The sequence below is a fragment of the Tachypleus tridentatus genome, chromosome 13 (genome assembly GCF_004210375.1).
Source record: "Tachypleus tridentatus isolate NWPU-2018 chromosome 13, ASM421037v1, whole genome shotgun sequence".
Classification (NCBI taxonomy): domain Eukaryota; kingdom Metazoa; phylum Arthropoda; class Merostomata; order Xiphosura; family Limulidae; genus Tachypleus; species Tachypleus tridentatus.
In genome coordinates this window covers 60,918,809-61,062,987 of record NC_134837.1, presented here as the reverse complement: position 1 = coordinate 61,062,987, position 144,179 = coordinate 60,918,809, and the positions used below count along the sequence as shown (strand labels likewise).

The 144,179-nt window shown below is 33.1% G+C and overlaps 2 protein-coding genes across 7 annotated transcripts; both read left to right on the top strand.

Moving 5' to 3' along the window:
• Positions 1 to 34,025: 34,025 nt before the first annotated feature.
• On the top strand, positions 34,026 to 89,332 carry LOC143236970 (GRAM domain-containing protein 4-like). Of its 6 annotated transcripts, none has more exons than XM_076475717.1 (19): positions 34,032 to 35,051; positions 35,747 to 35,974; positions 37,232 to 37,349; positions 39,617 to 39,770; positions 41,634 to 41,764; positions 42,193 to 42,373; positions 43,976 to 44,001; positions 44,655 to 44,746; positions 53,443 to 53,534; positions 53,890 to 53,935; positions 55,068 to 55,136; positions 57,672 to 57,715; positions 59,370 to 59,479; positions 61,552 to 61,706; positions 63,112 to 63,214; positions 65,663 to 65,753; positions 70,271 to 70,352; positions 74,402 to 74,470; positions 82,956 to 89,332. In XM_076475717.1, exons 2-19 carry the CDS (start codon positions 35,798 to 35,800, stop codon positions 83,127 to 83,129), a joined length of 1,914 nt encoding a protein of 637 aa, XP_076331832.1. In that variant the 5' UTR covers positions 34,032 to 35,051; positions 35,747 to 35,797; the 3' UTR covers positions 83,130 to 89,332. The 6 variants fall into 6 exon arrangements, 5 of the variants coding, with proteins under 5 accessions (XP_076331829.1, XP_076331834.1, XP_076331832.1 ...); XM_076475718.1 differs by having other exon boundaries at positions 34,043 to 34,576; XM_076475715.1 differs by having other exon boundaries at positions 34,046 to 34,123.
• Positions 89,333 to 93,686: 4,354 nt separating this feature from the next.
• LOC143240724 (dnaJ homolog subfamily C member 2) lies at positions 93,687 to 141,480 on the top strand. The gene is made up of 18 exons (XM_076483654.1): positions 93,687 to 93,758; positions 95,799 to 95,871; positions 104,183 to 104,370; positions 105,084 to 105,159; positions 106,415 to 106,513; positions 107,675 to 107,819; positions 112,120 to 112,200; positions 117,405 to 117,470; positions 118,852 to 118,943; positions 123,172 to 123,293; positions 125,806 to 125,874; positions 127,754 to 127,923; positions 132,588 to 132,657; positions 132,862 to 133,031; positions 134,259 to 134,359; positions 134,916 to 135,023; positions 136,401 to 136,561; positions 141,285 to 141,480. Exons 2-18 carry the CDS (start codon positions 95,811 to 95,813, stop codon positions 141,345 to 141,347), a joined length of 1,842 nt encoding a protein of 613 aa, XP_076339769.1. The 5' UTR covers positions 93,687 to 93,758; positions 95,799 to 95,810; the 3' UTR covers positions 141,348 to 141,480.
• The last annotated feature ends 2,699 nt before the right edge of the window (positions 141,481 to 144,179 follow it).

Below are 144,179 nucleotides of genomic sequence, written 5' to 3'. Positions count from 1 at the left end.
TTGAAGTCTCTTATGAATAAATCAGTGTAAATGTGTGTTATTTTCAAATTTAAACCGATTTATTTCAAGGAGTATTTTATGGGTTAACTTTATAACCGGAGGATCGGCAGGATTGATTACGAAGTAATTCTTAATTAAATTAAACTGACTGAATTCAAGTCAGAAACTTTAGATGTAAGCATTATGAAACATTCTAATTTCCGACCTTAAGTGGGTTAATTAAAGAGAAGTCATCTTGAGGGAAGCCAATCAGTCGATAAATTCCCCCAATCCAGTGAAAGACGATTGTACAGCGACCAGGAAGTACGTTCACACTGTGTTTTTGATTTTGACTTATTAAAGACTGTTTTAATTTTATACTAAACATATTATGTCCAGTCTGCTTACTTCTTAACTGAAAACGACAGATCACCAATAACAAATAGTGTTGCCAATGTCATGGTAATTTTCATTTGACATAGGAAACCCTTTAACCTCGAGATATCTGATTTACAGTTGGAAGACACACAGATCTACATCATTGCAAGACGTGCAGGATTATAGCCAAATCCTCCTCTCGTACCCATAGGCAGAACATGTGTTATTTCCAGGGGATGACAAAGGAACAGAGGCAGTTAGGACCAAGTCAACGTAACGACTTTCTTAACCACGTGTTGAATGAAAACTGCTCGAATATAAAATAAATAGAAATTTTCGAAAACTTTACATTGAAATACGAAGATATAAGTGTCAAACCCAAAAGCCGACTTCTCCCTATCAATACTGCATCCAAATCTTCAGTCTTCGTAGAGCACTAAATACCCCATCAGCTGTAGTAACGCTTACTAGCTCTCTGGCCAAAACACAAAGTATCGTGTTAACATCAGGGTAGGATGTGGGATTACACGTACTCAACATTAAAATAATGTTATTCGTTTGTTTCTTTACTTCCGGAACAACCATACGTTTTACTTTCCGTCTCTGCAGTTGTCCTTTATAGCTTTCTAAGTTGGAATCGTTGGAGAGGTCATTCCTGTTTACATCAGACACAATCATCCTCATGTCCTCAGTGTTAATACCAAGTAATCTAATTGAAATTAAGAACTGAGCAAGAAAGTGTGGGTGGCATTCATTCAGTTACTCTGTCAGTTCTCAATTTGCATGTTTGCAGAAAGGAAAGAATATGTACTCTTTGACCTAATCTTGTGGATGTGAGAGACCAACATTAGGATTGCTTCAACGAGTTGACTTCCAGAAATCCATGGCACAACGTCTTCAACGAATACAAAACTTGTTAGATATTTCGTTCCGTAAACTACAGACAAAACTGCTGTTTACATTCTATCTCATGTTTTGCAGATTGTCAACTACAATATTTACCTCTTTACGTGTTTAAATCAAGATGTAAAGACGTTTGATCCTGCACGTACTAGACTTTTCCACTTAGAAGTAAAAAAACAGAAATCTTTTGGAAGTCATCAACGAACTTAAAAACCTTTCCCACAGTTCTTATTATCACAATCTACTTTACTTTAACATATCAAATTTCTACATTCAAAGTGTTCTATTGAATAACTATTAAATCATACATAAACACAGTACTGTCAGTGCTTCAGTCGAATATACACATCAAATCACACCCAAACACAGTAAAGTTATTGTGTTTCGGTAAAAAGAATACAACAGTCACACCCAAACATGATAAACTCGGTGTGTTTTGGTGAAAATGTTTACAGCAGTCACAGCTAAGCATAATAAACTCAATGTGTTTCGGTGAAAATGATACAACAGTCACTCCCAAGTATAATAAACTCAATGTGTTTCGGTGAAAATGATACAACAGTCACTCCCAAGCATAATAAACTCAATGTGTTTCGGTGAAAATGATACAACAGTCACTCCCAAGTATAATAAACTCAATGTGTTTCAATGAAAAGAGTACAACATTCACACTCAAACATAGTTAAATCTGTGTGTTTAGGTTGAACGGATAAAACAGTCACACATAAACACAGTAGGGCCAGTGTATTTAAATGAAAAGGGGTGTTATGTAGTGTGTTTTATGTGGTTGTTCTAATGAAAAGGTTACAACAGTGCCACACAATCATAACACTATGAGGGTGTTTTTAATAACACTTTGCATTTCCCACAAAGTATCAAGCATTTCTGTTGGATATGAAATAGTGAAGTGACTGTATTACGTCACAAAATATAGTCAAACCAACATATTTATAATGAAACTATAAGTGATTGGTTCATGAATATCTTAAAATAAACAAAGAGCACACACACATTTTATTTTGTTTCACTAATTTCTAAGACAATCATGATAACTAATTCTACCCCCCAGTTTATAAAGTACATTGACCAATATAACCTTGAATTTTGAGTTCACTTACTGAATTTGATCTGTAATGTAATAAAAAAGTATATTCTGTTAATTAACTAGCCTGAAAACGATATTTGAGATGCCGTGAAAACTGTATTCGTTTTTAGAGTTACGTCTGGAATAGCTACAAGGCCTTTTCTTACTTCTCAGGCTACATACCTGTACTGAAATTAATTATATCTAACATAAATCATGACTATTTTCAGTTGAAGTTTTGTTGTTGTTTTTTTACACAGCTACTTAGATACTGATTCGTCTGTATTAAATATCTATTTTAAAAGCAGAAAAATCAGAACTGAAAACTTCCCAAACTGTAATAATCCTATTAAAAACTAGATATTAACTATGAAACTAAGTTCCTAACAAGGTGCAATAGAAACATAAGTACAAAACTCAAGAACTAATCTCATTATACAAAGAGAATTGTAAAAACTCACATACACGTAAAACCATACACACAAACATAATGATTAATAACACTACCTAGTTCAAAACCTGAAATACGGGTGAATGACGGAGTATACGCATTAATGAACATTTTTGCCTTCAAATTCGTATCGTATTCACACAATTATTATCTCTGACAAACCTATAAGAATAAACGTTAATGACTTCATTACTTTTTAGTGCAGACAACGTAAAGTGAGAGGAAAGCTGCAATCTTTACGGTTGGTTGCTTTGGAATTTATATTACACTAACAGAAGCAAATTACTTAGTCAGACATTGTTAACTAACCTTAGCGAGATTCATTAAGATCAGCTAGAATATTCTTTGTACGAAATGGTTCAATAGAGAATGAACAGGGTCACAGTACCCATTTATACGATTATAAAGAAAGAGTAGTTAAGCATATTATATTTTATCATTTGTATTTTAAAATCCATAAAAAGAACTAATAATTATTCGCAAAAGCTCAAAGGAAAATTTGGAAATCAAATACTACGAAAGTATAAACAGCAAAAGATTTTATTACAAACATCTAACACACGACAAAATTTTTAAAGGGATGCTTTTACGTCTGTAATTTTTATATCTGTTTTGTTGAATGTATTTTGAACTTTTCCTTTCTTCGACGTGATTAAAGGCTACTATTTTATTTTGAAGAGCTAGGAGAAACTTCATCATTTCAAAATTTTTGTTGTTTTATTGAATTTCGCACAAATCTAATTTACAAGTATAAAACCAGAGAGAAGGTTGTTAATCAATACCACACATTCTTGGGCTCTTTTTTACTAAAGAAAAGTGTGAGTGACCGTCACATTATACGTCTCCACGACCGAAAAGGCGAGCCAGCTTGATAAGAGGGCTGGAACCAGCACTCCACAGCTTATCAGTCGAGCGTCCTAACCACCAGGCCATACTTAGCCTTCAACTTTTTTTTCAGAACAGGAAAGTATAGATAGTGGTTGTGTTTTCCCTGACATATTCTATTATGCTTTTTTGCCTTGAAATAAATAAACTGACTTACAGGCTTACGATTCTGTGAACATTTCATGATCCATAATTTCTTTAACCATTTAAATTCTTGAATAACAGTATGTAACACAAATTTTGTTCCTGGATAGTATATGTTATTTCTTTATTGCTTATGTTGTAAAAGTACAGAAAATGGCCATTATTCCCTTCAAACTTTGCTTTTGTGACCTGAATAATGAAATTTAGAAATTAACCTATTTTCTGTAAAAAAAACGTTCAAATTTGTACATTTTCATTTACATAACGACTGAATAAAACGACATATGAATCAAGATTTACATTTATTTATATTAAAATTATTAAAAAATAAACAAAAATGTTTAGAAGTGAGTAGTTTTTCAAGACTTGTGACTGTAATATATATCACTTTCACGTATCAGCCCACAAGTATAGTCTTCTATCATGTTTTCGTTATGCTCCTCTGAGTATGCTCCCATGTTCTCCTTGAATTTATCAAGATGAGTGTCAAGGATATGGACTTTCAGGGACATCCTGCAGCCCATTTTGCCAGAGCCTCAACCAGTTCCACATGATTTTCGGCCTTGTGATTGCCCAAGAAGCTCCAAACCACTGCGGCAAAGCTGCTTCAAGCTTTTTTCTCTTCCTACTAAGCTTCTTGGGGAATTCTGTGCACTTCAGGATCTTTATTTGTGGTGCAATGAAGACACCACCTTTGGCCTTTGTCTCAGACAGCTTAGTTAAGAAGTCTCGAAGGTACTTGAAGGCTACAGATTCCTTATCAAATTCTAAAAATTTCTTGAAAATTCTTGTAAGTTCTACAACATTCCAGAAAGTTCTTGAAAATTCTTGTATGTTCGAGAAAATTCTCTATCAGCTACTCAGCACTGAACCTACCTGGAATGTTCTGGAAAATGGGTAAATTTGAAAATTTCATTACCCAGGTCACAAAAGCAAAGTTTGAATAGAAAAATAGGTCTTTTTCATTTACTTTGGGTATAAGAAATTGAGAAATAACATTTTCTACCCACGAACAAGAAAAAGTAACAATTTTGTTACATAGTGTAATTAATTCTGTAGTCAAATTTGTAAATACAAATGCTCGTCGTGTTAGATCTAGAGTAGGGTGTAAGTTGACGTTTTCTATGCTCTTGAGGCCTGGCATGGATTGATGGTTCGGACGCTTGACTGCAATTTAAGGATCGCAGGTTCGAATATCTTTCATTGAACATGCTTGCCTTTTCTGCCATGAGGACGTTATAACATGATACTCAGTCTCAATAACCGTTGGTAAAAGAGTATTCCAAGAATTGGCGGGTGGGTGGTATTGAGTGTCTCCTTTTCCTCTTATCTATTACTGCTAAATTGGAGACGGTTAGCGCAGACAGCCCTTGTTTAGTTTGTTTTAAATTTCCAACAAAGCATCATGATCTAAAGTTTATACTTTTTCTTTTGAAAATATTAGTTTTTTGTCTCATCAAATGTGAGACAATTACTGATGCTAAAATAGGTGTTTTGATACCCGTGATAGGCAAAGCACAGATAGCTCATTTTGTAAGTTTGCGTTCGCAATAAACCAAACCAACAATTGTAAAAATAATATATTTAGAGCTTTTGTTCTGAGGCACCCCCTGGTAGAAACTTTGAAACTTCTTAAGGTATTTTTGTACGATTTCTGTAGTTAGTATGAAAAAAGGCTAGCAAATTTTATGTTTCTTGTAGAAACCAATTACAGATTTCTTATTATTAATGCAGTTTTATGTAACATTATAGATTTTTTACTTATTACTGCAGATACACGATTCTATATGTAATATAAAGGTTTTTGACCTATGTTGTAAGGATGTTCATAACTCGCATGTCACGTATCGTGCGTATTTGTGAAGTGAAGTTTCATAGCCAATTATTGAGCTTAACAGTATATTAAATAGGTTGGTACTAAACTTGCTTGAAACTAGAACAATCGGTCCCTCCAGAGTCATAAATACAAAATAAACCTTTGCTCCTTTACTAATCTTACCAAATAAGTATATGTGAGTTTTTATGATTCTGTTCAAAAGGTTTAAGTTTAATTGGACTGAGTGTTTTTGTTGTTGTTGTTTTGTGTTTTCAGTTTCTGTGTATTTTGATAGGTGCTAGAAATATGTTTTATTTACTAAGCACAAAGCTACACAGTGGCTTATCCATGCTTTGCTTATCGAGGGTATCGAAAGCCAGATTTCAGCGTTGTAAACTGTGAGACTTATCAGCGTCCTTCTGCACAATAACACGAATTAGATGTAGATAATTTTCAGAAGTCCAATTTTATATTTAGAGAAGAATGTCTTACCACTTTATTTACGTGTTACATACAAGTAGATGTTACTTAGGAGTGTCACGTCATTGTTACTCTTTGTGGTAAGCCAATAAAATTGATTCAAAGGTGACGCATTTTAGATACGAAAAAAACAATGTCAGTTAGTGGGGAAGAAATTTGCATTATGAATCTTCTCTTAATCTGGAAATTTATAGTGTGACATTCTACTTATGTCTTCAAAAAGTGGGGTATGGTCTAGTGTTCAGTTCAGCTTGAACGAAGTGGGAATCTGGAAATTCATGATTCGCAACCCACTGCTGTCGAAACTCGCTTTGTACTTCGGAGCTATATATTTTCTCCCATAACACTATTAAGGTTTTTTTCCCATCAAAATTCTATTCATAATTCAAATTTTGTTATTGTATACGTGGCATCAGTGCATTAGACCCGCTGTGACGTATTTATGACGTCATATCTTTACCCTGAGAATGGAGAAAAATAAATTTCTACGTGACGGGAAACAGAGGCGAAACGGGAAAATCGTGACCCCTATTGCAAATCTACATGCAGACAGGATAAACACTTGGCGAAGTTAGGGGTTGCGTATTGCGTGATAAAAAAGTTTTTCCGGTTATCATATAAGCAAGAGTTCCATTACAGTATGATGTATAACCTTGCATCTATTATAATTAAAAGCCATTTGCCATTTATTCGTCCATTTCACCTTATATGGTAACTCATCTTAAATAAATCGGGGCTAATACTGTTGTGCAGTATGCAGACTATTGGTGCGAATAGGAACCAACCTTACTATTGATATCCTGAAAATAAAGATACCATTGTTCTAAATAATTTGTATTTTGAATGTCTGTTTTACCTGAACGCTACGCTAAAAAGAGGTATACAGGAATATTTACTGTAATTCATTTTTGAGCTTATATACCTATATTGTAAAATGTGCTTTCCTTTAATTTTTCTGTTAAAAGTTAGAGGCGAAATTCGAATTATCTCAACTTTTGTTACAAAGTACGTTACTGCCGTTGCAGGTCGCGTTGCATGCAAATATGGCGCTATGTATGTAACTTCTGTAGCTGATGCCAATCTACACTATATTTTTTCCCCGCTTTTCAATCTGGAAGACAAAGATAAATTAATTTATAGAAAAACCAGTGTGTGGGTATGTGTGTCACGTCACTGTTGATTTTTCTGAATAGGAAGAGATATAAAAACCAAAATGCATTTATCTAGATAGAATAGTGTTGTTTGAAGTTAAACACAATGAACTATCAATGCTCTGGCCACCACAGGTATCTAAGCCAGGTTTACAGTATTATAAGTTATATGTCCACAGACGTACCGTTGTGGCACTGAGAGTTAGGTAGAACAAATCGATTACTGTCTAATAATTACGATTTTACTGATGGGGATGCACGGAAACCATGAGAGAAATGCCATGAAACCTTATAAATGTACTGAGTGTTGGTATAACAAGCCTAAAATAAAGGTGTAGTGTGAGATTATCTAGTATAGAGCCAAGTGCATAAACTTTACCATGAAAATAAAATAATCGAGTAAATTCTGAACTTAAATCGTTTCTGTATTAAGGTATTTTTTGTTATATCATCAAAGTTTTAAATAAAAAAATCTTTTATGAACGGAGACTCTAAATCAAGAATTCAACAAATATTTTTACAGTTTTGTTGTCTATACATTTCATTTTATGCTTTCAGTTCATAGACTGACAACAGCATTAGGTTTATTAAGTATACTTTTGTTATTAAGCCATTAGCTTTACTGTGTATTAGATTTTATTAATCTAACTGACTTTTACCAATAATTATTCAATGAATACGTCACGAATTCATTTCATGAATGATCTTAATTTTGATTGGTTCACAAAAGAATTTACTGACGTTTAACTGCTTCGAATGAACGTTTCTACCTCTTTGTTGGTGTAGCTTGATTTTACAAAAAAGGTTAGGGTATACTATGGAGTGGAGGTGGCACAACTATTTTGAACCAAGATTTCCGTAAACATATATAATAAGCTTTGTTTAATTGTTTATGTCATTCAATTTGTTTTTGTTGTTTTTTTACATTATTTGGTTACAACACAAGCCTTAGGATAAAACTTTGCCCGAAATGTTGTTAGGTCATAAAATTGACTTGCGATGAAAAGGAAGAAATTGATTATACCAATACTGCGTCAAAATTTCTGGTGGCATTAGGAAAACATCAAACTGTATATTTGTTTTTTTTTGTTTGTTTTTTGAATTTCGCACAAAGCTACTCGAGGGCTATCTGTGCTAGCCGTCCCTAATTTAGCAGTGTAAGACTAGAGGGAAGGCAGCCAGTCATCACCACCCACCGCCAACTCTTGGGCTACTCTTTTACCAACGAATAGTGGAATTGACCGTAACATTATAACGCCCTCACGGCTGAAAGGGCGAGCATGTTTGGCGCGATGAGGATGCGAGCCCGCGACCCTCAGATTACGAGTCGCACGCCTTAACACGCTTGGCCATGCCAGGCCCATCAAACTGTATTCTACTACTTTTGTATAATATAATTTGTAAAGCTTATATATATAATCTTCGATAATGTGCATAACTAATTTAGTTTCATAATTCAGACTAATCACGACGTGATTTCTGTGAGTAGATGTTGTATCTCATATCATAGGCTATATCTTTCAAAATAATATTCCTTTCAGTTTCTCAGCGGTAAGTCTACAGACTTATAGCGATAAAAACTAGTTTTTGATACCCATGGTATCAGCACAGATATGTCTTTATGTAACTTTAACAATAAACAAACAAATATTTTTCTTTTTTCAATTTGTCAAAGGTATATATTTCTCTGGTTTTGGTTTATTCAGGAAATTCGCTATTGCAAACCTGTAAACGCAACCCTAGGTGTGTCTCCTCTCTCGTTGCTGCCAGTCTAGATAATTTCTGTATTTTATGTTGTGTTTAAATGATCATCAAATTGACCTTATGAGGTTTCTAAGCTGACGGCCCGCCCATGTAAGATGATAAGGTTGTCGTTAAACAGGTTCGCCTAGTTGTGTTTTTTGGTTATTTGTTTTTAAACACAAAGTTACACAATGGGTTATCTCTGCCGTGCCCACCACGAGTATCAAAACCTGGTTTTAAACGGTGTGAACCATCCGACTTACCGAATATCTAATTGTGAATGTTTCAATGAGCAGAGGTTATGTCACGTTTTCAATCAAACATTCAGGATAGTGTACGTGGTGTGTGTGTATATATATACAGGCATGGCATTGTCATGTGGTTAAGGCGTTTGACTCATAATCCGAGGATCGCGGGTTCGAATCCCCATCACACCAAGCATGCTCACCGTTTCATCCGTGGGGGCATTATAATGTGACGGTCAATCCCATTATTCGTTGGTAAAAGAGTAACCTAAGAGTTGGCGGTGGTTGGTGATGACTAACTGCCTTCCCTCTAGTCTTACACTGCTAAATTAGGGACGGCTAGCGCAGATAGCCCACGTATAGTTTAGGAGAATCAAAAACAAACAAACAAAATTATATATATACATATATTTTGTAATGTTGGCATTGTTAGTCAGTATAATCTTGTGTATATTCAAGTTTTTTTCTTATAATTATATTTTAGTGTATTGTTTGTTCTTTCTTTGCTTTTATCTTATATTGTATGAGTAAACTCCGAGTTATCATCTTCTGAAATGTGCTGTCAGTTGTTTAGGCTTTCGTTTACTTACAACAACTTTCAGTTGCACAGCTTACTTCCAGAAGTCCGTGTCATTATGTAAATTACCTTACTTGTATTGATTTACTGCAAGTGTCTACAGCTTTTTGCGGCATTATTCTATTGGCTGTTTCAGTTTTCACTTCGTCATCGAAAAATTTGTTTGTTTGTTTGTTTGTTTTGAATTTCGCTCAAAGCTACACGCGGGTATCTGCACTAGTCGCCCCCTAATTTAACAGTGTAAGGCTAGAAGAAAGACAACTAATCTTCACCACCCACCGCCAACCCTTGGACTACTCTTTTACCAATGAAAAGTGGGATTGACCGTGACATTATAACGTCTCCACGGCAAAAAGGGCGTGCATTTTTGGTGTGACGGAGATTCGAACCCTCGACCCTCTGATTACGAGTCGAGTGTCATCGAAAAATATAATGGCTTTATTTTATTGTACGTTTTTACATTCAATGCTAGGTCACTTTAATCAGTTATTTCAATATGCATTCAAAGAAAAATAACTTTAACAGAATCGATTTTATTATCGCATCTGGTTTGATTAGTGTTTGAATAATTACATAAAACTAGTGAGGAAGATGATCAACTCCATAGGGTTCACAGTGAGTTAGGTGTTCTTGTAACAAACCACAAGGGATCATTAAAGTCTCTGCAAGTATCAAAAGTTGACCCTTTTCTATATTACAACCACATATGTCACCTTCGTGTTTTCTGTTACGAATAAAAATTAACTTTCGATATATATATATATATCAAATATTATTTTAACGGATGCCTCCTAGTGTCTCAGCAGCAAGTCTGCAAGGCTTACGACGCTAAAAACTGGTTTTCGATACTGATGGTTGGCAGAGCATGAACCATTGTATAGGTTTGTCCTGAACAAAAATCAAACTTTAATGAAAATCATTGCTTTTCTCCCCAACAAATAAATGTTTGATTTTTTAATACTTTGATTCTTGCTAAAGGTTTCACTTGCAAAATAAATTATAGAACGTCAGAAGGAAAAAAAATCGAATAAAAAATAAGAAACCTTAATTTATTTTCATCTTAATATCTCTAACTATTAATTAGAAAAATTTACAGTATAAATATAGTTTCTTATGGAATACGATACTTAGATTTTATTCATCAGACAGCGATCATCACAACAATTTAAAAAGGAAAAGAAAGCTCTGTTGTGTAGATGAAGGAAAAATAAATCCGAATTTCCGTTTTTATTAACAGGTAAATATCTTGAAATCTGGATAATAATCTCAATCAAACTAGAAAATTAAAATTTTCCTCACCCAAGTGTATGCATTTACATAAGCTGACGATACCTATATTTTCAATGTGTACGATATTTTATAAAACACAATAGATAATATTAACTCCTAACAAAGCAAGCTACCTAAATAGATCAGATCTAATATATATATATACACCTAGTAATAAGCAAAACTAATTAAATATAGTGTTCAAGCGATATTACTTTTAATTATTGAAAATGTATTGTTTCATCACTTGAGTACTTTATCTGTTAACAATATTTTTGACCGTAAACCCAACAATATCTCAAGAGATTCGGCCAACCCAGGATGCTTAGATTATACTTAAACCAAAGCATGTGGTTAACAAGGCAGAATAGTTATTGTGGTTAAAAAAAACAACAACAACATAAGCGTAAATTATAAAAACTGAACAGTAAAATTAACTATATTTCGAATATTCCAAACAACATTGTCAGATCAGGAACTCCTAAGTTCAAGTGCAGTAGTCCCTAATCTTCTAGTTCTAAGGAAAGCAGCCAATTAAAAACACCCATTTCCTACAAGGGCTTTGATCAGTTGATCAGTTTTTTGAATCAAATAACGGGATTGACTCTCACGACTATAACGCTTCTACAGTTGAAAGTGTGGAGCATTTTCATCATCATCATCATCTTGAACCTTGCCATTCACAGCCCGGCAGGTAATCACTACATAAATTAATCTGATCCCGCATGCTGTGAAATAATCCGCCATTTACGTGGTTAAAGCACTTCAAAATACTGTTGGCAGTAAGAGTAATGAAATCGTAAATATTACGAATCGTTTTATACCTTCATCAGGTTTAAACTCCTCTTTCCTTGTCCCGGTTTGACAGCAAGAATCAATAATATTTTAATAGAATTTGTTAACAATGTATGTATATAACAAAATGGAAATAAACACAGATATAAAGGATCAGATATCTGATGAAAGGACTTCGCTAAGCAGATCCCTTGCTTCTGGTAACATTATATTGATATACAGCGTGATGCTTAATGGCTACTTTGCATGAATATTGGTTCCATACACTTTGAGAAGAGTGCTGCTTTTTATCTCAGCTTATTTAATTAGTCATGGAGTCAACAATCTACTTGATTAACAAATAACGTCAACCTTACAAAACACAGCTAACACTGAAGAGTTCCTACTGCTAGGAATATTCTCAGTTTGGTATAAAGAGGCTTTATTTTTATTCTTCAATCTATTAGAGTACGTTAATTTGCATGGAAGGCTTTCTTTATAAATGGTTTGTAACTTGTGTGATTATATTTTCATTGCATCTATTTTACAATTTTAAAATTATTTCGCGAATCTACTTTAATTTTTTTCCTTAAATTCTAAACATAATTTACATTTAACCTTAAATTTGTTTGGAATATCAAGATGAAAGTTTTATCTAAAGCTAGTGGTGAAAGTTTGCTTCTCTTTTATAATTTTAAAGCATCAGTACTTCATGACATCGCGTTATTTTTTCTTTTGTTTAAGATACTAGATAGTTCCCAATTTCATAATTTGTACAGGAGTGAAATCTTTACATAGTTAAAATTGGACGTGGCATGCTATGCCTGTAAAATTTGATTATATAACCCATAAAATCCGTGAAGCTCTACGGATTTATCCAACGCACTTTCCTAGAAGCTGATTTAATTGCTTCATTGCTATGCAGTAGTTTGTAACAGAGAACACAAATGCTATTAACAATTTCAAGTCTGACCAAAACGACGTTCTTTAAGTAAATTTGTCGATTTTTACAGCTGATGTGAGAAACAATAAACTGTTTCTTTCCAGCCACACTTGACTTTCTTTCAAAGATATTCCAACGATAGCCAAGCAGAGCTATTCTGTTCACGTGGTATAACAGGATATCACAGTAACTGTCACTGCCTTGAGAGTAAATTGCTAACCCTATTGGGTAGAAACATTGCTATAGAGAGAACTTTTAAAAGATTTTTAAAATAATTATAAACATAAAGAATATCATGAGTTTTTTACATTTTTCTATATTTCTAAACTGACAAACATGCATAAAACAGTTCGTGAAAGATGTTGTTAGTGAACGTATATAATTGTATTAAGGCCTAACACGGTCTAGTGGTAAGGACACTCGACTTATAATCTGTGGATCACGGGTTTGAGTCTTGCCACCGAACATGCTCATCCTTTTAGCTGTGGTGATGTTATAGCATGACGGTCAATCCTACATTTCGTTGATATAACAGTAGCCCAAGATTTGGGGGTAGGTAGTGCTGACTAACTACCTTCCTTCTACTCTATCACTTCTAAACTAGAAACGGGTAACGCAGATGACCCTCGAGTAGCTTTGCGTGAATTTCAACATACAAATATAACAAAGGATTATATACGTGTTGAAATTAAGTAAGAAGAAACATTGAAAAAAGTTAATAAAATGTAACAGAAATACCAATGTCAGAAAGTTGTTTTCCCATTGTTTATTTCAAACTGTACCGGTTAGTCCTTACCAATAAACTTAATCCTTATTAATGAGTCTCAACGTAGCCAGTAATAGTCTTCGTTGGAAAATACTAACCAAGACTACCGCCAAGAAAAATTTGCTGACTCCTGACCCTTTCATTTGCTTCTGTTAATTTAAGCGTGAAACGTGAACAGACGCTATAGAATTAATTAGTTTAATTTACTGACTATAATATAATCCTTTACTGAAACCCATGGTAGAAAGGCAGCACAGTACTGATGGAAAAACTCGGTTCTGTTAATTTAGGGGCATAACACTGTTGATGATATAGGAGCCAAATAGTACTGAAGATATAAGGGCAGAATAATGCTGATGATGCGAAGGCAGCACACTGCTGATAGAACAGAGCAGCTTGATGCTGATGATAAAAGGGCAGAACTGTGTCAATTCTCCATGGCACCACACTGTTGATGATACAGAAGTATCACATATTTAAAGATACAAATGCAGAACACTGCTTAAAATAGAAAGGCAACATGCATCTGTTAATATAGGAGTAACCTACTGATGACGAGAGGTACAATATTACTTTATTTCAACTTAACCTGTTTTTGAAATTGAATAATGGATTCATGGGAAACCACAAGTTGAGCCATCCACAAACTAAAAAATATTGGACAGTTGCATGATATGAAGTTATAACGCAAAAAGAAAAGGTACGTAGTTAATATTTTATCAGAATTCCATGACGAAAAAAGCGTATAAAAACCTAGGAGTTGTTTTCTGACAAAGAGTAACCTCAACACTAGAGTCAAATGTACCTATAACAGGTCCCAAAACTGAGCTAAAAAGTTATATTTGTCTTTATAACGCTCTAGAAACTCTGTACTTTTACTATTATCTGGTCAGCCACAGAATGTATGTTGCATTCGATATAAATATTCTACTGTCGAGGTTGTTGTTTTTAAACGGTTGAACCCCAGGACGAGGAAAAAACGTCCGTTCCACAACTATCAAGAAGCGTGAGGACAGCATGGACTACTTTCTGGTGTTTATTTTGCTTTCCATGGACTACTTTCTGGTGTTTATTTTGCTTTCCAAACTTCTGTCCTTCTCTGAAGGGAGAAAGGCCAGCTTCAACTCTGAGAAAAATAGAAACATTTTGCAGCAAAATCTATCCTATCGGAATCTTCGCTAGAAATTGAATGTTGTCACAAGTATATTTGAAAGATTCTTCTAACTGGTATATTTGTGAATGAAATGTAACAAAAGATCAACACCTTTTTCTCTACTATGGGGTGAAATGATGTAGATAGATACAAATTTGTTTTTTCGTGACAAAATTATCCCGGGAAGAGTGACATTCCAAGAATAAGCCTTTGGCTCATCTAAAGTCTGTTTCTAGATAGACGTGTATCCTTCTCCTTTCGTGTCTTGTTCCCAATTAGAAATAATTGAGACTATCTTCCAATCAGTGCAAACTTCGTACTTAGAGCAAAACGAAAAAAAAAATCGGCTTCACAATTAGAGTTGCTAATTAAATACAATTTTCTAACTTATAAAGATTAGAATTATTTGTGTGTGTGTTTTTTTTTTCAGTTGGGTACCCTCGTTGTTAACGATTTTTTCGGCTGTAATCCCAGTAATATCTCACAAGGTTCGAAGAGTTGAGCAGATTGAAATAACATCTATTCTTTTCTTCTTCTTTACTTTGCCAGTTACAGTAATCATATTTTCGTCTTAATGGTTTTCTGAACAATTCGCAACAACTGTCATTAATAACAATAATACCCTATAAGATACTTTTTATCGGTCTAATTTAAGAAATTAACTTCTAAAAACATGTAGATATGACCCTCGTCGTGTCACGTCTTTAACTGTTATCAATCTAAGATGTCTCTTTAATCTTATTAATCAGCTGTCCTGAATGACCAACAATAGGAGTTTGTTTGTTTTGATTTTCGCGCAAAGATACACGAGGGCTATCTGCATTAGCTGTTCCTAGTTTAACAGTAAAAGGCTAAAGAAAAGGCAGCTAGTCGTCATCATCCAACTCTTAAGACTACACTTTTACCAACGAATACTGGGATTGAGTGTTATATTATAACGCCCCACGGCTGAGAGGGAGAGCACGTTCGGTGGGACATGGATCAGAACCCGCGACCCTTAGATTCCGAGTCAAACCTAACCACCTGACCCTCTCTTGTTGAGATCCTCCTTCCAAATTTCAGTCAAGTTTTTAATCAGACCCTCATTCACTTCCCCAGTTATCCATAGTATATATATTTGTAATACCCTTGCGTAGCTTTTGTTTTGTTTTCCTGTAAAAACAAGGAGTTAAAAATTCATCTATTATAGAGAGGAATCAAGCAGTCCATATTTTCGTGTGCTCAGCAGATAGCCCGATGTAGCTTTGCTATAAGAAAACACATACAAACACACATTATTCTATATATAAATGCATACTACCAATACTGCTTACGCTGTAGTATCATAGTAAAGGAAAAGGTTGAGTACCTTCACTACCTTGGATATAATTGTCCATAATACTCATACAGAGTAATTTGTACTAGAACATATCATACAGACGTATCCAGTTGTGTACAACAAATCTGCTAAACTGACTAGATGAACGGTTCTATTAAAAGCTGCTTAGTTCATCATTTGAATGTTACTTAAACTTCATTTGTGCTGTCCTATATATGAAGTATTATCTAATTCAATTTTGATTCCAAAATGAAACAAAAACAACGAGCTTTCCTTAGGGGTACCTAAGCCCCCACAAGTGTCATGAAGGTTTATACTTAGTCTCCTCCACCTCCCCCTTTTTTGTTGCAGGCTGTAGAATGGATCAATAAAATACCAATTACTTGTCACAAATCAGAACTCGGATGTGTACTCAAGAAGATGTGCCATTTGATGACCAGATGGGTCACATGTCATGGTGAACTTTTATGTTTTATACACATAAACATGTGATACATTTATATAAGTCAAGTAGCCCAAATTGTCTCACCCCCTAGTGTCATATGTTGGAGAAGGAGATGTTGGAAAAAAAAAAACCTTCCCTAAACTAGTGATCCAATTTTCTTGTAAAAGTCACTCACCCAAGTTGGTTTATGCCTACATGTGAAGATCCAGGAAGTCTTGTTGATATTTTGATCCAATTTTTTTGTAATACTAAGTTTTTCTTCACCTTTATACATTGCATCTTTTTGTCCTTGGTAGTTGTTATACAATCTGTTTTTCTTTTCTTTTGTGTGAGTGAAGAAGACAAAATTGCTTTTCGATGGAACTGTGTTTGCTGAACATGTAGAAACTAAAACTCTTCAAATCCTATAACTCTCAGCCGCCATTTAACTATTCAGTAAGATTAGAATTTAGAAATATTTTTCAAGTGGGTAAAAGAGCTTACAATATCTGTAAATCGCTTTGTTTCCAAGATTCAAATTAATTTCGAATAAGTCTGGAAGACACTGTGCCATTCCTAACAGGATTTTGTTCAAACCAGATTATTTTATCACCATTTACTAATGCATACATATATTATAACAATGATTGCTTTCAACGTTTCATTCTTCACCGAATTTTAAAAACATAATAGTTTAATCCTATGGCATTTAGAAACAAGTGTAACACTTAGATAAATATGATTTATTTCAAGTATTATGAAAAATATCTTCTAATTTCCCATAATCCCATATAGCTTCATATATCCTTTCGAAATTATTGTCGACAAGATAATGATGATGAGAGCATAAATATGAAAAACATTATTAGGTTGTTTGATATCTTCATTAACTTGCAACCATGGTTTAAAAGTCAGTCCCAGAAACTAGCCACCTAAGGATGTTTGTTTGTTTTGAATTTCGCGCAAAGTTACTCTAGGGCTATCTGCGCTAGCCGTCCCTAATTTAGCAGTGTAAGACTAGAGGGAAGGCAGCTAGTCATCACCATCCACCGCCAACTCTTGGGCTACTGTTTTACCAACGAATATTGGGATTGACCATACCATTATAACGCCCCCACGGCTAAAAGGGCGAACATGTTTGGCGCGACGGGGATGGGAACCCGCGACCCTCAGATTACGAGTCGCACGCCTTAACCCACCTGGCTATGCCGGGCCATGCCACCTAAGGAAAGAAGCAAATTATGCTTAACATATGTAGTGAAAATCAGGTATGACTATAACTCTACTTGGTATAACAAAGCGAAGATTACGTCTCCTATGTACAAGTGGGGTTAATTTGACCGCAGAGGAATGTGACAAAATGAAACAAAGAAAAACATTAACTGACAAATGTGTTTTTGGTAACATTAGTTACGTACAATAAACTATCCTTATTAATATTATTACCGGAATGTACCAAACAAAGTTATTTCACTGGACAGTTTGATCACAAACAAAATGGTCGAGAATGTCAGATAAACATAAAGCAGCAGTTACTAATTGAAAAGATTTTCAGCTCATAACCAATCTCTAAGATTTAAGCATATCGGAAATAAAATTATGGTAGAGACTGCAGTGAATATTCAAAAACAACAACAACAACATGGATATAACATTAACCAAAGGCGCCTCCTTCTCCAATGTGAAAATACTTTGAAGAAATGGGCTAAACCCAAACAGTGGAATGTATCGCTCGTCACGTTCCAACCGTCTTTTCAGTGAAGCAAGCACAGCAGTTCTTTGAAGCTCTCTTAGACGAGCAAAATAGAGCCGTGGTGTCAGAATGAAAGATAGAACAAGAAACGAAGGTCGTTTATTTTCCTTTTAAGAAAAAAATCGCCTGGTTCTTAAAGATTTCTCTTTTCCCTGTCTCGGCTTGAAAGTTTCTTTTCACCATCACTCGTGTGAATACAAATAAATAAATCTCTCTGTAAAACTTTCCAGTTGCCCTCCTTAAAATATGAATATCCTTAACGCGTAAACAACAAATATGCCACATGTGTTTCATTTGTCTAGACGATACCCTGAGAAAGGTTCGGTTCCTCTTCAAAAACTGTTCACTACTTCTGGAGCATGAAAAATTCAGATTAAACGAATTAACTTGGCTTGTTTTGAATTCTTCGCACAGCTATACGAGGGCTATCTGAGCTAGCCGCCCCTAATTTACCACTGTGATACTAGAGGGAAGGTAGCTAGTCATCACCACTCACCGCCAACTCTTAGGCTACTCTTTCATCAACGAATAGTGGGATTGACTGTCACAATATAACGTCCTCATGGTTGAAAGGGCAAGCATGTTTGGTGTGACGGGGATTCGAACCCGTGACTCTCTTCCCTCTAGTCTTACACTGCTAAATTAGGGATGGCCAGTGCAGATAGCCTTCGTACAGCTAGGCGCGAAATTCAAAACAAACTTACAGTTTCTGATTACTTAATAACTTCACACTAGGATTTTTCTTTGGGGACCACAACAATAAAAAAGAAAAGAAAAAATATTATTTGAATACACATCAGAACGTGATATGTTTAATTAATAATCTTACCTTATCAGAACGTGATATGTTTAATTAATAATCTTATCTTATCAGAACGTGATATGTTTATTTAATTTTACGACTACACATTTGTGTTACGTTAGGTTGCCCTCATTTTAATTTTTTTCCAATGGCCAGTTGGATTAATATATAAAAAGTTGGTAGGCAACTCTTTACGCTGATTTTGCCCAGAAAAAAAATAATTTCGAACTTCATAATTATTACGTTAACGTAATAATGTGTAAGGACAATAAAATATAGAATAAAATAAAATTGTCTCAGAAGAGACTCGTTTGGTTTTAGTTTGTTTCAGATGTTCAATAACCGTCACTAATTTTGAACTGATACACATAAAAGAAGGCAAGTCAAGAGGCCTAACGCTACTCGAGTTAAAAAAATGTAACTGAATTTTTGCTGTTATAATGTATTTATGGCCACACGATGAGGACTACGGTAATTTTTTTTTTTAATTTTGGCATCGAGACACGAACCATGGACGTTCGGATCCACAGTTAAGCACACTAACTACTAATCCGCGATGGGACTCAGAGAGAAATATTTTAAGGGACATGATTTATACAACTCGATACTGAGTACATACATATGTTAAAATTTCTGTAAACGTGAAGAAATTTTAAAACTGGTTGGAAGGCCCGACTTGGCCAGTTGGGTTAAGGCGTTTGACTCGTAATCTGAGGGGAGGGTCGCGGATTCTAATCCCCGTCACACCAAACATACACACCTCGGATTCGTAATCCGAGGATCCCGTCGCACCCAACATGCTTGTCCTTTCAGTAGTGAGGGCGTTATAATGTTACGGTCAATCCCACTTTTGTTGGTAAAAGAGTAGCCTAAGAGTTGTCGGTGGGTGGTGATGACTAGCTGCTCTTGTCTCTAGTCTTACACTGCTAAATTAGGGACGGCTAGCGCAGATAGCCCTCGTATTTCTTTGCGCGAAATTTAAAACAAACCAAATGTAGTCCATTATTGACTTACTATGCCATTAGTTCATATTCCTTTTAGAAATGAATTATGTTTGCCGAATGAAATTTTAGAATTAATAATTGATTGTTATTGGACGATTAAAAACATTCAGGTGAAATGTTTATTTCAGGTAACTATATCACGGTGCGGATTAACTCAAGCTTTAAGTGTATTAGGTGCGTCTTAACCTTTGTTTTCTGGACTACATAGTGAATTTTGATATTCTACACCTGTCTTCACACCCGTTACAGCAGGTGAAGTAAACGTTGAAGGTTAAAGGCAATTTTATATGCTAAAATATCAAAGTAATCTGAAACCCAAGATCCTTTCCAATATGGCAGACACGTGCAATCGCCTTAGCATTCCACAACTAGCAACTAGCTCTTTCACGCATTCAAATTGTAGGCTTTTGTAAGGTTTAAGCGAGGGATGTTGTTACGCTATAATAGAGATTTATCACGGTTCGTTTGACCTGTATCGTGGCGGTCTCTTTCGGTCGAACCATTAACCGACCCCGGATGGGCGGGGAGACTTTGACTTATCAGTACTGCGTCCTGCCTAACCACTGTCGGAACAGGATCATTATCACACGTGTGACCACGTTCACCTGAGGTTGAGAGGTGGCTTTCAAGCTGATCCAAAAGTCGCTTTGCTAGTGTTCCACAGAATGTAAATTTGTCAAGTGAATATCAAACAGGTCAGCGTCACTTTAGATACACTGTCGTACGATGTGAATTTTTCAGTGCAAAGCCTATCGGGAGTGGCTAAGTCACGTATACTATACACAGACTATTTTTCTTTAATACCCTGGAAACTAAAACGGCTTTTCTGGATAAATATCCAATGTAGCAGTTATAATGCTACAGTAAAAGGCTAAGCCGATGACTTGAGCTAAGTATTATTCGCCTCGAACAACAGAGGAGGTCTGAACAGTGTACTCAACAGCCTGGTGTCAATCTGAGACAGTCTGATGACAATTGCTTTTCACATATGTAATTTGTCTTTATGCAGGGAGGTGGGAGCACCCCATTACAAAAGTAAAGCTATAATTCCAGCTCCCACCTTACAGTTTCGATAGGTTCATAATTTCCAGGCTTGGGGTACTTTTTAGTCTTAGGTTGTTTGTTTGTATTTTGTCATGCATAAAGCTACACAGGGGGCTATCTGTGCTCTGCCTACCACGGGTATCGAAACCCGGTTTTTAGTTGTATAAGTCCGCAGACATACCACTGTGCCAATGGGGAGCTTTTTAGCCCAAACTAATAACTCACTAAAAATAAAGATTTTAAAATCAATTTCGTCGTTAGGGATAAGGTTGAGAAGATTGACAGAGATTGAAACATTTCCGACATCACGTCTCACCACGTCTCAAGCTTCCCTAGTTTCAATCCACCTCAAGCAAGTACAGTTTGACAATTCTTTCCCCCCACACAAACTTAAACGTTCTGCTTTCGACGCGTGTGTGGTTTCTGATAGTGATAACTTAGACACAATTAAAATGTTTGAGTGACAGGAAAGTACAATCTTATTTGAACTAATAGTCAACATTTCTGTTTCAACACGTTATTGTAACCACAGTTTGTACCCTGCGGTATTTCAACAAGTTACTCTGACGACAGTTTGTACCCTATAGTGTTTCAACACGTTACTGTAATCACTCTTGGCACCCTGCTGGTGTTATTGTGTATATCCTTAATTGTAGTAGAGATAAAACTGTTTTTGTCACAAAGATATAACTGTAAATATCCTACTTTATTATTGGTTTACTGACATAAAATCGAACTTCAATCATTTTACAATTGCATTGTTGCAATATACATCTTCGAAATATATTGGTATTTCAAAAGAATAATTTTAAACCGAGAGTAAAATATTTATTGTTTTAGCTTGTGCCCTAATCAAAGCTTAAAAATGGTAATACTTCTGACACTTCGTTTTGAATTTCGCGCAGAGCTACAAGAGGATTCTCTGCGCTAGCATCTCTAATTTAACAATAAAAACTGGAGGGAAGACAGCTAGTCATCACTACCCACCACCAACTCTTGGGCTACTCTTTTACCAATGAATAGTGTAGTGCGAAAAATCGTCACTTTATTATAACACCCCAACGGCTGAAAGGGCGAACATCTTTGGTGTGAACATCTGTGGGCGAAAACACCTTGTTAATGAGAGAGGTCAGAGGAGAATGGCTAGACTCGTTTAAGCTGACAGGAATGACATAAATATTCAAATAACTACTTTTTCCAACAGTGGTGTGAAGAAGAGCATCTCTGAACGAGCAACGTGTCAAATCTTGAAGTGGATGGGCTACAGCAGCAGAAGACCCAGTTCTACTTCTGTCATCTGAAAACAAGATAAGGCTACAGTGTGCATGGGGTCACCAAAAGTGGACAAATGAAGATTGAAAAGGAAAGACGTCGCGCGGTCTGACGAATCTCGATTTCTGCTGCGACATGCAGATATTAGGGTCAGAATTTGGCGTAAACAGCATAAATTCATGGATCCATCCTGCCTTGTGTCAACGGTACAGACTGGTGATGTAGTGGTTTGGGGATTTTTTATTGACACACATTAGGTCCTTTAATACCAATTGAGCATCATTTGAATGCCACAGCGTACCAAGGCATTGTTGTTTACCATATGCATCATTTTATGGCCACTGTCTATCCGTTTTCCAGTGGCTACTTCCAGCAGAATAATGCGTCATGTCAAAAAGCATGCATTATCTCAAACTGTTTCCACAAACATGACAGTGACTTCAATGTACTATAATGGCCTTCACAGTCTCCAGATCTCAATCCAATAGAGCACCTTTGAAATGAGGTGGAATGGGAGGTTAGCAGTATGAATGTGTGGCTGACGAATCTGTAGGAACTGCGTGATACTGATGAGTCAGCATGGACCAAAATCCTTAAGGAATATTTCAAGTACATTTTGTCTCGAAGGTTTCTAATGTCCGTATCCTTTGTGGCTAGACTCATTTTTTGCTTTAGGAACAGTTTCACCGTGGCTGTTACTAAGTATAATTGAACCTGAGAATTCTCATCATGGAAACCTTCAACAAACTTTCTCAAGAAGGTCATCAGCATTTTATATTATAATACCAAATTCACTGATAATTTATATATTTGATACAATAGTTTCTGGCTCATCCAGAGCACCCAAGTTTTCACATAAAACAGAAGAAACACCTTTGAGTTCGCCTGGATGTTTCCTGAAAACATCTTTGATTACAATAATGGCCTCTTGTAAATCAGGGTAGTCTTGGGTCTGGATCAAGTTAAGAAGAGTGCTGACTCATGTTTCAGTAACCTGTATTACTTCAATGACATATCTACCAATGGTCCTCACCAAGTCAACATGACCTTCTGTTATATATTCTCGTAATCCATTCAAAACTTTGAGCAATAGATGTCTGGGAGGCCAAACCTATTATATTATTCAGCTTCCCTACTTTTAAAGTAAATTAGATCATTGTACCTAACAAAAACATTTTTATCTCTTGTCTTAAAGCGTAATGTTTTTCTGGTATATAATAGTCTTTGTAATAGACAACACAATATTAACTTTTTTATTAATACTGGTTTTAATTCTATATGAACTACTAAACATAAAATTGCTCTGTCATTTACATATGGTTTGACACCAGAAGAGGTCTTAAGAGAACGCCAAAACATTAGGTAAAATGTTTTGTTTTGAAAATTTTACTTGTTGCAGAATATTAACTCTATTTATCACGTCCGTTGTGAGAAAGTATCGTCTTAAAAACATGGTAATGTAACAAAAAATAATTAGAACAACAGGGTTCTTCACAGCAGCTCATACTTTACATTTGACATGCCTCCAGTGGTTCAGCGGTATGTCTGCGGACCTCCAACGCTAAAATCCAGGTTTTGATATCTGAGGTGGTCAGAGCACAGATAGACCATTGTGTAGCTTTGTGCTGAATTAAAAACAAGAACAGCATTTGACATTTTAACTTCTGTAACAGTTATAATTAAAGTAATCCATTATGGGTTAGTTTATATTGAATTTCGTGCAAGGTTATAAGAGAATTATCTGCCTAACTATCCATAATTTAACAATGATAAACAATAGGGAAAGCAGCTGGCCAAATCACCCACCGCCAACTACTCTTTTATCAATGAACACTGGGATTGACAGTTACATTATAACCCCCGCAAGGCTGAAAGGGCGAGCATATTTGGTGGAGTAAGAATTCAAACTCGAATAGTAGACTTTGGAATCTCGAAATTTTCACCTTTTTAACAGACTACAAAAATATGAGCAGTTACGAGCTAACTAAGTAAAAGACTTCCAAATAAGAGTAACATTGTTTGTTTGTTTTAAGTTTCGCGCAAAGCTACACTAAGGCTATCTGCGCTAGCCATCCCTACTTTAGCAGTGTAAGACTAGAGGGAAGGCAGCTAGTCATCACCATCCACTGCTAACTCTTAGGCTACTCTTTTACCAATAACTAGTGGGATTGCCCGTCACAATATAACGCTACGATAGCTGAAAGGGCAAGTATGTTTGGTGTGACGGGGATTCGAACACGCGACCATCGGATTACGAGTCAAGCGCCATAGCCACGTGGCCATATCGGGCCTAAGAGTAACATTTACATGACGAAATGTATATGGATATTAACGTCAGTAGCAAAATCATGCAAACTGCAAATTCGGTTAAAATGCAGTTCATGAAAATTCAGTTTTGATTTTTCCTCAGCCCACCCTCTCCAATTGCAGAGACCATTGAAACTTAATGGATCCGTAGGTACAAGTCTTCCCATTAACTCTAAGGGACGTATTCCGAATGTAGACTCTTAAAAAAATCTTCAGCTAGAAACAAAGAATAATTTTAATGTGTTTTAGCTGTTTTGTGTCTTTACACATGTGTATGGAATTTGAAGACACAAAGTATTCTTGGATACGAAAACAGACATTCCTACCCAAAATGAATTACAGTTCACATTATAAAATGTCACTCACCTTATGATTAATTCTCTAGCAAACTGCATAATAGCAACATATTTACCACAACAAAGAGGAAGACATCATCCACCAGTCCTTCAAGTTAACCAGTGACACCTGGACTCTTGAACAGCTATAGATCCAACTTAGAAATGCAAATATTATACTGTACCTTAAACCTAGAGCAATGATACTTTGTAACTTGAAAGCTCCACATCGTTCCAGTGTATGTATTATCGTTGTACATTCCTAAGCGTGTGTATATTATTATTGTACAATTCTAAGTGTATATATTATTGTTGTAAATTTCTAAATGTGTGCAACATTTTTATACACCTCTAAGTACGTGTGATATTGTTGTCAGATGTTTAATTACAATAATAGGGTATCTTAAGTACTTATCCAAAGCTTCATACCTTAGCACATATTTAAAAATTGTAATTAATGTCAATAGTTTTAAGATTACCAAATAACAAGTGACATACACGTATCAATAACTGCTGCAGTATTCGTAAATATATTGACAATTGTTACCATGCTGTTAAATCCGATGTTCTGTTAAGGGTGATACAGCTTTGTATTTTTGTAACGAATAATTATTTTATCACACGGTTGATATGTATTAATATGGTTAAAACCGCTAACAAAAATAATGATAAAACTGATTTTTTTTAATGCTTCAAAATATACCTTACATTGGATCACAAATTTATCACCTCCAAAACATTAGCAAATGTTCTGAATGTTATCAAAGATACTAGGTTAAACAAACTTGGTAGGCTATCGATAACATATCTGCCAATTTACATAGCTAATCATTTGAGATTAAAAATATTTACATGTTAGGTTATACAAGTAAATCCAAGTTGTGTCTTACTCAATAGGCCCTGTATGGCCAGATGGTTAGGGCGCTTGACTCGTAATCTGAGGGTCGCGTGTTCAAATCCCCGTCGCATCAAACATGCTCGCCCTTTCAGCCGCGGGGGCATTATAATGTGACGGATAATCCCACTATTCGTTGGTAAAAAAGTAGCGCAAGAGTTGGCGATGGCTGTTGATGACAAGCTGCCGTCCTTCTAGTTTTATCCTGCTAAATTAGGAACGGCTAACGCAGATAGCCCTCGTGTAGCTTTGCGCGAAATTCAAAAACAAACTCACTCAATAGAATTTCAGTAAACCTGACTTTTCCTTACATTAAAATTAATGTGGTGTTAACAAACCCTTTTATTTTACTATAACTTTAGTTTAAGAGAACCAGTGATACAGTTTCTAAAACAAATCAGTATCGCTTTTGGTATAAGTGATTTTATTATTGATAAACTTGCAAAACAGTTGGATTCTATTTTTTACTTTCTTAGCGTAAGAGGGGGCTGCCTAGCAACATTCATTTTATCCGTGTAATATTTCATAGTGTTCAACCAGCATCAAGTCAACTTACAGTATACAGTGCAATGATTATGCGAGACTAAGTTCCCGTATTGCTATCGTACAATCAAATTGAGCAGTTACACACGCGTTCCCTGAAATCTATCATGAACATCAAATCGCAAAATAAAGTCACAAAGAAGTCCTTGAAATAACCAGGACAACCAACATAGAGGTTATACTACTCAAATTACAGTTGAAGTGGATTGGACACGTAATAAGAATGAATGACCATTTCCTCCCCATGAAGATTATGTGCAGGGAACTGAAAGAAGGGAGATGAAAACAGAGACGTCCATACAAAAACTGTAAGGACTCCGTAAAAAAGCCATCTTCAGTTTTGCAGTTTAAAATCAAAAGATCTTTTACAGTCAGATTTGAACAAATCTTAATCTCTCTTAAGAAAGCTTCAAGACAGCTACATGAAATAACTCTCCCTGTTTCAATGGACTTACCGTGGCCCGATTGTACATAAAGATTCAGTCTCTGAAACTTCATGCAATTCCACAGATGAGATCAGACGAGAAATACATGTATTCACCATCAAACACATAAGATCAGGGTTGACCAACTTATTTTTCATAGTGGCCACAACTGTGGCTAATGAAAACAACATTGGTCACATTATTAAAAAAAAAAGAAAATTGTTAATTTAATAAAAATAATTGCATTTTAACTTACCTTCAATGTGAAAATTGATGGGGATTCGTGAAATTTGGCTTAATGTCTGTGCTCAATGAGCATCTTAGCTCTGCCTTTAAATTTATGTCAGTAAGCCGAAATCTGTATCTAGACTTAAGAAAATCTAGTGCAGAAGATGTTGACTTACACATCCATGTGGATCCAAACATAGAAAATAAATTTGAAATTGCTATTTTTAAACTTGGAAAACTCTCACTTATCAGAATAGTGAACCACATCTCTCTGATAGAGCATTCTTGTTTACCTCTTATGTGTTCTACACTTTGCAGGATAAGCATCTCATCTTCAAATTCACACTTATCAAAAGACAAAAAAGATATAATTTTCTTACTGAAATTTCCTAAGTCAAACTGAAATGAATCATGCAAAAATTCAAATATCAGTTTCAAATTTTTAAATTCTGTGAAACGTGATTCAAATTTTTGAGATAGATTTTTGATCCAGTTTACGAAGAGATCATCTTTAGCATCAGAGAAATCATACTCCTTATTATTTTTTAGAAAACTATTCAACTTTGCAAAATGTGTCAAATCATTTTTTGTAATTGTTCTGCAAGGAGGTTTAGCTTTCATTGAAATTCATGAATAAACTGTGATTGCCCGCTTATTATTTTACCTCTTCCCTGAAGCTTCGTATTCAAATTATTCAAGTGAGCCATCATGTCGCACAGAAAGTGCAAATCACAATGCCATGACAAAATTTCAATTTCAGGGAAATTTTCAATTTTACCTTTTTCAACGAGATACTCTTTTATTCGAGGAAATAAGGAAGTAAATCGTTTCAAGAATTTTCCTCTACTTAACCATCTTATATTTGCAAAATCAATATTTCTTTTACAAGGTCAGCATCAGAGAATGATATCCTTTTTTGAGCTAGAATCCAAGCTACTTTATAGCTAGCTAACGTAATTAGTTCTATCGATGATAAAAATCGTTTTGGCCCTCTTTTGTTCATGAAGTTGTGCTTTCAGACGGCTAATTTCATTTATACGATTTTTGCTGTCAACTGGAAATTCTACATCAAATTCGTATGTATGTATAAGGATGTATAATTTATTATTTCTAAAAACGTTGTCACACAAAAGACGCACTGGCTTATTATTTGCTTCAATCACTGTAAATTTCAACTCCCAACTTTCATTAAATTCTCGTTTCACGTTTTTACAGTCATGTGCCATTCTCTTTTCGGCAGTAATGCCAAAATCAGTTAAATTGTCTTTATTTTCTGAGTGTTCACCATCATCTGAATTCTTTTGTTTTCGAATTATCTACTTATAGGATTAAAAATAAAATATATTTAAACACTTGAAAGTTGTACAATAAAAATATGTTTGCAAGCGCATGCAAAACAACGCACACTCGATAACAAACATCTAAACCAGAACGACGTTACAAAATGGGCGGAGTCTGTGGCAATGATGAAAAGCGCGATATTAGCAATGACGTGAGACAATGCAGTTACTGATTACCAAACTTGCGTTAAAAAAATATAAATAATGGAAAAGTTGATTCCTAAACTTGAGTTGGCCGACATTGTGCTATCTACTGGCCACATGTGGCTAGCAGCCATTGAGTTGGCCACAATTGTGCTACCAACTAGCCACATGTGGCTAGTAGCCATGGAGTTGCCCACCCCTACCTCAGATATCCTATTAATTCATGATGGCCTTTGGCGCATCACAATTCTTGTGGTACGTCATATACTGAAAATAATGTGTAAACATGACTCTTAAAATAACCTGATAATATCGATACGGGAAATTTATTAAAAAAGAGGATTTCATCTTTAAAAAATCACGATATTAAATTATTCACAATTATTTTATAAGTAACCAATGGTTTAGCAATGATTTTATTAACCATGGTCAATAATTACGAACTACTTTTTTATGTACTGTTTATTTATTTAGAATTAAACACAAAGCTAAACAATGGACTATCTGTTCTCTTCCCGCCACGGGCATCGAAACCCAATTTATAGCTCTGTATTTATTGGATGCAAAAAAAACAACAAAAATTGCACATGTAAACATTTGAAAAGTATTACTAGAACACAAAACACATCAATCAAAGTTATTTAATTATTGTAGTTTGTTTTATTATCATGAAAAGAAAATCAGAATGCGAAGTAAACATACAACCAGTTTAGGATAAAGCACATGCAAGAAATGGAGTTTTTACGAAAACATTCGGCGTATAGTGTAAAGCTGTATACAATCAGCGCCAGCCTTTTTAATTTTTTTATCTTAAGATGTTTGGTATTGATTTCCTTACTTTAAAATGTACATTTAAAAAATCATTTTATCCAAGGAGTTTATAACAGGAATAGTTTCTTGGCTTCTTTGTTGGGTTTTTTCAGCCTAAGGCTACCCTACGAGCTAACTATCTGTGCTGTGAGTCGTTAGACTTACTGCTGAGCCACTAGGGGAAGTTTGAACAAAACAGGATTATAAAGTGTGTTCCATGTCACTTTATTAGTTTTAAAACAGCTATGTTATTTTGTATAATATTATTAATATCAAAATGTTACATAGTTCGATTAAATAATTTGGCTTTAAGGAAGGAGAAACGTTGGATGTAAGAAACACCCAGACTAAAATATTAAACGGAGTGACTATTACCTCATTATTAATAGAAACAGCATTCTGTTAAAACTCAGCCATTAATGAAAGAAATAGGGGTCGCGGGCTCGAAACCGGTAGCAAAACATTTTTGCCCTTTCAGCTTTGGGGATGTTATAAAGCAACAGTCAATATTACTTTTCGTTGGTAAAGGAGTAGGCCAAGAGTTGGAGGGTGGGTGCTCTTCACTAGCTGCCTTCCCTTCAAATTAGGGACAGGAAGTTCTCGAGTAGTTTTGCAAGAAACTTCAACAAACAAGCACTTCACTGTCAAACACTTTTAATTTGATTATTGTCGTTGGAACATAAGAACTTCAGGTCTAATGATTACTGTTGTATAAACAGCATCTTCTAGTGTTGCTTTATCATCGGAAATAAAAGAACAATCAACTTGAAGTTAGGAGCTAATCAGATAAACAATTTTCCAGCTTACAACACACATGGTTTCGTTAAGAATTAAGTTGAGCTCTTAATAGAAATATAAAGACTTCAGTGATGTAAAATGCTGTTCTATAATTTTATGACAAGTATTTTGTTTGTTTAGAATTAAGCACAAAGCTACACAATGGGCTATCTGTGATCTGCCCACCAAGGGTATCAAAATCCGGTTTTTAGTATGTAAGTCCTCAAACATACGACTGTGCTACTTGGAGGCTTTTGAGAAGTAAATTAAAGATGCTGATAGAAATATTTGTATACTTTTCAATCATATTGATCCAATATGATAATCGGTCAAGAAATAACTAAATGTCTGCCTTTGTTTTAAGTGAAAAGTCACACAATTGGTTACATGTTATGTATCTTTCGAGGGTCTCGAACACCGAATTTTAGCGTTATAAGCCCGGAAGCTTACCGCGGAACAGTTAATTGTAACCAAGACAGAATTAAGTGTTAGTATTAAACATACTATCATGTGATTTTCAAACACGTAAATAAAATAAAATCTACAGGTCCAGTTTTGTACATTGATAGGTTACGTGACCTTTTATTTATTTTGAATTTCACACAACGTACACCAGGGTCATTTGCCATAGCCGTCCCTAAATTAACAGTGAAAGACAAGAGGGAAGGCAACTAGTCAACACCACCCACCATCAACTGTTGGATTACTTTTATACCAATGAATAATGAGATTGAAAGTTACTTTATAACGCCCCCACTGCTGAAAGAACGGGGATTCGAACCCCGATTGTCAGATTACGAGTCAAGTGTTTTAACTACCAACCCATTAGGAATAAAAAAAAACATACCCTGTGTTAATTTACTAAATCATTAAATTATATAAAAAGTTTACACTACAACATGAAACTCATAAGCGGGAAACAAAGCTCATACGACGCTCTGCTGAGGATTATGTTTTATAGTCTACGTTCATCAATAACGTAACGCATTTCATTGTAATGTTTTAACATATTTCCTTCACTTGGCTGGCTTGTTTTGATTTTTTTTTGTTTTTTGAATTTCGCGCAAAGTTACTCGAGGGTTATCTGCGCTAGCCGTCCCTAATTTAGCAATGTAAGACTAGAGGGAAGGCAGCTAGTCATCACCACCCACCGCCAACTCTTGGGCTACTCTTTTACCAACGATTAGTGGGATTGACCGTCACATTATAACGCCCTCACGGTTGAAAGGGCGAGCATGTTTGGTGCGACCGGAATTCGAACCCGCGATCCTCGGATTACGAGTCAAACGCCTTAACACGCTTGGCCATGCCGGGCCGTCTTGGCTGGCTAAATAACCTCGAAAGTCGTATAGTGAGAATATTAAACAAAGTACAAAGAAAAAAAAACAGCATTTTGGAAAAGGGATTCTTCAGTGTTGTCTGAGGAAACAGAAAAAACTTGCATAGCAGGAAGTTTAGAGCAGCCATGTGTTTCAGAAGTACATCCAGTCTCCAAGGCAGTCTGGTGCAATGTCCACGCCATAAAAGGTAATGCCACAATTACAAAAACAAAATCTCTGACCAAAAAGGCCATTATGATGAAGCTGAACATGTCTCTAGGTATTGTAAACAGGATGAAAACAAAGAAAAACATCTAAAGTTTATGCTATCATAAGCTGAAAGCTCAGAGGCTTTCGGTCATATTTTGAAATCAATGACTGTTTTCATGAGAGAACTGGTCGAAGAAACTAAAATCGCAACATTTCCATCCAGCCACATACATATTAAGTTCTCTGACGTTGATTCAATGAACTTTTATGCTTTTATCTTCTTAAACAAAATCTTATAAGCCGACTTCAACGTAAGATGAAAGGTTTGTAAACAGTTTCCTTTCAAAGTGATTGCACAGTTCTTTGCACAATTTGTCACAAGAGGCGTTGTATGATTAGCATAGTAGGTAATTATGATCATTGATGGTAAAAAAGCAGTTTTAAGGACGGCAGTGGATCTGGATTACTTTTTTAAAGTAATATCTGGAATATTACTTTTTCAAAGTTTAATGACTTTTCAGTTGTTCATGTTTCAAAAAATTACCATTTATCTTTGCTAGTTTATAAAGTAAAGGCAAACGTGGTAATGCTACACTTACAACTTTCTCATGAATGTTCAAATGTTTAGGCTTTGGATAGTTTTATGTTGACTTAGTGCGTTTTTGTATTACTTTAAAAATATAGTTAAAATAACCAAATGTTATGTTTAGAAACAGACAACTAACAAGATTTAGTTATGAAATTAAGTACCAGTATCTTAAATTCAGATTTGGGTATATTTAAAAAATAAAACAAAATTTCCAAAACTTATGATTTAACCACTATACTTCCTACAGCTGCTATAAAATTTTGTAGCTGTTGTACATGGGTCAGACATGGATTACAAGTTAGTGCGCTAAGCTGTGGCTCGTGATGTCCAAAGTTTAAGATGTACTGTGTTGAAGTGTTTTAACTGTAACTGTCAGTTCGAATATTTTGTTACGAATAGCCGTTTTGGAAACGGGTGCTATTGACTAGTTGTTCTCCCTCTGCTCAGTAAGTTTAAATTAGTTTTAGGCCATACCTAATCCTTCTGAGTTCCTGATCTGGTCATATAACACATGTATTGCATTAGATGTCATTCAGATTGAAAATACCAAACGTCTAAGCGTTGTACAGGAGCGAAACAATTATTTAATTTTCACAAATGGGCGTCCGCAAGATGGGACAAGGAAAACATTTGTCCACCCTGGCATTTCAGAAGAAAATTTATGTAAATAATTTTGATAAACGCATCACAGAATAACACCATTTAATACACAAATGACGCAATTAGGTATACATAAATAAAAAACATTATCAACCAGAGCGCCCTCCAGTGGCACAACTATATGTTTGTGGACTTACAACGCTAAAAAACGAATTTCGATACCCGTGGTGGGCAGAGCAGATAGCTCATTGTGTAACTTGGTGCTTAATTTAAAACAATAACAACCTCAAACAAAGCATCGCATTAAAACATTAAAACAATGGCTGCTCATACCTCGAATAAATTTTGCGGACGCTCATGATTTTAATAATACGATTTCCATTTTCAATTACATATGTAATAGGTTTATACGAAAACAACGACCATATGCATTATCTCAGCAGACAGCCCGATGTGTCTTTGCTATAAGGAAAACACAAATACATATGAATTATCATTATTATTTAGTTTTCGAGTTATTTCACCAGAGGCTGAAAGAGAGTAATCCTGTATCTGAAAAGCAACAAAAGACATCTCAAACATTGTTGTTTTTTAATTCTGTGGTTGTATTTTATAAAAATAACGAATACTCTCAAGGTGCTTCTTTTGACGAGATATACGTGAATCTTAGTGAATGTTGAAATATTTGATTATAAATTACTTATTAAATCAGTTTCAAGTTATTGCTTTGTAAACTGCATGAAAAACGTTTATTAAAACAGTGGTGCAAACACATTTATAATGCCAGATTTCGTTGTCACATTTGGAATCACACTGACAAAAGTGGCCTGGCATGGCCAAGCGCGTAAGGCGTGCGACTCGTAATCCGAGGGTCGCGGGTTCGCGCCCGCGTCGCGCTAAACATGATCGCCCTCCCAGCCGTGGGGGGTGTATAATGTGACGGTCAATCCCACTATTCGTTGGTAAAAGAGTAGCCCAAGAGTTGGCGGTGGGTGGTGATGACTAGCTCCCTTCCCTCTAGTCTTACACTGCTAAATTAGGGACGGCTAGCACAAATAGCCCTCGAGTAGCTTTGTGCGAAATTCCAAAAATACAAAAACAAAACAAAACTGACAAAAGTTTACTTTTCTAGCACTAGGTGGCACTATATTTGTGTTGTTGAATACAATTTGTCAATGAGGTTTTTTGTTAGGCTAAGTCAAAGGAACATTTTAGATATGTGATCGTAAATGTTCATCGTCGTGTATGTTTTCTAGTGGTATATGATATCAAAATCAATTAGAATTGTATAATATCAGGCTTATTATTTTCTATATATAAAATTTTATAAATTATATGTTTATGTTAATGAGGTTGATAAAATAAGCTTGATATTTTCACATTTAATTCATACACAAATATATGTATATACGTTGTCACTTCAATCAGTGTTACTATTAATACTATTAGTCTAAATTGTATTGATTATTACTTATATAAAAATATGTTAATCGTTTTATGTTAAGATTTAGGATGTGATAGCAGCCGAAAATTTAACCTCTGGATCTGCCCGTACCTTGTATTTTATAACTGAAAGTAACAATAGAATGTAAAAAGTAACGTAGATTCAGGAATTCAACTTTAATTTGACTCATCTGTTATTAATGTATCTATAAAGCTCGTGCACGCTGGGTGATAATAATAGCTTCCAAGTACAGTAAGTTATGCAACAAAATAGCATAAGTTAAAAAGTTTCAGGTTATGTGTTATAATGTTAAGCTGAAGAAAATAAATCGTTCATTATGTTTTACATACAATACAATTGCTGCTTTAAGTAGTGCTTATGCTTGTCGTATATTACAACTTGTTTTTCTCAGAGAAAAGACAAGGTTATGACTAACAGTAGTAATATACTGAATATGTTGTGTTCTAATGACATTTGTTTAACTTTTTAAGAGCTTTTATTATTAATGTGGATGAAAGAAATCATACAGATATTGCCTGTAAGAATACATTGAATACCCAAAGCAATCAAACAAATTAACTATAATCCTTATCATATTATTAATATTATTTCCCAGTAGGATAATTGGCCATTGGAATAATTTGCCTTCGGGTGTAGTAGAAGCTGCAATATAATGCCAGTGGTTGTTCCTTTACTAAAAGCAAATATTTTACAAAGTTGATATCCAGTGAGTTTTGCTTTCCAAGACTAAAATGTTTCCATATTTTAAATCTAATCCTTAAGTTATTCCAAGTTCTTTTGAATTAAATAAGTATTCTCTACAGTATTGGATTTTTTTCCAACATTTTAGTATCCTAAATAAATGTGAATATGTTATAACCTAGGAAGGGGTTCAAATAATTAACAAATGTAACTTAATCAAAAATTTCCAAAAATATATGTGTAAGAGAATACAGTTGCTTGCATTCTTTCTACTACATGATGACTGTTTACTATGACCTTTTAGTCAATTTAGTATGTGTTTTATAATTTTTCAATATATTTAGTATATATCCTCACTTTCCTGTATGTTAAATAATAATTTATTAACTAATCATTGGCATACATATCTATCATAGACTCTCAGAAAGCCAATAATGTGTTTGAATCCACTTTTGATTTAATTTCAGATCCTCTACAACTCAAAATATAAATTGTCAAGCCTTTTTAAAATATTTAAAAGCATTATTTTTGAGAATAAATTATTGTTCTTCAATAAATGTAACATTTTTATAGGATATATTATATTGAATATGTAACCCGTAATTTGAGAAAGAGCAGAGAATTTAGTTAGTATAAACTTTCCATTTTTGAGTGGTAGTTGACCCATTTTTTAAAATCTGTAATTGACAACTAGGTATTTGCTGATAATTTAAATTTCAGGTGAACTTGAGAAGCAGGCAGATGTGCCAGTTTAGCTCTAGGTAGAAAAGGATGTCTCTCAGACAAGCCATAAGGTCCAAGTTTCGTTCAGAAAAACCTGACGCTGAGAAAGAACCTGACACTCCTCCAAGTGCTTCAACAAGTCTACCATTTCGAAATTTTCAGGAGGACGAGATGTGTTTGTTACATGAAGATGTCCTCGGTCAAGAAGAGGAAAGTCTGTTGCAAGTATGTTCAGGAAGATTTGTGAGTTTGTTTGACTGAACTATGACTTCTTTCCATTACACCTAACTGACTTAATCTAGCTTGTACTCGATGTACTTGCATCCATTACTATTATACGTTTTCATTGGTTAACCATAGAGTACTCTCTTTCCACTTTCTGTAGAATTCAGTATTTTAAACATAGATTTTTTTTTCTTCAATGAGCAGATTTGTGCTTCTTCACAGCTATCAATCTTTAACATGGCTACTCAACAGGCTTACCATTAATGAATTAAATGTGTTTTCTGAAAAGAAATTCTGATATTCTAGTAAATTATAGTTATATATGTACAACAAGACAAACTGTTTCTGTGAAATTTTCAAAATGAATTTTATATTTAGTCTTGATCAAATAAGGATAATATAAGAACAAACAAGATGGCAGAAAGGTGTTTAGTCTGTCAAGGTCACTAACCTTCAGTTTTTAAGTCATCATAAGATCACCGTCTCAGGTTACATTGTACCTTTGATACCTGTTTATCTATCTAATAAGTATCCAAATATACTTAAACTAACAGTGTATATTATATCAGCAGGCTAAGCATTAATCGTCATTTGTGGCTTGGGCAACTGATATGTTCTAATAAATAAAAAGAAAGACCCAAACAAACTATCAAGTATAAAGTGGAAAATAAAATCCAAACAAATATTAAAATTATCCATAGATTTTCTGCTTACACAAAAATGCAAGATGACAAATTAATTAAAAAAAAAACTAAGCCTAAATGCTTATGATCTATCAAGCACTAAGCCTTAATATGACTTTTTTTCAAAGACCAATAATTAGTGTGCTGAAAATTCAATAAAGTTGCAATCTCTTTGTTGTGAAATATATAAACTCTCAATTTAGCAAAATATGTAAACAGTAAATCACCACTTAACCTTTGATATTTTTAAGAATCTTGGGAAACTTTAAACAAATAGTTTATTAATCTGTTGTTGATATTGTTCTGACCCAATAAAAAATGATAAATTTATTTGGATAGTTAGTGTTATGTAAAAGGCAGTAAACTTAAAGTTTCTTTAAGCAAATTGATTATGGTGTGATCACATGGACAGTAAAGCTATATTAAGCTAATTATTCCTGATGTACTTAAAAGTTTTCATTTCTGTTAGTGTTTTGTAAGTTGATGCTGTTGTTCAGATTATGAATTATTGTTTTTGTATTAAAAGTTGGAGTAGCTGTTTGGTATCATTTTCTGTTGCTTTATATTTCCTAAGGCAGAAGTTACCCAGGATTCCAGGTTTCTCACAGACCACCTTCGATCAGCTTATGAGACTCAACTCAACCAGTTGCATGAACAACTTTTAGCTGCCATCTTGGAAAATCAGCAGCTGTGTATGTTGGTTTTAGTTTATAAATTATAATTTGTAAATGAAAGTTGGTAGAGAATATTTGGAAAGAGCATTTATTAAAATAACAAATTAAAACTAACTTTAACATTTACGAGATTTAGTGCTATAAAGACGAGCCACTGCAGTAGGAATAAGCTTCTGGATTAGTAACCTTGCCCAAATGATAAACATAAAAAAACCAGACACCAGAAATTAAGCCCATACAATATGTAGTTCTATAATGGTCATGTCAAATGGAATTATATTTTTACATAACAGGTTTGAAATAAAACAATATTATAACAATAAGGGGCTGTTTAGTTTATGATATTTATCATTTTGTAAAGTTTGAATACATAGGAGCCACCCCACTCTACCTTTTTCCTTCTGTAGGCTCATCAATAAGCATGAGGACATATAATGCTAAAAACCAGGTTTCTATACTCATAGTGGTTATTAGCAAAGTACTCTATTATGTAGTTTTGTGTGTAACAACAAAAAAGTAAAGCATACAACTGTACAAAGAAAAAACATGCAAAAAAAAAAGCAGAAATGTTGTGGTATGAATTATGTTCTGTGAAGATTTTTTATTAAGAGGTCTGACAGTTCAAAATGATGCTTTCTTGTCATTTATAGTGACAATGTTAACTTATACTCAGTGTACAGTTCCTTATTTTAAACAGTTTAATCAGTATATAAAGATATTTGTAGTATTTATTTGTCTGAATTTTTAGTGTCTTTGCTAGATGTCATTTAATTTTAAAAACCCATGGTAGCGCGAGAGTAGCTTGCCACAATTACATCCAGTTATATTTGAACTGGATGCAAAGAAGACAAATGTATATTCACCGAGATATTCTGATTTCTATTAGAATATAATTTTGTATGGAATAGTTATATGGTAAAATATATTTAAGGATTTGTGTTTTCTAATATAAATTTTATGTTTAGTGTTGTATCATTTTAAATACCATACACAGTTGATATTATATGCAAAATAAGAATGGAGTATTATACTGATATTTTCCAGTCTTTAAATACAGTACCAGTGTTTGTGGTGCATGTGCCTTTATTGTCGGCATATTGGGTTGGCAGAAAAATTCCATGTATGTAATATTTTGATACCTTCTATTGTCGTCATTAATACTGTCATATTTACATAACTATACAGCTCTGCATCCCAGATGTTTCTTATTTTTAAGACGAATCATGTAGCGTTAAGTCTCTAGGACATCAAGTTTCTTAACCTTCAGCTGTATAAAGATACTAAATTAGTACGAGACTTATAGTATGAAAAAATGATTCATATATGCAAAAAGTTATTCTTTATTGCCATTTATTTCACTTGAATATTTTGATAAATATAAATTTAATGTATGAAACTTTAAATTTTTCTCTCATTTCCTTGTTTCCATATTCATGACAACCTGTCAAGCATCATGAAGTCCAATTTGTGATTATACTGGACTAAAAGTAGTCACAAAAGATTGCTTGTTCATTTAGGTGTAGGTAGTTTTTTGACATAGGTTTACTCTTTAACCCTAGAATGCTAGTGTGGGATCATTATAATCCTATACTACTTTGTGTTAATGGTTGAAAATTTAATATCTGCATATTAGGGTTCAAAAAGAAACATTAAGGTGTGTCATATGTAGTGGTATCATTATCATTCTTTACCAGTATGTATCATGTCAAAATGGATAACTAATAAATAGCCTTAATGCTTAGTTATTTAACATTTTATACCTGGAACATATGAGAATTATAGGGGCACTCAGAGTATATACCTCTGCCACACAGCACTTATCATATATGGCTCTCAAAAAATATGAAAATATGTCTATTATCAACTGACATGGACTAATTTTGGCAGGAAAATGAGGAATAATATTTTTCACATATCCAAGTTTTTGTGAATTTTAAGAATTCTTTATTGAATTATTGAGCAAAATTAGTGTAAAAGATTGGTCCCGATGTTAACACATAGAGATTTGTTCTGATGCTGACCCTCCCCCAAACTAATCATTTTGAAGTTGGATTGTAGTCTAAATGTCTACTAACTTTTCCTTCAAATCCATTCGGTCATTTTCCAGAAATCTTGCTGGAACACACATACACAGGGGTGGAAACGTTGTTTGATACATAGATCAGGGATTCATGTTTACATCCGTGTTGTAGCAGTGCATCCTGTTGGGATAGTTTGATCATTATTTTCCAATTAAACTTTTTGCTGTTTTCTCACATGCATCTTTTGCTTTGTATCTTTCACAGCAAATGAACTGAAACAACTTCGGGAACAAAAACCTGTAGATTTTGTAAAGGAGTTGGAAAAAGAAAAAGAAAAGAATAGATTTTTAACAGAAAAATTACATGAAAAGGACAAGGATATGAAAGATAAGGAAACTGCTGGAAGCAAATCTCCAAGGTTTGGAGAATGGTTTTCTTTGTAAACATAAAGTAATGAATTTTCTTTCAGGGTTTTTGTTGTTGTTGTTTTTACTCCAACACAATATTGTTTTTACTGTTCAGAATTATTAATTTTCTGAAAATAGAATTTGTTATTGATGTGTGATTTACCTTAATTTTTGTTATAAGATTTTGGTTTGATTGTGTCATATTCTATTTGCACAGACTACAAAGAAATGGATTGATTAATGGAGTTGCACTATATACTTGGTTATCCATTGAAATGATCTGGCTTTACTTACTGGTATACCAGCAAACTTTACAGATGTTTTCTACATCTTTATTGTGCTGATGAAGTTCTGCACCTACTTTTAGCACTTTACCAATTGGATCAAACTTTAAGCTTAGAAGTATCAAAATTTGATATTTATATAAATATACATTTCAAGTTGAGCTCATTGTGGCTTCTTTTAAACTTTATAATTTTGTTTATGGTTTAAAGTCAACTGAACAGTGTTAACTCTCTGTGGCTTGTTTTTACTATTAAATCTGCCAATGTGGTTGGTCCTTTTAATTTTCATAATAATCTTTGTTTTAAGAAATTGGTGAAGTCAAAGGGTAAAAACTTCCTGTAATCTATTTTCGTATTAAATATGACATTATAGTAATACATTTCATCTGTATATAGTAATTCTAATTGGTTGTATTGTTATTCTTCCAGGATTGGCACTGGTACATAACTAATTTGTTATTTTCTTCTTCTTTTAGTGATTTAATAGAGATTGAACCAAGCTTATAAGTTGTATTTTTTTTACAAATATTTGGCTCAAATGTTGTTTTGATTTGTTAAAATTGGTGATGATTACCCTAGATATTCTACTTTTTTGCTAATGTTTATGAGGAAAGCTTGAAATCACCAGTCATCTGTTATTGGGTAATATTATTTGAGATCTTTGTTTTTATTCTGTGAAATGAAAGTTAATGATTTCCAACTTATGATCCCATCTTGGGGTTAAATTTCTTTCATTGGTTTCTGTGTTGTTGCATGAAATCAGAGTAGATTTGTGCAAGTAAATTTTGTATTATATTGGTAACAACCTGCTCATCTGCTTTAAACTGCAGTTTATGTGTCACAGTAAACCTTGTCATCAGCTAACTTTTTCAGTACAGGTTTTTCTGTGATTTATTTCTACTTTCTTTCGAAAGGATGATATGGTGTTCTTTAATGTGGAAGTTATATTAAATTTAAAATAACACATTAGAATTGTTTCATCATAACACAAGTGAACTGCAAAGATATGTGGTTAATAAGATATATGTCCAAATACATTGTAAAAACATCTTTAAAAATATAGCCAATGTTCTGTTTCTTTTCTTTTTTTTAAGTCACCTATAAGATGAGGCTTCTGAGTTAGTTTGCATGTCAGTAAATTTGAATTTATAAAATGAATTTAGGTATAGTTTTAGGGAATTAATAAGTGGAACACCAAAATAAACAGAAATAAACTCACATTTTAGCTAATTAGATTTATAGGATTTTATTATAAAGACTTTTGAATACAAACTTTCTAAAAAAGAAATCTAATTTCTCTCTTGTTTAACACAGTTAATTAATTAACTTTGTTAATTTTTACCTTTGCCAAAATGAATCTGAGGTCATTTCTTGAATAATGGGCAGTGTGAATGTGTTTGTACGTTAAGTGCTTTACTAATAACTCAATTGAATCATTTTTTATAACTGCTATAAGTTAAAGTTATGTTAGACAAACTACAGTTCCACTGTTGTATGATTCATATACAAATATGTTAAGTTTAGGATTTGCAAATTGGTGTTTTGTTTTAAGAAATAACAAATAACTTTTGAAGTTGTTTTTCATGTTAGATTAAGACGGTTAGTTAGGAGAGAGAAGCATGATCGAAACAGGACTGTAGAAGTTGGTGAATTTCAGTCATCATCAGTTATAGAAAAGGATGAGTGGGTAGACATTGCGAAAGAAGTTACTGAAAAAGACTGCAAGTATTTTGGATGTCTTGTGCTAAACCTTTTTTAGTGTTTCATTTTTACTTAGTTTTGATTTACTTTATCCTTTTTCTAGTCTAGAGTAATTAGTAGCAGATTGAAAAGCTGTTTCATTGAAGAAATTGAGTTTGCATGTGTAGTAGTACTTATAACCTGGTCACTTTTAAAATACTTCAGTATTAAAACATTCTTACTCAGTTATATACTCTGAAAACATTTGTTGTGTGAGATGCTGGGTTTTGCTAGTTTGGCTGTTATATATATATAAATAAATAAATTATTTGACAAGTTTTTGTTTTCAGAAAAAAAATTAAATGTGTTAAGAATTTCTTAGTTTTTATTCATGGGTTTGTAATCCTTCAAGTTTTTTTATTTGTATAGAGCCATTTCACTCATTTCTATGTACCATTTATGATTATAGATCAGGAAGAATCTCCAACTGAGCCTAACCCTCCTGCAACAGTTTCAGGATGGAGACACTCCTTCAGAATGTGGCTTCATGACTGGTTCTCTGACTTTCTAGAGGACTTCTCTGAGACTACGGTGGAGGAAGAAGATATAAAAGAGACAGAGAAAGAAGGAGATCCATTAACAGTGAAAAAGTAAGTTGTTCAAACTTCAAGATAACCAACATATTTGACATAGTTTCAGATGTCACTCTAAGATACTGTCAACTGCACTGAGAATAATGCAAGGCATTTTAGAATAAAATTAATTTTGTTATGGACATATCCACAAAACACAAGAAATACCAACCTTGTTCTCCATCAATACAAAGTGCTAGTTTTTCCATTGAATGTTAAATGGCTATTGCCTTCTATGCTTTCAATAAAAAAAACCTCAGAGATACTCTTGCACTTCTCTAATCAGGCAATTCATCATTTAGTAATAAATGTTTAAGTCTAATGTACAATATTCAAATTTGTCAAAACCAGTAGTTCCCCTAGAGAAGAATTATTATGTTATTCTATTTCACCCATCAGTATGTAATGCAAACAACCACACTGTAAACTGCCACCACTAGGGAACAAAAACTTTACAGTTTAATTATATGGATATTCAGACATATGTTTTCTAACAGACAGGTTGCTGACCCCTGTTGAAACTGTAATATTTGACCAATCATGTTTAGGAAATATGTCTTAAGAACTGTTGCCTATTTCAGCAGAGCTTCAAGTTACAGTTTTTAGTACTGGATATTTTATTGTTACAATACTACATTCATTTGATATTCTATGTGCATACTGAGGAACATGTGTAATAAGATAAGAAGGTAACAGTTGCATTAAAAAAATTCCCATCTTGTTTTGAATAACCACTGAAATGTTCTTGTCAGATTTCAAGTACACCTTTGAAACCATTCCCGAGGGCCCTCAAAACTGACCCTCATACAATATTAGTGGGCCCCTATATTAAAGTATCAATATTGTAAATGTATACACCTGTTGTGAATTATTTCTTACATGTCCATGTAATTTTCATGTAAATCCAAGTTTCAAAAACTCCTTTCCACTTATAAGGGGAATCAAATTTGAAAATATAATGAACTGAGGTTTTGGTTTTTGCTAATACAATGTTCAATTAATGCACTTCATTCAAACTTGACAAAACTAAAACTTCTTATCCTCCTATTTTTGGTAATGCAACACATTTGTTTCAGAGATTGTTTTTTGTTTATATTCTGTGAGGCTAAGCCCTTACAAACAAAATTTAAAGTAGTTTTGTCAAAACATTGTGGAAATTGAGTGAATGTAAATACAAATTACTGTATAGATGCTCAAGTGTATTTATTTCTGTTTGTAAAGAGTCGTGATATGTTTTATTGTGAATTTATAGTAGGTTTTGTATTAATATTTTGAGAAAAACACTTCATACAAGTAACTTAGTTATTAAACTTGATCATGTGATCTTTATGTCTGTCTGTATCTAACTAAAGTTAAGACTATCATTATTTAAAACAAGTCACAAGCATGATTATAGAAGTTAATATGTTGTAATTATCATTGTATACTTAGTAGAAAAGTATATTTATAACTGTTGTTACAGAAGATAAAATGTGAAGTTTTTTGTACTTGAGATGAACAACTGTAAGTTTACATTGGAGAACAATGCTCAGAATCAGAATTTATTTTTAGGTTTGATAGTTAGGAGAATGTGACTTTTATATCAACCAGTACTAACAGAGGTATGATTTGTGATTTTAGGTTGAAAGAGAACATTCTACGATTTGGTAAGTATGTCAGCTTTATGGCTTATGTAAGCCTGAGGGTTAGAATTTTTCTGAGAAAAAAAAATTGAAGTGAATAAAACTAAGACAATTGTGTGTTTCCCAATCAAGGTCTTACCAATATTTTGTTAGGTATAGCTTTACATTTGCTTTTAGTAATTATGGAATTTCAGCTAGTACTAATTGTTTCAAGTATTGATTATATGAAAATAAAAAGTAAAATACTTACCTTGTGGGCCAGAATTTCACTATTATAACTTTGATAGTGAAAAGATCTAATTTCTCATGGGTTGGTAAGGTGTGTAAAGGCTGATGTGTCATCATTTGTTGTTGTTACGTTAAAATAAAAGGTGTGTGTATCTGTTCAGAAATTCATATGATAATTAAGATGTGTTCAAACAGTTGACAAAACAAAGAAAATGCTGTCAAAGTTAATGCCAAACAAATCATGCACCAGAACAGTCTAGAATCAGGATGATGTGAAAAAACACATCAAGTTATCAGTGCTAATAATAACAGTACATAAACTTAGACATCAGTAATGTGCAATAATCTGTACTTCTTACACTATATATTTCAAACTATTAGTGTGAATAGAATAGTCTCAGCACTTTAGTTAAAATATATCTGCCCCCTCTTTTTTATTTCTTTCATAGGATATGCTACAAAACCAATAGTAAATGCCATGGAAAGTTTAACAGGACTACTACATTGGAATACACTTGGTACAACCTTGTTAGCATTTGGGGTGAGTAGAAAGTAGAAATTATTTTTATTAGGATTCATGAAGTATTTGTGGGTAGAAGTTAACTCTTTAAGGCAGTAGTTAGAATTTTCTACTGGACTATAAAAGTGGTATTGTAATGGTTTTATTCACCAGCTGTTTACATGTGTAAAAATTATGTATATAGAAAAAAACCATCTTGTGCTTAACTATTTGTGAATCTGATACAATAGTTTTTACATATGCCACAGATGTTGATTAACATATTGTAATATTTACATTTTTCATTACAAATATAGGAAAATAACAAAATTTATGTGTGTTTATGTGGGGGTTAAAGTGTGCATGCCCTGACCTATCACAGAATGCCATTCAATATGACATTGTGAATTTGATATCAGAGTAACCATTTGGTACTGTTCTTTCATTGATGATTTTACAATAGTTCATAGCAAAGAGGAAAGAAAATATCAGACAAGGTAAATGGTAATACTGAATATAATTTTAGATGTGCATTTAGGAAGTTGTAGAGGTTATGGAAATACAAGTTTCAAACTTTATGATAAACAAAGGTATTTTTATGCTTTACATGAGTATCACATTGCTCTCCAGCTTTTCTGAGTAAGACTGGTATCAGCATTTTTCAGATATATCTTTAGTGTTATTAATACATCTAAATTTTGCATTCAGCAGGTTTTTCACTGTGAACTAAAAACTTGCCAGTTTTGTGGATTTGGAATTATAATCACCATTACTTGTACAGAATAGGGTTGTTTCAGAAAACCAATCCTATGCACACTCAGATATTGCAGATGAGTGTGTGTGTGTGTGTTTTCTTATAGCAAAGCCACATGGGGATATCTGCTGAGTCCACTGAGGGGAATTGAACCCCTGATTTGAGTGTTGTTAATCCGTAGACTTACCACTGTTCCAGCAGGGACTATTGGAGATGAAAACCAGTATTCTGTCAACCTTGATCTGATTCTGTTCTTCAAATTTAGAATAATTCAAATGCAGCTTATGGCTCCATTTATCTTGAACCTCAATTACCTTACTATTACAACTAAGCAATACAAAACATAAAAAAACAGCAAAGTCTAAAGTGATACCACTACAGTTAACAAAGTGTATACAACTTTGTTATACTAAACCACACATATTCGTAAAAATTTGCAAATTAATCAATAGATACAATGCTTGAAATTTGTAAAATTAATCTAAAAATGCTGTAACATCAATGAAATAACCCCCTACTCTACCTTTTCATTCCTATCTTCTAATCATTTTTCAAACTTTTCATCAGACATTTTAATTTGGCACAATTTTAAAGAAATATACTGATGAAATTTTTTGCAGTGGCTAGCAAGAAATATCAGTCAGGAAACTGACAAGGTTAAATAGCTGGCTCCATTTTATAAAATATTCTGTGGTTATATTATGCATGTGTTTGAAAATGCATAACCCTCATTAAGAAAGCAGTACAGTTATAGTAGTAAGATGTATAAAAAAATAAATAAGGAAAACCAAAATGAAAGCGTTTTTCAAGATTTCATTTATTTCTTCTTATGTTTAATACATACCTTCCTTTACTTTAATCATGAATCAGTTAGCTATAGTACAAATCTATATGTGTTTTCTCTTTAATAAGAATTATGATAACATAATAATTAACCATATAATTAATGTATTTGCATTTTTATGTGGCTGAGGTGGGTGACCAGGATATATTACAAAATTGTACCTTTAATAACATAACATAGGTTCTGGGACAACATGGGACCTATTGATCCATCTCACCTGTTCCACCATCCTCTTAACTAAACTAAAACTATTAATAATTAACAAAAAAGAAATTCTTAAAACCAACCCTTATTATTCACATACTTAACAAGCCTTCTTTTAAATTCACTTAAATTTACTGCCTCTTCAGCATCTGAAAGGAACCCATTTCAAACGTCAACCACCCTACTAAAAAAAAAAAACTGTCTTAGCTTAAGATGACTCCTATCCTGTCATTATGTATATATGTGTACCCTAGTTCTACTGTTGTCACTGTTAAGTATCAAAAAAGATGATGAACCAACACTACCAAATTCCCTTTACAATCTTAAACACCTCAGTCAGATTCCTCCCAACTCTTTTTTCAAGAGGAAATGCTTTGAGAGGTTTTAACCTCTTTTTATATGACCAACCCCCTCAGTTCCAGGAACCATTCTGGTAACCCTCCTCTGAATCTTTTCTAACAGATCAATGTTCTTCTTAAGGTAAGGAGCCCAAGACTAAACACAATACTCCAAATGTGGGCTAACCAGCAATTTTGAAGATGAAATTTTAACCTCTAGATTTGTAATCAGTATTTCTGTAAATGCACTTTAAACTCGTATATGCCCTACCACTAGCAACAGCACATCACTTGGATGGCTGTAGAGATTGATCAGCTGTTGCACTAAGATCCTTTTCTTTCATGTCATTCCAAATTATATTTATAATTCAAACTGTGATAACCCACATGCAATATCTTCCATTTATTATAATTAAAACCTATTTGCCCAACTCATTTAATGATTAGAAACCTTTTGTAAATAAACAGCATTCTCTTCACAGCTAGTAACTTCAAGACTTTAATATCATCTGTATATTTAAATAATTTATTAACTACTCCTTCATCTATGTCATTAATGTAATTTAAAAGAGAAAAAGTCCTAAGACTGACCCTTGCAGTACCCCATTTGTGACATTAAACCCGTGTGACTGAACTCAATTTGGAACAACCCTCTTTTTTTTTTTTCCTTCCAGCCACTCTTCTATCCTGTGTGCTAACTTATTCCCTTACAACTTTTGTTTTCCATAGTGAAACCATGTTGACTATCAAATAAAATTCTAAGTTTTATTAGATGACTTTGCAAAGCATCTTTTATCAGGATTTCTTAATCTTCTCCCACAACTGATATAATAACTGGTACAATCTTTATCATCTCCCTTGAAAAAAAGTAGTTACATTAGCTAACTTCCAATTTTCTGGCATCTGCCCACTATCAAGGACTGACAAAATATTGTAGCAAGTGGTTTATATATACAATCTTTAACCTCCTACAAAATCTTTGAGGAAATATTATTTGGCCCAGAAGCCTTATAATTCTTTAAATTTTCCAGTTTGTTCTTAACCAGCTCAGAATTAATGCAGTTATTGTGTTCAGTCTTGTTTTCATCTGTCATCTGCTCAAAATGTGGAATACTGGTTAAATCTTCATTACTAAAATCAAAGTAAAAAAGCAAAATTTAATAATCCAGCCTTCTGATAATCATCAGACATGAGCCTTCATTTATCATCTCTTGTAACATATTTAAAGAAATCCTTATTGTTAATTTTTACATTTTCAACCAGTCTTTTTTATGCATTCTTTTTGATGTCCTAATTTCCTGTTTTACCTATTAAATAATCTTTAATCCTATATTTCAAAGAAACTTCTGTCATGAAAATAATCTGTTTAACCATGCTTCAGTTATTCCAGTTATATCACATTTCTCCATTTTTGTTAATGCTCTAAAGTCATTTATTTTTTCTCATACTTTTAGTATTACAAGAGCAATATTTAAGTCTACTTTTCTAACTACTTTTTTACTATTTCCTGTGCTAAACTTTTTTCTGCTTCTCGTTCTTTTTGCATTTAGTTTATCCTTTTTTTACTACTGTCGAGTTTTAATTTAAAACTTCCCTTACAACTTAGAGTTAATAGTCATAACGAATAAGCCAGCCTCCTATCTTATTTAAATGTAAACCACCCATTTGAAAAAGCTCCTTTCTTCCACTGAACTGTTCCCACAAGTCCAACCAGTCTGTGTACTTATCCTGACATACCAACCTAATCCTAGCATTTAGCCCCAGTGACCTAGTTATAGCTTCACCCCCACAGTTAATTTAATTGTCTTTTTTTCTTTAAATGCCTTTATCAAACCAGTGTATGTATTACTTAGTTCCTCTGACTTACCTTTCTCAACATTATTATCTTCTACATGCACCAAAAAAACTGCTTCTCTACTAGCCCCCTTTACTATATCTCCTGCTTTTTCAGTTATATCTTCCATCTATGCCTCTGGGTAACATAATCTAATTCTTTTCTACCTATTTACCACACTGACTATTGTATCCACATACCTTGTCATGAATCACCTATAACTATAACCTTTTTATCATTCACATCCTTTTCTGACCCACTCATTTTCCTTCCCTCCAATAGTTCTTCATCTGTATGAGCCAATGGCTAAAATTTGTTTCTCAATAGGAGAGACTCGTTATTGTTAAATCCACTACTTTTAGCCTCAACACTACTTATAACTTCCCAAATGTCATTGTTAGCAGATGCATCTCTTGCATGTAAAAGATTAAGTTTCTCTTGAAAACTTGCTGCCATTTTCCAGTCTACACTTCTCTTTATCTATTGCCTCAACTTTAATTATAATAGCCACCAATGTTTCCTTTAGCCTACAAACTCTATATAGAAATTGCACATCTTCACTGTTAGCTTCCTAAAGAGTACACATCAGTCCCGAGTTCCCAAAAAACTCATTAATCTACCAAACTATGACTGCTTAATTCCTACACTAGTCTTAACCACTCTATTTGTAGCCTGAAAATAAATACTCAGTACCCAGTACCAGTAGCCCACTGTCAACACTGTTGCTGTTAAGCCTAACATTTAAGAACCAATTACATTAGTTTTTTTTATCACTAGTTTGTCTTCACACTGAAGTAACAAAGTTCAGCAATAATTATATGGAACTTTATTAGAAGTGACAACAACTTTGATGTATACCTAATTTTAATAATACAATCTGTTTAGTATGATTTACATTATAATCTACTTATAACTATAGGTTGAATTTACACTAATGGATCTAAGTTGAAGTTGATTTATTAAATAAATTCATACCTTGAAATTTTTTCCACATTAACAATGCAACATAAATGTGAGTCTCCAAGATGTCTTCATGGGCATATACTAAATTACAAATTGTTTAATAATAACAAAACTCTATTACTAACAACTTTGTTATTTGAGAATTGCTTTAATGTTTGCTTTTAAAAATAGAAGAAAAAATTCATTCAAACATGCTGCAATTAAAATTTGAATAAAATGCTACTATATCAAGTAACTAGTAGCAAGATGCTACCAGATATACGTTAACTTTGAATCCTGGGTTAACTTTTACCTATAGTGCTTCAGTTTTACACTGTTGTATGATGTAGTTTATTTCATTGCAAAAATCACAAACTACTTGAACAAATATTTTGCAACTTATTGGAATATATTTTTTAAGAAACAATTAAAAATACTTACCTTTATTGTAGATTTCAGTTACTGGTTTATTTTCCTCCATGATTGGAAAATTTTCCAAGAAATATGTTATTCTATAAAGTTGTAAGTTTTATTTATATTTAAATTTGAATAACACTATACAGTTTCATTGTATTTATGATCACTGGTGTAAAAAAACTTTTTTTAAACTATACCTTATTTATAAGCAATCCAATTTTTTAATTGTTAATCCAAAAATTTCATTTAGTATATCTTAAGTTTTAAACCAATTTATATTAATTTATAAATAGATAAGTTTAAATTTCATTTTGGTGATTTTCTTTGCCTGTTCAAACAGTTTAGTCTTATAAGATCTAGTGTAAACACAGTCTTGCAAACATCAGCCTTGTCAGTTAAATGAAATTATTCATTAAAATAAGTTTTAAATGACACATCAGGCAAAAGTGAGTATCTTTCTCAAACAGACTGTTTTAAAATATTTGCCAGGTTTTTCTTCTAAGAATTTTGTTTTAATGAAATTGTTTCAACCTTTCGTTTTTTAAATTTAATTTTATCTAGCATATTACTAAGATGGTTTTTAATATTATTTATGTAGTCCTTTTAACTGTCCTTTATATTGGAACTTCATATGGTTGAGTAAAAGATGAATTAACTAAGACGACTACTTTTTATTTTACAAAAAATATTTTTAACATATTTCAACATCGTATATCAGATGAAGTATAATATGTCAGTGCAAGCTTTAAAAAAAAGAAATTAGAAACGTAATTATAGCACAAGCCTATTTTCTTCTAGCAACTTATCAGTTAAGCTTCTTCAGATTTCTGGCAGAGTGTCCAACAAATTGGAAACCTGATTATTATACAGAGTTGAAAAGAATGAAAGAAAACCTTTCTTTATATATTCATTTCATGAACTTATAATATCTGAAAGCCAATAAGTAGGCACTTCAAACTGTGACAACTGAGGTTCAGCCTAATGGTTAGGGTGCTCAAATTGGGAATTGAAGGTTGTAACATTTTCACTCTTTCAGCTACATGAGAGTTGTAACTCTGAAATACAGAAAATGCTAGTGTGACCCCTCGTAAAAAAGAAAAAAAGTATAAAATTATGATCCTAATTATGCAAACATTATCTTTTGACTTAGTTGATAAGACTAGATTTATACACTTCATGGCCAAAAGTATGTGGACACTCCTTCCAATTAGTGAATTTAACTATTTCAACCATACCCATAACTAACAGGTGCATAAAATCAAGCATACAACCATGAAATCTCCATAGACAAACATTGGCAGTACAATGGGTCATAATGAAGAACTTAGTGACTTTCAATGTGGCACTGTCATAGGATACCACCTTTCCAACAAGTCAGTTTGTCAAATTTCTGCCCTGCTACAGCTGCTCTGGTTAACTGTAAGTGCTGTTATTACAAATTGGAAACATCTAGGAACAACAACAGCTCAGCCACAAAGTGGTAGGCCATAGTGCATAAAAATCGTTCGTTCATAGTTGCAACACTTACTACCAAATTCCAGACTGCCTCTGGAAGCAATGTCAGCACAAGAACTGTTCTTTGGGAACTTCATGAAGTGGGTTTCCATGGCTGAGCAGCAGCACACAAGCCAAAGATTACTATGCACAATGCCAAGTGTTGGCTAGAGTGGTGTAAAGCACATTGTCATTGGACTCTGGAGTGATGAATCATGCTTCACTATCTGGTAGTCTGACAGACAAATTTGGGTTTGGCAGATGCCAGGAGAATTCCACTTGCCTGAATGCATAGTGCCAACTGTAAAGTTTTGTGGAGGAGGAATAATGGGCTGGGGCTGTTTTTTCATGGTTTGGGCTAAGCTCTTTAGTTTCAATGAAGAGAAATCTTAATGCTGCAGCATACAATGACATTCTACAGAATTTTGTGCTTCCAACTGTGTGGCAACAGTTTGGGGAAGGCCCTTTTTTGTTTCAGCATGACAATGCTCCTGTGACCGAAAGTGAGGTCTATAAAGACATGGTTTACCAAGGTTGGTGTGGAAAAACCTGACTGGCCTACACAGAGCCCTGACCTCAACACCTTTGAAAACCTTTGGAATAAATTGGAATGTCAACTGTGAGCCAGGCCATATCACCTGCCATTAGTTTCTGACCTCACTAATGCTCTTGTAGCTGAATAGGAGTGAATTCCTGCCAGCCATGTTCCAAAATCTAGTGGAAAGCTTTCCCAGAAGAGTGGAGGCTGTTATAGCAGTAAAAAAGGGGACCAACTCCATACTAATGCTCATGGTTTTGGAATGAGATGTTCATTAAGCACATATGGTGTGGTAGTTGGTTGTCCACATACTTTTAGCCATATAGTGTATATGAAGACAGTTGGTCAAAATTTAGTATCAAGAAGACAACTAGTTGTTTAGGTTTAGGTGTCAAGTAGATAGCCAGCTGGTCAGATATAGGTATCAAGAATATAATTAGTTCTTCAGGTGTAGGTGTCAAGAATTTAGCTAGTTGATCAGATTTAGGTATCAAAAAGATAACTGATCAGATATAGGTCTCAAGAAGATATTTAGTTGATCAGACTTAGGTCACAAGAAGATATTTAGTTGATCAGACTTAGGTCACAAGAAGATAACTAGTTGATCAGATTTAGGTATTAAGATAGCTGATCAGCTTTATGTATAATGAAGAGCTTATTTTGTGTTTCTGAAATCAATAAATATATTTTATACTTAAGAGATTCAGGCCATATTTGGTTGGTATTTCTAAATTTTCAGCAAAACAAGAAAAAAAATTTCAGTGGTATGAAAATCAATTCTATACTTTTTCTGCAGAGAGTTGAAGTTTCAAGTTATTCAGAACATTGAGTTTCATAAAAAACAAAGGGTAATGTGCATAGCAAGTGAAATACATGCTTATTTTAATACACTGTGTGAATTAGTAAGTTATTTAGTGATAATTACATTTTTCCAGTAGTGGTAAAATATTACTATAAATTAACAATCAGTTTGTGAGTAACAAACTTAATTATTTGTTATAAAGCAACATTAGAAAGCTTAGAAAAAGAAAAAAAAAACTTTTCTCTGTTGTTGTTTTTTTTTTTGGGGGGGGGATTCACTGAAATCTGGTGGCTAGTGATTTGTGGTGTAAAGAAACTGAAAAAAGAAAAGTTTTTTCTTTAAACTTGTGGCTATGTCTGTGGATGTGTTTGGCACTGTATTTTGTTGTTGTTGTTGTTTGCAAGAAGTTAAGTCATTTTTGTTGTTGAAAAACATGACTTTTTAACTTTGCCAAAGAGAATGTTTACAGAATTTTACTTGTTGAAAATATTTGTTATAAATTAATGAAAAAATTATTTCAACAGTGTATCAAGTGTTCTCCACTGAAATGTTACCATACTTACCCTTACAGGTGTATATGTACACTGTATGTCATGGTTGGTTTTTGCCATTACTTCTTTTCTTGGCTAACTGTCAGCTGCTACTTAACTACTTCCGGTACAGGTATGTACTTGATTTCAAGATACGCTGGCTTTTTTGTATTTTTAATGTAACTGAATTCAATTCCATTTAAACTTCTATTAGTTTTGACAAAGACTGAGTACTGTTTTCCAGAAATATTTCAGTGTTGATAGCAAAAATTCGTAGATTATGTGTAATCATAAAATGGTGAGGAAATATGTTGTCTATTGTATTTGTAATTCTTTTACATTTTCTTATTTTGGGTTAAGTTTTAAAATTATGTTTTATTAAATTGAAGTAAACAAACCTAGAGTATTTCCTAGAATTTGTTAAATGCTATTTTTGTTTTGGATTTTGAATATACTGTTTGATTATATATTTGTTTTCAATGTTTTAGAGGCTGGTTTTCATCATGTTGTGTCACAAGAAAAAACGAGCAAGAGGTAAGAGTGAATCTTGTTTCATTGTTTTTATAGGTTGTTCAGGTGTAGCCTAGTGGTTAGCATGCCAAACTGTGAATGTGGTGGTCTTCTTTGCCGTATATTGTGGTTTGCACTTTAAGGCTGTGAGTGCATTGTAAAAAAAATGAAATATAAAATCCTACTATTTGATAGTAATCCAAGAGTTGATAGTGGATGCTGTTGACTCACTGCCTTCCCTCTGGTCTGTCAATTCAAAGCTAAGGATGGTTAGATAACTCTTTTTCTTTTCTTTTTTAACTTTGCACATTCTCACCAACTGAAAGATATTATTTAGTATGTGTGATGAGAAAAGAGAGCCAACGAAAATGTATACAATTAAAGAAACAACTGATTAGGGTAACCATATTTTTTTAAAACAAATGACACTGAGATAGCTCTAAAACAGTTTAAATATGCAGAATATTCTGATATTTATTGTATTTTAAAACTGTAGTCAAATTTATTAAAAGATAATCTAGTTAAAGAATAATAGGTTATATAAAAAATACTTCTATGTTTCCTTAAACATACTTAAAGGAAAAATATTGCTTCTTAGTTTTCTTTGTCACAGCTAAAAAAGTTCTTCAAATCTCAATTCCTTCATTTGTTCAATGATAGGTTAAGTTAGAAAAATATAGCTGAGTGGGAGGGAACACTGTATCATGTGATCAATCTGTCAAGTGATTTTTCAAGTAAGATTTAAGGGAGTCATTTATAATGACAAACTGTAAATATCAAACTCACATTGAGGTATAGAGAAACTAAAACATTTCTAGTTGTTCACACTTTCTGATTGATACAGGAACAAATAGGCTAGGAACTGGGACGTATGGTAATTCTAGAACTGTTCCTCCTGAACTGCAACCCTCCCATGTATGTATGTAAAAAACTTGTTAAATTTAGAGGTAAATATCTGTAATGAACTTGTACCTTTTGTTACATAGTAATTATAACTTTGTTTGGAGTGATGTGTGTGTTTATCAGTTCAGTGGTGATTATTTATGTGTGGTTTTATCTTTTGACAGAATGTATGCTGAGTTCTGTGTTTCTTGTGTTAGCTGTTTTTATGTTAGAATTTACCTAGATTTTAAGTGACTTCTTTCCACCTATTTAGGAAGCAGATAGGGATTTAGGTGTTTCTGACAAATTCCAGTTAGTTCTGCAGGTTGCTCGCAAAGTGCAGGTAAATTTTGGTTTTTAAATCTTCCACTAGTTAGATCTTAAAATATTAATGAAACAAGTTTAATTGTTTAATCCCAGAGTATTATAATAAACCAATGATTAGTGGTAAATATTTGTTAAAAAATATATTTGTAATGTGATATACTTGGTTTATTTGTATGTTGGAAATATTCCATTTCGTTAGTTTTAAAAGTTGGAACAAGCTTGTAAGAAAACCTGAAACTAGAGGTTTACAAAATCATGTATTAACAAATTTTGTTACTGTGATTGAGCTATTCATTAGCAACTCCTAGATATATTTACTTGTACAAATAGTGTATACTATTTTTGATTTTTTGTTATTACATATAAGTAATATTTTTCATATCTAATGTGGACATGTCATGTTTTGAATAAGGAGTTTACCACTACTATGTTAGGTATTTTAAAAAACAAAATAATAATAAATGTCTTTATTCCAGATGTTCTGGTTAACAATACAGGTAACAGATTTTATATGAAGGAGTGAAACGTCATCGACTGTACAAGTTGGCAAAATGCAACTAATTAAAAAATCAACTTGTCAACATTTGTGTCATGGGATGGATTTCTTATTAGATTTCCATTTACTTCGGGGAATGCATGCATGTTTACGTGTACGTGTATCAAGTTTACAATGCACGCAAGTAATTTGTTGCATTTTGAATAGATAAGTACAAAATACAGTTATTTCATAAAAATGAAACACTACTATGCCAACAGATCAGAATTATATCCCACGCTCCTGAAATAGAGTATAATCTGAACATTACCCTAGAGCTTTTGATAGCATGTAACCACATTCCGTATTCATTCATTTTTTGTAACAGCCTCTTTGCATAGTTTTGCTGGATGTTTCCACTGGCCAGTATTTATCTGGAGTATAGCAGCTTCAGTGTTGTGCTGTTCCTTTTGTATTTTGTTCAACAGTGAAAACATCGACACTCTTCTCATGTTCCAGCAGAAAGCCTGATGTGGCTTTGGTATAAGGAAACACACTTCTCTTGTTCACCATATTGTTAAATTTGTTATGTTATCCCTCCACAACATTATTAGCCCTAATAATGATTTATACAGTGAAAAAACTACATTCTTGTGAAAGTAAGCTAATTGTTTTATTTCATTAGCCATAAGCATTCTTGTAGCCTGCTATTGACAGTACTACCCAGTACATTTGAATTATTGGTATGTCAACAAGCCTGTTGGCAAGTGGCAACATTTTTGACAGTTGGTTTATTGCTGAGTTATCTGTTGGCTAGTAATATTGTTGGCAAATTGAATGTTACTGTGTTGGCTATCATCCAGTTGATCCTGAACCTACATGTCATGTAAGTGTATATAAGGAACCATTTCCAAAAATTGAAAGAGATGAATGGGGTCAGTGTGTTTCATTTAGTACATAAACCATATCTCAGCAAAATAAATAGATATGAGGTTCGTATTTTATATTTCAGCTTGTTGGTGTTGGTAATTTGAGTTCCTAACTCGTATGAGACTATAGACTCAGTATTTTGACATGACAGAGATCAAATTTGAACTAGTGCTGCATTGAACATACCACATGACACACAAAAAGGACACTGAACTGTGTTTTGTAATATTTTATTTTAAATTATATAATTGAATAATGTATAACACTAAAATTTGAATTATATAGTTTGATACCAAACGTATTGAAATAAATGCATAAAATAGTAGTTCAATAAATTTTTGAATGCGAGTCAACAAATGTGATGATGTGGCCATTTTATCCATTATCTGTCTGGAAAGGGTTAATCATCAGAAATTAAAGTATACAAGGAAGACTTAGGGATTTTACTGTTTATATTTTTTATGTAAGGTTCAAGTTATATCAGTCACTATTTTTATATAATGAAACTTGTCTGTTACCCTCCTTAGTTGACCCAAAATAATCTACCCCCCTGGTACATAAGCCTATTACCTTCCATTTAATTTTTTACCTTAGAAACATATTAATATTTTTACTTTTATATTTTGAATTTAAAATGTTGGTTGACAGTGAATATGTATTATTTATTTTGGTTTGATATATTGCTTGAAACATTAGGAAAAGCACTAGATGCCTAGTACTAGTTGTTTTTGTTAAATATAAATTTTTTCAATATATTTTGATTGGCTAAACCAATTTTATGAATTTGTTATGTGAAGTAAGTTATATTCTTTCATAGTTTTTTTATTGTGCATATTAAATATATTCACAATGGTAATTAGACATGAAAGGATCTGGAGAGAAAAAAGGTGTTTGTATGGTAATGATGTAAGTATCCTCATATTGTAGTTTGCTAAACATAACCATTACGTTTACACAAATTTAACTTTGCTTACTTACAGGCTGTTTTTTTTCCTTAGTTTTTGTATTTTGATTTGTTTGTTGGTAAGAGTATTTTTAAAAACTGAATTTGGAAATTACACTTGTCTTTTAACTCTAGAATGAAATGATTTACAATTGACCAAGATGTATATTAGTTGTAAGATTGGAATATATTTCTCTTTATAGAATCAATCAGGCCGTGTAGCAGACTGCTGTGAAAAGATCAAAAAGTAAGTGAATACATTTTATTTCAACTGAATTATTTGTCTAGATATGGGCTGATGATTAGCATGTTCACATTGTAAATACAGAGGTTCACAACTTGCATCACATTGCCAAAACACATTCTCTCCACATTTAGGGGCTGTGGATACATTACAAATAGATATAATACCAAACTGTTGTCAAGGATGAAAAGAACATAATGAGAAACTTAAAAGAGAATCTTAAGCTTCTAATTAATTTTAAAGTTTTTTCTTGAGGTTATTTCATTATCCTTGGCCACACCTATATTTAGAAGTCTAGTAATTCTTACAAAGCACTAATCCCCATCACACCAAACATGCTCACCCTTTCAGCTGTAGGGGCATTATAATGTGACAGTCAGTCCCACTATTCGTTGGTAAAAGAGTAGCCCATGAGTTGGCAGTGGGTGGTGATGACTAGCTGCCTTCCCTCTAGTCTTACACTGCTAAATTAGGGATGGCTAGCACAGATAGCCCCGAGTAGCTTTGTGCAAAATTAAAAAAAACAACATACAAAACAAACAAAGCAATATTAAGTATTCAGCTTATGTAATGTTGAAATTTAGTATCTTTTCTATATTGATGATTATTGGCCTAAGGCTTCATCTCTCTACGAAAATGAAAACAGGTGCAGTGTTCTCAAGACTCATCTGGGCAGTGTAATAAATGTAGATTAAACCAATTAATTCACATTTAAGCAAACAAATATTTAAAATCATAAGATGTGAAGCTAACTGGTAATGCTTAAATCTTTTTGGATGAAATAGATAAAAGCAAAGTTGATAGGAAAAACTTAAAGAAAACCAAAAATATTAAATTTATGGTTGATACTAAGAGAGAGAGTGAGATGCATGATAGAAATAAAATATAAAAAAAGTTATATTTCTAAAATAAACAAGATAAGAATTAGATGATGCTGAGGTATGAATTCTGCAGTGTTTGAGAAAAAGATTTTAGATATGGTTGTGTTTTTGAATTATATTTTGAAAAGAAACTTACTTTTGTGAGTACACTCAGGGTATACAGCCAGGAAAGAGTTAAGGAGAAAATAAAGAACTTAGTGGTTGTTGTTTCTCTATTTCATCAGGTTTTGATCAAGATTATTTTTTTTTACCCAAACATTCAGCACTTAATTTTTTTCCCTCACAATGAATGTAACTATATTGTTGTATTTTCAAATAAAAAGAATGAATATTTCAAGTTTATTAGACCTTATTAGAAATTTTTTTAGTATAAAATGCTTTATGTTTATGGTTCTTGATCTAGAAATGTCTTTCCAAACTTCCAGTACTGTTTGAATAAAATTTTGTTTATTGAAGCAAATAGTGAAGCTTAATTAGTAGAAGTCTAAAAAAATAGTAGTTGACATGTTTGGACAGTTCTTGTTAGGACTTGCTGGATAATAATATATATACTGAAGTCCAGCATATAAAACTATAAAAAATTATTTTGTGAAAAATGCACTGTTTTAATTTGTATAATTTTATCTGAAGATCATTATAACTGGTCATGTACAAAAATACAATGTATTTTCAGTATTTTTTGCATTACAATATTTTATTAATTTAGATTATTCACATAAGAGTAGAATTAACTTAGTTTATTTTACTGCTACATGTGTATATAATTATATTTTTAGCCTTCTTCTTTGGGAAGAACCTGATGTCATGGCTCAGCTTTATTTTTTCCTCCTGGCTGCTTTTGTAGCTTCTTGTGTCTTCCCTGCTAGTCAACTCTTCACTGCTGCTGGTAAGTGAATGAGTTGGTTCATCTGTTACTTTTATTTCAACAAGTAGCTCTTCTCATAAGGTACTGACAGACAGTTCTAGGACAGTTTGTTACTGAACATTTCATTCCCCGACATTTCTCAACAAGTCAGCTCTCTACTGATTTTTTCATTACTGGAATATTTTGCTACCTAGTAGTGAAATGCCCTAGTAACAAAATGACTTACAGTGTAAGTAGGTTGGGGTAAGCTAGTTAATAATTTTTTTTTAAATCATAAGAAAGCATATTATCATCATGTGGAGAAAAGAGTAATATCTAAGTAACAAAGATGAATTATTGATTTATCATTATCATATTCATGAAATTCACATTATCTTAATATATAGTTCAGCACAACAGTTACGCATTACATTAATCTTGGCTGGACTGGTAAGCACCATTTGTTGAATCTGCACAATAGTTAAATATGGATGTTGAAAAAGATGGAACTTCTTTATAGTAGTAGGTAGCATGGTTCAATTTAGTTAAATCAACTCCAATTAAATCAACCTATTAATATAAATTTATTCAAATTTAATGTTTGTTTCTCAAACTGTGTCTGTATTTGGAAGTGAACACTCTTGCTGTAGCCTTGGTCCCTTCGTCATTGTTCTTGTTCTCATTTTCAGTCAAGCAGAATCGTTTACCAAACATTCCTGGAACCTCCCCTAAACTTCAATAAATTTACTGTTTCTGGTTTTTCACCTCAGCTCTTCTCAGCACTTTTCTCACTAAAGTATATCTCTAACTAACCACTTCTAAATAAATGTTGACCATTGGCTTCCATTCTCCATCCTCTTAATGTTATTTAAAATTTTTGTTTTTCAGGATCCTTTGAGACTTGAGAGATTTAAAACCAAAATACCTGTCAAGTATTTGTAATCCTGTTAAAAGACCAGGAGCTCTAATGTCATTAATCTTCTAAAGGTTGAACACTGTCTTAGATCATTCCACTACCACCTGCATATCATATTTTAAAATTTAGGTAAACATATTAATTCTGACACCATTTCAAGACATTTTAACTCAAAAATATTTTGCAAATGATATTTTGTCATTTTGTCAAAAACAAGTGTAAAAAAATCCAAACTTTTTTTCTACATACTTTCAAGGAATGTAAATGATGAATTTATTGATTGTTTTTTAGAATTTTTCTGTGTGTATTCCAAATAATAGGCTTGTATTTGCCAAGAAACTATAATTTCTTGAGGATATAATTATGTGTGTTGTTTCTTGGCTGATTTTTCTTCTTTTTCTCTGGTTTTATTAATACCACCTTTGTTTTCCTTCTTTTATGATCTTATAAAATGTGACCTGAGTAACTACTAATCTCAGCTTTGAAAATAGTTATTAGCAAATTCTAAATACATTTGATGCAGCAGGATATAAATTACTTACTTCAGGTGTGGAAGGAGAAGTTTAAGGTTTCATGAGAAAGTATAAGAAGGAATTATTTCAAGGAATCACTGATACCACTCTGGAAAAGGTTAACTTAACCCTCTTGCATGTCACCACTTTCTTTTGACAGTTGAATTTAAAATGCAATTTACCTACTTTATTATCGTTGTATATGAATAAACTTGACACACAAATATAGTTAATAAATCAAATATCAAAATTATATATGTTTTACACTGTCAATTTTTTTAAATAAATATTTTAAAAAATCCTCATTCTCATCCTAGTAAAAAAAATTAATTGAAACATTTGCTCTCTAGGCATACTCTGTTCTCCACTATATTTACCACCACACTGAGAAGTATGTAATTTACTGTAAATTACTCATTATAATATTGCTGTTATTCAGACATAGCATAATTTTTGTAGCCTTCAGTCTTACTTGGTTACAGAGCCATAAATAGAAAGTCAGACCCTTTCTAAGATTTAAGTTGAATTGACTGATCTCCATTACTGAGGGATTAATAGAAACATAAATGATAATTTGAAAATATATCTTAATCATGCTACTAGAGAAAGACAATTACATTTAGCATTATAAATACCATCACATGACTTGAATGTAATTCAATGTAAAACTGTATCTTCTTTCCTAGGTCTCTATCTTGGTGTCAAATTGTTTCTAGTTGATTATGTTTTTTACCGATTCCCTCGTGTCCAGCAAAAATATGATACTGCTTGGAAGATGTGGAAATCATTACCAACTGATGCTGAACTAGAAAAAAAGCACAGTAGAGCAGAGATTGATAGGGTGAGTTATGCAGTAAATATAATTTTATGACAATATTAGAATCATACAGATTGAGCATTGAATAATGGAGATTAAATTCTGCTTTTGTCATATAATGTTTATTTAAAATGCAATGCTGAAAAAATAATTTCACACAATACAAAAAATAAACCTATTTAAATGAAATATTTTGATATATTTATATAATAATCTTCCAGCAACAGAAATATCTCTGGAATTGATCATTACAAGAAATAAACAATATCCAGTGTAATTGTGTTCTGTTACCCACAAACATGCTAAACATTTTAGGAATTCACTACTCATGTAATTCTGTGGAGTTCTATGTCAGTGAGGGATTTCCAGGTGTTGTGGCTCATGTTTGTGTTAAGCTGTCAACAAATTAATATTAATCCTCAGAATACTACAATATTAATTTTCTGAGGAGTCTTGCATGTAAACAAGATAGTTTATTTTATAGAATTTTCCTGCCTATTCCAAAGTATAGATTTATACTTGTTAATCTATTATTTCTGGAGAATATAATTATTCATGTCATGTTTTTCATGTGACATTCCTTCTCTTTCACTGTTTTATTACCATAGCTAATGTGCACTTTGAACTCAGCCTTGTTTTTATTATTGCTGTAGTAATATGGCATACATTAAATTATCAACACGTATTAACAGTAGTTAATGCCCTGTTTGAAAGTCATAATATCATAGCATAATATCACTTCAAAGAATTGGAGATAGGGGTTCCAGAAGTGTTGAGCTATAAACAAATAGTACTTTAAATGCTCTTGCTATGAAAATAAGTTATTGATTTCTTCAGTCTAGGGGAGGTAAATATTAAAAAGAAAGGAAATATAAGATATAAATACTTTAAAATATCAAAAACTATTATCATTTTTTTCCTTTTGTTTTCCTGTTTTTTTTCAGTGTTTGTTTGTTTTATCATGAATTCCAAGTCTTGCTATTTTTAATTATATATTTATAAAAGTTTCATTGAATGTTTTTGTAATGTTTGAAAACTAACATACTAAAGGTTCATTATTTGTTAATTTGTTTTTCAAAATGTAAAATGTTTTGTCTAAGAAAGTTAGTTTTAAATTGAAATTGTCACAAGTACTGAAATACACATTTTATACATGCTTTTTTTATTTGTATTGAGGTCACATTTTTAAGATTCATTGTTAATTTTTATGATAAGATACAGAAATATAAGATGGATGTGCCCAAGGAAAGATTTTGAGGCATGCTTTTATATCCACTTAAATCACACAAAGTTTATTTTTGCAGCAAAAACGTTTTTATATAATAACCTTTTGTGTAGAATCAAAACTGTCATAGTCTTATGTGTAGTATCAAAAAGTTCTTGCTTCTTGGCCTTGCGGTAATGTATGACTTTGTGTGTTTACCAATAGAACGTGATTAATCAAGCTGCTTGTCATCTGTCCTTGGCCAAAACAGAGAATCAGTCATTTCGTGAATTATTTAACCTACCAGTATCAGAATCCCCACTACCAGGTAAGAGTACGTGATGGTACCTATTTTACTGTGTAAGGATAGATCAAGCTACTGTTTGGACTGTTTAACTTACCAGTATCAGAATCCCCATTATCAGGTGAAGGGAACATTTGCTATCTGTTTTACTACTTAAGGGTGCATCATGCTGCTTGTTTTGATAATGATTTAATTTATTCTGTAAGGTTTAGATTAGACCTGGTTTGTAATTATGAGTAAATTTTTAAGGCTTTTCAAACATATCAAGTATTTATTCACATTCAGGCAAAACAATGTGTTTTTATTTAAAGTGTTTCAGTTGTAATCTTAGAGATAAGTTTTATGTAAGAAAAGGAAAAACAAGTACAAGATAATGTTTTTGAAGTATTTCTGCAAGTAATTTAGAAGTGTTTATCATCACAACATATTCTGTGTTTTTTATATTTTTATATTTTCTAAGAGTTGGACTTAAAATTTGTTTCATTTACTATTTAATGTGCAAGTTTTTGCAATATTTAAACAGTATAACTGGATTTTATCATTTGTGCAATTCATGTTTGTTTTAGCTCTTTTTGAGTAATAATTTCATTGTATAAAATGTTTTATGTACAGAAAGGACAGTCACTGATAAGTATTTGTAAAACTGAGAATGCTTATAGATTATTCTCACCTTAGACTTTAAGAGAATGTTGTTTAAAATCTAAGTTTAGTAATTACAAAAGCAATAATCTTCATGTTAAAAGTGCATTTAGATATTGAATAGGATGTCTTAATACTTGAGAAATGAGGACACTCATCTTGCTTCTCAACTTACAACCAAACAGATCTAGATAAAATAAGGTTTCTTTTTCTAGTTACTCAAAGAAATGTATGTCAACAACCTTTTTCCTGTACTACCATAGGCCTATTTTAGTAAAGAATTATACTTTGTATTTATTTTTTTCAATTAGAAAGAAGAAAATCAATCTTTGCTACAATAAAATATCAAATAAACAGTGTATCTTGATATAAATTTAAGTTACCTTCCAGGAAGAAAGCTCCAGTTTATAAACAAGATCTGAGTTAAATTACCATTATGTTTATTTTACAGGTTAAACACAACAGGTTACTTTAATATAACAGACCAGTAGTTTATCAACTAATCAAAGGTTTTATCCATCTTTTACAAGGAAACCCAGATGGAGGAAACAAAATATTTATAGTAATGGTCTTATTAAGTAAACAGACATCAGCCTGAAAGAGTGTAGTTTCAAGCAACTCTAAATACAGATATGAATAACTAGTTTTAACACCAATTATTGTAGATGGAGTGCTTCCATTCATGAATAAACAAGTCATTCATTACAAATTAAAAAGTTTGAAAACAAAAGATTAAAATGTCTTTATTGTTAATAATGTTTAATAAAAACAAATTTATAGGAAAGTACTGTAAATTTAAATAGCATTTGTGTATTAAGCTGAAGACTTGTGTTTCATTTTGTGATTGTATTAGATTTTGTTTTGTTTTTTTTTGGAACTTGTGAAGTTGTGAGAAGAATAATCTTGTTTTTAATAGTTTGTTTTAACTTATGACACTGTATAGCTTGATTCTTTATATACTTACACTGTAGTTGTGCAAGATTATATACTAGTAGCTTCTGTTTGTTGTAAACATGTGGGGACAATGTGCTACCCCCTCCCCACACACACATGCAAATTCATAATACTCTTAAAAAGGCATTCTTATCTTTGCTTTAACTTAACCAAATATACAACTTTATAATCAGCTGTTTCTTAATTGCTGTCCACTTTTCAATATTTTTGCAGTTGGGTTGTAATAAGTATCTTAATTTGGTGTATTTTTGGTTTTATTTTATTGTTTGTGATAATGTCATATCTTTTAATATCATTAAGCAATTTGTGATGGTATAATCTTCAGCAATCAGATGAGTATCAAATGATAAAAACGTATCTCTGAAGGCATGGCCAAGTAGTTAGAGTGCTTGACTCACAATCTGAGGGTTATGGGTTTGATTCCCCATCCTGCCAAACATGCTTGCCATTTCAGCCATAGGGATTATTATTTTGTGATGGTCAATTTCACTAGTCATTGGTAAAAGAGCAGCCAAAGAGTTGGCAGTGGGTAGTGATGACTAGTTGGCTTCCCTCTAGTCTTTCAGTGCTAAATTAGGGATGGCTAGTGCAGATAGCCCTTCTGCAGTTTTGCTTTAAATTTAAAACAAAACAAACTGCCCAGTTGAATGACGTGCATCATCAAGTTTTGAATTAGGAAAGTGTGTTAAAGCAAAGCTACTTTTTTATTCATACTTTACTAAAGGGTTATCAGACAGATAACTAATTATTTTTATGCAGTTGAGTATTTAAAGAAGCATTGGGTTCTAAACATAAATACAATGGCTACATTGTGTAGTATAAAATAACTATTTGATACTGATGATCTAAGTATTAAAGTGTTTGTTTGTACTTTGCTAGCTTGGCATGCAGGACGAAGATGTACGCTGATAAACCGAGACAAGTCTTTAACATCAGCATTTAAAAATGGTCGTCTTTACCTGACAAACAGGTACAGTTTAATTTTTAGGCTTTTAAGTTACAAGGTAAATTTAAATTTTACAAATAATAGCTTGTTTTGAACTTATGGTTTAACAAAAAACAATTGAATAATTGATAAACTTTGTCTCATTTATGAAATTGGTGTTTTCAACTACTCAACTAATCAGGTCCTTTTCATTGGTAATGTGATGAAATAAAATATTTTATAACAGTAATTTTAAACTAATAATAATCCATAGGCCAAGTGTGGTCCAGTGGACTTGAATTTTCATGGTTTGTCCCACTCAACCTGAAAATCAATAAAAGTTGTACTTCACACCTTGGGTTTGTTGGTGACTAACAATCAGATCCCATTATTTGATTAAAGTAGTTCAAGAGTTTGCAGTAGGTGATGTCTTTTTCTGGTCTATTATTTCAAATTTAGGGATGGCTATCAGAGATAGAGCTCATGCAGTTTCATGGAATATTCAACTAATAAACAATGAGAATTCACACAGTTAAAGGTAAAAGTGGAAATTCATGAGAAATTATGTAAATTACCAGGAAAAGGAGCAAACTGTATGAATGTGTAAACAAGTTACAAAGAAGTTGGTCCAAAAACTAAAATGAACACATTCAGTGCCACTTCAGTCATAAGTTTTTTTTTGTTATGATTAGGAGCATTTTAATGATGCAAAATGTCATATAGAACATTTATGGACATATATTCATATTTGACTATAATCTGTACCATGATGCAGATGTATGTTATTTATTTTTTTATATACAGTTATGACAGAAAGTGTTTGTACCCCTGTGTCGTTAGAAGTTTTTCCTCATAACTTAAAAAGTATCATGATTAGGATAATGAAAGTATGGTATATTATAAATATTATACTAACACACATCTACATAAATTTTTATGTAAATTGAGCAACAAATAAACTGTTTATAAACAAAAAACCAAACTTAAGAGGGGCAGAAAGTGTTTGTGCATCTACTTTAATGGTCAGTTGTGTAGCCTTTCAGGTGAATTACTTGGTGCAATCTCTCCTCATAGCCCTCCATGATTGTTTGACAGTACTTGACTGGTATTTTCTTCCATTCTTCTTTACAGAGGGCCTCCAACTTTTGCATGTTTTTCAGATGACGCTGATGAACCCTGGTCTTCAACTCATGCCAAACGTTTTCAATTGGGTTGAGATTGGGTGACTGTGATGGCCACTCCAGAACGCTTATATGGTTTCTCTGCAACCAGGATTCCACATATTTTGATGTGTGCTTAGGGTCATTGTCATGCTGGAAGATCCAACATGCCCAAGCTGCTAGTTCTGAGCATCATTCTTGATATAAGTGCCTAATATATCAATGTGCTCTTCTTTTTTCATGATTCTGTTGATGCAGTCAAAGCTGCCTACACCAGAAGAGCTGAAGGAACCCCATAGCATGATTGAGCCATCTCCGTGTTTAACTGTAGGGACTGTGTTCTTTGGAAGATTTTGTTCCCCCTTCTTACAGAAAATAGAGTGAACATCATTGTGGCCGAAAAGCTTGATTTTAGTCTTGTCTGACCAAAGAATACTCTTTCAATAGGTAAAGGGTTTATCTACATGCTTTCTTATATACCTCAATTGTGCTTCTAAATGAACAGGCTTTAAATATGGAGTTCTACGAGGATGGCATGCTTTGAACCCAGAAGAGCATAACATGTTCGTAATTGTAGAGGTGCTTACTTCAACCCCAGTTTCCCTTACCAGTTTTTATATGACATTATGTGTTAAACGAGGGTTCCTACTAACTTCTCTTAGAACCTTCCTGTTGGTTCTCTTGATCCTGTAAGATTAAACTTGGTAGTTATGCTTTGAACAGTAGATTTCAGCACATTACATTATGTAGCAATATGGGAAATAGACACATGAGACTTGTATTTTACAGTAATTCATTTTTTTAAATCACTGGACAGTTGTTTCCTGTTCGCCATGATGATCAAGCAGGTAATGATGGAGTCGGCACTAAATTGCCGAAAGTATATTTATTGCTGGCTAAATTCCAATAATTATGAACCCAGTGTCTAGTTCTGGAATGGTATAATGTAGTTTATTTGCCAAACTAAACAAAATTTGTATGGGAATATCAGTTTTTTCACACATTCTGAACTGTATGAACACTTTCTGCTCCTCCTATTTTTGGTTATTTGTTCATAAACAGTTTTTTGTCGTTTAATTTACACAAAAATTTATGTAGATGCGTGTTAGTATAATATTTATAATACACTATACTTCTATTAGCCTACTCGTGATACCTTTTAAGTTATGAGTGAAAAACCACTCAGGACACGGGTACGAACACTTTCTGTTGTAACTGTAGTTATGGTTTTGGTGTATGTTTTGAATGTAGAAAAAGGGTAAATTATAATTATAGGAATATCACATCAAAGTTTCAGTAGAACTTTGGAAAATGTAAACACTATGAAATTAGCCTAAATACTAGTTGATCAAAAGTTTAAGACCATATCTAAAAAAAAGTCCTAAACAGGGTACGAAATGCCCAACAAGAGGTCTCAGTAGTGAGTTGCTCGGCCATCATTGTGAATAACTGCAAACATTCACTTTGGCATAGTCGACATAAGCGTTTGCGGAAGGCTGGCTGGAATGTTATTCCAAGTGATGAAGATGGCTTCGCGAAGATCATACACTGTTTTGAATTGATGTCCATTTCTATAGATGTCCCTTACCATCCACCCTCAAACATTTTCAATGGGGTTCAATTTGGGCGAACACGCTGGAAGGTTCAAAAGAATCACTTTATTCGCCAGGAAAAAGTTCTTTGTTTTGCGGGCATTGTGAATTGCAGCATTGTCCTGCTGAAAGATTAAGTCATTTCCACACAATCGAGGGCCTTCAGTCAATAAGGATGTTCTCTCCAATATGCCAATGTAACCAGCCGCTGTTTGACGCCCCTGTATAACCTGAAGCTCCATTGTTCCATGGAAGGAGAAAGCACCCTAGATCATGATGGAACCTCCTCCACTGTGTCATGTAGAAAATGTCTCCTGTAGGATATCCTTATCATGCCAATAACGTTGGGAGCCATCTGGACCATCCAGGTTACATTTTTTCTCATCAGAGAACAAAACCTTTATCCACTCTTCTATGTCCCATGTTTGATGCTTCTCAGCAAAGTTTAACTGAGCTGTTTCGTGGTGTGGAAGGATGCGTGGTCTTTGAAGACGTTTACAGTTTTTAAAGCCTTTCTCTTGTAGATGCCGTCTTATTGTTCTTGAGCTGCATTCTGCATCCATAAGGGCCTTAATCTGGTTCGACAATCGGCTAGTGTCTTGCTGGACAACCCATCAAATCTTCCTGCTCAACGCCGGTGAAATTTTTTTGGGCCGACCACTTGAAATTCTCGTTCTGTATCCATCAGGGTCTTTTAAGAAATTTGCAACAGCAGTTTTCCTATGCCCAATCTCACCAGCGACGGCACGTTGAGAGAGACCTTGCTTTTGCAGCTCGACAATTTTGCTACGTTCAAACTCTGTTAACGTTTTAGCCTTTGCCATGTTTTTACCCAATGTAACACAGGAGATGTCAGTGGGAGATGTTGACAGTGCTAATGCTTGAACACAAATGACTAAATTTTGTTACATGTTTACCGATTAACTCTTGATTTCAGTATGGTCTTAAACTTTTGACCAGCTAGTATTTAGGCTAATATCATACTGTTGACATTTTCCCTATTAAATGCTAAAAAGTTTTTTATTTTTATTTTCCCTTTTTTTATTTACATCTTTCAAAGCTCTACTCAAATAAGTGGTTGAGTCTTACAACACAAAATGCATATTTTTTCTTTATGTTCATTGGCCTTAAGATTTTGGCCAGCAGTGTATATGGTCATTTTCCAGTTTTATCCTTGCAAATAATGTCTACTATTGGGAACATGCTCAGAATCTGTTTATATAATGTTTCTTAGTAGAATGTAAGCAAATTATAAAATGTGTTATTCTAAAACAAATAGGGTTAGTATAGATTACTGTAGTTACTTAAGTTATTGATAATTTAAAATTGAGCTGACCGATCTCTAAGTTGACAATTTAGAATGTTTGAATGTATAATTTTAATATTTTTGTTAATTTTTTCAAGCTTTCCATACTTATTGTCAATTATTAATTTATAAATAACATAAGAAGTGAGTTGAACTTTAGTAAATGTGAAAACACACCTTGTGTTTTTTCGAAGAAGGTCGAAACGTTGTTCGCTCTTCTATCTAAAATATTTTCTCAACCCAAACGAGCCGTTTTTGCATATAAATTTCTCAACAAGTGGGTTTCTCGACATCACTGACACCTTGTGTTTACAACAAAGAAATATCTGTTTCTACTTTTTTGTTTAGAATATTTTTTCAGCTTATGTTTTATTTAGATAGTTGATTATGTTCCTCAGTCTTGAGTTAAAGCAAGGAATATACTGACTTATGTAGTATTATATTTCCTTCCTATTACCATTCTTATTTTCTGGTAGTTCTCATTACAATCTGTTGTGCTTACAGTTTCTTATGCTTTGAAAGATCCAGAACACCAAATGTGAAGAACTTAGTTTTGCCACTAAAAAATATTGTGAGATTTGAAAAGGTAAGTGTGATTTTGATAAAGTAACTTGTTTTTACATTTCTTGAACTAAATTAGCTGTTTATAGTTGTTTTCAAGCTAATTAACCCTTGACATTTTGGCCTGGAACTTTTGTGCACACCACAGCCTTTTATGATGTTAGTTGCAAAATGTGCTTAATATTTATTATTAATGTATGTCAGTCAATGTGGTATGAAAATGTAGTTTCTAATTCAATTTTATATATTATCAAAGTTTTAACTTTTTTGACTGAAAAAAAAATTTAAAATTTCTTGGTCTAAACATTATTGTGTCATGTGGCACAGCTGAGCTCCAGTTTTTCCCTTTCAGAACCTTTTAACATTAAAAATAGGTTGCTGCAGTTTCCATCCAGTAAGGTAAACAAACTACACATAATTACAAGCAACAGTCTGGAACACAAAACCGTTGTGGATTTGCTGAAACATTGATATTTTTTGTTGAATGCATTAGAGGAATCCTTCTTTCTCTTTGATCTCTGAAATTATTTGTTAATTAACTTTGCATGACTATTGGACATATTTTTAGCCAATAGAAAAAGTCAACCCATTTTTACATGAATTCATTTCTTGCTTTTTTTTTTATTTTCCACTTAAATCAGTCACTTTTTAGATGTTTTGTGGTGCTACTTCAAATGCCTCAGAGAATGTTTTTAGTCTATTTAGAGCTTATTTGGAAAGCTAGATATGTTATGGTACTTGTGGAACATTTTATTTTAATGACTGGTATATTTTTTGTGTTATAAAATACATATTTGAAAATAACTAATTACTTTTGGGACACTCCAAACTTGCAAGTATAAACGAGACTTACAAAATAACAAATAAAATTTTGACTTTGGGTACAAATAACCTTGAGTATGCATTAAGTACTACAAGTCCTTGTTTTATATATATATTATTCATTATTACATATTTTAACAAAAATTAGAAACTGCGTGTGAAACTTTCCACTCAGCAATTCTACTGTTTAGTAGAAAAGTAGGTAATTCAGAATTATAGTGAGCATTATTATCTGTAGTTTCACAGGTTGATTGAGTTTATGAACAGTGTGTTAAATCTTAACAGAATATATCTGAAATAAGAGAAGTATGTATTGGTACATAATTTAAAAGTTTAGATGGATAAATCTGTTTTTGAAATGAAGCGTGAGTGGATCAAGAATAGCTATAAGAAAAAAGGCTTAACATTCTGAACAGTTAACTGTAGTTGTTTTATGGTTGATAAAAATTCACCTTGTTTTTTCAGAATATGTAACTAGGCTTTTGTTTTTATCGTAATAATTTCTAATGTAATAAGAGTAAACATTTTTTGACAGCCACACAACAGTGTTACTGTGTATAATGAATGTTTTTTGTACGAAGATAAAATAAAATTATAAATGTTGTTTTCTGATAGGTCAGTAAAATGTATGTTTGATAAAATTATAGTCATTTAATGTGGCTCACCATGTGGCACTTATCAGAACCTTATATCACAATACATCCTAATGAGCTAACCCATAAACCCTAGAAATCTAGTTAGGTTATAAAGCAACAGTCCCCGAACTCCATCACACTTCCCAAAGAACTAACAAATGATCAAGCCATATAGCTTGGGCCCATTTTTAGTATATAAAAAAATACTCACCTTACTTCATCACACTTTTCATTGAGCTAACGAGAAAGGCATACAGCCTTGACCCTTTGTTGAGATATATAGATCATCTGTAAAAAATTGGAATGTGACTTTTGTTAGTTGAAAAGAGTTAAGTTTCCCAAAATTAGATCTAAGCTTGAAAGTACAACTTCCAAAATTTTCCCAAAAAATTGCTGAAACACTTAATATGCAAATTAATCAAACCTACATATTTCCACTGAACTTTTAAATGTGTGTTTAGTTACTTAAAGCTCAACTGGATAACAGAAAATAAACTTGTTTTTAAATTGACTTTTTAAGTTTCTAAACAAAATGCTGATATCTGATTAAAGCAAGCTACCTATATAGCTTAAAACTGTCCTGTTTGTGAATTGTTCTTCTGTCATCCCAATAATTTCTCATAAGGTTTGGTCACTGTAGGAGATTTAGATTAATGTCAGGTCTGTATACTAAGCTAATAAAGTAGTCCTTGCAATAAAAAGAGATGTACAGACAATGTTCTAACCAGTACTGTTAACAGAGATGCCAATCATTTCTCATGTGATGGAACCATCCATGCCTTTTAAGCTTTGATACACCATTATGATCATACTCTTTAAAACATGTTTTTTTTTTAATTTAAATTTTATGTTTATTATGAGGGTGGAATAAAATGATGACATCACTGAAGTCGCATCTATTTGTGTTTGCACTTCTACAGTTGTACTCAAACCAGGCTCAAAACCTTTCATAACACTGAATGAAATATTCACTGATGAGAAGTCATTTTAATAGTTAGTCCATTCAGAAGTTGAGACAGATCTATAAGTTTCATCAGAAAAACATTGGAACAAAAGACATTGTCTAGGATGTACACCCAAAAACATACTGGGAAGGGAGGCAAGATGTTAATTTCATGATACAATCTTCATAAGAATAAGAGAAAAAGGGTGAAAAGAAATAGACAAAATAAAAAAGCACTCATAAATATACTATTTAAGTGATATATGTAGAGGTGCAAATATGAGAACACAGTTATTACAATATGAGAAGAAAGTATATCCTTGTACAAAATCTAAACATATTAGGACACAATCCTAGTGCCAGAATATACAAAAATCAGGAACACACAAAAATTACATTGCAACAAAAAGCATCAGTTGCAACAATTGCGAATGGCACCTCAAACATGGGTATTGTATTGCAGAAGTTTGAATATGGATATACTGGCCATGTATTTACACTTTACTTTTTGAATTTCAACATCACTCATAAGAAGGAGACTGCAGAAATTAAACCATTCCATTTTTTTATACATGCATTCTTATTATACATCAATTAGGGTTAACACCTCTGTGTTAATGAACATGACATAAAGAAAGAACAACATATTATTTGTAGTGTGTGGATTTTTGTTTACTTTATATTTAATTCCTGTCTAAAAGCTGCTCCATTCATAACAAACTTAGCTCAAAGTTATAAGTAGTTCCAATTCTTGAAAGAAACAGCTACCAAATTATTTCTGTCTTCTTCCTTATGGTTGGCATGAAACATATAATTATATTAAATGTAAAAGGAGAAATTGTGCTTGAGAGTTTGAGCTCATTCTACAAAGTTGAATGTCATTGTTATGAGAAACTCGGTCCAACACTTAATTTATTATTTAATCTTAGGCTGACAATCATTTTGATTTCACTACTGGTCCAAACTCATGGAGAGCTAACACACCATTAATTATTACCAATCATTTTGCTGTAAAATATTTTTATAGCACAAGTTAGAACTTGAACTTTTTAATCTTGTTTGGCAGTAACTGCATACAAATCTACACATAAGAGCTGAATACATTGTTTATTGACAGTTTGACAAGACTATAGTTTTATTAGAACTTTTAGGAGCTAGGAATATGTTTTATACAAATCATAAACAGGGTCAACTTTAAATTCTTTTTCTTTCAAGAAAAAGAAGAGACAATGAAAATGTAGAGAGGAAGTGGTGAACAAAGCTTGTAATCCTTTATTATTATATTTGAACTACATATAAAGGAAGATGTTAATGGTCAACTACTTGTAGTTAATTCATTTTTATCACCATGAAACTTCTATCTCACCATTTATTTAGACTCAATGTTCGATATTTTTAATACAGTTGACGTATGAGCTGTAAATATTGCTTTTGGACTGTAGAAATACATTTATTGTATGCACATTCACAGGTTTCTTACATATGGAACACAGTTCACAAATAGAGTTCATAATGCAGCAAGTGGATTTTGTAAAATTCAACGTTTCATATTTTGAGTAATAAAATCTGAGAGAATTTATTTTCATTGTTAAATTAAATGTTTCAGTTGCAAACCATGTATTTTTAAACAGTTTTCTCTAATATCCTGAAGTTTAATATTGCAAGTCTGTGTAGGCTAAACCTTACCCTTGGATACCAGGAGGTGGAATGGCTTTAGAAGTAACAATGGAGAAACCTGAGAAAGTAAGTTTTGTTTTCCTCTTACTTTTTATATAATAAACAGAAATGTAAAAAAATAAAAATCAACTACAGTTCTCAATTATATGAAAAAAACTTATAATAATATGAAAAGAAGTAGAGAGAGAATAAAGCTGAAGCTGGAAACGTGTTAAAACACAAGTTAAAATTATTGCAACAGTTTGAGAAAATGTTCTTTGTGATAAATATCCTTTTCTCACTTTATTTTGTTTGACTAAATATGCAAATGAGTTGTTCTATTTTTCATGGTCAGGTTATGTTTAAAAGCTTCCATTTATCATTAGGTAGTAAACATATTTTAGTCATATTGTAACTTTTAAATCCAATACTCACCATTCTAGGTTTCTTTAGTAAAATATATCTGCCAGAATTGTCACTAATATAGTTAACATAATTTGTGTTAATAAGTACAAGTTTCAGTATTGTTTCTTGATTTAAAAAAAAATGTTGACTTTCCTGCAATGATAGCTTTATTAACATAATGTTATATATCAAAAGATGCTTTGATACAGTTAGCAGGACTTAAATCACTATGTAGAAAAGTTTATTCTAGTCTAGTATCTTACCTCTTCTCACATAAACAGCTATTCTATAGTTCAGTGCTGTTCTATATATGCAAAACGTTTTTACATGCCGTAAGCCTTGAGCTCCCATAGTTTCTACTTTCAACATGGTTCAACTGTGTCTTGCATGTGACAACTCTCCAATAATAGGAATATGATTCCTTTTATTTGATTTTACCAGACAATCATTTCTTGTTTGGAAAATTTTTATTGTGCTCTTCAATTGTTTTTTCTTTTTTTTGTCATTAATTCTGAAATGGAATTGTTCTTTTCAATGTTTAAAAAGTGTGCAAATTTAAAAATAACATTTTCTCCCAGTTTCATTTCGTCATTCAAACATTGTTACCACTTCAGCGGTAATGTAATTTACCAGCACACTTACACAAGCAGTAAGTGGGAGGAATTCGGCTGTAAATTATTGGTTCTCATTTGCCATGAGATTGATCATTATAGTAGTCAATCTGCTTCACCTGATATTGCTCATATTCCTCCTGAACATGCCACTTTTTTTCCTCTATTTCATTGTCTCCTGTACCCACATCCTTTCTGTGGCCTCAGATCCTAACATCAGTCAAGATCTGTCTTGTCTCTCAGAAAAACCATTGAACCTGTAACACATCCTTCTCCAGGATTCTATTCTAGGTCTTTTTTGGTTCACAAGAGAACTGTAGATTAGTGGCCTGTGATTGATTTATCCTGCCTCAATTACTTTTTAGTTTCACAAAGATTTACAATGGAGTCTTCTCACCCTCAGATGACTTTTTCTCCAGGCTTATGGATAATCAAGGTAGATGTTGTGAATGCTTATCTGTATATTCAATATTTTGTACATCAAGGTGCTATCTTCAGTTTGATAATGTGGAATCTTGTATGGGATTCAGTAGTGGTTGGACAAGGCTTTCTCTCTTATGTTTAAATTTGCATATCTTCACCGATGTTCCCCTTCACGAATAAGAAACATGGAGGAATCAGCAGGAAACTTCATGTCTGCAGTCTCCAGTCAAGCAATCTTACTGTATCAACATCCTGGAATTTCTGCCTGTGCATTTTGCTTTGGATCATCTTCATCATCTTGCCAGGAATAATCTGATTATGAGTCATTCTGACAATTTTGTTGTAGTGATTTATATCACTTGTTACTTGTCTCCCTGCATACCATGTTTTGGGTGCATTCAGTCTTGGTGCGAATCATCAACAAAGTTTATCTGACAGAATGAGTTTTACCAGTAGCTGTGCCTTTAATGGAGTACTCCTCACCTGGACATTATGTGCCACACCCCTTAGTACCAAATTACCTCTGTTTTGGTTTCCAGTTTCTCATCCACTTGCACTGGCTGTTGATGTGTTCAGTCATTACTGAAACAACAAATATCTTTATGTATATCTTTCTATCTATCTATCTTCTTCCCAGAATGATTTTGATCATCTTTGCTACTTTGGATCAAGTCTTTCTGATTGCTCATTACTGAATGATACAACTATGGTTTCTGTAGCTGCTCCAGTCTACCTTGGCATTACCTCTTCCTCTTATTCCATCCTTTCTGTGTCAGCCTTGGTCACTGGAATTTCTTCCAGCCTTTTGTATCTTTCATTTTTATACCTAATGTTTATCTGGTGCTTGGCCAGAAGATTCAGGCTCTCCTGATGAGTTGCTTTATTCATAGCTCATTCCATTTTCCCTTCTTCTATGGGTGTTTTTCAGTGTAAATGAAACATGTCCCACTATTAATTTCTGGATTCAGGGTTTTCTCCTGCTCAACCTACTGTTCATTTTCTCAAGGATATCCTCACTTGATGGTTTGATTTGAGATCATTGGTCTCCTTGATCACAGGTTGTCATTTTTTTGTTTTTCCAGGTACCGTAAATTTTTTTCTTTGTCTGTCCTTTCCTTGTTGTTGTATTCCTTCTGGATTCATTATCCTTTTTGGCATGCAGTCCTTTCGGATTGGGGATGTGAATATGGTTCTTCACTGCATTACTTTACCTCTGTTTGCTTTGAGGATATCATACGTCAGATGTATTTGCCATTGATGTTTCATGTACCATTTATTATTCCACATAGGTTCTCCTCTATCCATATCCCTCTTACCTTTCAGCGCTCAAAACATCAATCAGGATAGAGTATTCTGTCCCACATGTGCTCCTCATTGTTATATTGCCTACATGACTTCTCATGAGGGTAACTCCTCCCTCACTACCTGAATTGGATTGCTGTTTTTTTCATTGTTGGGTTAGTATCTTTCATCTGTGGCTATTATTCATACTTTGGTAAGATTTTGGCTGAGGAAATTATCTTTTGTATACATACCTCTTATTTTTCAGGACATTTACCTTTCTTTGTTTTTCTTTTTACCCTTCAGTTTCTCAATGGCATATCTGCAGATTTATTTGCTGAAAACCAGGTTTTGACATCCTTGGTAGACAGTGCATATGTAACTCATTGTATAGCTTTGTGCTTAATTTTAAACAGTTAATCAACTTCCCCCTTTTTTAACTCTACACATCTCAATCTGTGGTGAATGATTTCTGACCAGGTGTACTTCGACTAATCAATCAGCACTGTAAGGCGAGGATGATTTAATATATATAATTTTCATAGCCATAAGATTAAGATGAGGTGTTCCATAAGTTTGCTTGTAGGGTTTTCTTCACTCTATCAGTTTGCCTAATTTATATGCTTATTTCAGACTGTACTCACTCATGGATGTCATGGATGAAGAAGGGGATCAACTGCCCATCCCTGCCATTCCCTAGATTGAATACATTTGCTTTTCATAATAGGAATTTTGTGGTCATCCTTTGTACTGCCTTTTGCATTGATGTTCTTTTAGACTCTCCACCAAATTTTCTCTACTTTTTACTTCCAGTGAAGTATGGAAGCCCCTACCATGTTCTAAGCTGCTGGGGTGGTTGACCATGGAGGCATCCATGTGATAGTTATATATGTTACAAACAATGATGAAGGCATTCAGTTGGAAGTAGGGTGGTAATGTTCTGGTGCAGATGACAAGATGCTCTCCAATCTGATGCTCCATTTCTGTGTGGGTTTATTCAAGGTGATGCTATAACTTTGAAGTGGACCATCAAAACTGCAGTTCAGCCTTTGATTAGGATCTCTTATCCTAGCTCCACTTGGATGTTGGCTTCCAGTAGCTAATTTTTGGATTAAAAGTTGATCTGTTTGACATAATTCCTTACATGTGTATTACAGATGTCTCTGCTCCCTCATTCAACTGTACTCTTGTTCACTCCACCTGTGTCATGGGTTGCAGTGATGGAACTTGTAGGTTAATATTGTCCTTCCCATGATAATTTTCATATACCAATGATATAATTGCACTGGAGGTGATTTCCATCAGATTGGTTTTGAGTGTAATTGTTTACTTTACAGGAACATCTTTCTTATGTCTATCATCTGGATGTTGGGTTCTTGGATTAGTCAAACAATTCATCATATTGTTGTTTTTCCTGTTCACAGGTTGGATGGTACAAGATTTACCTTGAACTTGAAGTGAAGACGGTATAATCCTCTTTCCAACCTCCACATCAATGGTAGTTCCCAGTGGCTTGGTTTTGGATTGTAATTGACTTACCAACAGTATAATACTCATCCTACCCCCATATGAATGTTGGTACCTAGAGCTGGGTTTGGGATGCAGTTGACTTGTCATATGAGCTGTTGTGCCCTAGTCACTGTATGCTTAGCAATGCATCATATCTGCTCTTACCCACATTCATGTAATTTGTGATGTTGAGGTTCAGATATTGTGTGGTTTGGATCCATATCCAACCATTGTTCTCTCCCTTATGGATGTATTCTTCCCATTTTCTGCTTATGTCTGTATCGCATCTTTTCGAAGTTAAGTTTTTCAGTACATAAATAGTGCAGTCACCCACATATGATCATCTGATGCGAGGATCTCCTCCTTTACAGTGTACTTCAAACACTTTCCAGGAATGCTTCTTTCCTTTGCATCTGTCTCTTCACCAATTCAGTGTGGGATTCTAGCTATTTATGTTACATATCAGAAGTTGCAATTTTCTTGTACTTAAGCTGTCCTCACACTTCCCACCTATATCAATGTTTTCATTTTCTGACAAAACTCAAACTGCTAGTTTGGTAGAAATGAATAGAGGGAGTCATGCATCATGAGGGTGTGTTGCACTCCTTTTGGTGAAGGGTTATCACATGATGATTTACATGCACAACACAGTTGAACCATGTTGAAAGTAGGGTATGTAAGCATATAAAAGAAAATAACATATAGAGAGCAGCACTGAATGAAAATAACTATTTATGTGAGAGGATGAATAGGTGTTTATGTGGAGGAAGGTAAGTACCTATTGGAACTACTGTCCAATTGCTTTGATGAGCTGTCTCTGTAAGACCTTGGAGAGGATGGTTAATGCTCATCTTGTTTGGTTCCTTGAATCAACGACCTCCTCTCGCCACCCAGTGTGGGTTCCGACAACAGCACTCCACCACGGACTTGAAACATCAATCAGAGAAGCCTTTCTCAAACGCCAACATCTTGTATCAATATTCTTTGACATTGAGAAGGTTTATGACACAACATGGAGGTATGGCATTTTGCGAGACCTCCATTTATATCGGTTACATGGCTATTTATCCATGTTTATTAAAAAATTTTTAATGCACAGGAGATTCCAAGTTCATGTGGGTTCGACACTTTCCCGTTCTTTTGTACAGGAACTTGGGGTCCCTCTGGGCTGTGTTTTGAGTGTCACACTTTTCAATATAAAGATAAATGCCATCACTGAACAACTCCCTCTCACTGTTGCGAATGGGCTCTATGTTGACGACATTCACATCTCATGTCAGTCGTCGAACATGAGATATATTGAGCGGCAACTACAAACTGTCCTCAATCATGTGCTGAAGTGGACTACAGCAAACGGCTTTAATTTTTCTTTCTCTAAAACTGTTTGCATGCACTTTTGCCACCAATGGGGTATTCACCCTGATCCTGAACTCCTTATTGGTGAAGTTTCACTGCCAGTGGTCCCCGAGACCAAGTTCTTGGGGCTTATCTTTGACTGTAAGCTGACCTTTATACCACACTTAAAGCAGCTACGGGTCAAATGCACAAGAGCACTGAACATCCTCCGTGTCCTCTCTACCTTCAGTTGGGGAGCGGATCGATGTTCTATGTTAAAGATATATTGTGCTCTTATTTGATCAAAACTCGACTATGGACCAATGGTCTATGGCTCTGCCAGACCCTCGGCCTTAAAGATGCTGGACCCCATTCATCATCAAGGACTTCGACTCTGCACTGGGGCTTTCTGCACCTCCCCAGTTCAAAGCTTATATGTGGAATCTCATGAAACTTCTCTGCACCTTCATCGTTTGCAACTGTCTTTACTATATTCTTCGAAACTTCATTCCTTACCAAAGCATCCCACCTGGGGATGTGTTTTCCTTCCTCAGTGGGCCATGCTTTTTCAAAACAGACGATCTGCCATTGCTCCTTTTGGCCTTCGCATCAGGCGCAATTGGATGAATTGAGTCTGTCTTTGGATAACATTGCAGAATCCACTGGTCAGCCCATCCCACCATGGCTTATTACAGCCCCCAAATGTGACCTTTCTTTCAGTCATCTGAAAAAGGCAGATACTCCCCGATTGGAAGTACTATCTTTTATTTACTGAACATCTTTTGAACAATCATTTCGTTCCAATTTATACGATTGGCTCCAAATCAGATAATTCTGTGGGCTCTGCCATGGTTTGTTGCAGTTCAGTAGTTGTGTGCATATTCCCCTCTAACGCTTCTGTGTTCACTGCTGAACTGTACGCCATATCTCTTGCCCTGGATCATATTGAAGCTGAGCAGTACTCCAATTGCACTATCTGTACTGACTCGCTGAGTTCTCTACTGGCCCTGAAATCGCTTCACGTTGGCTCACACCCTGTTCTCGCTGATATTCAAAACCAACTGGCCCATTTCTCATTAACATCTACTTCTGTCCAGTTTTTCTGGATACCAGGCCATGTTGGTATTCGCAGGAACGAGCTTGCAGAAATGGCAGCTAAATCTGTCTGCTCCAGCACCATCACCCTGTGCCTATTCTGTACATGGACTATGGTCTTGTCTTCAAGGCTCGGCTCCGTGCCAGCTGGCAGTCCACTTGGAGTGAGCAACGCGACAACAAGCTTTTTCAAATAAAACCCTATATTGGGCTTTGGCCGTCTAGCTTTTATAAGGTTCAAAAGGAGGAAGTTGTTCTAACTATACTACGCATTGGTCACAGTTTTTTAACTCATTGTTTTCTTTCATCTGGAACAGTTGCACCAGTGTGTAGTTTGTGTAACACTCAAATCACTGTAAGCAACATTTTACTTTCTTGCCATCATTAAGACTCTCAACGACGGCACCATTTTAAACATGTTTTGTTCCAGGGTTTGTCTGTAACATTGGACAGTGTTATTGGTGATGGTGACACTGTCTACCTTGATAAAGTTTTTAGTTTTTTAATGGCCATTAATCTTTTTAATCTCATTTAAATGTATAATATTTATTCATTACACCTTTTTAATTGTGGTTCCCTTTTCAGAGTCTCAATCTCTCTAGTTCAATTTGAAATTGGTAAATGGCCAGAACATTAAATAACTTGACACCAGGATTGGAAAGGCCAACTTCAGGTGACTAACACTGCTGTTTGAACTACCGGTTGAACTAGTCGTCCTGGCGAGTTGTTATTATAATTTTGCTGTATGTCTTTTAAAACTTTTATTATTTCACCTTTTGATAATGGCTGTTATGACACATAACCCAGAACCAGGACTGGAAAAGCCAACTTCAGGTGACTGACAGTGGTTCTTATACTTACCTGTTAGTCTTCCTGGCAGGTTATAATCATTACCATTTTGCTAGAGAAAGTCCTTTACAACTACTTTTACTCTGCTTTCTCTCTTAACATTGTAGACTATGTGTCAACATTGGTTTTATGCCTTTTCTTTTTTTCAATGATGTTTTGTTTTACCATTATTTCTTTTTCTGTATTTTACTACATTTAGTTTATTTCTACCTTTTTACCAGACATTTGGCACAGATAGCCCAACTACTTTGTGCCATAAGACACGAAATCAATCAATCAATCAACCTATTGGAACTTACATTTTCAGTGTAGGAAAATTATAAGCTCCATGATTATTTGTAATAATTTTTCTTTTCTTATTGTATTTATTATAAAGCTCTCTCCTTCTGCAAAAATCTGACTGCATTATAAAGATTCAATTTTTGTATCTTTTTTTCTAGTGTTTTGTTTAACATCATAGAAAGTTTACAAACATTTGTAAGCATTCCATGTATACAATGTTGCATGTATTTTTGAGCTTAAAATTCATTCAGATACATTCAGACTGCTGTACAAGTTTCAAAAAGTGTAGCAATGTGAGGTTTCTATAATTTAAAGATCACAGTTTTACTCTTGTACTGTAATAATAACACAAGTTAAATAGTGACTTCTGATTTTTACTGAAGGCTTGCATATTTTCTAAAATTCTGAAAGTTGTTTCTTTTGTTCTATAAATTCAGAACCATCCCTATTCATGACGAGAGCTTTAGTAACCAAATGAAATGTTATGTTAAAAGGAGCAGGTATTTGTAGGCCAATAGTTAGAAATTACTACTGCTCTATATCAATAAGTAATTTGTTTTAACCATCTTATTTTTCATAGTTTAGTACTCCAATACATGAACTATCATCTTATTAACTTAAACAGTTTTTAGGCATCAATCTGTGGAAGTTGTAGAAATTGTTCAAAAAAAAGTTTTGGAATGTTACCAGATTTCATAATGAAGATTCTTGTGTAGTATTATAGTTACAGCTGTAATATTTTATAATTTTCATTGGTTATCAATTGGCATCTCCTCATATAGCAAACATACATCTTTGGCGCTATTTTGAATCGAGATGAAACGTATGACAGCGTTTTGGAAGCAGGTCGTCGAGCCAGCCTACCTTGGGCTCTCCATCCAACAGAAAGTCATAATGATGAAGGGAATTCAAAGAAACAAGCTGGAGTGATTCAGCAGAAACCTGTACAGCTTTAACAGTTAAAACATGTAAAATTATTTCAAGCATCCTTTATAATTTTAAAGCCTTGGACCAAAGATGTGGAGACAAATTGAGATTGTATTGTAATGTCTCATTCTTATAGTCCCAACCAGCAGTTGCTGTTTTCATAATCATTTTTGGTTATATAACAAAAGTAAACAAAGAAAGCCATGCTTACTTTTTTTTTCTGCAGTTAAATGGCTTTTAAGTTACTGAGATGAAAATTATTAAAATATAGCATTTTATCCCATCAGTGCCTGTGCTAATGCTAATTTGTACACATGTTAAAGATAGGAAACACCATTAATATCAAAACTCTTTCACCATGTCATGATTTATTGCAAAAACAAAGTGATTGTACTACTTTGAAATGGTTTATGCATTCAAAATAGTTGTCTTCTGATACATTCCATGATTTAAACTTTTCAGTTAGGAAAGCAGTCTGGTCTAAATGTGGCATCATAGAGTTTAAAGAAACATATTTAATAGGTAAACAGTTCCAGTATTGCTGCAGTGACTTCTCAAAACTATTCATTATCAGTTGGTTTAGAATGTTCTCACACTGGCAGAACTACATTAGAAACATAGTTTGAATATAAATATATGTATATATATATATATATATATGTATGTATGTGTGTGCGTATGCATATGTACAAAGATGCTAAAAACAATACGAGAAAAATAATCCACTAAGTGCATAGTTTTCCCATAAGTATTTGTGTATTTAGCAAAACAAAAAATATTATTGTGGTAAATGTTTTTTGGAACCTTTTGTTGGTGTAAATGAAGAGATTAAGCAGTTTAAGAAAAATCAGTAAGAAAATCTAATTATTATTCTGGTTCAGTTTTGTGATGGAGGAATGTTTAACAGTAAAAATAGACACACATTTGGAGACCTGAAACCTTGAAATAAGATGTTCAGGTTTTTAAGAATTAGAAAAACAATTGTATTAAATTCCAACCAAAAGAGGTAATCGTTACACAGTAGTTTGTTACATAGATTGGTTAGTTGTGGAGAAGAATATTTATATTGTTTAAGGGAGTATTTCTTGTGCTTTATTTTTAATACCAAGCATTTTAATGTATAATGTACACATTAAATATGAAACAGGAAGAAAAGTTTAAACTAACATATAGGGCAGAACTATGTGTTAACTTTTTAAGGCATAAGAAATTGTATGCTAATGAGACTTGACAGCTACAAGTATTTATATATATACATATATATAAAACTATTAAAATGTATAAACAATATTTAATAAATAATTGAATAGGTTTAACATTGTAAGTATAGTGTACACATATCCAAAGATGCTTTACATTGGTATGATAACCATGATTTTAGATTTTGAAATTGAACAGAAGATTGACATTGATAGGTTGAGAAAGAAAATCATTTTTTGATTGGCTGTTAAGTTACTTGTTTTAGTGCTTTTAAAAATAAATGGTTTGATTATGCTGAATTTTGAGAAATTAATATCTTTCTTTCACCATAAGTTCAGAACTAGTCCAAATACATTTCCTACATGTCCCAGGTTAAGTTCAATGTCAAGCTCAGTAAGGAATTACTGTTGGCTTCAGTTGTTATGGTTTGTGGTAGATGCATCATTAAAGATCTGTGTCTGAGGCAAATTCTACAGTGCTCTAAACAGTGAGCCTTTAAATGACTATACTAAATAGTAAGCAGTTCTCTAAGCATTAGGGATTAAAGTAATTGTCAATGACATAAGAGAAAGAAATTGCTTGAGAACAAAACACATTTATTTTATAGTTTTAAAACATTAGAAAATAAACTTCTGTATTCTGCTTTAATACTTTAAACTGGGAAAGTACTTTCAGAAATAAAACATCTTGGGCCATGATTTGAGACAAAATGGGTAAATGTTCATTAACTATTTATTGGAAAGGTGGGTTACATTATAAGAAGCTTAGTACTTGTTAAAAATTAATAATCCAAACAAGAAGAAAATATTTTGTTAATTGACATCAAGGGTTTTGTAAGCAGTATTTCATCATCCATATTATTGTGCATTCACATACAATCTTAAAAATGAAAGGTGACAAGTAAGAAACAAAGAACAACAATTAATGAAAGGTTATCTAGAAACTTGTTTACATGGTTAAATAAAAGTTAAAAAGTAGGCTTATGTGAATTGTAGGTATATTAGAACATTAATGTTGCAGAATTGGATGTTATGTTACATATAAAATATAAATTAAAGATCATATTTTGTTCTCTAGATTGGTGCTTTTTAACATTTTAAATTATATAATTTCTGTAATAAACATATATTAAAAATTTTCCTTTTCCTTTTTAAAGCTCATTCAAATACTTTCCAACTGTTATATAAGTTTCAAAAAGAGTAGTGGTGTTAGGTTTGCATGATTTAAAGATCACAGTGTAACTATTCTTAAGATGCAGGTTGGCTCTGTGTTTAGAGCTCTAGATTTTGGAGCTAGCAAGCTGGTTTTGAATTGTTGTAAAACCACATACTCCCCTCACTTTAATCTGTGTTCGCATTATAAAATTGGTAAATCTCCAAGTGTGGATGGTAAGTGGTAGGTTGCTACTGATAAGCTGCTTTCCTTCTGGTCAGTAGTTCGAAACTAGGCAGCTTTGCTGTAAATACCAATACAAATTCAGCTCTGTATTGTTAAATAGAGGCTTTTAATTTTGTCTAATTGTATGAAACACTGTTCAGCACTAGTTTGTTTGACAGAATGATGTTATTGTTCAACTGTACAAAATGGTGTTTCATGTGACCTATAGCATAATTTTTAATTGCAATGCTGAGCTGTTGTGCTAAAGTTAAATTATAATAAAAAAAATTTATCTCAATCAGATTTGAACTATATATCTTATAAGAAATGTACAAACTTTTTTAAATTTATAGGTTGCATTTTTATGCAAACCCTTTAAATATTTTAAAATTAAATTTTTAAATTTCAAAACCTTTCTTGTAGATATAAATTAATATAATTTGTTCATGGATCTCAATTTTATGTTTATTTTTGTTATTTCACAAGCTATTTAAATAATTTACTTGTTTATTTATTGTTATGTTATGGTTCATCTTGCTGGCTCTGGATGAGACAAAATTTGGTGATTACTAAAGATCAGTAATAATTTTGTTGATTGTGAGCTGTACAGATATTGCTTTAGCTTTGCACTGGGTTCACTGGGTTTTTAGTCTTATTAACTTGTTAAATGGTTTTGCTTGCCTTATCATGAAAAGCATTAAACTGTTTTTGTTTTAAGTTTTGGCTAATTCTACAGTTTTCACATGTTTTTTGGGAAAGGATTGTAATTGTCTAAGTGGGAAACTGACAAGAAAAAGATTAAAATTATTGTTATTCATACTTTTAATTAAAATTAATTTGTTCTTTAAAGTGTAATATAACAGAAAATGATAGTATTTGTATTCATTTGGGTTATGTTAGACAGAAAACAAAAGTACAAAATAAATTGTACTTTGCCAAGAAATGCATATAAGTGTTAAGTTCCTTATCTAGTGTTCATGTAGAAGTTCAAACTTATGAAAAATTAAAGACATAACTTGGAAATTTGTATGTAATTAAAAGTTAGTGATTTTTATAGTAATATGAAAAGGATAGAATCAAACTAATGTAATCAGTAGGTAAACATTTTGACAATTATATATTTAGGTTTGTTCTAAAGATCCCAAGCTTATACTGTATACTTTTAGGACCATTTTATAAATGAAATGGCAAATCAAGTGAAATACAATTATTGTGTCAAATAAGGGTATTGCATATTGTTGAAGATACTTGAGAGTTAAGGTGAACTTGTACAAACATAATATTTTTAAACATATTTTATGTTGTTAATAAATATGATAGAAGAGTGCTATTCATTTTTTTTTTTTAAAGTCAGCTTTTTGACTTATAGAACAACATAAAAATGTTAATCTATTTCTTGAATTGTGATCTAATTTGATCAAACAGATTTAGGAAAATGTCAAGGTCAAAAATCAAGTGATTGATCTTTTTTTTTTCAGTCTTGAAAGTAGTTGTTATATTTCAAAAGTTTGTGCCAAACAGAATATGCCATGTTCAATTCTTAAGTGGCTACACATATGTTTTGAGAGCTTCATATGATTTAATTTTTCTTTATTAAATTAGCAGCTGTGGGACCCTTTAATGTGGAGTTTATATAAACAAAAGATATGAAATAAAAAAGGTAAAATTACAATCACATTTTTAATGAAAGGAGCATGTTTGTTTCCACTATGGTTCAGCTTCACTTTAATAAAATATGCTTCATATTGATGGTAAAATTTAAATATTTTCCCATGTAATGCTATAAACTGATGGGCTTCACCTGTAAATAACAATTTGTCATGCTTGTTGTCTAGTGTTACCAGATATTGCATTCCTTGTTAATTGTTGGTCTTCTCAATTTTATATAAACAACTTTGTCATTTTGTAATAAGATAAAATGTAAAATAAGTATTTCAGAGTGTAAATTTGTAAGTGTCCAATGACAAATCTCACAATTTTAGTGCAAGTTTACAGGTTAAGTAAACGATTTTGCTAAGAAAGAGATTCTTTGTTTTTACATGATAGAGTGAGAGTTGCAAAGGTGATTTATGTTGCTGTTTTTATTGTGATTTTTTTCATTGTAATTCTATTCGTGTTTTTTATGTTTCACAATAGTTTTATTTTACTGGGTTTTAAATTAATCAAAAATGTCTAGATTGCTGAATATTGTTATTTTACAAACATGGTGCAGTAAAGCAAAAAATAACTAGAAGAACACATACAAATAAATTAAGTTAGGTTAAATGTCCTTATTTTTTATTAATTATGGCAAACAAGCTTGTTTAAAAGTAAAACTAATAGGTAGATAGTATTTTTGTTTTACATGAGGTGGGATGAAAGCTCAATATGGAGAAAATTCTAAATGTGTTCATTTAACACACTTTTGATTAGGGGAATCCTCTGTTCTTTACATAAAAGTAAACTATTGATGTAAGAAATTTTCATAAAAGTGACAAATATTTAAGACCAGTTTGGTAAATAAATCTCTAATGTACTTGAAATTTAACTGTACTGTGTTTGTTAATTGGACTGTTATAAATATAGTATTTACACTTTTTTTTAATATAATGTCTTAGGAAATAATTATACTCGACAAATATTTCTTCCACAAATGTATAGACTACCCAGGAAATAAATTAATGTAGAAATAACAGATACTGATCTGTGTTCCATTCTATATTGTAAAAAAACATTGCATCTACAAAAGATTAGCTTTAAGCTTGACAAAGCAATCCTTAAAAAAACAATTCCAAATTTATTTACTTTTAAAAAGTACATTGATAATATTCTGGTAGCTTAACAATAAATTTTTTCACATATTAATTGGTTTTAAGTGTATTGGGTTGTACACTTACTCGTATTTTGTAATATGGGGTGAATTTTGTTTTATGATGATTCACTTGGAGTTGTGCATAATGTTAATAAAACAAGTTTTCATGGATAATGTAAAGTATTTATTGAAAATTCATTTGTATTTGCAACATATTAGGAAATTAATAATTTGCATATAATCTCAATCAATAGGCTTTTGGTCTAGATGTTTCAAGGTGATGAGTTTGATAAGCTCTATAGTTTTGAATAACCTGAAATAATAAATTAAAAAACTTTTTTTTAATGTTGCATAAACTACATTATTTGTTGTAAGGACCATGTTTATTAGTACACCTCTCTATTAAAAGCATCTTTTTTTTGAAGAAAAAGTTTAAATCTTAAAATGCAGTTCAGTGTCACAGAAGTCGCATTTCACGAGGTCAGATTCCTTTTGAGCACACTATTCTTAATTTGCCAAGTGCTGTTCTTGTCACATGAATGAAACTTAACCTGGTGTTTATATAAAAGGTTACAACATGGTTTATTGTTGAAATTAATCAAACATTACTCTTCCTCACAATTTTAATTTTCTGTGATACTGAACATGTTTCTTTAAATGCCCAGTGGTTAATGTTGGATTTTGTAACTGTTCCAGAGTTTACTGAGACATTTGTTCAGATATCATTGCCTAGAAGAGATAATTTTTGTTTCTTTAAACTGCATTTTGTTTATTCAGTTATCAGTGTTTGTATTCATGCATCCTTTAAGTCACTGTTGTAAATTTCATTGTGAAAGATGTTCTATTTTAATAAATTTTTTCTCGGAGTATGTTTTCAAGTGTACTTTTATTTCAGTAGGCATAGAAATGTGATTTACCAAATTATCTTAAAATGATGTCTCATACAGATATAGAGCTAAGCTGAATTATACAAGTCCTTTTCATAGGATGATTTTATACACACTGTTTAAAACAAATGTATGTATGCTTAAATGTACATTTGAATATATGAACCAAGCATGACCAACTGGTTTGTGTGTTCAGTTGTTAATTGAAGGGTTCAAAACTTGAAACATGATGATGCTGGTAATTTGTGGTTGAACTTATTTCTCTTATTGCAACAGAACAGGTCCATAGATAACAGGAGATTCAAACTAGATTTTTATTGTGTGATAATTCTTATTTCTGTGAGTAACTGAGTTTGTGAAAAAGAATTATAGGAGACTGGACATAATTGTAAAAAAATATAGTAAACAATCTGATGTTTCAGAGATTCTACTCACCTCTTGACCACAAAATCTGTTACCTTTTATGCACTGCTTTGTCATTTTTTAAAGATGTTATAAGCTTTAAACAAATGTCCAACCCCTACACATATCGATGTCTATTGTTACTGTAAACTCCACTGATAGGAGGGCAACAAATACTCCAAATGCAGTAATCCTCAAGAATACTAGTCCATTAACACAGGCTCATTCTTTCATTGGTGCTATTTAGGCATGTTTTTCATAAGATTTACCAGAATTCTTATGCTTATTGGTTTTAGTATTTTGTTATTATTTGATATGTAGTTGTTCACTCTGCAATTTTCTTTTTTCTACTAAATTTTGAAGTTATCAGTTAGATCTTTCATTCAAATGACTGTCAGTTTTAATTTTACTATAAGTTGTGTTTTTCAGACACCCTGCACTGTCTTTTTCTGTTTTGTCCAGCAATTTTCAAGATTGTTAGTAGACCATTGCAACATCACCATACCATTTTTATTCTAACAAAACAAACAAAAAATCTATTTTTATATCTTAAACAAACCACCACAACATCAGTTTTGTGAATTAACTGAATTAAGCATTTACATTGTTTCCATGTTTCTGATATTTTTCAATGTTGTTGTCACTCCTTCACAGGAGTCATCCAACACAATGGTGGTAATATCACTGATTAAGTATCTCCCATTTCCATTATGTTCTCAGATCCATGTTTTCTGACCTATTTACATTACTTCAGCTAAGCCTACTCCAAAATTGTTTTACAACTGTTGTTTGTATGCCCTATATAGCTTCTCCTTTCATCTTCAGGTGGTACCAATCTGCTTTATCAGAGGAGGTGATGGAGTCCAGTGGCTGTGGCTGATCATGATCGACAGTTTCTTTGAGAACTTGGATTCCATAGGTGAACCTACAACTAACTGCACTGCTCCTCTTTGAAAGCTTTAAAGCTAGCCTCAAAACTGACTCAGCTAGATATTTTACATCAGATTCATTAATCAGCAATCCATCCTCATGCATTGCTATACCAGGTTGAAAGCCAAGTCTGTCTTCTGGATTCTTCCAATCAGTTATATAGTCCAACTCCTTGCTAAACAGGAAATATATTGACAGTTGTCAAAACTGTTTCCTTCCATGGCAACTCAGTTAAGTCTTTAGCACAATAGGATGATCATAAATTCTGTTCTCCTGAATCATGATAATCATAAAGTATTGTGTAATACATTTTACATTACAGTGCCAAGAGTAGTAATACCTGTGCAGTTCATTACATTTTCAATCACATAACTATCTCGACTGCTCATAATAATGGTTAATCCCACCCATATTGTTTGGGAGTTACCTTTTGTCTCTAGATTCAGAACTCACTTGCATGACTCATTATGAGTGGCCACTTAAATACTCTCGTCTGGTAAATCAGGTGCTCCAAGACAGCACTCTTGTCTTCCTCTGAATTATCAGTTTCCTCTTCAGAATACTGGTCAAATCAGTTCAAAAGAGGTTCACAGGTAATGTACAGATAAGGCTCACTACTCAATTTTTCACACTCCTGTTGCTGTAATGTAATTTTTACAATAATATAACAATTCTTTATAGCACAAAGTAAGGTCCCACCTAGACCAAGCTTCTTTCATTCAGCTGGCGCTTGTTCCAAAGCCACCCCAAGTCTTCATGTTGATATATACGATCATTTACTGTATTATCAAAGTAAATCTTCTGTGATATGTTGCCTTAAAGTATTGAGGGCTTTAGCTGTAACACAGACCGACAGCCACAACTTGGTGGCTTATGACAATAATAAAACATACTTTCTTACACATGTAACTACTTATATAAATGCCGTAGGTTATGTGTGACCATGCTACGTTCTCCAATCTGTAATGGTCAAGCATTTACCTTGCTGCAAATTTTTTTCACAGAATAACATTACACATATTATTAAACAACTTTATTTTCAAAGAGTGTCAGTAAACGTAACATTGTTTGTTTGTTTTGGAATTTCGCACAAAGCTACTCGAGGGCCATCTGTGCTAGCCGTCCCTAATTTAGCAGTGTAAGACTAGAGGGAAGGCAGCTAGTCATCACCACCCACCGCCAACTCTTGGGCTACTCTTTTACCAACGAATAGTGGGATTGACCATAACATTATAACGCCCCCACGGCTGGGAGGGCGAGCATGTTTGGCGCGAACCCGCGACCCTCAGATTACGAAGCACACGCCTTAACGCGCTAGGCCATGTCAGGTTCTAAACGTAACATGAAAACATAGTTTGTAATTCAGTTTTATATCACATAAGTTTACTTTTTTTAAATTTGAAAAATAAATATTTAAATACGGAATCCTTGTTTTATATAAATGTTTATAGCCAGAAGAAATATAATTTTGTCCCCTATAAGAATCTTCTGATGATTATTTCTTTTTTGGGCATGCAATTACAGACAGAATACCTCAGTTCGTAATTGTTTAGCTCTGAGCAGCAAATTATTTATTAACCTATCTGAAACATATTTAGAAAATCAGTTAAGGTATAGTAGTTTTGGGACATTTTATATTTTATGAGTGACAATATTTTGAGCTCAAAATTATATATTTATAATATTTGGGTCACCAACATCGGCATAAAAAGTAGGCCTACAGTACTTCATTTGATGAAAACAAAAAGCTCGGGTACAAACATTTCAGTGCTAAACTTCTTTCTGGTGTATCTTTTATATCAGGGGCATAGCCAGGTGGGGTGGGTGTTAATCCAAATTTTTTAAACAAGTTTAATTGCCACCTGTGAAGTTTCATAAAGATCCGTGATTGCATGGCAGATAATTTCACACACAACAAATGGTCAAATGCAAATTTCTGATTGAACACTCTTTTAATACAGCAAGTTTTGTCAAAACTAAAGAAATATAATCGAATATCTATGAAAGGCTCAAACATCTGTTCGTTCTTACCAGGACATCTACAACACAGTTTGGTTAACTTTAATATCACGGTGAATGTATAATGAGGCTTACTTTGCTTGGCCTGGTAACTTTTAAGTTGTATATTATATATATAGGCCTATATATTCATTTATGATTAAAAAAATAAGACAAACACCTTAGTGTGACATTCTGAAATTTGTCAAAAAGGTGGTCTCAGAATGCATAATTCAGGCTTTTCTTTTACGTTTTTATAAAAAAATTACCTGGGAGGACATTCCCCTGGATCCCCCTAGCATGGCTTTGCACCTGCGACGCCGCTTGCATCAAGCACTTAAACTCCCCCCCCCCAATCCCCAATGACCATTTCTGGCTACGCTCCTGTTTTAAATTTATTGCCTTCCAAACATGTGGTCAGCTTCCAGTCAGTTACCACTATCTTTGTGAACCTGACGATGACCGAAAAAGATCGAAACGTTGTTCGATCTTCTATGTAAAATATTTTCTCAACCCAAACGAGCCGTTTTTGCACATATATTAACAGTAAAGATTTTGCTAATGCGGGTTACTTATTGGAATACGCGCTATATACCTACGATGAGAAGAGCACAGATAGTCTTTTATGTAGCTTTGTGGGTAAAAAAAAATAAATTTATATGCAAAAACGGCTCGTTTGGGTTGAGAAAATATTTTACATAGAAGACGATGACCGAAGAAGGTCGAAACGTTGTTTGCTCTTCTATGTAAAATATTTTCTCAACCCAAACGAGCCGTTTTTGCATATACATTTCTCAACAAGTGGGTTTCTCGACATCACTGAAAAAAAAATAAAGTTTTTAATATGTCTTATACCATGTTCATTTTAGAAGTTTTTTCTGTGGGACTGTGATAAGTGCACGGACTTACAACACCAAAATCCTTGGTTCGATTCCCTGTGATTGAAAATGTAGCTTTACTTTAAAACAAATATTTTTGAAATAAATGAATAATACATCATTACTGGCACTAGAGGGCTGAAAAGTAGAAGGAAGGAATGTGGAGAAGACGAGAGCAAATGTATTAAATTTTAGGTAAAATATAAGTTAATATAATTTCTACATTTGTCGAAAATTTTCATATTGTTGTTCGTTTTATTAGTACATATGGTATTCTGTTTTGTCGTAACAGTTATTACAATGGTAGCAAGGAGATTTAAACTCGTGTAAAATACACAAAACACTGTAATAAAGCCTTTACTTTTTCTTGTTCCTGGGCAGAAAGTGTTATTTTCCAATTGCTCATGCCTAAAGCAAATGGAAAAGACATATTTTCTCTTGAAACTTTTCTGGGAGCGTATAACGAAAACATGATGGGAGACTGTATTTTGGGAATGATATGTGAAAGTGATTTACATTACTATTCACTTCTAGACATTTTTGTTTAACTTTAGAATAAATACATGTAAATCTTGATTCATATGTTCTTTTATTCAGAAATTATATAAATGAAAATGTGCAAATTTGCTCATTTTTACATAGAAAATAGGTTAATTTCTAAATTTCATTATTCGGGTCACAAAAGCAAAGTTTGAAGGGAATAATGGCCATTTTTTGTACTTTTACAACATAAGCAATTAAGAAATAACACATAGTATCCAGGAACAAAATTTGTGTTACATAGTGTAATCTTTTCATCTAAATGTTAAGAGTAATGTAAATTTAATCTTGGACCATAACAGAATTCTCTGATAAATTCTCAAACCAAATTTTAACATAAACATGTGATGTATATTCAAGATATTATAACATTGCAGTTTGGACATTGTGCAAAATTAAACTTGTCAGTGGTTTATATTTTGCTTTTGTAAGATTTCTATAAAGTATAACTTGTTAGGTCTGCAAAGTATAATTTGCATATTTCTAATACAGATTATTAAAAATATATTTTTACAGTTTTTTGGTTAATTGTAGGCCCAATTTTAACCAAAGTCTTAATTAAATTATTTAATTATCATAATTCTTATATGATACTATTAGTGGATAGTTTCTTTTTTTTTTAATAATTATTTAGTTCAAGTTAGTATTTGTAAGTGAGGTACTTTTTATGATTTAAAGAAATATGACAGTACAAGAGTATTAAGTTTAATTTTAACATTGGAATGGGGGTAGTTAAATAAACTAATATATAAAAGCTGTTTTAGAGCATGAATTTTGAGCAACAATATAAGTCAGATGTTAAAATGTATAGATCAGGTTTTTCTGAATACAGCTACCAATTGTGTAAAAATATGCTGTTGGTATGTCATTCACCTTTTATACTGATGTTATTATTACCAGGCCCCATTACCATTCAGTATGTTATTTTGACAGATTAACAAAGCCACTGATATATTGTACCAAGTTTTTTATTTTTGAATATACCTGCAGATTGTCAACAAAATTAAATTTACCAATTCTGTTTAAGCACTCCAGCATAAGAGTTGAAATATCTAATTGAAGATAACATATCCTAGACTTGCCATTACTGCATGAAGACCTGATTTAATTGGAGCAGTTTGTGACTTGTTTTTTTATTAATGATGTTAATTAAACCTGAAAAATTTTTGTAGTAATTGTAATGATGTTTCAGCTTAATCCCAGCTTCTAAGAATTTAAAAATCCCAAATTGCTGTCACTGGATTGGAAAATTTAAAAGGTTTTGAAAGTTAAAATCTTGTTAGTTAACAAAGTTTTTTTGATGTTTTTGTTATTATTTTACATTTATTAAAGTAAAAACATTTATTTTGACTTTTAAAACAAGATGATTATAGGCTATTAAATAATATTAACTGTGTTTAGCATTCGTTTACCAAGAATAGTTTACTAATTGTCTAATACTATAATTTTCAAGGTTGTAAGTTTACAGTATTGACAGAATGTATGTTGATCCTTCAAGAATTCACCAAAAGATTGGTATGTTAGTGTTCAGTAACAATGGAAATACAAATACTAAATCTAATGTTGTTTTTATTTCTTTGCATCAACTGCATTACTCATTTAAACAACAAGAGTTCTGTTTTATCTCTCTGTAGTTTTAGTTTTTAATTGAAAACCATGATTTATTAAATACTTTTTATAAATTTTATCCAATAGAAAAGCTAGAAGATGTTGATTTTTCCATCAGCAAAAGATGATGATCAGACGTGTGCAGTCAGTCATATTTCAGGTAATTAAAAAGTGTGTGTGAATGTTAAGTAAAACCTTTGTTCTTATAAATAAATTAAAAATAAATAAATATGTTTAAAACATTGAATTTTAATTTATATCTTAAACCTTATTACAGATAAACTTGAGTTCTAAATTATTTAAATATCCACTTTTAAAACTTGTTCACACCACTTGTGTTTTTAATTTGTGTGAATTATAGTTATAACTGAATTTTGAAAATTTTTGATAAATAATTGTTTGAGAAGTTAGGTTGACAGATAAGGAACTTGTCTGTTCATATCAAACAAAACAAATACTTGATCTGAGAACTGCTGCAGTATGCCCTCTATAATAAATCTGTTTAATTTGTTAATTTAGCTTCCAGTTTGTAAAATTTGGTTTTCTTTTATTAGTCAACGGTTGTATTTGCTTTATCATTTTTATTGTCAGAAAAATAAAAAAAAGGCTCATATACAATAAGAAATAACTTTTTTATGTTTAAGTTTCTTGGGAACATCTCAAGTTTTTCTTTGAGTTATACAGTATTTGTAACTTTGAACATAGTGTGGCCATTACGATTGTCAAACATTTTGTAACATAGCTTTGTTAAGAATAAAAACTCTTTCTTTGTGTGGTTATGATGCTTTTGTTGGAGAGCTATCTAACAGCTTTGAGATTTGAGGATATCCTGCATGTGCTAAAGAAGATAGGAAGTGCTAAGTTGTTTAACTTAGTACAGTGGAGTGCCATTAAGCCGCGGACCAGTAAACTGCGAAATCGCTTAAGCCGCTGTAGCAAGTCTTGTGAGTGAGGATTATCGCAGCTCACCGCTAATTTAAGAACGTGTAAAAATGCAGCTTACGAATTTAATCCTGGCTTTATAACTTCAAGGGGATATTTGAAAAGGATTTGCTTTAATTTGGGAAATAAATAAAATATATTACAATATAAATTGATCGTTAATCTACCTTATCCGCTCTCTATGTCAGCTTTATGGAGGCTGCCATTGTTACCAAATCACACCTCTCCATACATTAAAGTTAATCTGCGGTAAATCCGTGAAAAAAGTGATCAATAATTAAAGTATTATTTTTAATTCGATAATCCCATATAATGATCACGCAATGGCCCGGATGAGGCTCCTCGGCGGAGCTGTTGGCGACTTCGGCTTTTCAGTCAGAAAGGTTTAAGTCACGGACCACTTAAGCCGTGGTTAAGCAGGTTGACTCCCCAAATACTGCAGCTTAATGGTGCTCCACTGTAGTAGGTAGTTAATGTGCTTGCTTAAAAGTACTTTTGGAAAAAAATAGATAAATATTTAAAAGTTTGGATACAAAGGTTCTCAGGAATAGAGGTAGTTGGAATAATTTAATTTTGTACTTTTGGATGAAGTGCATACATCTTTAAAAGTTTGGATACAAAGGTTCTCAGGAATAGAGGTAGTTGGAATAATTTAATTTTGTACTTTTGGATGAAGTGCATACATCTTTAAAAGTTTGATGGTTCTCAGGAATAGAGGTAGTTGGAATAATTTAATTTTGTACTTTTGGATGAAGTGCATACATCTTTAAAAGTTTGGATGCAAAGATTCTCAGGAATAGAGGTAGTTGGAATAATTGAATTCTGAGAAAGACATTCATAAATTTATTACTTTAGCTAGTACAATTTTTTGACTCACTTAAAAGTGAAACATCTATAATTTGAGGAATCTAAGTAATTGAAATACTATTTCTGATTGTGTTTACAAAAAGAAAAAAGATTTGATGAAACTTTTAGTAATTTATACATGAACCTGTGTAGAGTGATAGAAAATTTAAGAAAAAGATTTAGTCACTTGGTTGAAAAACTTTTGTATGAGGAAAGTTTAGCTAAAGCTAATTTGAGAAGTGAAGTCTAAGAAGTGGAGATTTTTTTTAAACTGATGATATTGGTGTGTTCACAGGTGAAGTGAAAATGTTTTATAATCAACTTTGTTTATTTTGTTTTACACCCCCTTGGTGTGGATTCCTGTACGTGGTGAGGGGACCTCCCAGGAAAGGTTCTGTTCTATCTGGTTACCTTCTCTGGGATCTAAACATCCACCCACGTGCGCGGCATGGCGACCCATGAAGGGGAGGAGAGGATCCTGGTGGTTGAGGGTCCAACCCTAACACACCACTTTGGCCTCAATTCCTGTAGACGGCAGCCTTTGGGTGGCCCCCTTGGGTCAATCGGCTGGTCCACTTGGGCTAGAGTCAACCATGTACCAGTGTTGGAAGTTCTCAACTGGTGTTGTGGACATTGTGCCTGATGCTGGTGTTTGGGTATAGTGCTCACGAAACCCTGGCGTTGCTGCATTGTCCTTGCGTGACTTTGTAGTGCGTCCCCTTGTAGAGCTCCATGGTGGTGGGGTCAGTGGGTACCGAAATTTTTTTTTTTCCTATGGATCCTCTAAAAATTTAAATAAAATTGTAAAAAACAGTCAATGGGTAGCGACCACATCTTGAATACTCATAACAGCAATCTTCAACATCAGTAACACACGCACCTCATTTTCTTATATTACATTCTCTTTCGGAAAAACCTTTAGGGCAAATGTCCCCTTTTTTATTCAGAAGGGACTAGAGGGACTTGCTGGCTCTCCAAAATCAGTAAAGAAACTTTGATCTGGTGACATATTGGTTGAAACATCCACATCCCAACACAGTGAACTCCTCTTGAATTCAAAGGCAATTAGGGATATACCTATTGAGGTTACACCCCATGCTACCTTGAATTCTTCACGAGGAGTTATTGTTGAAAGGGATTTGAAGAACGCTCCCAGTCAGAGATTCTGCTGGTCTCTCCACTCAAGGAGTTTCTGCAGTGAGGTGCATCTCCACTCGCAAAGATGGAGTTACACTGCCAACAAATACCCTCGTTTTAACATTTACTTCACCACGTGCACCTGCCACCATCAAGGCAGGTTATCTCATTTGCAGGGTTCAGCCATACATACCAAACCCTTTTCGATGTTTCCAATGTTAGAGATTCGGCCACTCCAAGACATCTTGTCGTGGTTCCCTGACATGTGCTCGTTGTGGAGGCAAGGACCACGATGCCTATGACTGTGACATGAACCCACATTGCATAAACTGCAATGGTTCTCATCCCTTTTACTTTCATTCTTGCCCAAAATGGTTGGAGGAAAAAGAGGTGCAGCGTTTGAAAATGACACATAACATTAGTTATCCTGTGGCTCGGAAATTGCTGTCCACAACTCCATCTCGGACATATGCTGCTGCACTTCATTTCACAACTACAGTGGGAGTGCAGACAGATCTCTCTGTGCCTCCAAGAGAATCGTTTTCAAAAGAAATGAAAGCCTTTTGACCTTCGTGGTTAAAAAGGTTGATGAATTGACTTCCACACCCATCTCTGTTCCTCCCATACCTTCCAACAAACCTCAAGATCCATGTCCTTCAGTTTCAAATACAGGCATTTCTTCTGGTACATCTTTTTCTCCTACCACAAGAGACAAAATAATTATTCGTTCTCGTCCTCAGTCCCTGGATTCCCCTTCCAATAACAAAAACCTGCCCACCCGACCCAGAGCAGGATCCATGGAGGTTGATAGACCTCCTCCGACTAAAGACAGTAAAGAAAAAAGACGTGGTCGTAAACCGAAGGGTTCTCCAGCCACTTCACCTACCCATCTTAAAAATGGCCACCTTGATACAATGGAACTGTCCAGGTTTACGTTCTAATCTGGATGATATCAAAACGCTGATTGCTTCCTACCATCCTGTTTGTCTTTCTTTACAAGAAACATTTCTTAAAACTGCTGATACTGTCTCCAATCTGCAGTTTTCTCTGTACAGAAATGACAGGTTGTGTGATGGTGGAGTATATGGAGGGGTGGCACTGTTGGTTGATCAACACATGCCCACCCTGTCTTTGTCACTCAAAACACCCTTGGAGGCTGTAGCCATCTGTGTTTCCTTGGGTCATACCATCACTGTTTGTTCTCTGTACCTGTCCCCTGGAGAGACATATGATCAATCAGATCTTGATGCTCTCGTTGAACAATTGCCATCTCCATTTCTAATCCTAGGGGATTTTAATGGACATCATCCCCTCTGGGGAAGTGCTATTATTGATGGGAGGGGCCGATCTGTATAGCGGATGCTCTCTGATCACAATCTTTCTCTTTTCAATACTGGTTCTTCCACTCACTTTCATGCACCTAGTTAGTCCTTTACCGCTATTGATCTCTCAGTTTGCTCCCCTTCATTATTCTCCCATTTTTCATGGAGGGTTGACAGTAATCCACTAGGCAGTGATCATTTTTTGATCCTTTTGAGAGAGACTGGCCGTGGTCGATGCCACCCTACCCGCATGCCCCGGTGGAAGCTGGATCAGGCAGACTGGTCCACTTTCACTGCTCTTGCAGAACTTGATCCTGCCATCGTAAATCAGCCATCAATAGACGACTGTATAGCAGTCATAACTGACTGTATTACTGCTCAGTGTATTCCTAAAACCTCGACACGTTTTCCACGATATCCTCGGCTGTGGTGGAATCCTGCTTGCCACTTAGCAAGGAAGGCTCAAAAGCGGGCCTGGGATACTTTTTGTAGATATCCCACACTTTCAAACCGGGTTGCTTTCCAACGGGCCCGTGCACATGCTAGGTGGGTAAGACGTCAAAGCCAGAAGGAATCTTGGATTAAGTTCACAACCAGCATATCTTCTACCACCAGTTCCAAGATAATATAGGATTCGAAAGGTTAATGGACACTACAATTCTGTCTCCCTCTCGATCTTACTCTCTGATGGTCAGGAGGTGACTGATGTGCGGAACATCGCTAACACTCTACGTGAAAGCTTTTGCCGGGTATCTAGCACTTCTGCTTGTTCCTCCACCTTCCTGGCCATCAAGACTCGGGCAGAGCGATCACCTCTTTCCTTTCGAACTGACTGTTTCTTTGATTATAATTGTCCCTTTACCCTGGTGGAACTAAAAATGGCTCTTCATCGGTCTGCCAGTACATCTGTTGGACCTGATGATATTCATTATGACATGCTGCACCATCTATCTCCTGCTTCTCTTGGTGTCCTTCTGATTGTCTTCAACCGGATCTGGCAGGAGAATGTTTTTCCTGATGCCTGGTGCCAGGCTATTATTTTACCTTTCTCTAAGCCAGGGAAAGATCCCAAGATTCCTTCAAACTACCATTCGATTGCTTTGACGAGCTGTCTCTGTAAGACATTAGAAAGGATGGTTAATGCTCATCTTGTTTGGTTCCTTGAATCAAACAACCTCCTCTCACCCACCCAGTGTGGGTTCCGTCGACAGCACTCCACCACAGACCACCTAATTCGTCTTGAAACATCTATCAGAAAAGCCTTTCTCAACCGCCAACATCTTGTATCAATATTCTTTGACATAGAGAAGGCTTACGACACAACATGGAGGTATGGCGTTTTGCGAGACCTCCATACATATGGGTTACGTGGCCATCTACCCTTGTTTATTAAAAAATTTTTAATGGACAGGAGATTCCAAGTTCGTGTGGGTTCGACACTTTCCCGTTCTTTTGTACAGGAACTTGGAGTCCCTCAAGGCTGTGTATTGAGTGTTACACTCTTCAGTATAAAGATAAATGCCATCACTGAACAACTCCCTCTCACTGTTGCGAATGGGCTGTATGTCGACAACTTTCACATCTCATGTCAGTCGTCAAACATGAGATATATTGAGCGGCAACTACAAACCGCCCTTAATTGTGTACGGAAGTGGACTCTGGTGAACAGCTTTAATTTCTCTCTCTCTAAAACTGTATGCATACACTTTTGCCGTCGACGGGGTATTCACCCTGATCCTGAACTTCATATCAGTGAAGTGTTGCTGCCAGTGGTCCGGAGACTAAGTTCTTGGGGCTTATCTTTGATCGTAAACATTTGATCGTAAAACTGACCTTTATACCACACTTAAAGCAGCTTCGGGTCAAATGCACAAGAGCACTGAACATCCTCCGTGTTCTCTCTTCTACCAGTTGGGGGGCAGATCGCTGTTCAATGTTAAAGGTATATCGTGCTCTTATTAGATCAAAACTCGATTATGGATCAGTGGTCTATGGCTCTGCCAGACCCTTGGCCTTAAAGATGCTGGACCCCATTCATCACCAAGGACTTCGACTCTGCACTGGGGCTTTCCGTACCTCTCCAGTTCAAAGCATATACATTGAATCTCATGAACCTTCTCTACATCTTCGCCGTTTGCAACTATTTTTACAATATACTTCGAAACTTCGTTCCTTACTAAAGCATCCCACCTGGAAATGTGTTTTCCTTCCTCGATGGGCAGTACTTTTTCAGAACAGACGATCTGTCATTGCTCCGTTTGGCCTTTGCATCCGGGCGCAATTGGATGAATTGGGTCTGTCCTTGGATAACATTGCAGATTCCACAGGTTGGCCCATCCCACCATGGCTTATTACAGCCCCCAAATGTGACCTTTCTTTCAGTCACCTAAAAGGCAGATACTCCAGATTGGAAGTACCGCTTTTATTCAATGAATATCTTTCAAACAATCATTCAGTTCCCATTTATACAGATGGTTCCAAATCAGGTAATTCAGTGGGCTCTGCTATGGTTTGCTATGAGTCAGTAGTTGCACGCAGAATCCCTTCTACAGCTTCTGTGTTCACTGCTGAACTGTATGCCATATCTCTTGCCCTGGATCATATTGCAGCTGAGCAGTACTCCAACTGCACTATTTATACTGATTCGCTTAGTTCTATACTTGCCTTGGAATCACTACACGTTAGCTCACATCCTATTCTCACTGATATTCGAAACCAACTGGCCCATTTCTCATTAGCAGCTACTTCTGTCCAGTTTTTTTGGATTCCAGGCCATGTTGGTATTCGCGGGAACGAGCTTGCAGACATGGCAGCTAAATATGTCTGCTTCAGCACCATCACTTCTATGCCTATTCCGTACATGGACTATGGTGTTGTTTTCAAGGCTTGGCTCCGTGTCAGCTGGCAGTCCACTTGGAGTGAGCAACGTGACAACAAACTTTTTCAAATCAAACCCAAAATTGGACTTTGGCCATCTAGCTTCTGTAAAGTTCGGAAGGAGGAAGTTGTTCTCATTAGGCTACGCATTGGTCACAGTTTTTTAATTCATCATATTCTTTTATTTGGAACTGATGCACCAATGTGTAGTTTGTGTAACAGTCAAATCACTATTAGCCGCGTTTTACTTTTTTGCCATCGTTACAATTCTCAACGACGGCAATATTTTAAACATATTTTTTCCCAGGGTCAGTCTGTAACATTGGACAGAGTTATTGGTGATGGTGACTCTGTCCACCTTGATAATGTTTTTAATTTTTTAATGGCCATTAATGTTTTTAATCTCATTTAAGTGTTGCATATTTATTCATTACACCTTTTTAATTGTGGTTTCTTTTTTACAGTTTTAATCTCTCTCCTTCAATTTGACATTGGACAATGGCCAGAACATTAAATAACTTGACACCAGGACTGGAAAGGCCAACTTCTGGTGACTAGCGCTACTGTTTGAACTATCTGTTTGAACTACTCGTTAGTCGCCCTGGCGAAGTTGTTATTATACTTTGCTGAATATCATTTCACACTTTTACTACTTAACTTTTTAGTACTGGCCATATTGACTCATAACCCGGAACCAGGACTGGAAAGACCAACTTCAGGTGACTGATGATGGTTTTTATACTTACCTGTTAGTCTTCCTGGCGGGTTATGATCATTACCATTTTGCTAGAGTAAATATTTTACAACTTTGAAGACTGGATGTCACCATTGGTTTTTACACCATTTTCTGTTTTAATTGCTGTTTTGTTTTTACCTTCATTTACTTTTACAAATTTTACTCCATTTACTTGACTTTATCTTTTTACTGGACATTTGGCTACTCATTGTTACAATTTTGCTATGTATCTTTTAAAACTTCTATTCTTTTACATTTTGATACTGGTTGCTATGACACATAACCCAGAACCAGGACTGGAAAGACCAACTTCAGGTGACTGACAGTGGTTCTTGAACTTATCTGTTAGTCTTCCTGGCAGGTTATGATCATTACCTTTTTGCTAGAGTAAATACCTTACAACTTCTTATACTCTACCTTCTATCTTAACATTGTAGACTAGGTGTCAACATTGGTTTTATACTTTTTTGTTTTACCTTCATTTCCATTTATGTCTATTACTATATTTATTTATTTTTTTTATTACATTTTTACCGAATGTCTGGTGCAGATAGCCTCCTGCTTTTTGCCATTAAACACTAAATCAATCAGTCAATCAACTTGTTTTACAGAATTCATCAAAATTAAAGTAGAGCCTGTTGGACGATGGTACGAAGCACTTTGTGCACGAAGGAGAAATCGCTATAGTACTTCAGGACATTCAGTTGAGAGTAGTAGTTCCGAAGATGAAGTGTCTGAAGAAGAGGAGGCAGAAGAAGATGAAGCCTATTTGCGTAGCCTTGATCCTAAAGACTGGAAAGTAAGAAAAGTGATCATGTTTTATGTGTTTGTATTCATTCAATCTAAAGGCAAGTTCTTTTAGCTGTACTGACCAGAAGGCATGCCATTTGCTTTTATACTAGATTTAAAGATGAGTCATTAGAATGAAAAGGTTTTAATAAGTAACAGATTTCAGCCTTTAATTTGTGCAGGTGATCAACTTCCAGAAGGAAGAATAATGTAAGGAACAGATAGGATATTTCTGTAGGAGGTTCTTTGTATGGTTCATGGATAGGATAGTCTGTGGACAGAACAAGGAGAAAAAAGAATTAGGTTATGCTAAAGTAGGTTGGAGCAATATATTGTTAAGTACAAATCATGAATAAAGACATTCAAAGAAAAAGACTGTAAACATGTATTTCTGTTGGATAATACCAAGACTTAACACAAGCTTTTTAATTGTTATTTGTTATATTGTAGGTGTTTGCTGTTTTCATTAAACACTTTTGTGGGTAATTAGTTGAAAGCTTTCCCCTTATTTTCAGACTTTGGTAACAATTTTTTTTTACATTAAGTTTTGTTTATGTAGTTTACATGTGTTAGCAACTAAGGATTTAATGGATTTAGAAGGTCAAGCAAGTTTTAATTTTTTAGATTACCTGAAGTTTAAAGGTTTAAAAAGAATCACACAATTTTTAAAATAGTTATCCAAAAATTGTTATTTACTGATACTCATTAGAATTATTTTAACAGAATCAAGACCACTATGCTGTCTTGGGACTGAAGAACAAAAGGTTTACATCTACAGAGGAGGAAATAAAAAGAGCTTGTAAGTGTTTTATTTTAACTGAAGAAAAGCAGATGTTATGAGTGTATCTCTCTTGTTATATATACATACAAACATATTACTCTGTCACACAACACTCGCATCTGTTCCAGTTATTGTTCAACATTACTCTGTCACACAACACTCACAGCTTGTTCCAATTATTGTTCAACATTACACTGTTACATAACACTCACAGCTTGTTCCAGTTATTGTTCAACATTACTCTGTACTCTGTCACATAACACTAACAGCTTGTTCCAGTTATTGTTCAACATTACTCTGTCACATAACACTCACAGCTTATTCCAGTTATTGTTCAACATTACTCTGTCACATAACACTCACAGCTTATTCCAATTATTGTTCAACATTACTCTGTACTCTGTCACATAACACTAACAGCTTTTTCCAGTTATTATTCAACATTATTCTGTCACATAACAGCCATAGCTTCAACATGAATATAGCAGCAAATTATACATTCAATGAAAAAAAAAAATTAATATTCATATTTTTCAAGCATTTGTTTTATTGTGCATTGATGACATGTTCATGTTAGGTTAAATAAAACTGTAAATAAAGTTGTGTCATATATATACTGCGAAACTGTTGGATGAATAAAGTTTTTTTATTCTCAGCATTAAAATCACCATGCATTCAAGTTGACTCCATAAGCACTTCATAAATTCACAGACCAATGTTTTGTAAAAATTTTTGTGTATTTGAAATGGACTTGTAATATGTTTTTTAAAAACTTACAAAATTTTGTAAGGATACATTATGGCTTCTGTATTTACAAAAAATCTTAGTTGGAGGTACATCAATCATAAACATTAATTTAAAGATTCAGCTTTGTTGGCTCTATTTCAGGGCAACTCAAGGAAGGTTTGCAAGACACTGGTTACATTCTTTTTTCCTAAAATGTAGTGATATTCCAAAAGTTTTGAATAAAGTGATGTGACTTGTAAAACAAGTGTGTGATTTTTTTCAAATTGATTTTATTTCTTCAAAGTTCAGGCACATGTCTATTTACCTTGGCATTTTAGAGAGCTGAAGTATGTGTAACAATGTGCAATATATGCAATTGTATATGAATGATGTTCATGTATTTCAATGCTGTTTTTTTTGTTTTCCTAATGATTTTATCTTTGGGTATTTTTTGAATAAGGATTGTAGTGTTACAGTTTACTTATAGCTTCAGTGATAACTTAATGATGTAGAAATAGATATTACTCACTGTTATTCTCTTTGACAGACAGGCGTAAAGTTTTGCGCCATCATCCTGACAAACGCAAAAATGCTGGGGAAGCAGTGCAAGACCTGGATCATGATTATTTTTCTTGTATAACACGAGGTTTGTGCACTAAATTTATTTGTATAGTATATCTACAATCAGCAAAATAATATTTTAACAACATAATAAAACAATAACCTTTTCATTATATGAGTTCAAAAGCCTGGTTGATGAGCTTGAAATCTCTCTCTCTCTCTTCACATATGTGTGTGTGTGTATATGTATATATATATTAGTGAAGTTAAATAAATAAACAAACTCATTAGGAAGGACTATGTTAAAAACAGCAAATCCCAACCTCTGATTAGTTATATTATAATCATAAAGATTGATAGATGGTATATCCCCGTAATAACATTCAATCAAGTTTATGTGGATTTTCTAATCAGTAGTAAAAAAAACAACTTTAATTACAAGAAGGAAATTTTTTTTTTCAAAATAGTGTCCCACAACCAAATTTTGGAAGTTTCATGAAATAAAAAATGTTAAAAGAATTGAATAAAATTGTATGATTTTTAAACCAAAATTAGAAGCTATTTATTAAGTGAGTTCTAAATTTCATGCAGTTTGGTTAAGTATTTCAGCTGTGAGAAGAAAAGATAATTGAAGTTATATAAATGACACCCATCAGATCTGGATAGCATTAAACAATAACTAGTACCAAATGTCTTTATCTAACTTATATATTGGGTTGAGGAATAATTCGTGAGCGTTTTTTCAAGTTAAAAAAAATATATTCATAAATGAAACGCTTTCGCAAAATATTTCATGTCATTTGGTAGATAAATTTTTGCTCTAATAGATGGTGTGTTTGATTTTCATATGTCTTTAATTTGTGCTTTCATTTTCAGCTCATTAAATGGAATGTCAAGTGGACAAAATCGAGCATTTTCGACACCATCTGCTTTTCGCATTTAATTTCTTGCAATTTCGTTTAAAACAATGCATACCATATACCTAGGTATTACATGAAATAAAGTATCATAATAAATGTTTTGGGTGTAATGTGTTCATGCATTGAAGTATTGTATAGTCTTGCATGTAATGCTTGAATGAAATTATTTAAAAATGCTCACGAATTATTCCTCAACCTAATATATCACACACAAGCTTTCATTAACATACACATTGTTTGCCACATAATTCTTTGTACTTAAATTCATCCAGTGTTTGATATTAATTTCTTGTCACTTCTAACTTTGAGGAATTCCTCCATTTCAGCTTATGAGATATTAGGTCATCCAGCTAAGAGACGATCTTATGACAGTGTTGATCCTGAGTTTGATGAAGAGATACCACCAATTAATAGCCATAGTAAAGATAACTTCTTTGAAGTTTTTGAACCAGTTTTCCAAAGAAATGAAAGGTTAGAGTCAAATAGAATGTTATTGAGGTAGTTGTGCTAATAGAGTGAGATAAATTTAAGTATTTAACATTTTAATTACTAATGTAAAATGTCTGATGCCTCTTGAAAAATAATGAAAGTTATCTATCAAATGATCCAAAGTTCTATCATTATTTTTAAACACATACAGATGCGTAATTATCATATAAGTGTTTTTTTAATCAGCTGTGAAGAAAACATCCTACTTAATCTGTCTACAAATGTTAGGGGAATATCTATATACTTTTTTACTTAATTATACTTTAATGAGAAATGATGAAGAGGCATTTCCAGAGTTAAATTGTTGTGGTGTGAAGTAAAGGTGTTTTTCTTTCATTACTTAACATTGATGTCATCACGATGTATCAGTGTAGCATAATCTGTATTATAAAGTGGTTATTGTTTGGGTATCTGGCTGTATGCAACAAAAATGTTTAACTTATTCCATAACATCTGATCACTGTGAAACTTTCAGGGGTTGTTGGGCCTGGCATGGCCAGGTGGTTAAGGCACTTGTAATCTGAAGGTAGCAAGTGCAAATCCCCACCACACCAAACATTCTCGCTCTTCCAGTCATAGGGGCATTATAATGTGACAGTTAGTGCCACTATTTGTTGATAAAAAAGGAGCCCAAGTGTTGTCAGGGGTGGTGATGACTAGCTGCCTTCCCTCTAGTCTTACACTGTTAAATTAGGGATAGCTAGCAAAGATGGCTCTCATGTAGCTTTGCGTGAAATTCAAACAAACAGGGGTTATTGAGTCTGGCCCAGAGGGATTGTAGAACATCATAGCTTATTAATTTTGTTGTTTTTACAAGTTTGAAATTTGGTAAAGATTGAACTAATTCGATAGGAAACACATAGAGGTCTATAAGCAGTGGAAGATCAAACCAAATGCCAACCTTCCTATGAACTCTTTGTTAAAGCTGGGCAATCAGTCAGTATGATTCACTACTTATGAGTATTGGTTGCTATCACATGAAATAATCAATTAATCAAAATTAGTAGCTCATTTTATTAGTTTTCAGTTTTTTCAACTATTCAAATAATTGAAATATTGTTATTATGATTTCTTATTATTATTTTCTATTAATTCATATGAGTGGGCATTGGATCAAACTGAGCATGTCATGACTATTTTATAGGTTTACATTCAAGATTTAAATAAACAACTTCATTTTTGATTGAGTAATCCTTGCATCAAGACATAGATCATAATTGATATGAGCAACTTTATTATCAATTTATGTCAGTAAACTTGACATCAAAATATAGTTCATAATTCATGTTCTTATATTAGTTAAGTTATATTTTTTATTTGAAAAGGAAATAATTAAAATCCCAGTTTTCATTCTGTTGTGTCACATGATTCACTGATAATTCTCTAAATATATTTTCTTTCCTATAATGAATGTCAGAATGTACAACCAATCAGAAATGAAAACATTTTAACTTCTTATTTTAATATGCTGTGACATCAACCAATTTGCCAAACTAGTCTGAGAGGCTTTTCCTACTCTAACATAGGTTTCAAGGAACTTACCTGAACTACATGCACTTAGTTGAGGGACAAATTTTAAACAACAGAAAGAACCTATTTTCCTGTACAAATAAGTTATTATGGTATTTACTTTGTGGCAGTATTACTTAGATAATTGCCTTAAGATTTCTTTCTGTCACTGTAGTTGCTCAACTCTGAGGATCTAACAAAATTTTTTAAACCTCTTTATATTTTAGTAAGAAAACCCTTAAATTTTGGTAGTTTGTAACATTGTATTATGGGTGCCTAAATATATTATTTTGTGCTCTAAGATGTGTATTTGAAAGCTATGTGAACTATTTTTTACACAACCAGTATATTGGGAAAACAGATTCGAGTTTTCAAAGTTATGATGTGTGCTCTTGCAGTGATATGTTGTTTTTCATGGAATAACAAACAGCTTCCCTAGAACATTCTGACAATAAAATTAAAATAAAAGAGATGTGAAAATGTTAACAACTGAGATTGTGAAGGTAATTAAAGATCTTGGTGACAAGTAATGCATTCAAAGAAGAAAGGTTTTTATTCATTTTATATATGTTGATGAATTTCATACAGTTGATTTTATGAAGTAAAATATAAAAGTATACTTTTTACATACATTTAGGAAGTTCTAGGTGTTATGCAAATGGCATATAAAGAGTTTGAGATGATAAGGAGTGTTTTTTATATTGAAATGAAAATCACTATGAACTCAGATTGATGGAGTACAAGGTTTCATAAATTTACAGATGAATCTTTAGTAAAAATACTTCATTAAGAAATTGATTTTTTTTTATATAACAGACTTGTAATGTTTACTAAAGCATTTAAAATTTTGTGAAGATGCTCTTAGTACATTCAAAGTTAAGTATAGTTTAATGGTTAGAAGATTGGTCAGGCCCTATATGATCAAGTGATTATATCACAGTTTGTGAAATAATCAATTAATCTAACTTATTGTTTTAAATCATTGCAACTTTCCAAGTTTCTTGAAAATAAACAGTTATTTGAATTATTAATTACAACAACCATTACTTGATTAGCAAATTCCACTAATTTTCTTTTAGGTGCATGCCAAGTCTTGTTGAGATTGATCAAAATGTGTAGGCATGGACAAACACTAGTAATACTTCTGCTTTGTTCATGTGTATACATTCAGAAGCATGTGTGTGTGTATGAGTTTAATTGAATATGTATTTGAACAGTATTAGTGTAGTGTTGGCTAAATGTGATAGATTCTCATTATTATTAAACAGAAGTTAAAATGACTAGATTTACTCTTTCTTCTCAAACTTATTTAAGAGAAATGTTTTTCTTTTATGTAAAAACCTAAGCTGATTCCTAAGATAATGTTTTTTTTCACAGAAAGTGAGCCATTTTATTAGTTAAATTCAATCAAATTTGGTCAGGTAATAATCACAGATTTAGGCATTTGTATCTTTTGTAAAAGAAAACTTAATTTTTATATTGTGATACCAAGACTTTACTTGCTTTATTAGATATACATGTTAAATGCTTACAGAGCAGTTTTCCATTTCAGTTCTATTGTGGTAATTAAAACAACCAACTTATGTGCAATAATGTGTCAACCAAAATGTATATGCTATATCCAGTGTCCTTTTGTACAATAATAGGATTCATTAGTATGGCTGGGATACAACAGGCTTAGTGGTGGTTTAAAACACTATTGTTATTGTCAGTTACATAAACAACAACCATTTTGGTGAGAACTGGATTAAATAGATGAATTTTACCTTTACCAGCTTGATTTAAGTCATTAGAAATCAGAATTAATTTTTATCAACATCATATTATTTATTTGACACCAAATTGTTTGTTGTTCACATTATTTAGTTATTAATTTTACTTGAATTATTGAAACTGAAAATCAGGTAAGCTGTTCTTTTTTTGATTCAGAAGCAAGTCATATGACTACAGTGTCAGTTGGACAATACATTGTATATGTTGAGATTTGATACAGTGTACACATTCTTGGGTTGATAATGAGAATTCCACTAAACCTGATTAAGGTCTAGAAATTTATGTATATGTTGAGATTTGATACAAATGTACACATTCTTGGGTTGATATTGAGAATTACACTAAACCTGATTAAGGTCTAGAAATTTATGTATATGTTGAGATTTGATACAAATGTACACATTCTTGGGTTGATATTGAGAATTACACTAAACCTCAGTAAGGTCTAGAAATTTCTCTCTCTTTACTAGATGAGGGTTTGATGTGAATCTGAAGGTTCATGATGTCCTGTTGCCACAGGAGAAAGCTTTTCACTTTGGGGCTATTAGTGTTCCATGAGAGTGATAGTCAAATATCACTATTCAGTCAGATAAAGAATAGGCCAAAAGTTCCCATTGGGTGCTGTTAAGTAGCTGCTTTTGATCTAGTCTATCAGTTCAAAATTAGGGATGGATGTGTGAAGATAGCCCTTGTTATGATTTTATGAAATTTCCAAAAAGAGAACAAAAACAACCAAACAAGAAGTGCTACACTAGTGTTTCACCAGTTTGTCTAAGTATAACCTTTCTTGAAATTTATTTTAATGCTAGAATTTTTTATGTAAAGAAAAAAGGAAGAATTTAGGTTAAATTGGGTTTAAGGTGATGACTGCTGACCAGGTAGGTGCTTTATACAAATAAATTATCTAATTTTTGAGTTGAATAGTGAAGTTGTATGGTTCATCTGCCCATAGAAGCTGTGCAGTTAAAATATAATTAAATATTGTGTGTTTCTGTTATAGGTGGTCTGTGAAGCCTAATGTACCTCAACTTGGTAACAGTGATTCTTCCTTCGAAGAGGTGGACAAGTTTTACAAGTTTTGGTAGGTGTTATTGAACACCTGAAAGCATCATTAAATAAATGATTATTTAAAGTAATTGAAGAGAAATGATCAAATTTGCTAATTATTAGCAAGTACAAGACTATTATGTTTTTAACTGGGAAGGCAATAAAATTTGTTTTATTTTTTAAATCTATCTGTTTAGGAAAAAATATCTCTAAATGTGGGTGTTTTATGTAAAAACAATATTGATAGCCACATTGAATTACTCAGGTAATAACCTATTTTTTGGACTTCCTTGAGTTTTTTAACTTTTCAAATGCACGTCTTCATAAAGGTAGTTTAAATTATAAACTTATCATTTCATTGTTTAATATATTTATGTGTGACAGGTATATGTTGTGCACTTAAATAAGAAAAAAAAACGTACTGAGTATTGAACTTTAATAAAAAAGACTTGTTTTGTATTTAATATTTATGATTTGAGTACCATTATAATATATGGTTGTATTGACAAGTTATTTGGGGTACTAAAGCTCTGCACACCTGATCGTATCTTTTTTAAATAATAAAAAGAAAATTGTATTTTATGGCCATCTGATTTTAAGCTTGTTAAAAGTTCATGCTGATTTGATTTAGTGTGGCTAGGTAAAATACAACTGAATTATCAAGTATATTGATATATCTTGATCAATTGATGTTAATTTGGTTGATTGTTATTATCTCTGCTTTTGATAATGGCTGTGCATTTGACCTTTTATTTCAACTTATAACAGTATACATGTTTAAAGTGATTTTTATTTTTCAAAATTATTTTAGATACTTTATTTCATATATGATACTTCAGAAACCATGAAATTACTGTGTTTTCCCTGAATATTGATGTTTTATTTTGGATGAAATAAGTAGCTTTCTTACTTGTGTACTATGCAACTAATGATACTTGATAGTTGGTTTAACAGTTGGCTAGGCATAATCACCAATCAGTTATTGATTATACAGGCCTGCAAATTTAAACTTCATAAAAGTTGTTTTGGTTTTATTCACATATCTTCCATAATTCAGCTATTTTCAAAAATAATATTCTTTTTCTATCACATAAAGATTTTTTACAAATCAGAAAGAAAAAAAAATTAACTACATGAAATTATTATTTTGTTTACCACAATGAACATTTTGTATTGTTGTGTTTGGGTTCTAGAATGGTTGATAGGATTCTCATGTTGTAATTGGTTTGGAGAAATCTGTTGCCAGTGGTTGTCAGCATTTAATGTATAACAAAACTTATCCAATTTCAATGCAAATAATTCACTTATGTAAAAGCACTTTTCATGTTTGGTGAAAAATCTGTTCATGATGGAGAAAAATTTATTCAATTTTTGGATTCAGAGGACAGGAATTACTATAGAACATGTAAAAAGTACAAAACAATAAAACCATCACAGGCCTGTGTTATTAGTAGCATTATAACTGTTAGACTGTTTTATGTAATTGATAATTTTGGTACAGTACATTACCTCTTCTCACATATATAACTATTCTTGTTCAGTGCTGCTCTCTGTATGCAAAATTTTTCTTGCATGTAACAAGCCTTGAACTTGCACATACTATATGTTTAGTGTGGTTCAACACATGTAAATCATTATGTAACAACCCTACACCATCAGGAGTGTGACTCCCTATAATCATTTCTACATTAGGCAGTGATTGAGTGCAGACATTTTCCCATGGGCATTGTATGTATTTAATTGGGTGGCCACTGTTTTTGCCAGTTTTGGGGTGGGGTGTGTCCCTGATAATCCAGTCCATTTCTCTTTCTCCCAGGTCCATTTTCCCATGGACATTGTATGTATTTAATTGGGTGGTCACTGTTTTTGCCAGACTCTAGGGTTGAGTTTACACCACTACCTGGACAACTGGTTCCTTTTAGTTCATTCTGAATTAAAGTATTCTGAACACACACACATCCATTGTTGATATTAGCAGCTTGTGTTGTTTTCATTCTAAAGTTGGGGAAATTTCCGCTTGCCTTTCCATTATCTTATCTTATCTTATCTTGGGTGTATTTTTCAACACCCACTTAATTTGTGTTCAACCATCCCCACTTCTTTTTTGTTTGATACTGCTTACTATTATCCATGTATTTACTGCTCTCTTGATTTATCCACAAGAGGTTCTGTCACTTTTGAGGATTTGGGCTTCTATGGAAGCCCTTTTGCTTTGGGTTATCACAGATGCATTTTCATTGGTGGAAACTGCATAGCCAGTGGAATGTTACTCGCATTCCTTGAATTCCCCAGTTACCCTTCCTCCTGCCCTTACAGACTGTCTGAATTGGTGGTTGAATAAAGAGAGAGCACAGCAAAGGGAATAATAGTTCTCCACCTCCTGTGGATTTGCATTAAATCATAGATACTTCTCTCCAAAGTTGAGGAGTGCGAGTCTATCATCAACAGTCTTCCTGGCAGTGTTTTCAGATTGACTATCAGATCTTTTAGGTGGCTATGCAGTTAAGGATATTTTCATCTGGATATGTTCCCCATTTTACTTGAGCACCTGATTAATAATTGTTTTGGTTTCTGGTTCCTCATCTCCTTAGGCCCTAACAGTGGATATTCTTAGTTGTTATTGAACAGTTGGTTCCATTTACATTCTTTCCAGATTAGTTGAATTTCTTATTGTGTGGTTGTTCCAGATTGATTTTTCTTACTCCAAACTTTGTTGGCTCATGAGGGTTATTCTTCTTTCTCACTGTTTTCTCTTCTTTCTATTTCTGGCCTTTATTCCTGGTCTGCTGCAGATAGTCTTCTATGTCCAGTGTGTGCTCTTTATTGTTCCAATCCCCACATGGCTTCCTTGAGTGGTTCTGGTTTCCACCTTTTTATTCCCTAGCACTGTTCCTCTCTTTGTGACCTTTCTGCTTCTACATTAGAATTTGGAATTCTCAACTGCTTCAAATTGTTTTGGTTTTTTTTCTCAAATTCTATTCCCCATGTCTTTGCCTACAATTGGACACTTTACATTTTTTTTTTTTTGAGTCTTATCTCCATCTTCCATGAGAGGAAACTCTTTAGTCAGGAATATGTCCTATACATCATATGTTCATCTCCCACTGTATTCATTTGGTAACTATTTTTTTTCTCATCAGAGTACTGACTTCTGCCTTTTGCCATCCATCACATTTTGGTGTGTGTGGCTGTGAATAGATAAGATCTTGTTTTCTCTATACATTTTTTTCTTCCAGGGGCATGTCCCATTTATTGCCTGTCGAGATATACAAAGTATATCTCAATTCCTCACTGTATGATCAAGATGTATAACTATGGCCACTAATGCACACTACTGAGATGGGGTATCTCACAAGATTGCTAATAGGTTTTCTTCATAATATTTGTTTTATTAATAAGCCTCTTCTGGACTGTACTGACCCATGGACTCACATGGGTAAAGCTGAAGGGGATAGCTGACCATCCTACCATCCCTTCAATTGAATAACTCTGGAGAGTCTGCTTTTGAATACAGAGTTTTTGTAGTCACCCATTTCAGTGTTTCTGGTGTCTGAATTCCTTCAGTTTCTTCACTAAATTTTATCCTTTCTCATACTTCTTGTGGAATATAGGAGTCCTTGTCTCTTTCCAATTCTGAGCCACTAGGGTGATGGACCATGTAGGTATCCTTGTAAATGTGATCACTTCTGTTCACTAGAAAGTATGATGGTGGTGTTCTGCTGGTGTAGATGGCATGTGATCCTCCAGTCATGCACTCCACTTCTGTGCAGTGCGTTCTGGTGGCTGATGTTGTATCCAGCTTCTCTGCAGTTCTCTCTGCATATATTGTGTACAGACAATACACTTCCATATGTTAGAACCAAGAAGTTAACATTGTGTTACAAATTTTGTGCAGTCCTATATAGGGAATGATGTGGTGCATATTTCCAAATATATTTCCTTGATTTCATGTGCAGTGGAACTTGAAGGCTGATGTTGTTCTCAAATTTTGTGTGGTCTTGTTTGGAAGTTGATGATGTTTTGGTGTAGATCCATGACATTGCAGTTCACCTGTTCAGTTGGGACTCCTTGTTGTTCCAAGTTGGTTCCCAGTGAGTGGTTTTAGATTAGACTTAGACTAATCAATATATCTCTTCACATCTGTTGGTTGGGATTCCTACATGTGTTCCTCTTCAAATGGGCATCACACTTCATAGGTGTTATTTGACTCTTTCAAAGAATACTTATTTCTATTCCTTGCATTGGATCCTCCACCTATTCAGTGTGGGATACTAGCTATACACGTGAAAGGAGGTAATGTACCACATCAAAAGTTATTATTTTTCTATACTGAAAATATATATATACACTTCTTACCCTTTCTTCCCACTGAAAACTAGTGGTTTCTTTTCTGCTTGATCTTGAAGTGATAGTTCAGTAGCATCAAATAGAGGGAGCCACATGTGGTAATAGGGTGTGTTGCACTCTTATTGGTGTGGGCTGTTGTATGATGATTTACACATGAGACACAGGTAATCTGCATTGATTATGTAGTATGTGGGGGTTTAAGGATTATGGTACGTGAAAAAAATTTTACATGTAGATGACAGCACTGAACATATGAATGTTGAAGTAGCAAGACAGAGGAGAAATATATTTTCATTATAGGAAAATAATATCTTTTGAGGAACTTTATTGAAGTGTTTTATAATTAGATATTATGGCCTAGGCTCCTATATTCCTGATTCATTAACCTCCACACTCATTAGCTACTTATATTCTTTTATGCATATGATGACAAAGTGCATGTGGTATAATGCATAATTAATATGAGAGAGGAAATACAAGTATTTTTAGTGGGTTTGAGTGTTTTCATTGTATGATTTTGTTTCTGCTGCTAGAAACAATTTTGGATTGAATAGGTTGTAAAGGTTATATATTTTTGTTCCTTTGCTATAATGAGTTAATAGTCAACTCTCTGACTATTAACCTAGCACTTGGTTGAGATATGAGAATGACCCATTTTCAGTGTAATAAATGCTTGTGCATACCACAAATATTTGATATAGTATTTCTGAAGACATAATTTTACTTCTTATTGTCTTGTGTATTATGTAATATATGCATGTAACAAGATTCAGTAATGTTTTCGTTTAACATATCTCTTATAAAACTTTTATTTATTTATTATGCTTGAATTCTACTTGTATTCAATATATTCATTTTGATGGTATAATAAATATTGTCACTTCTATGCAGGTATGACTTTGATTCTTGGCGGGAGTTCTCTTACTTAGATGAAGAAGAGAAGGAGAAAGGAGAAAAGTAAGACATAAGTAAAAAAATAACAAAGGAACTATCAACACTAATAAATTTCTAGTTAATTGTTTGATAAGATAAGCAAGAACTTGAGCTAAACATGAAACAGTCAAATGTCTTGAAAGCATGGATTGGATTATTGAATTATACATACCAAACACTAGTAGTCAGTAAACTTCTAGTTTGGGGACCATAGTGAAAAGTTAATACTTAAAGAAATATGTTAATAGCTTGTATTTCAAGAAAACATTCACAGGTAGCTCAAACAGAAATTTCATTTACAGAGACACACTACAGGATACATGTTGGTGGAATTCTTTAATTAGTATAATGGTATTTTTTTTATGAAGTAATTGAAGGATGGTTACTGAAAATTGATAAGTATTGGATGAACAGAATAACAGATGAAATAACCACAAGGACTGAGCATTCTTTTCTGTGAAATGATCTTTACCTAGTTTATCAAATATATACTACTATTTTCCCTACATACACTTATATTACAAGAACTTAATATTTTTAATTACACTTTGTAATTTATCAGTAAATTCAAGGTAGAAATAAAATGTGATGCCATTCTTAACACTCAGTAGAATGTTAGACAGAAGACACTTCTAAGGTGGGCATATTTTATTTTACTCTTTAGAAAACATGATGTTACACTATTGTAAGGATAATGTGGCATTATAAGATTCCTTTTCAAAACCTATGTAAAGTATACAGAGGCCAACTGATATCATGTGGTTTGACTTCATCTTCCAACTTGTAACTTCTGTAGTAGTAGAATGAACACAGATTATATATATGTAATCAGATTGTGCTAACGTTTAGGTAGGGAACTTTGTATTGCATAAACCTCATACAGATATTTACGAGGTGCAGTGTTATGCTTAGAAAATTTTGTTCATTATTACATCACATAAAGCCATAACATTATGTAGAATTTAGACCAACTATACTGTTTTGTGTTTTAAAAAGGTAAACAGACATTCTATAAATTTGCATATTTAATATCATTAAAAAAACATTAATTTTATGTTTAGTTAGATTGCACATTTAATATATTAAGTTATAAAGTGAAAGTCTAATTAAGAATGAATGTATTGTTTTTGAATAATGTTCACCAGTAAGTCAATACTAAAATCAAGTTGATTGCCTGTGGTGGACACCTCAGGTCACCCAATGTGGCTTTATATTGACATAAATAATTTTGAATAATGTTTCACTTTTTATTAGAAAATGTTAAGATTTTTAACCTTTAGAAAGTTGCTAGTTTCTACAATAAATTAGCAAGAGTTACTAGTTAAAAAAGCATAAAGTCAAGAAACTGTTATTGTAAGGTACAACTGGGGAAAAAGAAAAAAAATCTTATAATGTTCTGTTTCAGTCGTGAAGAACGAAGGTGGATAGAAAAACAAAATAAAGCAGCAAGGCAAAGGAGAAAAAAAGAAGAAATGTCTCGAATTCGACAACTTGTTGGTGAGTAGGAAAACCTAGGAATAGTTTCATAATTAAATTTTGTAAAACCTTTGCATAGTAAATGAATATTCAAAAAATAAACTAGGAACAAAGGTTTAGGTTTGATTTCATTTTAGAAATGTGAAATATGTTTTTGGTGTTGCTTAGTTGATGATCACTGATTGTACAGACTTTAATGTTTGTGTGTGATTATTTAAGATCTTAGTAAAGAAACTAAACTTATGATTTAGATATATTTGCTATTTGTGCCTGCTATTTAATTCCAGCATGGCCAGGTGGTTAAGGCACTCAATTTGTAATGTGAAGGTCATGGGTTCAAATCCCCATCACACCAAACGTGCTTACCCTTTCAGCCGTGAGAGCATTATAATGTGACGGTCAATCCAACTATTTATTGGTAAAAGAGTAGCCCAAGAGTTGGCAGTGGATGTTGATGACTAGCTACCTACCTTTTAGTCTTATACTACCAAATTAGAAATGGCTATCATAGGTAGCTCTCATGTAGTTCTGCACAAAATTCAAAACAAAATCTTTGCTGGAATCCTCTTCTAATGACAAAAATCTGCCCAATTGACCTAGGGCAGGATTCACAGAGGTCAACAGACCTCCCTTGAATGAAGAAAATTAAGGAAAAGACATGGTTGAAAACAAAAGGGCTCTCCACCCAGTTTGCCTGGACATATATAAAAATGGCCACATCATTTCTGTACAAAGAAACTGCTGAAAGGTGACTGTATCAGCAGATTTCAGAAATATTTCTTGTAAGAAAAGACATACAGGATGGTGGGAAGCAATCAGAGCTTTGACGTCATCCAGATTAGAATGTAAACTTTGACAGTTCCATTGTACAGAAATGACAGGATGTGTGATGGACGAGTGCATGGAGGGGTGGCACTATTGGTTGATCAGCATGTTCCCACCCTGTCTTTGCCATTTGAGACACCCTTGGAGGCTTTAGCCATCCATGTTTCCTTTGGTCATTCCATCACTGTTTGTTCTCTCTACTTGTCTCCTGAAGAGACCAATGATCAACCAGCACTTGATGCTCTCTTTGAACAGTTGCCATTTCACTGTTTAATCCTGGAAGACTTGCTCCCCTTCACTGTTCTCCCACTTTTCATGGAGGGTAGACAATAACCAATGAGACAGTGACCATTTTCCTATAATTTTGAGAGAGACTGGCCATAGTCAATGCTACCCTGATTTGCGTGCCCTGGTGGAAGCTGGATCAAGCCAACTGACTCTCTTTCACTGCTCTCGCAGAACTTGATCCTACCAACGTCTGTTTGCCATCAGTAGATGACTGCATGGCAGCAGTGATTAACTGTATTATACAGGCAGCTGGTCAATGTATTTCTAAAACCTTGACAAATTTTCCATGATATCCTCATCTGTGGGAGCATCCTACCTGCCACATGGCATGGAAGGCTCAAAAACAGGCCTAGGATACTTTTCATAGGTATCCCACACTCTCAGATTGCAACTCTTCCCAGTAGGTCGTGCACGTGCTTGGCAGGTAAGATGTCAAAGTCAGAAGGAATCTTGGATAAAGTTCACAACCAGCATATCTTCTGTCACCAGTTCCAAAGTCATATGGAACAAGTTTTGGAAAGTCAGTGGGCAATATAATTCTGTCCCCCTTTTGTTCTTGCTCTCTGATGGCCAGGAAGTAGCTGATACCCAGAGCATTGCTGATAGTCCAGGTGAAAGCTTTTGCTGGATATCTATCACTTTTGCTTCATCCTTCACATCTTTAGCCATGAAGACTTGAGCAGAGCGATCATCTCTTTTATTTTTTGAGCTGATTGTCTCAATGACTACAATTGCCCTTTTACACTGGTATAACTCAAACTGGCCCTTCATCGGTCTGGCAGTACATCGGTTGGACCTGATGATGTACACAACGAGGTGCTGTGCTATATATCTCCTGCTTCCCTTGCTATACTTCTGATTGTTTTTAACTGGATCTGGCAGGTGAATATTTTTCCTGATGCCTGGCACTAGACTATTGTTCTACATTTCTTTAATCCTGGGAAGGTTCCCAAGATTCCTTCAAAGCTCTATCCAATTGCTTTGATGAGCTATCTCTGTAAGACCTTAGAGAGGACGGTTAATGCTTGTCTTGTTTGGTTCCTTGAATCAAACAACCTCCTATCACCTACCCAGTGGAGGAATGGGTTCCATGGTCATAAGCAAATCCAAGCTTGGAGTTGCTCAGGGCTGTGTTTTGAGAGTCCACCATGGACCACCTGATGGGCTCTATGTTGATGATTTTCATGTCTCATATCAGTCGTTGAACATGAAGTTTTTTGAGCAGCAGCTACAGGCTGTCCTCAATCATTTACTAAAGTGGACCACAGCAAACGATTTTAACTTCTCTTTAAAACTGTTTGCATACACTTTTGTCTTCGATGGGGTATTCACCCTGATCCTGAATTCTGAAGTTCTCTACTGACCCTGGAATCACTTCACCACTTTGGGAGCAGACTGATGCTAGCCCTGTATTTTACTGCTGATATTTCAAACCTACTGGCCCATTTCTCCTTAACATCTACTTCTATCCAGTTGCTTCAGAAGTTCGATCCTTGACCCAGCATCCCACATGGGCCATGCTTTATCAGAACAGATAATCTGCCATTGTTCGTTTTGGCCTTCATATCCAGGCGCAGTTGGATGAATTGGGTCTGTCTGTGGATAACATTGCTGTATTCACTAGTCAGCCTATCCCACCATGGCTTATTACAATCCCCAAATATGACCTTTCTTTAAGTCATCTGAGAAAAACAGATACTCCCGATTGGAAGTACCATCTGTTATTGGCTGAACATCTTTCAAATCATCCTTCTCATTCCTATTTATATGGATGGTTTGAAATCAGGTGGCTTTGTAGGCTCTGCCATGGTTGGTTGTGTTTTGGTTTGGTGGTTGCACACAGAATTCCCTGTACAGTTTCTGTGTTCACTGCTGAACTGTTCGTCATTTCTCTTACCCTGGATCACATAGAAGCTAAGCAGTAGTCAAATTGCACTATTTATACTGACTCGCTTAGTTCTCTACTGACCCTGGAATCACTTCACATTATTGCTAGCCCTGTTCTTGCTGATATTTCAAACCTACTGGCCCATTTCTCCTTAACATCTACTTCTATCCAGTTTTTCTGGATACCAGGCCACATTTGTATTCATAGGAATGGGCTTGCTGACACTGCAGCTAAATCTATCTGCTTTGGCACTATCACTGTTGTGCCTGTTCCATACATGAACTATGGTTCTGTATTCAAGGCTCGGGTCCGTGCTAGTTGGCAGTCGACTTGGAGTTAGCAATGTGAAAACAAGCTTTTCCAAATAAAAACCCACTATTGGACTTTGGCTGTTTTGCTTCCTTAAGGATTGGAAAGAGGGAGTTGTCCCAACTAGATTATGCATTGTTTTCTTTTATCTGGAACTGATACACCAATATGTTGTCTGTGTGACATTTAGGTTACAATAAGCCACATTTTACTTTCTTGTTGTTATAACTCTTAATGATGGCACCATTTTAAACATGTTTTGTCCCAAGGTTTATCCTATAACATTAGACAGTGTCATTGGTGATGTTGACACTGTCCACCTTACAAATGTTTTTAGTTTTTTAAAGGCCATTAATCTTTTTAATGTGATTCCCTTTTAAGAAATAAAAGTACAACTAGTTCAATTTGAAATTAGAAAATGGCTGTAACATCAAATAGCTCAAACCCAGGTCTGGAAAGGCCAACTTCAGGTAATTAACGCTGATGTTTTAACTTGCTCATTAGTCATCCTGGCGAGTTATGATAATTAAAATTATGCTACAGAAAGTCCTTTACAACTTGTATTACTGTAGTTTCTTTCTCTCCCATAATCTAGATATAAAAATTGGATTTAATGCTATTAATGTTTTTAATTCAAAAATTAAACCTTGTTTTGTTGTTACTTTAATTTCTCTTTATGAATTTTAATAAGTTTAATTTTAAATTTTTACCAGATGTTTGGTGCAGATAATCTAGTTGCTTTGTACCATAAAATGCCAAACCAACAAACCAACCAAAACAAAATGTATTTACATTTTAATGATTATTTTCACATTTAATAAGGTTTTTAAGCCATAAAAGTTGATTTTTGGAAGATAAACACTATCATAAAATGAATAGTTTTATGTGTGATAGAATGAGTTTTGGTATTTTATGAAATCTATATTTTATTATTTTCAGACAGTGCTTATGCCTGTGATCCTCGAATTCAGAAATTCAAAGAAGAAGAAAAACAGAGGAAACTTGCTCAGAAAAGAGCTAAACAGGAAGCAGCAAGAGCTAAAGTGGAGGAAGAAGAAAGAGTGAGCAAATGTATTCTAACTATGTAACCTAAGCACAGAACAGTTCATAGCCATTTGGCCAAATTAGACCATATCATGCACTGTCTTATTATGTATGTGTGTGTAAATATGTATAATTTTTTAGGTTGTACATATCTTAAAGCTATCGTAGTGATAGAAGTAAAATTTATACCCTATGTTTTTTTTACGTTTTTATCTACCTAAGAATTGAATGTATAGGATGATACAACCAGTTTGGCGAGAGTAGCCCTAAATAAAGATCTCTCTGATATGCTGTTATTTTTAGGTTATTTTCTGTGGTCAGGTTTCATTTTTGTAGTTCAAATTCATTTGTCTTGGGGGTAGACACTTTGATGTAATGAAAAAAATAAAAGTTCACACATTGCGATTGTTATGTTGAAATTTTAGGACCACATGGTGGCAAATGAACTTTACAAAACCATTGTATAAATTCAAATAATGAGCTATTATCTTTCATACAGTTAGTACTCTGCATTATCAAACATTTCAAATAAATTATTGGTATTTTTATTAAATCACCAATATAATAAATGGTAAGTATAACGTGTTCAGCATTAGTAAGAATATTCAAAAATAAAAATTTTTTATAAAGTAAATAAAGGTTAATGATATTAGTATTTTATTTTCCCTTAGGTATATCATTGTGTTGTTAAACACATTATTGTGAAATATGATTTAATTATTAAAAATACAAATATTAAATTTTTTAAATTTTCTTCTCATGCTAGAACCAAGCTGCAGGAAACCTGGTTTCAAGACCTCAGAGTAATGTTTAACTTTGGCTGTAAAAAATAAAATAATTAGATTTGGTGTTTCTAATAATTTACATATTGCAAAATATTGCAAAGGTTATTGTGAGACATTTTTTGGGATAAAGTATTAAACATACTTGGTTTCATTTTTGAATTTCAGTTTTTGTTATTGTTGATTAGAATTTTCCATTTTATATATCCAGTCAGTATGAACTTGATTATTTTGTTGTTTTTCACACTTTATAGTGTACAGTGGAGAATTTTAGACACTTTCCACAACTGAGTTATTTAATCTACATTTCACCATTGCAGTTTCATCAAAGCTTATAAAAAAAACAAAACTCATTAATAAGACAAAATACATTAAAATTTGAAATTCTCAAGACTGCTTTGACATGCTTTTAACAATCATCAGAATAATATTGTTTTGCAAGTGTTGTGTTACAGCATAATTAGGATATCAAATATATTACTATATATTCATTTGATGTTAGTTACTTGGTTGAACTTGAAAACTAAAGACATTGTCAAATTGTTTTATGACTTGTAACCAAAAAAAAAACATTGAGGCAACTAAGTAATTTTCAATTTAAAGTTTACTTTCTTAACTGCCTCCATTCTTTTATTTCTTCTTTAATCTCTGTAGTAGTTGATGTTTGACATCCTATCAAGAAACCATAAATTACTGTTTACCTTATTATGTTTAATCTAACTGACATAAGTAGCTTGTCTGCTCTGTGCAGTCATACTTAAATGTTTATTGTAGCTGTTTACAAAGCTGTACTACAGTGGTAGTTGTTCAGACCACACAATGTGACATTATAAAAGGGGTGGAAGCAAAAGGCGATTCAAGTAAAACCACTAACAGAGATGTAAAATTTCATGAGACATAAAACTTGAGCCATCATATTCTCAAGGAATGATTGTTAATTAGGAAGTTTAAGCCTGTATTTTGGGATGGACAGAAAAATTTTAAAACAATAACTTAGATCCCTCATTGGCTGCAGAAGGATGAAAATTGGACTTTTTTTTTCATTTATCTTTGAAAATTATATACAGTGAATGAAGATTACAAAATGATAAAAGTATTCTTTTTACTCAAACTTGAAATCTGGCATGCAAGTGTGCAATCAAATCCTGAAAGGTTGTACTAGTTGTGATAGGGTTAATATCTTTCAGAAATTGATATATTAGTAAATTTAAGGAGATCTATTAAAATTATTTTCATATACAAAATGGTAAGTGAAGAAGTAATTAATGTTCATTTGAAAAGTTTAAGCATTATAAAACTGGATTATTATTATCATAAATTGTTATTTCGACAGTGTACGTTACTTCTCACATACGTAGCTATTTTCATTTGATGCTGCCTTCTATTTGCAAAATGTTTTTCACACACCACAAAATATTTTTTCCTACATACCCTTTCTCTTCACATGGTTTAACTGATTCATGTATACAAATTATCATGCAAAAATCTTTCACCTATAGACATGCCTCATGCACACATCTAATGCATGTGATACCCTTTGTGTACTATATGTAACTATCACTTCTCATTTTGGCAGTACTTGTGGTGAAACATTTTCTTTAGTGCTCTGTCAAATGTATCATGTGGTGTTATCACATAGATTAAAAAGAAAATAAGGTTAATCAACTGTTTAAAGAATGAATAGTCCTTAATTAAGATGAAAATATTTGAAAATGGAGACACTTGTAGAATAATTTCTATGTTACAGAGGCGTCAAGAAACCTTAGAAGCTGAGAAAAAAGCAAAAGAAAGAGAAGAGGAGGAAGCAAGAATACAGGTGAGTCTTTTAAGGTTAAAGGTCATCTACAGGGTGTTTGGAAAGTCACTGTGCAGTTTTGTCTGTTAATAAATATATAAGTGCACAGTGACTTTCCAAACACCCTGTGTATCAGGTGTTGACATTTTGTGTGATATCCTGTACAATTTATCATTGTGGGATTTTTTATTCAAAAAATATACTGTTTTAGTATTTCTTGTGAAAATTAGTAATAAAGGCCTGTATAAAGATCAGTTGCTGGTGTGAGTAACAAACTGTGATAATTTCTTACAATAAATAATACAAAGTGTAATAAAGTTTTAAGAAGTAAAAATTTATACTAGGTTTAGTTTTAAAAGTATTGCATAGAAACTAACTGCCCTTTTTTGATTTAGAGATGTATTTTAGATTCAATTAACTACTGCCTTGATTTATTCAACTTACAAAACGTGAAACATCTAAGGTAATGAAAACTAGTTTAATAAAAATTCTGTTTATGTTGCTTGTATGCTTCAAAGTATTAAGCTGTACATAGTAGTGTTTACTATGATTTTTAATTTATTGTATGTACCTTCATGAAATTAGGAGAACATATAATAAATATTACATGTCTGTTGTATAATGAAAAATCAGTTATTTTAATAAAGTATTTGTGTGAATTTACAAACTTTTACTGAATTAGTCTGCATCAGCCTTGATTAGTCTCAGTGCAAGGTTTTTATCTTGAGAATAAAATACTTTTTCACATTTTACAGTGTTTATATGCAAGACCACTATGACCTCCTAAGTTAATATCAAAAGTTTTTTTTGATAAAACTACATTTAATCTGTTATTTTCTCCACTAAATCAGTGACTAAAGTAAAATAATTTATCTACATTGACACAAAAAGATGAAAATCATAAACAAAATGTACAATACTTTTTTGTGTGTAAACTGATCATTTTGCTGGAGTTAATGGTCTTCACAGTTTCAACTGTTAATCTTTTCACAGCTGTATGTTTAAATTTTATGGTTTTATAACTCTAATTTTTATTCATTTGGACACTAATTTTTATGTAAAACAGCAATAAATCGTAATTTAGTGCATTTTATGAACTCTGTGAGCAATGTGTGTAGCTCGTGATGTTGCAAATACAAACAGGAATTGTGTCTGACCTTACTTTTATTTCTGAGTTAATTCTTGAAATAAAAACTTTATTAGCTCTTAAGTATCTTATTTCAGAACACAATAAAATGTATTAGAATAGGATCTCACAATGCCTGCTCTAAATTAACTAAGCTATAAGTAAGTTCAATTCTTATTTTTTGTTTGGAGCTGAAAAATAACAGTCACATTTAAGTGATCTGTTTGACAAAAAGAAATAATTATATAAGATTCTATTAGCCAGAAAACTGATGTCTTCTGATAAAGATGCATGATGTATATAAATTTGCTAAAAGTTGTGATAAGATGGGAGGAACTTCACTGATGGGTGTAATAATTTTATTTATGCCTCAGCGATTTGGAGAGGTATTAGGTTCACATTTTATATCCTGGCATGTCTATTTCCTTAGTTTCTATTTCTAATTTGCTGGACACAGAAAGCAATGAAAAAAGAATAGAGAAAATTTATAAAGAAAAATTGAATGGGACAATGCATCACTTGACATACAAATGTGAAGTTTGAGAATATATATATAAATATTTCTTTTTGAAATTAGTAATTATAAACTTCGATAATATACAACTTTGAATTATAAATTTTTTAATGGCCACTGTGTGGTATGCTACCTGAAAAGTTGTTATTGTAAGATCTTAGCAGGATACAGTTTATTCAAACTCATTTTGTAACTGATTAATTTATGCTTCTTTTACTGTTCTCAAGCCTTCCAATTATTATTTAATTTGTTTATTTCAGAGAGAGAAAGAGAAGAAAGAAAAAGAAGCTTTAAAAAAACTGACAAAAAAAGAAAGAAAGACTTTGCAACAGCTTTGTGAAAAATACGGGTACTTTGCTGTGAATGAAGAAGAAAGAGTGTTAAACCTGCAAAATGTAGATAAACTGTCTAAACTACTGGCATTAGAAAGGTGATGTGTGAGCTAATACACTTAGGCTATGAATTCAAGAATTTATGATTCATGACTTTTATGTAGTTAATTTACTGTATTCACACCATCTCCCCAGGCATCATTTTCTGAACACGTCATGAGGTTTTAGTGGAATACGTTAAAACGTTATTAAATTAGTTTTTGTTGACGGTATACCAATTTGTATAGCATTAAATCATAGCTAATAATTCATGTTTTATTAGTATACATGTTTTATGTTTTAATTTTATAAGTCAATATTTTTTTTAAAATTCCTGAATTTTCTTTAGTGTAAGAAAATTTTCTGTAGCCATCCCATTTTCTCTGTTTTATTCACCATCCCTCCAGTAAATCCAAAATTCAATGTTAATTACCCACTATAAAATTGCCATTGCTCAGACTAACCACAATTGTTATAGCTATCAATTTTGTTTTGTTACAGAACCATCAATAGAAAATCAGACCCTCTTGCTACACCAACCTGTCACAATCTTTCTTACAGGATTTTTTAATAGTTCTCTTTCACCTTTAGTTGTGTATTATCTATAATAGAAAGCCAACATTTTCATCTATTGAATGATCTATTATATTATGTTGTGTTCTGAACAGAGAGTCCTCAATTTCTCTTTCAGTAAAAGCTTTTTTCATGTGGAGAAGATATGACTGACTTGGATGAATTTGTTATGGTTTTTGTTGCATAGTTAGAGTGCCAGGAAAACTGAGGTAGTTAGAGGAAATTCTCTGTTTTTGCATGTTATTATTCCATGTTCTTTGGTGCATTGTTTAATTAAATTATTTTGTGCTTTACTACCACCAGAAAACATTATGTTTCATTCTTAGAGCTTTGTTCTGTGTTTAAGGCCTATCTTAATAACACACACTTCCATCTAGTGAACAGTTAATTTACAACTTTAATAATATTCAAATGGAGAAAAGTAAAGTTCTTTGTGATGGGAATCAGAAGCAAAATGGGTAAATCATGACCCCTGTTGCAAATTAAATGCACACAGGATAAAAATTTTACAAAGTTGGGAGGTTCATATCACATGATAAAGCTTTTTCACTATCAAAGATATAAGCAAGAGTTTCAGTATTTTATGATTATTAAAAAAATAAGTAGGTTTAAGTGTCACTGATAGTTCACAGTTAAAAATAAAAAGAAAAGAATACAACATGGGTAAGTATTTTTTGTTTTTCATGGCTATTCTTTATATATATATTATTACATTAAATACATGTAAAAATAGAGATCTCTTTAGGATAATTAAGTTTAGATTAAGCAAAATAAGTATTAATAATATAATAAAAGTATTTCATTTCAAGCAGCTAGGTGTAACCTGTGTAATGTAATTGATGGTGTGATGTGAACTGCATGTTCTCCAAGTGAATTACAACTTATAATGACATAAATAGTAGCTAGACACAGTTCAAAGAGCAATGAAATGTAATTATAAATAGATGTATAGTGTCACAAATATAAAGCCGTTTAAGATACATGTAGTTTCATGTTACATTTCAAATCATTCTAGAAAGAAAAAGAGGGTAATTTAGATTTATTTCAATTTCTTTTTTGATGGTTATGAAGTCAGTCAAATTGACCAACCTTATATAGAGCTAGGGTAGAGAAAATAACAGATAAATTATTTAAGTTTTACTGAAAACAAACACTTGAAATGTATTTAATAGGTTTTAGAAATTACACAAATGAAAAATGAGATTTTTTGACATGAAGAAAAGTTTTTTAATCTTAAAATCACTTTGTACGTGGACTATTCTAAACCAGTACTCAGTATATTCATTAACAAATCTTTTTTAGTTTATTAAAACTACTTCACTGAAAATATTTTGTGTATGTGAAAGACTTGCATTGTTTACTGAAAGACTTCCAAATTTTGTGGAGATATACATAACTAAAAGTTGGTAGTATCAAATCTATATAGACTTTGAAAGAGTACAAAGAATTTGCGAAGCTGGTCAGATTGACCAAGCACATATTGAGAAAGTTAATGATCTATAAAAGTAAACCTAGCATCAAAACCTAGTTATCATATCAAGGTTTAATTTCTTAAGTTTAAATTAAAATATTTAAATGAGTTCTCTGTTTTCTTTTGTCAGTGTAATGTGACATTTGTTTTTCCTGCTTACTCATTTACTAATGGTGTCTTGAGTTTAACATAAAGTACCTATTATTGCATAGATATTACTGTGACATAGTCATTTTTATTATAAAGTAGAAAGTTAGGGCTACTTGCTACTCCCCCCACCATGTCCTCTCTTTTACATGTTGCAGGTAATTATCTGAAATTTGCTATTACATCATTTATAACCAATAGAAAAACAAAGTTTTAATTTACTAAGTGACGTATAATTCTGTATTGTTCCTAACAGAGATATTATTTGACATACAGATTGAAATTTGCTATTGCCAAGTTTAGATCAAGTTGCTATGGTAATTATTTTAAGATATTTAAGCCTGCTTAATTATAATAGTTAGTAGATGTTAAGACTAAAAAAGCTATTGTTATGCATCAGAAGGTTATCAGTTTTCCCATGCAAAACTCTATAACCTCTTAATATCCTTCAAGTAATTATCAAACTTGTTTTAGAAATTGTTGGCTATGAGGTCAGCTGAATCTATCAAATCTGAACAAAGATACTACAGTGAAAATAACAGCTAAAAAACAAAATAACAAAAATTAACTGTTTTTTTGTTCTAGAATAACAACAAATTATAACACAAAACTACAAATATTTAGCATAAATCGATTAAATCTTGCAAGATTTTACATAAAGAAAAATTTATTATTTATATTTATTGACCTTTCAGCAGTGTCTGACTAACATTACAGAAGTTAAATGACTTATATTACTGTACCCAATAATATAAAACTGGCCTTTACAGTGTGATCTGTATTGGCTGTGTTCTGATAGACCAGTACTTTGTATAATACAGTCACATTTTTGTTATAATGCATTATATATTCATATACATTATTACTGTTTATTAATAAGTCCTTAAATTTCAGATTTTTTTCTTAAAACATAGAATAATAAATAAACAAGTAAAGAAAACAGTTATGAACTTTGTGCTTGTTTGGAGCTTACTGTAATTTGCTAAGCCATATCAACTTTCACCCGTGAAGTGTGTAAAATAAAACAGTTTTTTTAGGTTTTATATATGAATTTTGAAATAACAAAAAATGATAAATTGCTATATAGTACTGAAGAATTCCACAATAATTTATCATGTTTAGTAGCTAATCTGTATTTAGATTTAGTTTTAATAAAATATGATTTTTTGAGCTCACTAAAGCCTCACCACTTGAATTTACAGTAAAATGAAAGGGTTTCCCACATAAATACTTTGCAAAACCTGAGAAAACTATAAGGGGAACATTCTGAGCTTTCAATTGGTTAGTTATATGTCATAGACAGAAGTAGGCGTGCATAGGCAAAAATAGAAAGAGGTGGGCAGGACCACTGTTTGATTCACTAAGGATAGGAATACCTCAACAAGTAGAAAAAATAGGATGTTTGTATTTTATATTATAGCTTGTCAATATTGGTAATTTGAACTCCTAACTTGTAAGAAACTATCGGCTTTTGTATATGGACGTTGTAAACATCTAATCTGAACCAATGCTGCATTCAACGTACCACATGACACACAAAAATTGATATTCAAATGCTTTTTAATGTTTAAAATTAAGAAATTCACTATTCTGTAATACTAAATGTTGAATTATAATGTACAGTTTGATACCATATTTAATGATATACATTCATAGAATTGTTGTTCAATAAAATTTTGAATGTAAGTCTGCAAATGTGATGACATGGCTTTTGATCTATGACCATAGGAAGACATTTAAGACTCATCTTGGTAAGATTAAGGTCCTCCATTTATCTCTAATTGCTTCTGTAGCTACCCCAGGACATCTGTATCCAAGAAAACCCCTGTTTGGCATCTGTCTATGGTACCTAAGCATATGTCAAAATTTTGGTCCTGTAAATTTGTGAGTGGGCTCAAGCAGAGATTTAAAAATGGTGTCCCACAGATCTTGAAGGGAACAAATACAGAATCAAATCCAAGAAATGAGCTCAATACCTTATTTCTAGATCCCCATCACTCCTGACTAAATATCTCAGGCTCCCACTGTACCTCAAATAAATAATGATAGGGGTCTGTGTCACATAGATAAGGAATGATACTCCACATCCAACCTGCTACATCTGCCTCTGCTACCTCCAAAACTTTCAGGTATTTTTACAAACAGTCAGTGTGAATTAGTATATGATTTTGCTTTCTTCATGTTGCTATATTGTCTGTCACAATGAAAATGTTAGTTTGAATAAAAGATCTTTACAATGACCAACACACAATATTTATTACTGTTTTATCCTAAACAACAAAAATGATATACAGTGATAAAATTCATTTTTTTGTTCTGTCTTAAAATGTAATAGATCTAAGTGATAAATATATCTAAACCAGTAATTTAGTGCACATGCTATTATTTTGTTTTTGCCTTGATGGATTTGGTTTTAAAAGGACAAGAACAAAGAAATGCGTTACATGCTCATATTTTGGGTTTAACACTTTGTTCTTCTTACTCAGGTTCTATTCACTGATTTATAAAAACTGTTGTCAATTTTGTTTTCAGAATTCAGGCACTTAATGAGGTCCTTCAGGAAGGTGATGAACAACAAGGAAAAGAAGCATTTCTTTCAGAAGTAAGACAAAAAATATACGTTTTGTTGAAGGAATGATAAAAATTTTGTACTTAGCATGTTTATTTTGTGTAGATTGCATAAAGATAGCTCATAATCACAAAACTGAATTATTCTGTGTGTTGGATGTTATGGTACCAAAAAATAAATAAATCAATCAACAGATAAGTTTACATATCTTAGATATAAATACTTTTATTCCTGCAGGTTAAGTCTCTCAATGATCAAATTGCTAAAGAAAAAAAAGAATTAGCTGCAGCTGTCCAAAAATCTTCTAATACATGTTCTGAATCGGTTAGTGGTAAACAGTGGTCTCACGATGATTTGCAGTTACTAGTGAAGGCTGTCAATCTTTTTCCTGCTGGGACTAGTAACAGGTAAATAGTGATAATATGGTAATAAAACTTATCTATTGTGAGCAAATAACAGGTAAATATTAATTACATGATAATAAAACTTCTCTACTTGGAGCAGATAACAAGTTAATAGTGATTACATGAGAATAAAACTTTTCTACTTGGAGTAGGTAACAAGGAAATAGTGATTACATGGGAATAAACTTCTCCACTTGGAGCAGATAACAAGTAAATAGTGATTACATGGGGATAAACTTCTCCACTTGGAGCAGATAACAAAGAAATAGTGATTACATGTGAATAAACTTTTCTACTTGGAATAAGTAACAAGGAAATAGTGATTACATGGGAATAAAGTTTTCTACTTGTAGCAAATAACAAGTAGATAGTGAATATATGGGAATAAAACTTCTCTACTTGGAGCAGATAACAAGTAAATAGTAATTACACCAGAATAAAACTTTTCTACCTGGAGTAGGTAACAAGGAAAATAGTAGTGTTGCAATCAACAAATAATTAAACTGAAGATAAGAATGAGGGTTCTCAGATTTCAAGCATTAATTAAGGGTAAATACTGTTTTTTTTTACACAACAGGACACAGGAAATTAAAATTCATACATTTTTATAATGGGACCCAGAAAACTTGGTTAATGAAAATTGAATATCTATTTTTGAAATTTTATTTAGATATACCTGTACAGATCATGCTAGTTTTTTTCCTATTTAAATTTTCAGTGTATGTTATTAAGCCTTTTTACATGTATATATACTTTATTGTTGGTAAATGAATCTTAGATTTATTACTTTTTACATTAAAACATTATATTGTAATATGTTTCTCATATTCCATACTTTAATGTTCTTGGACTTGTGTTGAAAATACTGTATTTATATCAGTTATGTATTCTGCTTATGAAATTTCATAAATTATACCTTTTTATATGTGTATACTGTTCATTAGGTTTAAATGTAATCATATTCAGCTGCTCTTAAGTGTAGATATTTACTGAACCAATTAGGCTTAACCTAAGTGATGTATTAATGTAATATGACAGGTTTGTTTTCCTGTAGCCTTAATGAATAAACCTGCATTTAATATACACATCTAACTTGTTGTTCAGGATATATATATATACACACACACACACACACACACACACATATTAAATTCCTTTTCATTTTAACAGGACACTGTGTTGTCTAGAAATAACACACATTATACAGTACTTTTTTTTGCTTTATCACAGGTGGGAAGTTGTTGCTGCTTTTGTGACTCAACACTCTGTAACTGGTCTACAGAGAACAGCCAAAGAAGTGTTAGCAAAGGCCAAGAACTTGCAAAAACAAGGTGATATGTCACAAAAATTTCAAGTCACAGTCATAGTTTTCATTCACTACATTTATTTGCATTAAACCAAAATTATTAACTGACTCATTAGAGTTATACATCATTAAACATTTTTTTAGTGTGAGATCTTGATTCATCTTGTGTATTTGCAAGGTTACCTTCATTTATCTGATATAGGTTACTCTGGAACTGTGTTAACACTTCTAGATAAATAGAAGGTTACACTAGATGTTTACCATTGTTTTGGCAAAAGTTTATTAACCTTTAAATATGGATTGTGTGATTATTGTTGTAATATAATTTTTTAGAGCTTAGAACTTGCCTAATAAATGGTTGGGAGAGTTCTCTGTTGTGTATAGAAGTCTGTACTGTCAATTTTTGACAGAGTGGAACCACTGTAGAAAAAATAATTTTTTAGATTTGGTTCATCTGGCACTCAATGAAGTCTTAGTTAAAGAAAAAGTCAGTCTTTAATACAAGTTCAATACTTCAATCAGCACTGAGAAAAGTTTCAAATATATGTTCCTACTCCAAAATTGTAATTTTTGTAATCCAGACACCAATCTGAAAGAAGAAGTTAACCGAAAAGCATATGAAAAACTTGAAAAATCCCAAAAACCAACAGTTATCAGCGATGAATCTGCACCATCTGAAAGATTTGAATGTAAGTGCAGAAACAATGGTGTTTTATGTTATGATTTTGTCAGACCACAGAATTCTCATAGCAAGTAGTTAGAGAATAAAATAGTTTTTATTGAAGGGTAGTCAGATTCTTTAACATTAAATTTGAGGAAATTAGGTTAGTGTATCATAAAAAACAGTGTATTAGCTCTGTAACATGAATTAAAAGAATGCTAATATAAATTAATTTATTGCAAGCAAAGATTGAGCTGCTTCAGAATATTATAATGGAAAGTTATTTGAATTATCCTCTTTTGATATGACATTACAAAAACACGTTGATGGTCAACAATAGCTGTCATCTTCTTTACTATTAATATTACTGGGCAAGTTTGAGCATGTGATGAATTATACCAATTATTGTTAATCTTAATAACGTAAATATATTTGTGATAGGGGTGGTCCTGTAAAATTAAATTGTAAGAAGAAAAAAGTTTTTTTTTTTTTATTTTGTTTTACACAAATTCAGGAGTTGGTGGTACTTAAGTGTTACAGTGTTACTATAGAGTTTTAACTTTTAGTTAGATAGGAAAAACAGATGTTTAGAAAATATAAAATAGAATAGATAATAAAAAGTGAGTGCAAGTTTTGAAAGTTGTGGATTTTTGAAATTAACTTTCTAAGTCTTGAAAAGTTCCAGAAAAAAAAAAAGATTAACTTTACTTTTGTTTAAATAAAAGTAACTTTTGATTGTGAATGGTTTTTTTCATGAAAAATACAAACAACTTTATGCTAATCTATTCTTTCTGTCACTTTTTAATTGTAATAACCTGGAGATAGGCCTAAGGAAAATTCATTTTTCCTTTAATGGTAATGACTAACAAGCTTAAGCATCTTGTTTTGTTAATTTTGACAGTAGTTGTGTGAAACAAGATCTTAGGTTTTTCCTGTTCTTATCCAATGATTATATAACCTTATAATATGGTTAACAATACATTATTCTTAAGATTATTGAAGATAATAGGATTTTTTAAAGTTTATAAGGTGGTAGCTAATTTTCTGAATTTATGATAATTTGTGAGTTTGATAACTTTTGGAGATCTTTATTTTAAGCTTAATGCAAATATTATTTATAAACATTGCTAGTTTTTTATTTTAAAATAATAATGCAGGTACCTAAGTTTTAGTGTACTTGATGGTTTTATATTTTATTGACTAGAAGTTTAGTTCTAAATGTGCATTACTATGTTTGTGTAGAATATTGCATTTTGGTCCTTAAAATTTTGTCATCTCACCCTTGAAACATCTGGTGTTTTAACTAAGTGTATGAACACTTGTTTATACAATCCCTTTTTATATTTCACATTTTGGTGATGTGTGGGAAATTTGATGCTGTCTTCTTGATAAATCTGTTATGTAGCTCCAGCAGAGCAGCAAGGAGTTGTTCCCTGGACAGGAGAGGAACAGAAACTGTTAGAACAAGCTTTAAAGACCTATCCAGCATCCACACCTGACCGTTGGGACAGAATTGCAGTGTGTGTTCCTGGCCGTAGCAAAAAAGAATGTATGAAGAGATATAAGGTAAAAATATAAAGTGATATTTTGTCACAGGTGATTCACTAACTGTTTTTTCTTTTTTTCGTAGCTAGTCATTTGTGATGTGAAAACACCTATGTACAGTACTGAGCAAAAGTGTTAGGACAAAGCCAAAATTAGATTTCAGGCTATTTTCAAAATCAGTGGAAGGTAAACCACAAGTTAAGCATCAAACTTTTATTATTCTGCATTTTTAATAAAACAAAAACTTAATGGAATAGCTTGAGTTCAGCAACTAGTTAAGCCAGGCAGTGTCAGGTGATTAAGGCACTTGACTGAGGGTTGCAGGTTTGAATCTTTGTCACACCAAACATGCTCACCATTTCAGCAATGGTAATGTTATAATGTTACAATCAATCCCTCTATTTGTTGACAAAAGAGTTCAACACTTTCCTGTTTTTTTCTACAGAAATTTAAAATCTCTCAGTGCTGTGTTTTGAGTGTCACACTTTTCAATATAAAGATTAATGCCATCACTGACCAACTTCCTCTTACTGTTGCAAATGGGCTCTATGTTGACAATTTATACATCTTGTGTCAGTCGTTGAACATGAAGTATATTGAGCGGAAGCTACAGACTGTCCTCAATCGTTTATTGAAGTAGACCATAGCAAATGGTTTTAACTTCTCTCTCTTTCTAAAACCGTTTACATGCACTGTTGCTGCTAATGGGGTATTCACCCCAATCTTGTACTCTGTGTTGGTGAAGTTGTGCTTCCTGAGGCAAAATTCTTGGGGCTTATCTTTGACCATAACCACATATCAAGCAGCTACGAGTCAAGTGTACAAGGGCACCTAATGTCCTCCGTGTCCTCTCTTCCACCTTTTGGGGAGCAGATTGATGTTCTATGCTAAAGATATATTATGCTCTCATTACATCGAAACTGGACTATGGGTCTCTGGTCTGTGGCTCTGCCAGGACCACAGCCTTGAAGATGCTGGACCCTGTTCATCATCAGGGGCTTTGTCTCTGCACTGGAGCTTTTTGCACATCCCCAGTCCAGAGTTTGTACACAGAGTACCATGAACTTCCTCTATACCTTTGCTGTTTGCAACTGTCTTTACTGTATGCTTCAAAACTTCAGTACTTACCACAACATCCAACTTGAGGTTGTGTTTTCCTTCCTCAGTGGGTCATAATTTTTCAGAACAGATGATCTGCCATTGTTGCTTTTGGCCTTTGTATCAAGGTGCAGTTGGATGAATTGGGTCTGTCCTTGGATGACATTGTTATATCTACTGGTTAGCCCATCCCACCATGGCCTATAACTATACTTAAGTGTGACCTTACTTTGAGTCATCTTAGAAAAAGTGGATGGTCCCAATTGTAAGTTCCATCTTTTATTTGCTGAACATCTTTCAACCCAGCCTTCATTCCCATTTATACAGATGGTTCACGATCAGATGACTGTGGGCACTGCCATGGTTTGTTGTGGGTTGATGGTTGTGCATAGAATCCCCTCTACAGTTTCTGCATTCACTGCTGAACTCTGTGCCATTTCTTTTGCCCTAGATCACATAGAAGCTAAGCAATACTTGAATTGTACTATTTATACTGACTTGCTCAGTTTTCTATTGGCTCTGGGAATTGCTTCACATTAGTTCACACCCTGTTCTTGCAGATATTCAAAATCAATGTCTCATTAACATCTACTTTTATCCAGTTCTTCTGGATACCAGACCATGTTGGTATTCATGGGAACGAGCTCACTGATACTGCAGCTAAGTCTCTCTGCTCTGGCACTATCATTGCTGTGCCTGTTCCATACATGGATTATGGTCCTTTATTTAAGGCCCTACTCCGTACCAGTTAGCAGTTGACTTGGAGTGAGCAACGTGAAAACAAGTTTTTCCAGATAAAACCCTCTAGTGGACTTTGGCCGATTTGTTTCCATAAAGATCGGAAAGAGAAAGTTCTCCTAACTAGACTACTCATTGGTCACAGTTTTTTAAATCATTGTTTTCTTTTATCTGGAACTGATGCATTAATGTGTTGTCTGTGTGACATGTAGGCCACAGTAGTCCACATTTTACTGTCATGCTGTCATCACGACTTTCAAAGACTGCACCATTTTAGACATGTTTTGTCCACAGGTTTATTTCTGATGCTGTCGTTGGTGATAGTGACACTGCCCACCTTACAAATGGTTTTAGTTTTTTAAGGGTTATTGGTTTTTAATGCTATTTAAAACAACCAACCATTCTTTTAGTCTTACACTGCTACATTAGGGGACAGCTAGATAGCCCTTGTGTAGCTTTGCATGAAATTCAGAAAACCAAACCAAACCTGAAAATTCTCAAGTACATAAGAATTCTAAAGAATGGTAAGTATTCTCACCCTGACTCATTCAGTTGTCAACATGGACCCAGTGAAACATTACCATGGTATTGAAATTTACATTCTCCAATGGCATGAAAGAATTAGTTTTATAAAATGGAAAGAATGATAAACTATACTCTTGTCCTATCACTTTTGTACAGTTCTATATTTTCTTTACATGCAAACTGGTAGACTCTAAAAAGAAACTGCTAAGTTAAATAAAGTATTCTCAAATTCTGCCAAAGTTCATCTTGGAACATCAACACTAAAATTACTAGATTTGTAAAGAATACCTGGAACTTTGAATGAATACATGAGATGATAAACTCTGTCCTTAGGTTGGATGGTTTTACTGATAAACGCTAGCTATAGGATGGTTTTACAGATAAGCACTGCCCTCAGTAGGGTGTCTCATTGGTAAACACTGTGTTAGGGAAGCTTCTTACTGATAAACACTATTGTTAAGATGGTTCCTCATTTACTTTTAGAAAAGTTTTGCATTTCCAAGTTTAAATAATCATATATTAAGTTGATTTTGTGGGAATTTAAATCTAGAATAATGACTTGAAGTTTCTGCTTTCCAGTTGTGTGCGTTAAACAAATATTTGTCTTCCATAAAAATTATATACAGTTTCAACACTCACCTGAATTCATTACTCATAAGCATAAAAATATAATTATGTAAACCTCTATGTTGGAATATCAGTGGCCTATAAATGTTTTGTAAAGAACATGAATTTTTGTCTGAAGATTAATATATCTGATAAGCATTTCTATCCAGTCTTTTAGAAATGCCAAAGAAAGTTCCAGCAATGTTGTAAGACATTTTGATATTTCGACAGATTTTGGTATCAGAGCTAGGAGATATGTTGATGTTTGTTGGATCTTTCATCTCCAATAATAAACATTTCTTTTATTACATTTTTCTAGAGTCTAATAGTAGTATTCAAAGTGATAGTTTTTAATTGGATACAGATTGTATTTATACTGTGTAGGACTTATTTCATTCCTTTCAAGATTGTTGGTGCTAGTGTGTATTAACAATCTTATGTTGTGGCTTTTCCTCATTCTAGATCTTAATACTCCAATTTGAGGAAATTATTGGAATATGCCAGCCTTCCTAACCTCTGTAAAATTATTTTGTGGTTATTGGGAAGTTATTCAATATAAGAGTTGTCAGGAAAACATATATTTTATGTCACATACACATAATTCATGGAAAATATCACATTGCTGTTTCAAAATTGGATAAGTTAATAGTGAGTAGAAGTATTTTTTATATCTATCTTATTTAATTTTGTGTATATGTATCAATAACTGCCTTCAGTACATCTTTCACTTTATTTGTTTGGAGAAGGTTTTTAAACTGAAACATTTAAAGATATGAACAGTTGTGATGTTTTTTATAACTATGTTGTATTCTATATTTGATATAATGGTGAGTAACATTGTTTCTCATGGGTGCATAGAAAGACAAGATTTGTTAGTATGTCTTGTTAGATCATATAATCCAAATGTTGGTGATAGCATTAATAGTAACTTTCAGACAAATAATAATGACATAAAGGAATAAATATGAAATCCATTTGCCACACTTTTGAAACAAATTATGTTCTGCTGATAAATATTAATATTAAAATTTACAAATTCAAATATTAAAAAAAAAAGAAACATTACTTAAGTTTTGTAACTTGTCTTACATTTAACTATCCAGTCGAAACAAATTTGTAGTCACATTTTTAACGTCACAGTTACTGGACTTTAAAAGTATTCAAATGCTGTTGTATAAAACACACAATATGTGAGTTGATAAGTTATTGGAGAAAAAAGTACGAAGATTTTCGAACACAACAACTGGTATTTTATTTTATGTATTTTAAACAGAAGGAATTTATTCATAATGTTGAGAGAAGTAGATTTTTAAAGTTTAAACTTTAATGACTTGTCTAAATGGAAATTAAGTAACATGAGGAATGAAGGTAACTGTTGGTGTTTTATGAAGTGAAACTTTATTTCACATATTTCTTTCAGTTAATGAAGTTCCCCTATTTTATTTCACTACATATTATAATGTTTTAAGTGTGTTGAAAGTGTTAGAGGCACATTACTCTTGTTTTATAATTTTTACCTTATGTAACATGACTACCTACAACCAGTTAATGGTAAAATGTATTTCACTACTAAAATAATGACAATACAAGCTTGTGTATGTTGCGAAAGCTGCCTGATAGAACCAGACATTATTCTGTTTTATTCAACACAGCATTTTTAATAACCTAAAGTTATCTTTTTATTTTAATTGATTTACAGAAATATTTCTCTCAGACACATAGTTTGTTATTCATTATATTTAGGATCTTTTCATTTGATTTGTCTGTGTGCTTGCAGGAACTGGTAGAGATGGTGAAAGCCAAGAAAGCTGCCCAAGCTGCTGTTGCCACAAAGAAGTGACATGTAAAGATATAAATAAGCATATCATTTCCAACCTTTACATTGTTCAAAATAGAAATTTAATAGAAAATAATAGTAGTAATTATTGTATTTGTGAAAACTAATAAGAAAATATAAATTTTCAGACATTGTTCATGAATTTATGATTTGTTCACATCAAGAGGTAACTATTTATCTCTTGTAGACTAACTGTGGAAACATACATACTGGAGAACACAATGATAAGTTACTTTTTTGAAGTTTTTAAAGTTCTGAATATTTTACTTGAGAAAAGAGGAATGGATTGTACACTATATTACACAAGTCTTATTTTTCCAACTTAGTTGTAACTGTAAGATTAGTACTGTACAACAAGCATGTTTTAAACTAGTTTATAATAATTACTTGAAAATTATTTTATTTCACCTTCTTCAACAAATGTATAGGTTAGAACATGAATGTTGTAAATGATCAAAAAACCTTTCTAAAGTGAAAAGTTTGTTTTAAAATAATGGGTGGACTCAAGGTTGAGTGGAATTGAGCTAATGGCAGCCAACACAGCTTGTACATAGACTAGGTAAAGTATGTATTATCAAGACCATCGAAAATGTTCTTCTGTACAAATGTGGCCTCACTGGATGCTCTGTGTAGACAGTGTCTTGAGAAACAAATCCATTATTTATTAAAACACTTCTTGAAAGACTAAAACAACTATAATTTAAAGTTTGAAGTCTGGATTGATATATATATATATTTTTTTGTTTTTAATAAGTGGTCCCATGTTCATTCTTAGTTTTAACAGTATCTCTATGACTGGAATAATAACATAATTAGATATTGTTCCCCAACTAGAAACTATTGTTGACATTTATGGTACCTTTTACAGATGCTTGGCTTGGATGTGGAACTCTTAAGTAATCTTTATAAGTACTTCTGATCTAACACAGGATTAGAAAGACCAAGATATTGAAGAGTAGTAATGTGAATATATTCCATAGTTTCAAAGAGTTTTAATTTATGGGAATGAATTCTACATTTTGGCACATGGTCTGAAATATTTTTTGCATAACTATATATACTTTGTGATGGGCATTCCTTATTCTTTATGTATATATATTATAAAAAGGTTTTAAAGTATGTTAGTTGCTCTCAGCAAAATATTTAAGTAAATCAATTTTCTGTGCTAGAAAGTGGGATTATTCATTAGAACTAGAAGATGGAAAACAATTTGGATTACAAGTTGTATAAAATAGAAAATAAAATCTTTTATATGAAGTTTATAAATATTCCATAAAAATTAAACTCGCCAGTGAGGTTCTAATTTTATTACTACACTAAAAAAAACAATTACACCTAAAGGTTTCACATCAAGGACACAAGATTTGAAACTCGGGTCCTGTTCATTAAAACTGAGTTGGTCTGGACATATAAAGGATTCAACCTTGTTGCACCCACCTGTTTATGACTTAGAAGAGTGCTCACTAACAGCCAATATGAAAGGCAATAATCCATTGTTAATATTGTATTTATAATCACATTATGATATTTTGACAACGTTTGGGTTTTTATTTTCCACAGATTTTTGTTGCAAGAAACAAATTTCTGTTTGTAGTAATATCCTGTAGAAGTCATTCAGTATTTGTTTCTGAAGTAAAATACAAACAAACTTTGAGTTGTAATTAATTTTTTATCATTTACATTTTTTCTGGAAATGACATGAAAAATTTACAAGTTAATTTGAACATTTTCCTGATATTTTGGTGACAAATTGGTCAAGACATTTTTAAAACAAATGTTCATGCTTTCACGTGTAATATTTTAACAAAAACAGATCATCATTTTAAATACCCTCAGTGTGGGTACCTGTACGTGGTGAGGGGACCTCCCAGGGCAGGTTCTGTTCTTTCAGTTTACCTTCTTTTGGATCTAAACATCCATCCACGTGTTTGTAGTGTGTGGCGAATCATGAAGGGGAGGAGAGGATCCTGGTGGTTGAAGGGTCTAACCTTAACACACCACTTTGGCTTTGAATCCCTGTAGACAGATGGCCTTGGAGTGGTCCCCCCAGTGTCAATTGGCTGGTCCACTTGGGCTGGGGTCAACCAAGTACCAATGTTGGATATTCTCAACAGGTGTTGTGGACATTTATTCTAATGCTGGTGTTTGGGTATAGTGCTCATGAAACTCTGGCGTTGATGCATTATCCTTGTTTGGCATTGTAGTGTGTCCCCTCATAGGGCTCCATGGTGGTGGGGTCAGTAGGCACTGGAATTTCCCTTTTTTATTATGAATCCTCCAAATAAAATAGTGAAAAAACAGTTCATAGGTAAATGGACACGTCTTGAAGATTCTGATCAGCAATCTTCAACATCTTTAACATCTGTTGTACCTCATTTTCTTATCTACATTCTCTTTCAGACAAACTTTTGGGGCAAATGTCTCCCTTTTTTATTCATAAGGGACTAGAGGGACTTGCTGACACTCCAAAGTCAGTCAAGAAGCTTTAATCTGGTGACATATTGGTGGAAACATCCACATCTCAACACAGTGAACTTTATTGCATTCAAAGGCAATTGGTGATATACCTATTGAGGTTACACCTCATGCTACTTTGAATTCATCATGAGGAGTTATTGTTGAGAGGGATTTCAAGAGCATCCCCGAGTCAGAGATTCTCGCTGGTTTTTCCCCTCAAGAAGTTTCTGCATTGAGGCATATCTCCACTCGCAAAGATGGAATTACGATGCCGACCAATATCCCTGTTCTGACGTTTACATCACCACATCCACCTGCCACCATCAAGACAGGTTATCTTAATTGCAGGGTATGGCCATACATTCCAAACCCTCTCTG

Coding starts and splice junctions, on each gene's coding strand:
- LOC143236970 (XM_076475714.1), top strand. CDS start 35,798: ATGTCTCTCAGACAAGCCATAAGGTCCAAGTTTCGTTCAGAAAAACCT. Junction 65,754..70,270: donor CGTCTTTACCTGACAAACAG/GTACAGTTTAAT, acceptor TTGTGCTTACAG/TTTCTTATGCTTTGAAAGAT. Junction 70,353..74,401: donor ATATTGTGAGATTTGAAAAG/GTAAGTGTGATT, acceptor AAGTCTGTGTAG/GCTAAACCTTACCCTTGGAT.
- LOC143240724 (XM_076483654.1), top strand. CDS start 95,811: ATGTTGATTTTTCCATCAGCAAAAGATGATGATCAGACGTGTGCAGTC. Junction 95,872..104,182: donor TGCAGTCAGTCATATTTCAG/GTAATTAAAAAG, acceptor CTTGTTTTACAG/AATTCATCAAAATTAAAGTA. Junction 106,514..107,674: donor TTTTTCTTGTATAACACGAG/GTTTGTGCACTA, acceptor CCTCCATTTCAG/CTTATGAGATATTAGGTCAT.